The 144,179-nt window shown below is 40.5% G+C and overlaps 3 protein-coding genes and 2 long non-coding RNA genes across 18 annotated transcripts; 3 read left to right on the top strand and 2 right to left on the bottom strand.

Moving 5' to 3' along the window:
* Positions 1–11,460: 11,460 nt before the first annotated feature.
* Positions 11,461–21,390, bottom strand: SPRYD7 (SPRY domain containing 7). The gene is made up of 5 exons (XM_038153681.1): positions 21,235–21,390; positions 19,865–19,981; positions 16,769–16,935; positions 15,037–15,139; positions 11,461–12,566 (listed from the first exon to the last, which is right to left on the bottom strand). Exons 1-5 carry the CDS (start codon positions 21,338–21,340, stop codon positions 12,469–12,471), a joined length of 591 nt encoding a protein of 196 aa, XP_038009609.1. The 5' UTR covers positions 21,341–21,390; the 3' UTR covers positions 11,461–12,468.
* Positions 21,391–23,440: 2,050 nt separating this feature from the next.
* TRIM13 (tripartite motif containing 13) lies at positions 23,441–35,634 on the top strand. 3 transcript variants are annotated; one of them, XM_038153659.1, is made up of 2 exons: positions 23,441–23,679; positions 34,347–35,634. In XM_038153659.1, the coding sequence occupies exon 2, from the start codon at positions 34,350–34,352 to the stop codon at positions 35,577–35,579; it is 1,230 nt and encodes a 409-aa protein (XP_038009587.1). In that variant the 5' UTR covers positions 23,441–23,679; positions 34,347–34,349; the 3' UTR covers positions 35,580–35,634. The 3 variants fall into 3 exon arrangements, with proteins under 3 accessions (XP_038009587.1, XP_038009580.1, XP_038009573.1); XM_038153652.1 differs by lacking the exon at positions 23,441–23,679 and adding an exon at positions 29,116–29,355; XM_038153645.1 differs by lacking the exon at positions 23,441–23,679 and adding an exon at positions 29,368–29,540.
* A 1,059-nt stretch (positions 35,635–36,693) lies between these two features.
* KCNRG (potassium channel regulator) lies at positions 36,694–47,073 on the top strand. The gene is made up of 2 exons (XM_038153665.1): positions 36,694–37,765; positions 39,602–47,073. Exons 1-2 carry the CDS (start codon positions 37,188–37,190, stop codon positions 39,852–39,854), a joined length of 831 nt encoding a protein of 276 aa, XP_038009593.1. The 5' UTR covers positions 36,694–37,187; the 3' UTR covers positions 39,855–47,073.
* Positions 47,074–47,492: 419 nt separating this feature from the next.
* Positions 47,493–133,406, bottom strand: LOC119707976. 9 transcript variants are annotated; one of them, XR_005258923.1, is made up of 5 exons: positions 133,284–133,406; positions 105,974–106,021; positions 69,077–76,565; positions 54,305–63,010; positions 47,493–53,086 (listed from the first exon to the last, which is right to left on the bottom strand). It is a non-coding gene; the product is annotated as an uncharacterized LOC119707976 (long non-coding RNA). The 9 variants fall into 9 exon arrangements; XR_005258934.1 differs by lacking the exon at positions 47,493–53,086 and having other exon boundaries at positions 53,833–56,391; positions 59,584–63,010; XR_005258930.1 differs by lacking the exon at positions 47,493–53,086 and having other exon boundaries at positions 53,833–61,366; positions 61,739–63,010.
* On the top strand, positions 83,409–133,290 carry LOC119707994. 4 transcript variants are annotated; one of them, XR_005258937.1, is made up of 10 exons: positions 83,409–83,993; positions 85,428–85,556; positions 88,752–88,825; positions 91,419–91,489; positions 91,985–92,167; positions 94,164–94,390; positions 94,505–94,586; positions 104,574–104,809; positions 108,206–127,727; positions 131,381–133,290. It is a non-coding gene; the product is annotated as an uncharacterized LOC119707994 (long non-coding RNA). The 4 variants fall into 4 exon arrangements; XR_005258936.1 differs by lacking the exon at positions 131,381–133,290 and adding an exon at positions 94,753–94,796 and having other exon boundaries at positions 108,206–108,551; XR_005258938.1 differs by lacking the exon at positions 104,574–104,809 and having other exon boundaries at positions 127,638–133,290.
* Positions 133,407–144,179: the final 10,773 nt, after the last annotated feature.

The raw sequence follows: 144,179 nt of genomic DNA, 5'->3' as shown, positions 1-144,179 counted from the left end.
TTGGTTGGGATAAAAAAAGCGTCGAGTATGGCGAGATTATGAAACAATAGGTACTGATAGAGAGGCAGCACAGAGCCAGCCGCAGAGCAGAAGCTTTACTGAATGCCTGGGCTTGAATGAATCCTAATGATAATCACGGGCTACATGGCAATTTGTTTAAATAACGTGCCTCCTGCTTCCTCCCAGCCCGGCAGAATGAGTCCCTACATGTTAATTGCTTCATTTTGAAGAGAAAGCTCCTCTCTGTGTGGCAATATTATATATTTAATTTTCCCTGTTTATTTACTCTGCCCTTCTCCAAGCCTTTTGCAGTCTATGAAGGCATCTGCTGCTGTCATTTTGTATTTCAAACAAAGGTGTTTGCATCGAAGCTCTGAAGCAGTATCAGGGAATCTCTCAAGGAAAAATGGAAAGGATGCATGGGATGAGTGAGATTGTAGGAGGGATGAGGAGTTGTTGAGCCAACCTGCAGGTCACTGGTAAGCACCCCTGCACCACAAGTCTTTGAGCTTTGTGAGGGGTTGGGACAGGCTGCAACTTGACCCTCTCTCAAGCACCCTGCTCCTTTCCAAACAAAATGCTGTTGTGGCGGCTGAAGAACACCCAGGAATGTACCACTTAAGATTAACATCAAGTGCATTCACTGGGCTTGCCCACTGGAGAGCCTGGCATGCTTGTGGTTTATCAGAGAGCAATAATAACAATAATAATAACAACAATAATCTGGAATTTTAGCAAGATTCCTCACTGATTATGTTCCATTTCATTGCTGGAGCAGCAGCAGACTTTGCCACACCACCATAATACTGGTGGAGCAGAAGCAGAGGCAGTAGCACCTTTTTGGGCATCTATAGCCAGATTTCTTGATGCTGCTGCTGAACTTAAATCTGACTTTCCTCTTTTCCTTCTACCCCGTTCGGTTTCCGCCAAGAGCCTTTCTTGAAGGGTGATTAAACCGTTATTGCTACACATTTTTGTCATTAACATCCAAAGAGGAGCAGGGAATTCAATCCCAGCTGGTTTTGTGCACAGTAGTTTATAGGTGTGAATTAGCATCCTCTAAGTTGAATTTCCTCTCGTGTGTCCTTTGTTCCCATCTGACTGTGAGTCCATCGTCTCCTGCAGACTGCTACATTAGCTCATTTAATTTACACAGGTTTTAAAAACGGTTTTCACAAGGGTCATCTAAAAATGTGGTTGTGAAGGTCATGCTGTTCCAAAACATCCTATTTTCCAGGATTCCTCCCACCAAAGCTTGGTGAGTAAAATGCCACTACCACACTGTGGGACACTTACAAAGGGGTTACAATTATTAAAAAAAATCACTAGAATATTCTAGGGAAAAAAAGCAGGAATGCCTTTTGCAAATGCAAAGAGTGTTTCTAGTAGCTAATTTTGCAGGACTTACAACCTACCTGAAAGCAGCAGGATTGCTACTTGTTTCCTGCAATTAAAAAAAATACCAACAAAAAGAGGGTTCTTTTCTTCATTAATATCATTAAGGGCATTAGAAAATATTTAAACAGTGACCTATCCAAATGGCATAAAGTACCCATATGCAATAACATTTATGACTGTTAAATATTATTTAGAATAATGCCTTTATTATGGATAGGGCATGTTGCTGTGGCCCCACAGGGAGACGTCACAGAGGAAGATGTGCCTGGGAGGAGCACTGCCTGGAGAACAGATGAACCTTGGGCCTTATGCTATTTGGCTGCTTCAACCTCATGTAGTAGCAAAGTGTTGGAGAAGAAGCAAGTCCCTGCTTACAGCATGCCCTTGTGAAGCTGGCATGAAGAATCATACTTCCAGACATACTTCCATACTTTGCACTGCAGGCAAAAGGCTTGGTGTCATTGTACAGGTGACTGCTTGGTCCTGAAAATCATACCAACATCAGCTCCTTTCTTGCTACAGGACTGAAGATGGTCCAATCATCACATATCCTGCACAGCCCCAGTGTTCAGATTGTACTTAAAAAACTATATACTCAGTTTTGGTTCCAAGTTTTAACAAGCTTTTAGCTACAACTAATAATAGACTCATAGAATCACAGATTATGGAGTTGGAAGGCACCCACAAGGATCACCAGGCCCTGCACAGAACATTTGAAGAGTCACACTAGGTGCCTGAGAGCATTGTCCAAATGCTTCTTGAACTCTGTCAGGCTGTTGCTGTGAACACTTCCCTGGAGAGCCTGTTCCAGTGCCCAACCCTCTGAGTGAAGAACCTTTCTCTAATCTCCAGCCTAAACCTCCCGTGACACAGCTTCAGGCCATTGCCTTGGGTCCTGTCACTGGTCATGAGAGTGAAGAGATCAGTGCCTGCTCCTCTTCTTCCCCTCATGAGGAAGCTGCAGAGTGCAATGAGCTCTCCCCTCAGTCTCCAAGCTAAACAGACGAAGTGACCTCAGCCACTCCTCATATAGCTTCCTCTCAAGGACCTCCACTACATTCATAGCCCTCTTTTGGAGGGCTTTTAGCTTCATGTCTGTCTTATACTGTGGCACACAAAACTGCCCCCAGCATTCGAGGTGAGCCTGCCCCAGTACAGAACAGAGTGGGACAATCCCCTCCCTTTCCCGGTTGGCCATGCTGTGTCCAATGCAACCCAGGGCAGGGTTGGCCCTCCTGGCTGCCAGGGCGCTGCTGACTCATGTTCCAATTGCCATTGACCAGGACCCCAAGGTCCCTTTCCTCAGTGCTGCTCTCCAACCTCTCATCCCCCAGTCTGTCCATACATCCAGGGTTGCCCCATCCCAGGTGCAGAATCTGGCATGATTGGTGACTGCCCAGACGTCAGATTTGTCAAGGTCTCTCTGCTGGGCCTCTCAATCCTCAAGGGAGTCAACAGCTCCTCCCAATTTAGTGATGTCAGCAAACTTAGCTTCCCTTCCAGTCCTGTGTCAGAGTAATTAATGAAGATGATGAAGAGCACAGGGTCAAGGATGGAGTCCTGTGGAACCCCACTAGTGACTCTGATGTCACCCCATTCACTATAACCCAGTGCACCTGACCCATGAGCCAGCTGCTCACCCATTGCAGGGTACATTTATCTAGCAATGTATGCCAGGTATTTTATCCAGAAGGACATTGTGAGACAGTATCGAAAGCTTTGCTGAAGTCCAAGATTACATCTACTGGCTTTTCGAGATAACTGGGTGGTCACCCTGTTGTAGAAGGACGTTAGGTTTGATAAGCAGGACATCCCCCTCATGAAGCCATGCTGGCTATGACCAATGTCTGCATCATCCAGGGGTTTTCCAATACCTCCCAGAGTAATCTTTTCCATGATTTTACTGGGACTGGTCTGGACGTCTTTGGAGATGGCCAAGGCAACTTAGTGAGAGATCAGGATTTGTGCTTATTCCTCAGAGGATAAAGAAAACAGAGCCAGGTGAAAGCAAGCACTGGGCCTTGGAAGGGCATCCAGCTAACTAAGGGAATGTGTTAGACATGTTTCTGGAGCACATGGACACGAAGAAGTGCAGTCTGGCTGCAGGCCAGCACAACTCCATATGAGGACAAGATCATGCAGCCCAAGAGAGGAACTGGGCAGTGATCGCTGAAGCTTAACTTAGTCGAGTTGCAGAATGACTCCAGGCTCTAGGAGGAGTCCAAGCCACTGAGCAATTCACCAGTCAAGCTAACACCAGCAGCTGCAGATCCTTCCACATCAATGCAACACTGGTATAAATCATGTGTGTCGCCAGATTCAGACACAGGAAAATGAGAAAGGAAGAGAAACAAAGGGCAGAAACAGAGATAGCTCTAAAAGGAACTTTCTTATAGACCAATCCTGAAAGCAACAATCAGGCCCTAACAATAAGGCACAGCCACGCAGGTCATTGCTACACAAGGTCACAGTTTACCTTCCCCCACCACCGCCCGCAGTGGGAGGCTCATTGTGGAGCGGTGGATGCAGAGCTGAGTTGACAGCCAAACCTGGGGGATCTGGCTGTTTCCCCAGGATGGATCTGACAGCCCTGGCTCTTAGGATGAAGACAAAGGGTGAAATATTATGATTGCCATTCCACAGAGGAGAACGAATAGCAGCACTGTCAAGGCTATCTGCACGGCAGGGCAGCCTTATCAGCTGTGGAACAGCAGAGTGCTATCCTGAAAAGCACGTCTAGCGAGGACAGAGCTATTTCAGTAAAACTGGGATTTGGTTTTTTTTTAGCAGGGTAATACCCTCCTGAATGCAGTGAGCAGTGATGCAGCTACAAGCAATGTTTTTGACAGTTTAACACTCACTAGCTCAGAAGCTCCTTCCGACTTGCACGGGTGTGTTAGCTGGGAATATCAGCCCTTCCCTCTCCTCACTGACAGAGCTGGCCTGCTTCCTCTGATTGAGACTTTCTGCGTGACCTGGGACAAAATACTTCGGGTAGAGTTTTACCAGAGCTTTGCTGGCATGGGCAACGTGTGCTTTTGTACCAGCTACAGTCATCATCTCCTTCTTTCCCACTCCACTGTGACAGCAGCAGCAGCACCGGCAAACAGAAAATGCAGAGGATTTTGGTTTTGTCCTCACCATTTGGTCCAGCTCTGGCTCCTCTCCCCAGAGCCCAAACTTTCAATGTGCTTATGCTGTTGAGAAGCCTCAAGGCAGCTCTGTTTGCTTTCTTATCCCAACTAGCATGGCTCTGCAAGGCAAACCTCCAGCAATACATGGAGAATAGGAAAAAAGGCCATCTGTCACTACTGCTCACTCTGTCTGAGGAAATAATTCAAGTAGCATCAGCAGAGATCTTTTGCTGCGTGACATGCATCTCCTACAGGGACTTTAGCTGACAGGATTATGTTGACCATCGCTTTTTGAATAGATACAAAGTTTCCCAGAATTTGGGAACTGTCAGCCTGCAACAAATAAATGGCTGTTGTATCACTTCTTTTAACATTAGTGGGAAAATGGGCTTTTAGAGCAAACAGAAAAAAGATTATGAATTGAGAGAGAACTGAAGAAATGGACTACAAGCAACCCAATCCTTTCCTAAAGAAATCTCTGGGAAAGTACAGACTCTTAAGATAATCAGATAGCCTTCCTCCCTTTACTGTAACATCTGAAGGTGTGTTCACACTCCCTACTCAGGGAGCTTAATTTAGGAGTTATAACTACTACATTCAAATTAGTCATGAGTGACTCAGACTGCTCAGACTTGAATCTTCAGACAATGGAGAGATGGAGTTGTGACAGGCATTAGGGTACAAGCAGTCTGAACATGGCCTTGGCTGCCTCACCTTCCTTCAATGTGTTCTGACATCCCTCTGAAGAGGGAAGCACTATTTCCATCCTACACACAGGAAAAGATGACTTTGTCTGGAGCAAGCTACCAACTTGCATGAAAAATGTCTATTCCACCAGCTTATCTCGATTTTGCCAGCATTTACTTTGGCCAAGAGCAGCACTTTTTCCACACAAAATCCTCACCAAACTACTGCAAACATTATTCAGTATAACATTTGTTCACTTATGAAAAGGTCATAAGCCCTCCTGTACTGAGTACAGATATTTTAAGGGAAAAGGAAATTTAGATTTCTTAAGAATGGGGATTTTAACATGTGCTGCTTGCCAACATAATGAGCGCATCCTACAAAAATGACTCAAGTTTTCACGTTTGAAGCTAGGAAGTGTCTTGTCTACAAAACGTGCCAGGGTTTTCCATGGAGTGACTTGGCTTCAATTTTTGCTCTTCCCATATTATGTTCAATTAAATTGCAGGCACAATGCAACCTAAATACATACACACAAAGAAATAAACTCTTTTCTTGGCATGCTCTGGAATGAAGGAATAGTGACCTCAGTTTTATTTACTCACTTCACACTGAATTTCTGGCATTTTAGCAGTTGACTCCCCATGAGAATGTTCTTTCAATCTCATTTAATCCTCAGCCCACATCTCTTGATTGCAGCAAAGGAAATTCCAGTGTCTAAGAAATTATTCCTCTTCCCAGGAAGTGTCAGACATTTGGACTATGTGGAGGGACAAAGAGCTCTTCTGCTGACTCATCTTGGCAGCCAGATCAGGTCAGCTTTCTTAGCTCCAACACAGAGCTAGAAAAGGAGCTAGGAAAAGCTGAAATGTCTGGATGGGGAAACTAAAATAAAGAAAATATTAAAGGGCTCTGCACAAGCCAGGTGAGGTGGGAAATGGTACTTCCAACACTTTGTTCTTACAAATATTCAACAAACAAAAATTCAACATTCAAGCCACCAAGATTTGCCTCAACAGAGAGCTTATACATGAAGCACTCAAGAAAAGCAAAGGTACGAAGCACTGTACACCTGAGAGCTCTCCCTAATCCTTTGCACTTTTGTCTGGAAATCTGTATAATTGAAATGCTGGAGTGTATCCAAAGAAGGGCAACATAGCTGTTGAAGGGTCTGGAGCACAAGTCTTTTGAGCAGTGTCCGAGGGAGCTGGGGATGTTTAGCTGAGAAAAGGAGGCTCAGGGGGGACTTTGTCACTCTCTACAACCACCTGAGAGGAGGGCGGAGCTACGTAGGGGTCGGTCTCTTCTCCTATGTAACAAGTGACAGGAGAAGAGGAAATGTCCTCCAGCTGTACCACAGAAGGTTTAGATTGGCTACTAGGAAAAATTCTTCCCTGAAAAGATTGTCAGGCATTGGAACAGATTGCCTAGGGAAGTGGGGGAGTTCCCATTCCTGCAGGTAGAACATGTAGATGTGGCACACGGGGACAAGGTTTAGTGGTGGACTTGGCAGTCCTGGGTCAATTGTTGGGTTTGAGCATCTTAGAAGTGTCTTCCAACCTAAGTGCTTCTATATTTCTATGAAGTCCAAGATATTTATACTGAAAACTATTCTATTGCAGAACTGGGCAAGGGAAGGAACAGTGAAGAGGAGTGAAGAGGCACTTAAATTTGTTCCAAATCTTCCATAACAGGCTTCCTGAAAGCACCTTAGTGGCTTTGTTTTGGACATATTTATGCAAGCAGTTCTTCACTAAGCAAGAAGTGTTCCATTTCCAGAAGCAACAGTTGTTTTCAACACCTTAGGTTACTTGTGGGGCTGGATCCTTGGGCCCTAAAGCCTGGATTCAGAGAGAAAGGTATGAAACAATGTTTTACTGATTTACTTGTGGACCTTTGTGGAACCTTATTTCAGCCATGAGCTTGATTGGTTGTCAGTATGCAAGGCAACATCGACACAAGCTGATAAGAAAGACAAGTGAGTACACAAAAATAATCTAAGAACTCAGATGAAATAAAGAAATTCCCACTATAGAACATGGTTCCTTCTGTTGATAGCTGTATGAATGGCAGTGCACTCCCAAGAAAGCCTGAGGAAAGGAAAAACAGCTTGAATATTCATGGAAGTCTGTATTCTCATGAACATTTGCACCTGAATACCATGTCCTGCCATCTCTGAATGCTCTTTTTTAGCATGGGATTAGAACTGTGCTGAAGGGCATTTAAGAGACCCAATGCACAGCATGAAGTTTCTCTTTGCAGGGAATTCATGGTACTGGATCCTGATTTATTGTGGAAGAGCACCTTTTCAGGAAATCTTTGACAGGTGTTTCCAGCCTTCTAGTATCTAATTAGGATTTTAATCTTGTTGGAATAGTACTACCTGATTTCACCTACCCCTGAAGCACCACAGGCAGTCCCAGTATTATAAAAATAACTTCCCTGATCTATATGGATCTTGTATTATGTGTCCTGTCACTTCTATTGATTTGTGGATGTGAAAATGAAGTCTTTTTTAGACTTCCTATCTTGCTGCCACAGTATAATGGCAAAAGGACTCAGGAAACATTAGTTTACACAAAGTTTTGTACTCAAAGAGACAGGGTGTCAAAATTGTAACATTCAAAGATTAAGAAAACATTTTGGGTGTAAACAATTAGTGGAAATACCTCAACCATTTCACTGGGAAGTATGATTCATTCTTGTTAAAATAAATTTGCTACTAGTAAATATATTGCTAAATCTTGTCTGAAATTTACTTTTTACTGAAATGCAACTTTTAGAAATGGGTATTGCATCCCATTTCTTTGGGCAAAGCTGGGACTGGGAACAGTTCTGGGAAAACATCTGGATTCATTGCCAGGTGCTAAAATGACAGGCTGAGACACAGGTTAACTCACATTCTATTCCTGTGGCCAATGGAATTAAATCTAGCCTTGCTTCTTTTAAGAACTCTCATCACAAAACTTATTTTCAGGTGAAAATTGGTCATTTCATTTTGATGAATAGATTATAATAAAATTTTATTCACCTCTTTTTTTTTTTTTTTTTTTTGGTAGAATTGTCCTGTGTGACCAATTATAAAACAAGAAGTTTTCTGACTTTTACAGAAGAGATACCGTTACATTGTGCAGTATTACAAATGCATCTCATTCTGTTTAAGATGAGAAATGAGCAAATTTAAGCCACAAAAGCAGGCTCTTTCCATGTCTTTGGTGAATGTAGCAGCTATTTTGAGTATTTTATATTTACCAAAACGTTTTCCATTTCAAACACCAGCTTTGATGAAGACAACCTCCTCTCTATTTTAAAGCAAGTCTACATTAAGCTCAAGGTAGCAGCTTCTACTGTTAAATATTCTTAACCATAGCAGTCTTCAGAGAGAGTTGTCTGCTGGATGCAGTTAGATACAGTGATTAGAATTTCTTTACATACTTCCTCCTTTACCCATGAACATAAGAAATATAATTCAAGGTGAAGCATTTGAATGAACATAGAATGGATGAGCTGGGAAGGGATCTTCAGATGTCATCTGGTCCAACCCTCCTGCTCACGCAGGGCCACCTAGACCCAGCTACCCAGAACCACGTCCAGCTGACTTCTGAGTATCTCCAAGGATGATGACTCCACGACCAGTCTGGCCAAGCTATGCCAGTGCTCAGTCATCCTGACAGTAAAAAATGTTTCCTGATGTCCAGAGGGAGCCTCCTGCATATGTTTCTGCCCATTGCCTTTAGTCCTGTCATTGTGATCCAATGCAAAGAGCCGGGCTCTGCATTCCTTTCACCCTCCCTTCATGTGTCTGACATGTACGGATCAAATCCCCCTCAGCCCCCAAGTTCAGCCCCATCACCAGGCTGAACAGTCCAAGCTTTCCCAGCCTTGCCCCACAGGGAAGATGCTTCACCCTTAATCACCTTTGTGGCCCTTCTTCAGTCTCTCTTCAGCGTGTCTCTGTCTCTTTTGTACCAAGGAGTCCAGGACTGGACACAGCAGCCCAAGTGTGGCCCCACCGGGGCTGAGTCAAGGCAAAGGATCACCTCCATTAACCTGCTGGCAATACTTTGGCTAACGCAGCCATGGATACCATTTGTTGGCTCAGTTCACCTTGCTGTCCACCAGGACCTCCAGGTTCCCTTCTGCCAAGCTGTTTCCTAGATGGATAGTCCTCAGCCTGTTCAGATAGATGGGGTTGTTTCTTCCCAACTGCAGGACTTTGCACTTCTCCTTGATGAACTTCCTAAGTTTCCCATCAGCCCATTTCTCCAACTTGTTGTGGTCCCTCTGGATAGCAGCACAATGCTCTGGCGTATCAGCCAATCCTTTCAAGTTTGTGTCAGCTGCAAACTCACTAAAGGTACACTCTGCACCATCATCCAGAATGTTAATGAGGATGTTAGAGAGCACTGGAGCCAGTATTGACCCTGGAGTACAGTGCTGGTTACTGGCCTCCAACTAAACTTTGTGCCCCTGACCTCCCTCTGGGCCTGGCCATTCATCCAGTTTTCAGTCCACCTCGCTGTCTGCTCTTACCACAACCTATTAGGATCTTATGATGTTCCCAACACTAGATCTACAGTTAATTACTGACTTGTCCTATTAGTGTCTTCTCACTCCATTTCCTCTCATCAGCAAGGTATTGTCTACCACCTGGGCCCCCATGCTTATCTAGCTTCTCTTCAACTAAGAGGGCAGTGAACCTGTTTTGCAGCTGTAAACCCATAGGTGTGGCAAGAACATTCCTCTGGGTGCCAGAAGTCACAAGCTTCCACCCATCCTTTTCTCCAGAGGTTTTGCTTACCTTGATAGTGAAAGGCAGACGCTGCTGTCTTCCCTGTTACAGATGGGATCTGAGGCTCTTTAAGCTATTAAGGCTCAGAGAAGATCCTGTCTATCTCCCTTTCATTTTCTCTGGTGTGCCACCTGCTCACTGCCTCCTGAACTCATCCATCTGGCAGCACATCTTCTCCAAGACAGCACACCTCTGGAAGGACAGAGGGCCATTTTTCATGGCCTCAGACAGATGGCACAGGCAATCCCTGCAACCTGGGACTTGGAGAGCTGCATCAGACACCTGAAGCCCAGGCTGTGTGGAAGCTGTATTGGGTTTGCATGGCAAGGTTCTGGTAGCAGGGGGCTACAGGAGTGGCTTCCGTGGGAAGATGCCAGAAGCTTCCCCCATTTCTGACAGATCCAATGCCAGCTGGGTCCAAGATGGACTTACAGCTGGCCAAGATCAAGCCTAGCAGAGACAGTGGCAGAGCCCTGGAATAACAGATTAAAAATGGGGTGGGGGGGGGGGGGGGGGAAACTGCACCATATCAGCCAGAGAGAGGGGTGAGAACATGAGAGAAACAGCCCCACAGACACCAAGGTCAGGGAGGGGCAGGAGTTCCTCCTAGCACCGGAGCAGAGATTGCCCTGCAGTCCCTGGTGCAGCCCATGGTGAGGCAGCTGTGCCCCTGCAGCCCGTGGGGATCCATGGGGGAGCAGAGATCTCCCTGCAGGCTGTGAAGGACCCCACCCAGAGCATGTGGATACCCCAAGGAGGCTGTGACCCAGAACAGGTCCCATGGAGACCCATGCTGGAGCTGTCTGCTCCTGAAGGACTGCACCCAGTGTAAGGGATTCATGCTGGAGCAGTCCATGAAGAACTGCAGACTATGGAAAGGACTCACAGTGGAGAAGTTCTGGAGAACTGCCTTGCAAGGGAAGAAACCATGCTGGAGCAGGTAAAGACTGTGAGGAGTCCTTTCCCTGAGGAAAAAGGAGCGGCAGAGACAACATGTGCAGAACTGACCACAGCTCCCATTCCTTGTCCCTCTGTGCTGCTGGAGGAACAAGGTAGAGCAAATTGGGAAAAAATTTAAGCTCAAAAAGAAGGGAGGGGCGGGGGGAAGGTGTTTTAGGATTTAGGTTTCATTTCTCATTATCCTACTCTGATTTGAGGAGATTTCAAAAGGAAATTATAAAATTGCACCCTAATTTCCCAAGGTTTACACCATAACGCTGACAAGGTTGAAAAGTTCTACCCAATACTGTCACGTGACAGCAAGGCTAAAAGGAAGGAAAACATGGGCCACAGAGTTAAGACAGATGCAGCAAAATCCTAAGGTGAAAGACTTTGAGAAAGCTGTTTGTATTTGAAAATTTCAGAGTAAGGTAATTTCTAAAAATATTTAAATAAAATCATTTATGCAAACACATTAACCCAGGAAAAGCCAAAACCAAAACACAAACATTCAGTATGAAGATTTTTTTTTTTACAATAAAAATTCTTCTAGGAAGTATATTAAATATGACAAGAGGGGAAAAAAATAGCATCTCACAATGTATATTCAAGGGCATCACATTTTAGAACAATGTCTTAGCCGTTTATAAATGATTCATGAAGAAATTAAATATGCTATTCCATAAGAGAATAATCTAATTTACAGTTTAGATGTAAGGCTTCACCATAACATCTCCTACACTTCACCTGGATCTTTGCTTACCCAAGTTGAGTGACCTGTACTTACTCTCTTACCAGAGTAAGAGCATGGTGGTCCTCAAACACACATGTAGTGTTCAGGTTTACTTTTTAAGGTTCAACAAAAGAAGTATTACTAGAAAATATTCTAATTTTTTTCTTTTTGGTCACAATAAAAGCAAATTAAAAGCTAGAAGAAACAGATAAGCTGTAATTGCTGGTCTAAGATTGAGGGAATGGATTAACCTACACCTTGCCAAATAAAAAGTATCTAGCTGCTAGTTATGCCATTGTATTATTAGTCATTGTGCACAAGTGGGACACCACAACTCCAAATCACAGACTACAAACACAGTGCATCCTTTAAAGAAATTACATAATTTCTGTGAGAAAAAGCCTGGGGGAAAAAATCATGAGAACTATCCATCTCCATAGCTATCATATGTGTAAGAACTATTTGCCTTACAGAGCTCCAGTTTATTCAAAATACTGAATGTAATACTGAAAACAGCAACATCCCTAGTTTCCTTATGCATCAAGTACAAATCAGAGAAAAACCCTGCCTCAAAACACTCATTTTCAACCACAAGACAATGCCAGAAAACTCTTATTTGGACAGCAACACATTTACCTGGTCTTGCAGTTAATGTATTTATTCTGCAGACAACAGTCACAAGTACTTACTAAAAATACAGATATGTTTCCTAAAAGTAAAGTGAGGCTTCAAGATGACAAAGCTTTTGTAACAGTGCAGGGTGCAAATTCTCAGTATGAAGACATTCAGAAGATTTGCTGCTCAAAGAGGATCTTTTCAAACCCAGGTGGAGGTGTATGATAAAATTCACTGAACTGACAATCCAGAATGGCACTGTCATCAACTGTAGAGGAGAACCAAAAAGAAGGAATTAGAGAAGGAACACTTACAGTTTGATCCTCTTTTATACCATCTTAATAAACTGTAGATTGTGCTCAAACCACAAGGAATTTCTTCAATACATCCATTACACAGACACAATTAAAATAAATCCTTTCAATGAATTTGGTAAGGCCTTAAGCCAGGAGAGCAAACCATCTCTCTTTTCTGCTGTTTACTCAGTAATGGTTCCTTGGTGAAGTCAATGAGAGTGTCTAATTTCACTAGGAGTGTTAGCAGAGCTTCAGGCTATTGATTCCAAATTTTCTACTCCATTTCTCCAGAAATCTACAGATTAAGGATGCTACCAGATAAACCTTGCAGGGAGGTCACCTCTTCATGTGCCTATTTCTCTGTTCCTAATTCTGCTGGAGTTTCAGCTGTCTACAGAGGCTTTTTGGAGGTTTACAAGGTTTCACATGCCTGCAGCAGTGGTATCAAACCATCAGTTTTAGTATATGATCCAAAGAGAGCTTCTTTGACTGCTTCTTGAAATTGGAAGTTATTGTGGGTTTTTTTTACAGAACTTCTCCCTGGTTTTGACCCCTGCATAATCTACCCGCCTACAACAGTACTTTCAATGCAGAATAAAAAAAAGAAACTGATGAGTATTTTCAGAGCAACGCTTTTGTGTACTTCACTAGCAAACTGAAACACCCACCTAGTCAGAAAAGCAAGGTCTCTTTCAAAGACAACTTCTGAGATGAACCTGGCAGAATATCAACATTAGTTCAAACAAGAAAAGGTTCATCTCCATGTTTTGGAACTTAGCTATCTCAGAGACAAGGCTGGAATTCTTCCCTCTAGGCTTTGTGAAAACTCCTATCAGTGTGTTTGTACAGTTCTCTAGTACTTATGCAGTGTTTATGTCTTGCTTCCATTAAAGTGCCTGAGGTACAGCTGCTGTAGGGAATAACCTTTAAGTCCTTTTTTTTTGTTTTATCTTCTCAAGCTTGACACTGTGTTTGCCTGATCTATCACTTTCCTTTTAAAAAGATGTCTATAGTTCTAGTGTGAAGAGGGTAAATGTTTGAGAAACTCTCTTCTGTACAGCCAAGTCCTTCCACAGGACTAGAATTTCATTAAATTAAAGACACTTGAAGTTTATACCAAGCAAGTAGTGTACAAAAACAACCTGCAGGCTTCAAGTTATAGCTATATGTAGGAGACATGATAATTATGATGAAATTATGCCCACTTGTGGAAGAAGACCAAAAGAGCCTGGCAATGAAAGATCACTGCATTCTCCAGGCATGGAACTTCTTTAGTCAGAGAAAAAAGATTAACAGTAGGCTAACATGCCGCCGAGTAGTTTCTGAAAGCAACCTTCATTCTTCATGCTGTGTAAGACCTCTTCCAAAACACAGGGAAGATGCAGCCCCACAGTAACTCTGCTGCTGCTGAAGATGTTGCACGAGGAGGTGCCACCACAGCATTTTAGCGGCGCCATCACGCGGCTCAAGGACACATCACAACTTGACCATGTAAAACGATTCCGCCCTTAGGGCTTGGAAACAAGTGGTTCACCAGCTACGTTTATAGACTTCAAACACTCTACAACGCATCTGGCGTGTTTTCTTCCTGTTCATAAAATTCCGTATCAATCAAAATGTATCAAGATATAAATGGGAACGTGCCAACAGTTCATTAGGAACCCACCATGAATTAAAAAATACCCCATCATGCAGCTAAGGGTCTTCCTTACAACCAAAATTATTTTGGCTACTACTTAGATGAGGCACAGAAAAAATGAAGATGGAGCTCCTAGAGCAGGTCCAGAGCATGGTGACAAAGATGGTGAAGGGACTGGAGCACCTCTCCTATGAGAAAAGGCTGAGGGAGCTGGGTCTGTTCAGTCTCAATAAGAGATGTCTGAGAAGGGACCTCACCAATATCTATGAGTATCTGAAGGGAGGATGCCAAGAGGGTGGATCCAGGCACTGCTCGGTGGTGCAGAGCAATAGGACAAGCAGAAAAGGGCAGAAACTGCACAGGAAGTTCAAGAAAACACAAACAACAATTCTATTGCTATGGAACACTGGTGGCATTTATGAAGTATGGGAAATTAAAAGGCACAAATATCAAGCTTCACAGATAAATCAGATTAACCCTCAAGTCTGCCATCTGCTTAATTTCTTTTACCTGGCAACTTTTAGACTGAGTGCAGCAACTCCCCAGCTTGCTGGATGAGGACACTCTAAGCAATCAGTAAGCAGTGCTTTTTTTTCCCCTATTAAGCAGCATTAAAAGTGAGGCAAAAATATTCTTTTGTAATTTCCTAGGTTTACATTTTCATGTAATTAATTGTTGTAGTTGCCAAGAATAGATGACGGATGTGAGTAACATTTAAGTGAGAAGAATACACAGCTCACAAAACAGAACTGGAATAAAAATATTTTCCATAATGTGAAACAGTTTGAAAATCTCTGACTTACCATAGACCACTGGATAGACAGTCCCCCTGATTCCTGAAGCTGGGCAATGCATGTTCTTGCCATTTAAATATACATTTAATTCTACATGGTCATATGTAATGCCCTACAAAGTACAGAAAATTAAGAGAAAAAAGCATCAGCAAGTTTTTACACGTAAGACTGCTACTTAGCTTTCTTCGCCATAGGCAGATTTTAACACCATAATGCAAACCACAGCATCCTAGAAAATCTCACTTGACATATTCCTGCCAAGGACTAGAGTTAATAAATGGCCAGCAACATCTGTATTTTCAAATACTCAGGATGATTCCTTAATGCCTGTTCCAACTGGGAAGCAGCACAGTACTGCACAATACACTCCACATCTTACTGAGTTAACAAAACAAATTTCCAAACTTCACCACCTTAAAGAAACACAAGGTGTTCAACAATTTTGAGTATGAGGAGGTTTGCAATCTTCTTGTTTGTATCTTCTCACCAAAATAACTTTGCTAGGAACCAAGTTCATCCTTCCACACCTCCATATGGAAACCTCTCTCAGTTCATTTACTCTGCTGGCAGCAACAGACCACGGTTTCACACACAACGCTGTAAATATGCTGACCACAGGGCAGAAAGCAAACACTAACAAGATAGTAACTTACTTAGCTGTTAGCTAAAGGACTTTCCTCACTGCTTTGGTATGTTTGAGTGTGACAATTTGTGTGCTCATGCAGGACTTAAAAAATTTGTTTTCATGACAGAACAAAATAACTTGGTATTTATGGAGGTGGGGAAGTTAGCAGTAACATATCAGTCATGTTTTTTGTGATTAGCTGAAGCTGTTCACACCACACCAGCTCATCAAAGCCTGAAACAGTCTGCAACCCTTCAAAAAAACAATTTCAGAAGGGGATTAAAAGAACAGTATTGTATCTGAGGGTTAAGGGTGGAGATGTCACCCTTAGCTGTTTGCAGCTTCTAAAGATGGCATTTCTAACCATGGCTATAGAGAGGCAAGTTACCCAGCATGAAAAAATAGGGGTGACAAATGGTCTCAATTTCATTGCATTGCTCTCACGTATTTTTGAAAATACATAAGAAGACATGGAGAAAATGACAGTACTAAAAAACCAACACTTTGAACAAAGTCGCTTAAGGATGCTTTGAGAAACCTGAAATAGTAAGGTACAAAAAATTAAAATTTTCCCTCAATCATTTTTCCAGTGAACATTAACCCCCTCCCCACCCAATATCCCCCACACATCACTAAAGTTTGGCTAAAAATACAATTAATTTATCATCCAGGACCCATCTCTGCCCTGTTCTGTCCTTCTAATCATTAACCAGTTAGCTAAGGGTTCTTGAGCTCAGCTGGGCATGGTGCATAGACATGCAATGCATTCCAGCACATTATTTGTTCAGGCAGGTTCCATCTCAAACAGTTTAGGATCCTCGTGATGGGGATTATCAGTCAGGTAGATACTGCAATAGAGCACCAGAAACTATTTCTCAAACTCTGGTCAAGTCCATCCCTCATTAGGAACCTATCAATACCAAGAACGAAGTCCACCCATATCCAGGCTGCTGATCCATTCAAAGACAACAGGAATCTATATCCCAGCACTTTCCAAACTGGGAGATGCAAACTGAACAATGTGACTTAAACCAGTTAAATTTGACTTAAAACAAAGCTGTAAATAAGAGTCCTGTGGGAACAGGTGAGGAAGTGAGAAAGCCTTAAGAAACTCACCACCACATCGCCCTCCTGAGGAAGGTTGTTTGCTGGTAGCCTATTTTTCTCCTCATTGTTATAGTAGAGAGCTCCATCATTTCTTATCACCAGGCTGTGGACATCTCGACCAAGTGGAATTTGATTCAAGTTTGCTTTCTGGGTTGCAACTCCTATACCCCAAATCCCTAAAATGTGATATTAACACAGTGAGAAATAAACCATGTTATTTTGAAGACTGACTGAAGCAGGACAGCATTAAGAATTTGTTTTTTAACTAATGTCATGATGGAACTAGCAGTAAATATCTCCTGGAAATACCAGAACTATTGTCTGGCAGCTAAGCACCATCCAGCCACTCATTCTCTTCCCCCAGCCCAACCAGGCCCTCGTGGAACGGAGAAAGAGAAAAGGAAGAGTAAAACCAAGAAAACTTGTGGCTAAAGATAAAAGTTGTTTAGTTAGTAAAGCAGAAGTGAAAGAGACAACAAGACAAAGTGATGCAATGGCAATCACTCACCACCTCTCATGGGTAGACTGATGCCCAGCCAACTCCCAAGTAAAAGATGGCTAATTTCCCTAAATCCCCTCTTCTCCCATTTATTCCTGAACAAGACAGGTGGTATGTGGTATGGAATATCTCTTTGGCTATTTTGGGTCATCCACCTGGTTATGTCCCCTCACAAGCTCTTATATAACCCTAATCATAGTCACTGGAGGGGCTGAGTGAGAAACAGAGGAGGTTTTGATGCTGTGCAAGCCCTGCTCAGCAATTGCTAAAGTATTGGTGTGTTATCAGTATTGGTGTGTTATCAGTATTGGTTTGGTCACAAATCCAAAACACACAACCACAGCAGCTGCTATGAAGATAATTAACTCCATCCTGACCAGACCCAGCACAAGTAGCCACAGGAGAATGAAGACAAACAGCATCTATCTTGAAAAATAAGGATCTCTGAGAAAGAGAATTGTAACCACTCAGCTTAACTTTTATCCCCAGAAAAATATTGAAAACAAACTCTGAGACTGTAGGTGGATACAAAAAATAAATCCAACTAGCATAGATCTGTAAACAACAAATTTTCCTTTTTCAGCTGGTTAGACTAAGACTGGTTAGTCTTACGGAAAAAAAAGAAAGTATTAATATTACAGACCTAGATTTAGTAATGCTTTTGAAACTCATGCAACACTGAAATAGTCAAATGATGAAAACATGGTCTAGACAGTTACAGCAGTACGAAGGCACGAGTGGTTAGAAAACTATTCCAGGATTACTCATCAGTAGCACCCTGTCAAATCAAAAAAGATGACTCAAGTGGAGTTTGAGGTTTTGCATTGAATGCACCAGGTCAGATACTGTTCTGTATTACCAATTACTTGCATAACATGACAATGTGTTGATTAAACGTGCTGCCAATCCCAGCCTGACAGGACTGCAAGCTCTTGAGAGGTTTAAAGTGATCCCGACTAACTGGATAGAAATAAAGAAGTTGCATCTGTTTTTACTTAAATATGAAGAAGAGCAGGTAAGTAGGAACAGTAAGTGGCACAAATAAAGTGGTGGCTTGGTAACCAGTTCACAGACCTCTTGCTGAGTGTGAGTGTGCTCTACTGATGTGGAAAACTTCTGGATGTGTGGCACGTATAAAACAGATGAGGTAATCTACTGCTGCTGCAGCTGAAGTAGAACATCCATTTTAAGCACTGTACTTCAAGATAAATTAGGCTGACGAAAGACATTGTAGAAGAAACAACAACACCAATCAAAAGTGTAAAAAGTTTATCTATAAGGAGATAATGGAAAAAACCCCAACAGACTGGGACTTTTTAGCCTAGAGAAGACTAAAATGAGGCAAATATGTAAGAAACTTGTTTTCAAAAGATGAAACTGTAGAATAATTTATTCTAACAGCAAGAATGAAAAGGTAAGAGTGTAATTTGACTTCAGAAAATTTTACAATCATCAGGGTGACCCCATAGATAACCTCCAATTGACTGTGCAGGGATACTTCTGGAAATGTAAGATTTACTTTAAGTCTTCCACAGTTCTCCTGCCTTGGGGCACGGAATAGAGGAAAAAAGGCTCACGGGAACGAGGAGAGTTTATTTCCCATGTTTCTCAAGTGTTAAGAACATGGATAGACTATCTGTCTGAATAATGACCACGTATGATCAACAGCTGCAATGGATTCTTCCCAAAATAAAGGATAACAAAATTTCCAAGTTAAGATGGATATGGGCTTCCATGTAGCTTAAAACCAACCAGCTAGCTGGACTGCAAGGTGTTGTGGGCAGATCTGTGTTCACGCTGCCTACACTCTGACCCACCTGAAGGAAAACAACTCCTACCCAAAAAGTTTCAGCATCAAGCTCCAGCTGGTACATAAGGCCTGCCTCTGGACTAACACTTCCCTTCTTCTTTCCTCCCCACACACACTCAGGGAAAGCACAGCTTCATTTTCAGACTGTCTGCTAGCAGCTTTTAAAAATGCAGGCTGACTTTTCATGCCAGAATACAGGCATGCCTGGAGTGCTCTCTGTAGTAGTGAAGCTGACCGTATTTGTAGGAGCAAATAAAGGAACAAGGTGCTGAAAGGCTCCTCTGGATAAGGCAGTGTCAGAGTAAGTGCTACACACTTGATCTGAAGAGCAAAGGGTAGCACAAGGAGCATCACCCTTGCTTGGGCAAACAGTGCCTGCTAAGTGCAAATGAGGGTAGACAAATAGATACAAATATCACTGGATAAACTGCACTCCTTAAAAAATACTTCATAGCTACAGTGTTTTATGTAGTCATAAGCATTTAATGAGGAAAAATAATTTCTAAAATATGCCACCTGAAAAACATGCCTATAACAGAATACAGAACAATGTGGGGGCTTAGTATTTGCCGTCCTCTAGTAATACACTTACTATTATTTTTAATATTTTAGAATCAAAATTTTAAAAAAAGAAAAAAAAATTCCTTTCACACAGTAACTTATAAATCTCTCTAACGTTCACAACTTCAGGGATGCAATTAGAAAGATGCATGTGCTGAGCCTTTGAGATACTGCCACCAGCAGGCAATGTAACATATCTCCCAAGTTTAAAGTTGTGTATTTTTTGTTGACTAACCTGTAGACTGGATTTTAAACTCGAAATAGCTCTTGTTCTGATGCAAAGGTGCATTGGCTAAGCATCCTCCCGTGCCACATATTCTCCTGCCATTTTTAACAATGACGACATCTGTTCCTGCAAGAAGGAAAAAAAACCCCACAGAACTTCAAAACATTTTTAGAAACCTGAAAGCAGCCCTCAAAAGCCCTAAACATTGCGACCAGGTTTTGTTACTTCTGCCCCAAGTAAAAGCTTCATTAGTCTGTGAGAAATACGATGACGGGCTGTGCTTTGAAGCAAGAGAAGGAAGGTCGTTTACAGGCTAGTTCACCTTTCCACTAGAGTTTATTTATTTAAAATCTATAAGCTGATCTAATTTTCACCTCTCGGGCTTTATGGCACCATGCTGATTACAACCTTTGCTTTAGCCACATCAGAAGCATAACTTACAATTTAGTCAGAAAGGGTTCACTGTGAGACCAAAGCCCTGTACTCTGTTCTCTAACATCGGAGAAAAAGCATTCTGCAACAAGAAGGAAAAGCATATCGGGTAGAAATGATTGGTGGAACTGCAAGGCGTTTAGTTAGTCTCTGAAATAGCCCTTCTATCAGAAATGTGCCTGCCAATATATAGAGAAAAAAATCCTCTGCTAAGTTTTCCTTCTCCATTGGACGACTTCATCTTTAGGCACCGTTGTCATGGCCACGCACACGGGAGGCTGTGGCTAACAATTATGCTGGAGCACTGGACCGTACCTATTCCTCCCCAGCTCTCTCCCCCGCTCTGCTGCGGCTGGCCCAGATCCCCTCTGTCCTGGACAAAGCCCGGGCACGGTTCTGTGGATAGCCCATGCTAAGGGCAATCCTCGAAAGAGCAGCACGGACAGGACTCTGCACGGCGGGCTCCTTCTCCATCTCCACGGTCCTAAGTGGAGGTGGAGTCTCCGTCCCTAGAGAGGTTTAAGGAAAGACTGGACGTAGCACTAAGCGCCCTGGTCTGGCTGACGTGGTGACGCTGGGTCACAGGTTGGACTCGATGGCCTCAGAAATCTTTTCCAGCCTCACAGATTTTGCGGTTCCGTGAACTCAGCGCCTCGGCTCGGAACCACCCGCGCCCACCCTGACCACGACAGCCCCCGTCGAGCAGCCTGCCGCCCTCGGGCACCTCACACACCCATGGCGCCGATCAACTTCAGTTAAACACCAACTGCTCTAAACCACTTTCAAACCAAGCTTCCTTATTTTTTTCCCCCGAAAACTGCCGATTCCTGCTAAAGAAGTAGCCCCAAGGCGACTTTCCCAGCGGTTACCCCCGTGCCGCGCTCCGGGGCCGCGGCCCTGCCCGCCAGGGAGCCGCCCGCCGGCGGCAGCGACCCTGCCCCGCTCACCCATGCGCTGCGTGTCCAGGTGCACGGCGGGCATCTCCTTGAGCGGGATGTGCCCGGCGCCGCCATCCCGGCACCAGGAGAAGCAGCAGAACACGGAGGCGGCCATGGCCGGCCGCACCCCCCGCACCGCGCAGGCGCAACGGCCGCCGCCGCACGGCCCCGCCCCGCCCCGGCCCGGCCCGCCGCGACATGGCGGGCGGGAGCGCTGGGCGCGGGCTAAGGGGAAATTAAATTAAATAAAACAAACAAACAAACAAAAAAATCAACATTAGCGCCCCATCCTTCCTCTGGAAATTAAAATCTAATGGACAACGAGTGCAGCCCCTGCTGCTCTTTTTCCGCAGTTGTCGCCGTGGCGTGAGGCAACCGGCGCAGCCTCCTAAAGGGCGCATTGTACGTATGTACATGCATATAAAGGATAATTCATCTATATGTGCATATATACGTATATTAAAAAAGAGGACACTGATTATAATGGGCTGGTGGTAGGTATGGCATCAACGAGCCTCACAGGTGAAGGACTCCTTCATGAAAATTTACTGCTCAGTTATTCCTGGCGCCGAGTAACAAGAACCCCGCTTATTTTGTTTCCTTTTTCGTTTTTTTATTCCCCTCCACCTTTCTCTTTTTTTCTGTTTGGAAAGCTCAGACGTGGCTCACAGAAATGAAAGGTTCATACAGCCGGGCCTGCAGGTGCACCTGTGAGTGGCTCTTTCTCCTCCTTTTCCAGACCTCTGACCTTCCGTCTCTCAGTCTTAACCCCGAGTGTTTGAAGAAGTTCGCTTTTCTCCTAGAATACTTCTTTATGTGTTCAAAACCTCTCCTAATTTACTCACATTCAACTGCAACGACTGCTACACTGCGCTGTCATTGCATTTATTATTTTGTTTTCCAAAGCACAGTTCGAGGCCAGCTTTGTGTCCCTTTCACAGAGGTAGAATGCCACCTAATAAAAGAGCTGTAACATGACTTGTGGTCTCTGGGTTGCACAAGCATTTCTAGGTCTATTTCTGCATTCGCACAGCACACACAGCATCCAGAGCAGGACCCACATACTGGGCTCCAAGAAACAGAGTAAATATTGATTACATGACTGTAGAAGCCTACCTGTGACCACTTCACATTTTTATTTATCTACAGAAAAATATCAAATAAATGTGTCATGAGCTGCTGATGTAGAATGTTTTGCAGACAGAAGGTAATTTGATTACTTTCATCTGAAGGCTTCTTTATCTCCAAACCAGTTTGGGATGAAATTGTTGTTTCTCATTATTTCAGTGTATTATTATGTGGCATTTCACCTAGAAGGCTCCCCTAACATTTTATAACAGTATGAAGTATGATGTAAGTAATGTAACCCATGTGGTACTCTGTTATCTGTCTTGTGGGGGCCAGGGGGTTAATACAGATATTCAGAATTCCTTGTTAAAATAAACTTTCATAGCCACAAATCTCTTACTGGTCTGGATGGGCTGCATCAGTTACACTTACCCCTTTTTACTTGAAACATGAGGTGAAGTTCTGTCTTCCTCAAAATCGTGCCTAAAACCAATCTGATTTTAAGAGCAGCTTTAAAATGTTCTTCCTTTTTTTTTTTTATTGGACTTACTGTTACAGCCCATAAACATTTGGGGTCAAGAGCTCACTTCCTTAAAATATGCCAAATGGGATTAATCTTGAACTTTCCAAGAAGTAAATATTAGGTGGAAACTGATGTTTATTTATTTCATATGGAGGGCATCGGGATTCTTACTGGTAGCTTGTTGTTCACAAATTTAGTTTCATTTAGGTCTCTGTGGGTTTGTTACAGTAAATGCTAAAAGATAAATGTTAATATAGTTTCCAAAAGAAAAAAAAAAAAAAGAAAAGAAAAAAGAAAACTTAGCTAGATATTTAAGTTCTAAATGACTCCCTGTCCCATGTTTTTCTTTACCCCACTTTGTCCTTTCTTCTCCAAAATGAGCACTGGGAATACAAACACTTCTCACCACGTGAAGTCAGCATTGCCAAATCTGTAGGACTCAAGGGGATGAAGCTTTGGGGAGCAGTGCCTGGCTGTGCCTCCCTGCCAGTTTCCTGCTCCACTACTCTCTGAACTGGAGAGGCTGGTTTCAGAGGCCAGCAGCCCACAGCCCTCGTGCGGCACAGCACACGCCTTCGCTTGGAAAAGCTGCCTGTGCTGCTTTGGAGCATGTTGTTTCCAGCGCCCGTGTGCATGGCAGCCAGGAGGCCTCGGGCACCGACTCATCCTTGCACCCATCCTGTCTTGCTGCAGATGCAGAGCCCAGCTGCTGGGCACCCTGGCAGCGGCTGGTGGCACATTGGTGTGGCAAGGAGCAGGAACGGTGGCAGAGTCGTCTGTGTGCCCTGAGTGAAGGCTCTGGCGTGGAGCACAGTCGAGCAGGATATACACTGGTGTGGTGGAAGCAAGGCAAAAGTCAGCTGGTAAGAAATGTGGCTTACTCATATGCCTTTCTTGAAGGATGAGGTGAACAGTTGCAGCAGGATAGCACTGTATTTGTAAATGTGCTTGTCAGGGTGTTTATAGAGTGTGTGAGCACCAAGAGCTTTACAGCAAATGAAGGTCTTGCCTTCAATATTTAGAAGTATAATTGTGCTTGGTAATCAAGGGTTAATTCAGTTTCTGCCTTACTTGAATGTTCATTTCTTTCACTTGAGGTGGCCAAGTATTTTGGACCCTCCCACACTGGATGCAAAATTATGCTTAGCATGCCTAGACATGTTTGCTGCTTGCAGTGTTTTAACATCATTTCCTTGAACAGTAGCAGCAGAAACATTTTGTCTGGGAACCATGCTAGTAGAACACAACCACTCCCATCCATTTCACAAATGCAGACTTATTTGGAGGACCTGCTGAAGGAAAATGATGGTCATTGATTTGTTTCATTCTCTGGCTCAGAGCTTCATTCACAAAATACAACTGTCTCTCATTAGCCCTGCAAAGTACATCTACTGGCTTCAGACAAGTATGTTTCAGGGAGGTTCCCTGATATGCCAAATTTGCAGGAGAGGGCAGCTCCCTCCCATTGTGGCAGCACACATTACAACAGTGTAATACATGACTAATCCGTTCCTAGAGAAATAATTCCTCTTTGTCCTGCAAATAAAAACCGATCAGACTTGCTTCTCCGCTGCCACATGCTCTGTGGAGTCATTTACACCTGTGAAAACCAATGTAAAAAAGTAGTTATTATGTATGTTGGAATGGATTTAGTCATCTCTCCATGCAACTTGCACAGAAGTAAATGATGGTGCAGGACTGGAAAATCAAGGTTTGTTTATTGAAAGCAGTCCTTCTACTCCCAGGGTCAGGCCTGTGGTTTGGAAGATGATACAGACAATGTCTCAGATGAAAAACAGGTTGTACTTGTACTTTTGAAATCTTCACCATAATGTAGTTTTTGTGAGGATTAACATTCTGTAGGAACTCCTCTGTTTTACACAGTTAATCTGACGCTTGCCAAATCATAAAAGAAATTACACATGAAAATTAATTTTGTTCCTTGTTGTTCTCTTTGCTTTGGAGGTCATTTCTCCTTTCCTCTTTATGCAATACAAGCAAAACCCACTGGAGCAGAGCTTTGATCTATAGGCAATCCCACACCTCATTAAAACTGACAGGGATGCTGGCCATACTTTGTTCAGGAAGGAGCAATTGAGTTCTTTTATGGCATAAGATAGCTAAAAACGAGCAACTGCTGTCCATGGCACAGGGGTGCATGGCCAAGAGCTAAGATGAGCTAACTTGTATGAGCAAGCACTAATTTGGGAAAAGTCAGGGAGACTTTTCTAGGGACTGCTTGTGAGTGCAGCAGCAAGAGCGCAGATTGGTTGCAGCTGTGTTTGCCTGTGTGCATGTCTGGGACCGGAAACACCACGCAAGAGCCAGCAGACAGTGGGAGAAGCAGTGGTGTATGGCCCTGAGAAAAAGCCAAGGGACAGCTTCTTCTGGGCAAGCATCCTGGCTGGAGCAGCAAACTTGGACTGCTGCACAGTTCTCCCTCCCATTTGCTTCCTCTGCGTGCAAGGAAATGGGACGTGGCTGTACATTCTTTGTAAATAAATAGGATTTCGCTAAGGAGCTGACTGAATTCATCATCGATTCCCCCCCACGTCCCTCTGCAGAAAAATCTGGCAAAGTGCTGAATATTAGTTAACTCTGTAGGTCAAAGTTCTGTATGCAAAACTACAGAGCTTTTCAGTACTGCTAAAATAGTCACCAGAGACCCTGCAGATATCAAGGCAGTCTCTGAAATTCAGACCTCAAAACAGCAGTTGATCATTTCAGTTGCTGATGATCTTTCATGGATTTTTAATGCCTGGTATTTCTGCAATCCATATTAAAAGTAGCTTTTATGGAACAATAACAAGAAACTGCTTTCTCTGATCCCTTGTTTGGAATGTTTAATATAGTCCAGATGTATCTGTTGAAAAGAACTGTAGTCAGATACAATATAGTTGTGAAATATTTATACTCCAGTAAGGTGTTTGATACATGGAGCTGTTTTGAATAATTTCTTTATTTGTGTTATCTTACGGTATCTTCTTATCAAGCTGCTCTAAGCTCTTGCAGATTTATGTCCACATTTAGGTACCCACAGCGATTACATTATCCACCTCAGATTGACAGTATGCTCACCCCAGCACAGCTGAATAAAGCAGAGTCCTTCAAGAAGTCTCTGTCCTGAAGCTGAAGTGTATTCTGTGTGTGCTCTGACACCTCTGTAGCGGGACATGAAGCCTTAGCCTTAGTGGGAAGGCAGGTTTGCAGCCAAGGATAAGACTGTAAAATGCCCTCAACTCACCTCTTTTCCTGGAGCTTCACCCCAGGAGACAATTACAATCCAACAGGTCTTTGGTTCAGAGGTGCTTTACTGATGTGGAATACAAATTTGGGAGGAAAAAAATTGCTGCTTTTAACTCCAGCTATATTTATCAATCAGTTCTCCTCCAGCAAAGCACAGCGGGTGCCTGGAGCCTGGAATGAGCAGCTGGTGTGGCCAAGGGCAAGGCTGTGTTACTTTTGGCAGCAGTGCTGGCAATAGCTGGCTGGAAGCATTTGTAAAATTATGGCCTGTGGGGGCACTTCTGGTTTATGCTGACGTGTGTGCAGGCTGCCACCAAAACAGGCCCTCTCACTGGCTTATCCTGACACTGGTGTTTGTTCGGCTGCAGGATCAGCTGGCTGCCAAAATTGATCCTGCTGGAAACTTCTTTTTTTTCTTTTTTTTTTTTCTTTTTTTTTTTTCTTTTTTCTTTTTTTTTTGTAAACTGGATTAGCTTTCAGCTCTGTTGGCAAGCCGATCTGGCTTAACGTGTGGCTGCATGAGTGTCGTAGCCAGCAGAGAGAAGGCATCAGGAAAGCATGACTAAGGAAAGAGGAAAGGATGGAATGATGACTTTTGCTACTGTGCCAGTAGCACAGTCTTGTCTTGGCTTAACCCCCCGAGAATCTGCCTGTCAGGGTAGGGTTACCTGTTACAACTTGAGTCACGTTCGTGGCTTGCTTCCACTAGATGAGAAAAATCTTACTCTTCTTTTCCTCACTCTTCTGACGTTAGACCTGGTGATTGTCTAATCTTGCATTGGACTGATTTCACTTGTTGAATCAGCACAAAACTCACCTCAACAAAGAAAAGGGAATAGTGTTCTGCTTACTGAGTGGGTGGAATCAGCTCAGTAGAGCATCTGCAGAGGATGGCAGAGCTGGGACAGGCAAGGGGAGTAGTAGCTATCAGCTCTGAGGTTGCTGACTGAACCACAACTCAGAGCTTCAGTCTCAGAAATCTCCTGGCATACTGCCTATTAGAAGAGCCATGATCTGGGTTCTCTCTGTAGTTTAAAGATGACAGTAGATGAATGCCCTTTGTCTTACAAAAAAAAAATATGGTGCTTGTCTTGAAAATCTGGAAATTACCACTATCGTATAATTCCTTCCAAATTTCTACCCCTGTATTTTCAACCCTCCCATAACCAAGTGGCATTTATCCTAACACCTCCTTTCAACTGGGCCTCTCCTTTGAGCCTAGATTTCCCTTGGCTTTGTTTATCTATTACTCCACAGATCTACAAATGTTCTTTTCCATCAGCCAGAGCTTTTCTCCGAAGCTTCCACAACCAGCCTTTGATGCTGCCTTGGGAAGACGCTGCCTTGGGATGACCTTGCTCTTGGATGCAGGAATGCAAGCTCATGAAGAAACTGCTACTGCAAGTGCTGCTATTGAAGCAGAGTTAGAATGTATATAAAGATGAACTTGTATGTATGCAAAACAGTTGTGTGCAACTCAGTCAGATAAGAAGTAGAAGAGTGACCAAATTCTATTTGATTATGCTCAGGACAGCCGTGGGACACTTAAGTAGGGTGCTGGCTAGGCAGTGTTTCTATGCACCAAGCACAAAAATCCTGCTGTGTGTTTGCCCAGAAGTTTAAGCTTTCCTCTTTGACAGAAGAAATCAAAGGCAAGGAGGGACAAGAACATTTTCAGGTGGACCTAATGAAGAGGCATTATCGCAAGTGGGCAGGGAACCACTCTTCCACCCATTCAGCTCCTTCTTCATTCATAATGAGACAGAGTTGGACCAGCCCAAAGAATTAATAGAGAATAAATGTACTGTAAAAATACATTAAAATGTTATACGAGAAAGAGATGGAAATAACGAGCAAGAAATCTAAAATGCCTATCTAAATGTTGTTGTTAATCTTTAACCATAAAATTACAGAGAAGATTAATAGGACCCAGAAATTCTTGATATAAAAGTGGCTGTTGGGAAAGTGTAGACAAGGAGTGCTCAGCAAATGTAGATGCACAAGCATTGGGATATCAGTTGAAAGCAGCTTAGGTGGTTGAGGGAAACTACCTGGAATTACTTGTTTTTAATAAACAGCAAACAAGATGCTGGACAATTAAGAAGAAACAAGCAGGATGTTGAAATACATCTGAAGGTCTCGGTTGCTTTTGTGCAGCAACTCTACCTGCTGGAGCTGTTCTCCAGTGGATAGTGGAAGAAATGCCTCAGTGTGTAGGCACTCTGAAAGGGATTTTCAAAAATCCCTTGTCCCTGGTCAAACTGTTCCCATTGAGTTCGGCTGAGCAGGCAGGCCAGCTTGGGTGGGGCAGCAAGGAGAGAAGGTGAGGAGTAATTGGCTGCAGTGGATTGGGGAAGCATAACCTTGGCATGTTATTGAATGGCTTTTAAGAGCCAGATTCCTAAATAATGATAAGAAATATGTCAGATGTGCAAGAGAGCTTCATTTGATAGAAATACGGTCTGATTTGTGATGTTCCTTGTGTGGGTAGTCCTGGAGGTGAAGAGTCTCCCCTGTGCTGATGAGTGACAGGACTGCAATGGGTGCCGAGTAGGGGAGTGAAGGGATACAGGAGGCAGAGTATGTACATTTGAGAACAGCTTTTGATGGAGTATTTCACAAAGTCTAACTTGAAAACAAGTTCCGTTTGACTTTGATGTAAGACTGAGAACTAACAGAACTGCAAAAGAACTACCCAACACAAAGGTCCTCTGACATCTCAGCACTTCCAGACTCAGTTTCATAGTCCTGTAACTAGAATGTTCTTTCAAGTGGACATGGAATCTCTTCTGCTCCATCTCCCTGGGACTAGTCAGTTTTGTGGAAAACCTGCACTGGTTTTGCAGGGCACATTAAATCTCCAAGAGATTCACCGGCTGGAAACGGTATAACCAGTGTGTTCAAGTGAATAAGAATGAGTCGCTCTCCTTTTATGAAGCACATAAGGCTATCTGTCTCAAATTATGTTTTCTTTTAATAAGTGCTTTCGGAAGGTGGCAGATTCCCAGCAGGATTGTCACCCAGCAGCGCCCCTCCTTAGGCTGTGCAACGTGCGCCTGTGAGCTGCAGGCTCAAGTGTAATTTAACAGAGTTAACAAACAACAGAAACCCGTATCTATCTCGGCGGAGGCACAGGCTGCAGCCTCGGCCGCTGCCTTAGGCACGCAGCATCCACCGCCGGCCCTCTCTCCCGGCAGCTCCGGAGGCCTTCCTGGCCGCTCGCAGGCAAGCGGAGGAAGGGAAGAGCCGCAGCGGCTCCTGCCCCGGGGCTGGATCGGCGGCCGCGGGCCAAGGTGGGTGGGACGGCGGGGCAGCCGCTCCCGGCCGATCGCTCCGGCGGGCCGGGGCCGGGCGGCGGGGCGGGAGCGGCGGGCCCGGAAGGCGGGCGGCGGCCGGGGCGGGAGCGCGGCGAGCCGTGCGAGTGACCGAGGCGGCCGGGCCCCGCCTGCCCCGAGCCCCGCGGCGCCGGCCGGCCATGGTGAGTAGCGGGGCCCGCAGGACGGGCGGGCGCGGCCGGGCGAGCGCAGGCCGCGGCTTTGTGAGAGGCGGCGGCAGCGGCCGGAGCCGCCGGTAGCGCGGGCAGCCGCCATCCCCCCTGAGCCCCGCCGTGCTTGGCGGGGCGCGGGCGGACCCGCTGGGCCTCCGTGCCCTGGGCTGCACAGCCCCGCGGAGCGCGGAGCCCCCGGGAGGCCAGGGCCGGCGGCTGGCTGCAGTGCCGTCGTTTAGGGGCGATTCCCCGCTGGAATTGGAGGGGGGGTTTGTAACCAGGAGCAGCAAGGGAACCTCTGCCAGGTCAAGGGACAGTGGGGGTGAGCGCGGGGCCAGCGTTGGGGCAGCCCCTGCGCTCGACAGACCGCCCAGCCCTGGGGGTGAAACGGTGTTCACGGGGCTGTGAATGCACTGAGATCGCTTATTTCTTCCGGCCTTCCTGCCTTTGGAGGGTCTGGACGTGTCGGATCTGCCTGGTGTTCCTGGAAAAGCCTTTGGCCATGAAATACCAGGTTTGAAGCATGGGCAATTTACCCAGGTCTTTTTGGCTGTCTGGATAGCAGCCTTCCAGTAGCTGAAAGGAGTCTATAGGAAAGCCAGAGAGGGACTCTTCATCAGAACTATAGTGACAGAACAAGTGATGTGTACAAACTGAAAGAGGGGAAATTTTGTTTAGATATTGGGAAGAAATTCTTTACTGTGGGGGTAGTGATACTGGAACAGGTTGCCCAGGGAGGTTGTGGATGCCTCAGTCCTGGCAGTGTTCAAGGCCAGGTTAGGTAAGGCCTTTGGCAGCCTGGTCTAGTGGTGTCCCTGCCCGTGGCAGGGGGATTTGGGACTAGATAATCTTCAAAGTCCTTTTCATTCCCTTAACATTCTATAATACTATGTTGCCTGCTGCTCATGGAGGTCAGGTGTTCCCCAATAAAATGTATACAATGACCCTCTGTTAGATTGCGGTTTCTCTCAGTGCAGTGAACAACGTTAAGATCATAGCTGCTGGAAGGAGGCTTTTCCATCTCCCTTCCCCTCTGTGTGGGACTCTTTTCAGGGCTGATTCAACACACCAGTCTGACAGAAGGCTGATGAAATTGCTCACAGGGGGTCCTGACACAGACCAGGGTCCTTGCCAAGGAAGGGAGATGTGACCTCTCTTGACTAGCTCAACTACTTGTAGAAATGTAGCTTGACTTGGTCAAGTCTCATTTAGAACAGTTACCCGCCATTGCAGGAAACATGTAATGCAGGGGTTATCTTTTTGGTCTTTTTGAAGCCTGGTGAAATTCTGGTTTCACTTTCAGCATGCTGCTGGCTGATAAACCCAACTTCTGTGCTGAGAAGCATGCTAAATGAATTTTTGTCTGGAGTGTGGGAAAAAGCTACTGTGGTTGTTTTTGCTTTTATGGTTTGATGTTGTTTGTCATTCTCCTTCGTAATGATAAAACTGTGCAAGTTGCTATTTCTGATGGGTGACATCTGTTGGGTTTGTACCCAGAGATGCTTTTGGTCCGTGTGCTACAAGTGGGGAATTCCAGGGGCACCCAAACCTGGGTCAGAGGTTACACAGAGAAATTCCCAGTGGGAAAGTTGAAATCTAGCTGTAGTTCATCACACAAATACCAGTTCATCACACAAATACCAGGCTAAGGGATGTTTCAATCCACGGACAATTTACTGACTGAAATTAAAGAAGACAGAAGTTAATCTGTTCAACCAGTCATACAGGTCTTCAGTATTTTTGGTTTGGTATTTCTGGTGTTGTAACGGGGAGGGGGGGAAGTTTGTAGACCTGCCCATTTATTTTTTTTTAAATCCAGTTTGTAATGTTGTATAAAGGTTTGGAAATTCAGTTATATTCATAAAGCCTAATTATGTAATTTGGTAAGTGGGGTTGAAATGCAACAGGACAGTTTTAGTTGGATTATGAAGCCTTTTTGTGTATGTTTTTTGTATTTTTAGGAGTGTGAAAATCTTCAGTGTTTGTCCTGCAGTTTTGATCAAAAAGTGTTATAGTAAGCATTTTCTGCATTGGTTTGCAGTTCTTGCTGTCAGGCATGCAAAGCTACTTTTCCAGCTCCCTAACTGGGAAGTAAAATCCTCCCTGGGAAAGGAGATGGACCAGAGCAAATATTTTCTGCCCTGTGTATTTCCATTTACTAAGAGATGGAAAACTGTCATTTTAGTTTTGTAGTTATTATCCTCTTAACACATGAGCAGAACTGATCTTTGTGCTGCTACTGTGGCTAAAAGCTATGAGTACAAGTTGGAAAGAGAGAGCTGCTCACAAAAAGGAAGATTCAAGAGTGGAGGGATGAAATTATCATCTTCCTGTCATCCCATTATTTTTAGCACTAGGAAAAAGATGGGAGAGAAACATTACTTTGAGAGCATGAGAGGTGCTTCTAGGAGAACTACATTCTCCTCATAGAAAATGATGTTTCTGAATGGGATCTGTGGGCTTACAGGAAACCCATTAGTTAGAGTTATTAGACCTTTTCTCTGGCACTTTTCCCCCAGTTGTAGTGGTGGCTTCTTCTGCCTCCTTTCTTTAGTTGTGAATAAAAAAGCTGGCAACTTCTCCAAAGTGTCTTTTCTCCAGCAAGCACAGAAAGTATGTGGAGGGGCATAGGCACATAAGCATGGTTGTCTCAAGCACAACTGCACGTCATGCTGTGAAAGTTGGGATTGGGAGGGAGGGTCCTGCTGAGGCAGGGAAGCGATGTTGTGAGCCGGCTTCCCTTTCATTGCTGGGCTTGTTAGTCAGCCTGGAGGCTCACGCTTAGTATGCCTGCAGCAAGACAAGGGGCAGGTCCTGGGCACCTCACTAAAGGGGGCTCCCAGAGCACCACAGGCCCCCAGCCCACCCATTCATTTCCTGAAGGGCTCTATGGGTTCACTGTGTGTGTGCCAGCAGCAGCAAATGGCATGAAAAATTAAGGGATGTGCCCTAGGGAAACTGTAAAAGGGAGGGGATCGGTCCCGGGCTTTTGTTGATCCCAGGTGTGGACCGTACACAGTGGCAGGTCCAATGCGGGACCTAAGGACTGGTGGTCTTTGTCCTTCGCTTTCTCTGTTTTGCATCTTTACTCTCTCCTCTCTTGTTCTATCCCAGCAAGTGCGGCAATCGGATTTTGCCCTTTGCTCTGTGCTGAAGTTTGCTGGGAGAGTTGGGAGCTTGGTAAACTTCATTGCAAAAGACTTGTTTGCGAACACTTCTGACAACAACTAAAGAGCAAGATAGCTGTCGGAGTTAAGGTGGCTATATAATAAAGGATAAGAGTTCCCTGATACAGGACTGCTGTCTTTGTTCAGCCCACTGAGAAGTTCTGCTGAATTTTCGGGTTGTGACAATCCCTCCTCCTCACTTGGAAAGCATGGGAGGTTTGCTTCCACTTCCCAAGAATAGCTTTTACTGTGAAGTCTTACTGGGACTATGGGTCCTTTTGTGAAGAAAAGTCAGGAGTGACCTCACTTTTCTTCCTGATAGTGGACTTTGCTTTCCTTGGGTCAGTGGTATTGTTTTTTCTTGGCTCCCATGTTTTCCACTTCATATTTCTTTGAGGGGACAGAAACCTTAGAAATTACATCAAAACTAACGAAGGCATTCACATGCCTTGATGTCACAGCAGTACTTGGATGCACTTTTCTGTGATGTCTTTCAATTTATAAAAGGAATTTTATTACATATATATGAATATATGTTGTATAATACGGAAAGAATTTATGCAAGGAAAGCATCTTTCTAATTATAGCTCAAAACAAAGTGTATGAGAGCTTTGGATGATACAGACTGTCACCTACTTTGGTCTTTATTAGCTACTTGTTTTCTTAGAGAATGCTGTAAGTTACAAGGTGTCTGCATCTAAGAACTTGGTTTTAGTTAGAGGCAGGGCAGTGCACTGGGTCTCTTCACTGAGACTTTCCAGTAGGAAGGATTACATGATAAATATTCTTCCTGTAGGTTCTCTCCACAGAAAGAAATTACTGGGGTGTGAATGCTGTGAGAATGGAATTGGAAATAGAGATTGAAGATGAGTAAAAATGTTTAACAGTTTTGTTTCATGATGGATTATCGAGGATTATGGGCGTCTGTTATTTGAAGTATTTTAACTTTGTGCCGAATGGCTCAATAGTAACACATTCAGTTGGTTATTTAAAAATACTGCAGGAGGAAGAGAAAATCTAATTCTTAAAGTGAGTGGTGACTTTGCTTTGGCCTTGCAAGTAGAGCAAAAAGACACATTATGTATTCTGTAGCAGCAGAAACACTGCAACTGGGCTTTTTGAGTCACTTTTAGTATTGTCTACAGTACCATAGCGTGGGGTTGAAACTGGAAGCTTTGGATGAGTGAAGCAAGCAGAAAGTAATCAAATCTTAGCAGACTGTATTGGCTGCGTATCTTCTGTGCCAGTCCCATTTCTGTGTATTGCATCAGCAAGGAAAGATGTCAGTCTTGCACTGTTATTATGATTACATGAGTTATTTTCCTTAAGAATCCTTGCTGGGATTGGCAAGTGTTCTTTTCCAGCATTTCTAGTTGAGAGTCCAAAAAAATGGTTCTGCCTGAGCACCATTGCACCATTCTTGTGCCTGCTATTTGCTGGCCAGGTACCACAGCTAAGGGGGACTGGCTGCAAAAACCCAGCTGAGGCTCTGTCTTAAGGATTCTGGAGAAAAAAAATACATCCTTTCCTCACTGAGACATGTCTCAGATGGAGATTGGTTTTTGTATGGTCTCCTTGAGGGAGAAATAAGTTTTGTAAGTTCTGTTACCATCTTTTTTCTCTTTCCTAGGACATGATGGAGCTCCTAGAGGAAGATCTGACCTGTCCCATTTGCTGTAGCCTGTTTGACGATCCTCGTGTCCTGCCCTGTTCACACAATTTCTGCAGAAAGTGTCTGGAAGGAATTCTTGAGGGAAATGTGCGGAATGTGCTTTGGAGGCCATCCCCTTTCAAGTGCCCCACGTGCAGAAAGGAGACTCCTGTCACTGGAGTCAACAGCTTGCAGGTCAACTATTCCCTGAAAGGTATCGTGGAGAAGTACAACAAAATTAAAGTAACTCCAAAAATGCCCGTGTGCAAAGTGCACAGCGGGCAACCCCTTAACATTTTCTGCAGGACAGACATGCAGCTGATCTGTGGGGTATGTGCCACCCGTGGTGACCACACAAAGCATGTTTTCTGTTCCATTGAAGAAGCTTATTCCCAGGAGAAGCGGGCTTTTGAAACCTTGTTTCAGGGCTTTGAAACTTGGCGTTGTGGAGATGCCCTCTCACGGCTGGATACCTTAGAGACCAGCAAGAGGAAAGCTCTGCAGATGCTGACGAAAGATTCTGACAAAGTGAAGGAGTTCTTTGAGAAGCTGCAGCACACGCTGGAGCAGAAACGAAATGAGATTCTGTCTGACTTCGAGACCATGAAGCTTGCAGTGATGCAGGCCTACGATCCGGAAATCAATAAACTGAACACGATTCTGCAGGAGCAGCGCATGGCTTTTAACATTGCGGAGGCCTTCAAAGATGTGTCTGAACCCATTATATTTCTGCAACAGATGCAGGAGTTCAGGGAAAAAATCAAGGTGCTCAAAGAAACCCCTTTACCTTGTTCTACTGTGGACATCAGTCCCACAATGAAGAGCTTTGATACCAGCCAGTGGAATGGAATAAAGCTTGTTGATGTGGACAAGCTTTCCTTGCCTCAGGAAAGCAACACTTTCAAATTCAAGATTCCCTCAGTCTTTTCACGCAGATTTATAGTGAACTCTCTTATTTTCTTGCTCATTCTTGCTGTCACCAGAATGTCATTTGTGGAGTCAGTCATTGACAATCTCCAGTGCTGGAAATCTCAGTTCCTTACAATTTGCTTGTCCTATTTGGCAGATACCGTGGAGATAGCAGATCATGCAGTCTTTTACTGGGAACAGATGACAGATGGAGCTTCACTGTTAAGAGAAAAATGTAAAAACTATACGCTGGTTGTACTGGATAACGTCGCACAGTTTGTGTGCAAATATAAACTGTTGTGAAGTGTCTGCTGGAATATAAGAACTAAGAGAGATCTGGGGAATAAAACATGGAACTTCTTAAATTAATTGGTCTTTTCAGACTTTCAGTGAAAACATTCAAAGATTCAAAATGATTCCAAAACATGCATAATGTTCACATAGTTTGAGCACTGCTAAACCAGAAAATGAAATGGAGCTTTGAAAAACACTTTGTGGATTCTTCTTTCAGTGGTGATTATGGGACTATTACTCACTGTAAATCATTTTTCTTACCAAAATATAGGGCCAAACTGTATATTTAGTTTGATGTTAATGTAATTGTAGAATAAGGTAAAAGATTGTAGTTTAAGAAAAAATTCTAACTGGGAGATTGTTTGGAAAGAGGAAGAAGAGTTGTGTCTGAGGTGAGCACTGTGCTGACAGGTTTGCTGAGGACTGCCCTTCCACTGCAAAATGCAGCGTGCATCATTCACGTTCTGGAACCAGCTTCTATCTGATGATGTTCCTTCTCTCTGAAATAGCTATATGGTTTGGTTTGGTTTTGTGTGTTATCTTTTTGTATAACCAAATGTTGTAATTACCCTGTGCATTCGGATCACATGTTCTATACAGAAATGTATCTTCAGGGCAAGCATAAATTCTAGAGGTGATGATAAGAAGAAACTGCAGGATGGTATGTGCTTTGTGGATAGTTCATACTTTGCCGTTTACTTTTCCGACATCAAATTGTTGGGGTAGCTGGGCTGTTTTGTTAGATCCATGTTTCTCTGAAGCCACACTTTCTTAAAAGCTGGCCTTAACATAAAGAACTTAGTGCAGTGAAAGGCACGCAGGGGTCTGCCACAGGAAGGCAGCCTGGGCTCTAGCCCTGCAGTGGTGGCAGGTAAAACAGCTGCTCTCCTGTCCCTCTCTGCCTCTCCAGATTGCAATTCCAAAATCCAGGAAAAATGACTGGATGATTCCTGGAACAGGTTGTGTGATGCAGCAGGTATATGGATGTTGGTGGTGTTTGACCAACCTTGTATAGGTTCTTCTGCTGTTGCTGTATTTTTGTGTATCTCGTTTCAGGACCTATTTGAATTTTCTGGTTGTATTGACTTGGCCTTAGATAACAGTGATTCAAAGGAAACCTTAAGCTTGAGTTCTCTGAAGTGCCCTTCTTCCAGAGCATACAGTACTGAAATGTATTGCCTGAAGCACATTTAACCTCTTTTTGCAGTGGTCGTATGAACAGCAATGTATGAAATGAAAACGTTGAACTGACATTTCTAGAAAACAAACATAATGTGTGCCATCCTTTAGGAATATTCATTTGCCTCTCTCAAGGTTTCATAAATTGTGACAGTCGATTCACTGTATTCCAGTAGTCCTTGCAAGCTGTTCATTTAAAAAATAAAAGATTAAATTCCAAGAATTCAAAGTCTCCAAGCAACCAAACCCAGCAAACAAAACTATTGTACATGATATTTACATCTTTGTTGCCTGGGAATCCTGTTGCTGCTCCAGACCTCACTCCAAACACTTGCTAAAAGCATGCAATGATTTTTGCAGCTGCCTTGCAGTTTAGGAAAGATCAAGTCACAGATGTGTAGAGGAGAGAGCTGCGATTCCTGAGTTGGTGAGGCAGCCATGAGTAGTCGAGAGGTGGTCGTTCTGAGTGTGGGAGGTGTGAGATTTGTAACACGGGCTTCCACCTTGCAGCAGTTCCCTGAGTCCAGGCTGGCACAGATGGTGAATGACAATGACCAGGAATTTAAACTGGTGAATGGAGAGTTTTTTGTGGACAGAGATGGAACTTTGTTTAGTTACATCATGGACTTCTTGAGGACTCTCCAGGTGTCCTTACCAACTGATTTCTCAGACTATCACAGGCTGCAGAGAGAAGCAGAATTCTATGGACTCTACTCCCTGGCCAACCTCCTGAGCCAAGAACATTTGCTGAAGCCAAGGCTGGAGATCTTGGAAGTGCGTTTTTCTCTACAAGAAATGCAGGCCTTTTTCCGGATCTTTGGTTCCTGCAGTACCACCATTGAGGCACTAGCTGAGCAGATCACTGTGTTTACAGGGCAGCAGTCAGGACAGGGCTGGAACAGCCCTTTTTCTTCCCAGAAACCACTCATTCCGCTTCCTTTGGAAAGACCCTCTCATCACGATATGGTTTTTCTGTGTGGTACTGAGTATTCTGCTGGTGACCAGTTCGTGGCCAGGTACCGTCCCTAGAGTGACTTCTCATTACAGACATGTCTTTGTGATTTGCAGTTCATGAAGTGCGCGGTACATGCTAGCAAAGCTCATTCTAAAGAAACTGAAAGAAAAGAAATACGTTTCCTTCTTTCTGTTCAATGTTACCTTTTTCTAGTTCTGAAACACCCAGTTTAATTTGCTACACTGATTTGCCTGTTCTTCAGCTTCCTAAAGTACTGTTCTTGATGTTTGTTTATGAGCGCTCTTGGGTTTTTCTCTCTGCAATTTCCTCCTCACTCACTTTAGAATTTCACAGTATCGCCTTCCACAGAACAGGAAAAACACAGTAAAAGAAGCAAAGGAAACAACGTAAAGTAGATTACTGAGTGGAAGCCTAAAATCTCCACTAGCTTATGGTGCAAAAGGCTTTCATATGGAAAACAGGAAACAGAATGGCAAGAAGGGTTAAAAACTCCATTGGAACTGAGACAGCATTTCGGGGACTGGAAAGCTTTTGTAGAGCTTTTTATTAGGGGGAGGGAGAAAAGACAGATTATTAACTATATGCTTCACAGTGGGTTTTCTTTGAATTCAGAGCCAGGTTCTGTTTTTATTAAGATAACTGTGTATCAGTAATTTTTGTGATAGCAGTATCGTATTCTAATGACTGCTTAGGTTTTTTAAACTATCTTTTGCTGGATGTCTCTATTGTATGGAGACATGTTCTTACTGTATAAGAAAATGTTAACCTAATTTGTCCTCTGTGGCTGTTAGAACATCTGGGATTTTATGGAAATTTCATTGAAATATTTCCAGAAATATTCTATTGGAATATATGAACCAACACAGCAGTCTTTTGATTACTTTTTAAAGAAAATAAAGTTTATCTTTCTTCCAGCTTTCTTTGGCTAAGCAATTAGAATAAAAACCACATTGCATTTGTGAAGCAATATATATGTTTGTGTGCCAAACCTTAACTTTGTAACATATTACTAATTTTAATGGACTAGCAATTGGTTGAGTAGGTTATGGCAACTTAAGCAGTAGGGAAAATATTTCTGATTTTTTCATTTATTTCTTCGGAATTGATAAAAATTTCTCTTGCAGATCAATAGAAAATCTGATCTTGAGTAATGAAATAAGTAAAATTTTATTATGTTGCCTTGCTGAATTTCTATCTCCTTAGTCTTTGTGGTGACATGGACTTTTTTGCCTTTCTTGTGCTTTCCATGAATGTTTGGTGTACTTGCCTGTGAACTGTGGAACAGTTTCACCTGTCAGTTTATACATTTTGTAATAGTATTTTTACCTGACTTCTTCTCCTCAGAATGTCTGGATAGATTCTTACACTGTACTTTGTATCAAATAAAATCATTTGAGGCCATGTGAAAATGATTTTTGTATTTGTTACCACATGACCTGCTGTACAAGGTAACTTTGCAATAAATGTCACTGTTTGTAGAGAGAGATCCTGTGTGTTGGAGAGTGATGCTCTTGGGGTGAGCGTGACTCTGCTGTCCATTGTTTACTCTTACCTGAAAAACTTGCAGCATTGCAGAGCCTGCTGCTTATTTCTCCTCTGTTGAGACAAGATGGGGGTTGTGATATATATTTCTTAAGAAAGTAAGTTTTATGGTGGAGGAAGGTGTGAAAGGGAAGTGCCTCTTCCCCAGCACATAACTGGATGAACTGAGAAGAATTACTCAGTGAAGGAAAGAGTCCAGTCGTCTTTAAAGGAAGAAAAAAATATCTGGAGCCTTGGTTGCTGTAAACACAGTGCAGCTGTGCTGATCTGTGCTGTAAAGAAGTAGTTAAAGTGTGTTGTAACTGCCTTTTTTTTTTTTCCTCTCTGATTTTAGGTATGTTTCCATAAAGCCTGATAAGAGAAAGCTGATTAATGGTACTAACGTGCTAGGCCTGCTGCTTGACACTTTACTCAAAGATGGATTTCACCTCATAAGCACCAGGACAGTCGCCAGTGAAGAGAAGGTTGAATGCTACACTTTTGAGAGGATGAAGAGGGCAGCAGGCCTTGCCATCATGGTGAACCAAACCCCAGGGAGCTCTGGGATAGCACAGGCAAGGAGAAGCCAAGTACAGAAAGGGAAATAAGGGCTTTTCCTTCCATCTTTTGAATGTAGAAGAGGGATGTGTGAGCACTAGTGGCCTTTTTTTTTTGTTGTTTTGACTTGTTTGAAACTGCAGCTATTGAGGGAAGTAACAAACACATTTTCTTTCAAGTATTTAGCAGAAAAAATTACTTTCTTGCCTTTTACTGCTCTACGCTCTTTAAGTAAAAGAAGCCCAGATTCAATACTGGCTTCGTGGACCAGATTTCAGCAATTCCAAAAGTTGTTTTTGTTTTTTTCTCTGTGGCTAAAATTTACATGAGGACTCACAAAGCATCAGCCATCCCTCCCAGAAAATTGTTTTTATGTTCTGTGCTAATTTGCAAGTAGGTTTTTAAAACATGGTAATACACGAAGATGATGCAACTGTCATCCCAACAGTTACAAGTGGCTGGGGGAGGAATGCAAACCCAAATGATGGATTAGTGCTTCCACTCACTGATTCTCTTGCAGTTGGCTGAAAGGAATGTAAGGGGAACACCCCGAGCTGTGCTGCTGTGTGGCTTTGTGAAAGCCATCGCTGAGGTCTGTGAAATAAGGTGTGACTGTCTCTTGTCCTCTCCTCCCACTCTGGTGGCATTACGATGCTCTTTGGTTCCGAGAATTAAATGATAAAGATCATTTGTGAACAGAAGGTCAGTTAATTTTTAGTGCTTTCACCACAAAAAGGATGAAAATGTGATGAACAGCCCTTCAGATGAAAGAGTTTCAAACAAAGTAGTGCAAAGGATTTTTTTAGTACTTGTTAAGTACAACACTGTTGGAAGGCTTAGCAGAAGTGGCTTTAAGAGCCTTGTTAGTCCTGTACAGGGCTTTGTAAAGATGCCAAAATTAGCTCAGGTACTGAGAGAGGTAAGTTAATGAAGCTTTATAAATTAAGAATCTTTTGTCCTTCCATCAAGGCAGGGAAAGAAGATAGCAATAACTTCAGGGATTCATTAGTTGCATGTCAGTTTTGTTGCTGGGAAAACACAGAATTCACAGAATGACTAGGTTGGAAGAGACCTTAAAGATCATTGAGTCCAACCCATGCCCCAACACCTCAACTAAACCATGGCATCGAGCGCCACATCCAATCTGTTTTTGAACACATCCAGGGATGGTGACTCCACCACCTCCCCAGGCAGACCATTCCTGAACGTTATGAGTCTTCATGAAAAACTTTCCTAATATCCAACCTGTATTTCTTTTGATGCAGCTTGAGACTGCACCATCTTCCCAAGGCTTCGAACAGCCCAGGAGAACCCCTCGGGCTTTTTTGGCTGATGACTTATATCTGGCTTTTCATTAGTTTTAAAATGTGAATGCATTACGTTATTTGCAGCACTTGATAATGGGGGTGGGACTCAGCCATCTCTTTCTTGCCCTAAGGAGTTTCAGTGAAATGGATCTCTCCAGACGGGAAAGAGGTGCCATTGTCGGACACCTCTTTTCTTTGGCTACTGCTCTGGGGCATTTCAGCTTGACCCAAGTTCAGAAGGTCAGTGAGGTCCTCTTTGCTTCTTCTAGAGCTGTTTGAGTTGAGAATAATATGATTATGGGATTACATCTCCCAAGCTGCTTACAGGTTATATAATGAATATAAGAGTGAATGCTTCCACTTCAAGTGGGATTTTTTTGGTCAGTAATGTCAGTGTGTTCATATTTTTCTTGAAGCAAGGTATTTCTTACAGTGAGAACCATCATTCACTGAACAACCTCCCCACAGATGTGGTGGAGTCTCCCTTGTTAGAAGTTTTGAAGAGGATGCTAAATGATTTCATGGAGGCTCTGTATCACATGAAAGGCTGGACCAGATGATCTTTTGAGTTCCCTTTCAGCCTGGCCTGTTCCATGATTCTGTGGAGACCTTCTGTGAAGGTCTGTGCCAGAAAGCCTATCATGATGGGCTTTGAGGTCAGACTACTGTTGGTGATAGAGTAGACAAGCTATGTGGGATGATTGTCCCCACAAGTTGCTGTGCTGCAGACAATGCTCCTTGTTTGGAAACAATAATGTTGGTTATCGGGTGAGTTACTGGCTGTGGATATTGTAGGTGGAGTGACTAGCCAATATGAAGCACGAGACAAAAAACCTGCAAATTCTTACAGGGAAAGTTAAAAAAAGAGGCTTGAGGCTGTATTTAGACATTTGCCCTAAATGATCACCAATAGCAGCGATGTTAAGAGAGACAAGTTTCAGACCTGCTCATAGTAACAATTACACTGTTTCACCTATCACAAAAGTATGGGCTTTGTTTTCCTTGCTGCAGCAGCCACTTTGAAGAAGTTTGGATTCCAATTTTTTTTTTTTTTTAATAAAGTGAAAGTAAAGACAAAATACTTCAATTTTTAAAGAGCCTTAAAGTTTTTACCTATGCCATCATCCATGTTCGATGTCTTTAGCAAAATGAATGTTTGATACAACCATTTTAGTAACACTTTATAATGGGCTGAACACATTGGTTAATTTTTATTTAGCACAGCATCATTCTACGAATGCAATATTTGGCTCTGGAAAATATACCAGTGCAAGTTGCTGTCATGTAAAGAACCATATGTGCTTTACCTCACCCTTGGGTAACAGTGTGCTGTGGCTCTGTGCTTCTTTTGGAAGCAAAGCACATGACCATCAACAAGCTTGTGTTCCCAGAGTTCTTCCAGCATTTATTCTTACTTAGTTCTGAACTGAGAAGTGTCACCTTCTGTCATTTTGTGTTCCTGCAGAGAACATGATTAGGCTCTTACACAATGCTTTCACTTTGTTGGGTTTTTTTGTTTGTTTGTTTTTTTAACTAATAGTCCTTAAATAAGTTTGACAGCATGAGTGTGAACAACCTGATTGAAATCTGTTCAAAGCTTCTAACTGATACCAGTAGGATACCCATGACTTCAATGAAAGATTGATGGAATAAATTAATTGAAGCTGGTTCTTCAAGGAAAGCACCTTACTGGGTTTCTTTATACAAAAAAAAAAAAAAAGGAAGCAGCGATGATAGAGCTAATGGTGTTGTGTAGCTTCAAGCTACAACTAAATAGCAGTAATTATGGAGGAACAGGTGAAATTATGTTTATTTGCAGACAATATAAAAATAGCACTGATTTACTAGGAGGATCTTCAGCTGGCCTCCACCTTGCAAGGTTATTTATGCTACTATAAAGTGTTGCTGAGTCATGATGACAAATTTTCTGTGCCCCCTTTGAAGTGGTAACCTGCAGGCACCAAGGCAGGAATTTAGAAATAGTGGCCAATGTTTTTACTGCACCTTGTCTTCTGAAGCCCCAAACAAGCAGGGATGCAGCAGAGAGCAGACTGTATGGTGTGTGCTCAGCAGAGTTATTCACACAGAAGGGAACAGCTGTACAAGTGAATTTGGCTGGTAGGAACTATGAGTCTGAGTGATTTTAAAAGCTGCTTCGTCAAAACCAGATTATGTGCTAAACTGAGTACTTCCACCCAAACCTTGGCAGGCAATTCAACTCTGGTATCTCACAGCACAATCTTTGCTAGACTAACAGTGTGTTGTAGGTGACTTGGTTGTGCTTTTACATGTGACAGAACCAGAAGCTCTGATTGCTCACATCTAGCTCTCTTTTTGATTAAATGGGAATGGCATTTTGAGACATTTAGACTTTTATTTTCCAATAAAAGTAATTTGTTATCCTGACACAATCCGCTTCTTCAAGTCATTGCCAACTTTCTCAAGGGAATACCTTTATTTCCTGTGAAGATGCAAAATTTGCTGGTTTCAGTAAATTACACTGCTGTATTTGCCTTTTTATTCTTCCCTGGATTCAGCAGAAATGTGCAAACTGTTCCACTGCCTGCAATGCTAGAAAGGAACTGCCACAGTGCTGGGGCAGCCCTTTGCTCACTCACAATGAGCTCTCTGTCGCTTTGTAACAGGCAAACAGACAGAACCGTGGGGGAAAAAGAAACTGAATGGTGAGGCAGCACCATCATCCTGTCCCACTCACGGGGACTGCAGTTTACATGGCAGGAGATCATCCAAAATGAGGTGATAGCTAGCAGGATTTGCAAAAGGCAGATGATTCAGAAAAACAACGCCTCATTTGCTTTATGCTTTCTCATTTTAATCACTTTTCCCTCCTTTACAATTGGGTGTCATCCTGTGTTTCTATATTCAAGACTGTCAAGGGCTTTGCCAATACAATCTTGTGATGCTCATTGGATGTCTCAACAGGATAGAGGTACCACACTTTTTCCATCCACCTGTTCTTGCACCATGTAACCGTGTGGACTTCCTTTTCTAGTGATGGGTGACATTTTTTGTGCTTTTAAGTAACTATTTGCCTCCTTCTTCACACACTGGGAAGTCTCTCTTATCCCTTTCAGGGACATGTCATTTATTTACCACCTGAATTGTTCAGTATCCTACTGATACCAGGAAGGACAGAGTCTGTTGTGAAATACCTTCTCGTTCTTTGCGTATTGACTTCAATGACAGTTCATGAGGGTTTTTGTTTCTTTGGGAAGTGCAGTCACTGCATTCTTAAAGGTTCTGCAGTCAGCACTCATGTGATTGTATACATGATTAAGAATAGATGTTTGAATAAAGTTCTATATATTGATACAATAGATACTAAGTAGATAGTATCTTAAATACTAAGACTGATCTCTCTGTGCTGGCCATAGTACTGGGAAGTTTTCCCCTTTGCTAAATAATTCCAACTATTTTTCATTTACCTTCATAATTGAATTTCATGGAAGTAGTAGATCCTCCCTACAATGCTGTATATGAAGAATTAATAGCCATAGGGCAAAACAATGATGCTGGAGTAACTGCATCATGCCAAATGATAGTAACTTCTGTTAACTTTGGAGAAACTTTTCTGCCTAGTGAACTCTTCCCAGTTTCTACCTATTTTGGTTGGTTTCCAGCTTTCCAATGCTCAAAAATTCCCTTAATCTGACCCGAGCAAGGCTGATGTGCTTTTGTCAGTCTCTTGAGTGGGTAAGTCTCAGGTAGATCCAAGATAACCTGGGTGATATTTTGTTTGGATCCACAGGTGAATTCAGTACCAGAAAGCCACCAGAGTGGATCAAAAGTCCTGTTTGAGTTCACAACGAAGAGTTCATAACTTTGAATAATTTTTTTAAAAAAATTTGTTCCTAGATTGCTGGAAAGTGTTACTAAATATTCATTGAGAAACAAGCTGGGAATTATCCAAGAAGAGGAGGGAGGCTCATTGCCTCTTACTCCTTCTCTCTGATTTGTGCTGAACCATTGCCAGGCTTTAACTTTACAAGGTTTATTTTTATCGATTTTCAACAATAAACAGTGGGAGTATCTTAAATAAAAGATTTACAGTGCATCATGAAGAAATACAACTCCCTACCACATATTATATTGATCTATTCCCAAATGCTACTGAAACAGCCTATAAAACCTCAAATGAAGTCCAGTGATGGAGAACTTCCTCTCTCTAGTGACAGATGCATATGACTGTTATGTCTTCAGAAGACAATAAAAGGGAAGGGAGTGACTCTGCTTCTTTGACCATATCTTCAACAGCCCAGTTAAATCTGTCAACTCAATGTAATCCACATAAATAACGAATTTGGGAACCAAGGGAACTGCTAGTGTGTCTGAAGATTCCCATTCTTTGAAGCTGCTTCTCCTGCTGCAGTCAGACCGTAATTAGTCACAGAAGGCCTTGTTGTAACTAGAACATGGATGGACCAACAATGATTTGAATAGTCTGGTTCTAGCTGAAAATATGCCTGCAGCCCTGAATATTCTCAGATGGGTGGGTGAGATGTAAATCACTAGTCATCATATAAAATACAAATAAATCTGACTTCTATAAAGAAAAAAAGTCAGTTTTTTAGACCATCATGTAGTTTCTGCTGAATTAACCTCCTAAAGTGTGATCTGATGTGTAAATTTTTCCAAGAATCCTTCCACCATTTCTACTCTGTTTTCAATCTAATGGAACGGTTCAATAATTGGTGTCTTCTTTCTGGTCAGAAGGATGATGAATGTAGCCCTAAAGGTTGGAAACTGTAATGTGTACAAGTCTGCTGTAGCAAATTAATTTAGGGCTTTGCTTTCTAAGCAAATTACTGTTACAGCAGTCAGCTGAGTGCTTGCTGAAACTGTGAAGAATTAAACATTGCAACATTGTTCCATCCTGAGTCTCCATTGGAAAAAAAAAAAAAAAGGCAATAGATTGGAAACATCAAGTCGGGTTTTACTGGTACTTTGGAGTCAGGAACTGAGTTTTCTTTGAATTTCAAAGGCAGTTTGTAGCTTTCATTGAGGGCCTTCTGAAAAGGCTGGTTTATGGTTTTTGTTTTTGTTCCCCAGTGATATCTAAACTGAGCAATAAAATAATTGCTGACATACCAGTTTATTTACAATGCTGTATTCAACAATAAACAGAATGTATGCTGATCCTTCCATCCTTTAACCTTTGTGTTTTTACTATGTTTTCAGCGTGCTCCTCAGCTGGGTCCTGGTAGAATGGAGGAAGGGGCTACGTGGTGAGGGCAGGCAGAGATCCACAGAAACTCACTTCCTTCCCATTACAGAGAGGAAGTAAAGGAATACACTTAGGCTGGAAAGAGTCACGGCCTTTGTGGGACCAAAGAGACACAGCTTACTTTATTGAGGTGAGAACAGAGCTGCCAGAAATGTCAATGCCACAAGGAAAAGGAGATCTCATAGGGGTGAACAAATGGGTGGGTAATACCTGCTATAGAGCCCTGGAAATGGACAGGAGAATTAAATGTTCATGAAACTATAGGGATGTTTTATTCTTTTTCCAATGTGTTAGGTTAATGCAGCTATAGAATATCTTCCAGTAATAGTTCACATACCTGAAGAAGGTAATTTCTCTTTAGAAGGTAATTTCTGCATATGTGCTGTGAAGTGAAACATTGCAGGATCCAGACATCAGATGGATTAGTCCTGTTGATACTTCACACCTCGAAACAGAAGCTAAGATTTTGGAGGTCAAATAGATAAACTGTGAAGATCAGAATAACATCACTGTTTTGGTAGTGCTGGGGTGATAAGCCTACTGAATACTTCCTGGATATGTCCTGTTGGTGGCCTTTCTTTCAATGCCAGTTGCACTATGGTGAGTACTAATCCTGTCAGTAAGTTCCTAGTTTTCCATAAACTGGAAAGGTATTTCCTGGAACACATTGGTTTACCTTTTGTTTTCTCCATTTGCAATTCTATCCTTAAGCCATATGATATTTGAAGGAACCCGTGGGTTTCGGGCTGTAAATCCCCCCGGCTAGCTTGGGATTTATGCCCGCACGGATCCTACATGGGCGAAGTAAAGGACGAGAAGCGCTCTCTCTCCACGTGGTTCTGATGTCCTGTTTATTAGCTGGAAGGGGACATCTGCATCGTAGGGTTTCCAGGTGAAGAAGAGAGCGAACGCCCAACTCAAGGGACATTTATACCCGCGGAATGGGAGGCGGGGACAGAAGGCCACACCAGTGGGGAGGGGCGAAGGGAGGGGCTTCAAGGGACAAGACCACAGGTACAAGACCTCAGGTGTATCTGAGGGATACACCATTTGAGAAAAAGGGGGGAAACATTTGTATAACATAACACCCAGTGCAGCATCCAAATAACAATCTATTGCATCACAACAGATATTCATTTGCTACCTATAGTTATTCAAAGCATTATCTTCTGAAGATGGCTCAGTAAACCATGGATCTCGAGAACACATCAATAGCTTAAATATGGCCATGTCAAGAATGTAAGGAAAACATTGTATCTGCATGCTCCCTGATGTAACAGAAGCTTCTTCCATCATTGGTTAGGCTAAAACTGCTTCCTGCTCCTATTTGATAAGCTTTGACAATTGAAGTGTGATAGTGCAATCTAGACTTCATTGTCCATATACAGTCCCAAAATCTCTACGAATACATGTTGGAAAAATGATGGGAAAATGATGATCCTTTTGCAAGATTCTTTTTTTTTGGAGACTCCCTGCTGGAAAACGCCCAGGCAGGCACAGGAAAATTTGACCAACTCCTCTTTTGGCTATAGTGTGCCCTCATAAGCTGTGCTATAAGAGTGTCTTGTGCTAAGCTATTGAAAGTCTGACCCCTAGAACCACAGAATAGTTTGGGTTGGAAGGAACCTTAAAGACTATCTGGTTCCAACCCCTCTGCTATGGGCAGGGACACGTTCCACTACACCAGGTTGCTTCAAGCCCCATTCAATCTGCTCTTGAACAATTCCAGGGATGGGGCTTCCACAGCTTCTCTGGACAACCTGTGCCAGTGCCTCACCACCCTCTGACCCATGATCCATGCTCTCAATGAACTTCTGAGGTAGGCTCTGAGATTGAATTGAAAAGCTGAATGTTATGTGAAGTCACAGAAGGCAAATGGAACATCATTCTGCTATGGTTTGGATAATCTCTGTTCTGTGCAGGGATCTATGCTGACTTCTTGTCTACCTTCAGGACCAAGACAAAGCCATGAGTGAAGGATGTAATGACAGTTCTTAGATCACTTACGGAGTGTTCAGGACATACATGCATATGTGGGTTTTTGTTTTCTGAAACAGGCAGTGACAAGCACACAGGTCTTATACTGGAGGCAATGACGCCTGCTAGAAAGATGACACAGTTCCTTCAGGCAGGGTGGGTAACAGTGTGGAAATAACTGTTTCGAAAGCTCAGAGCTCTCAGGGCTTTCTAACTTGGTAGTGATAAACTGCTGTTGAAAACATTTCTCTGTATCCGATCTTTCAGCTGTCCGTATTTACATTTCTGGAGATCTGGGACAGCCTAAGTGAATACTGTACTGGAATTGGATCACTACCACCTTTCCCCATCCCATTTTAAGAGATAAAAAGGGAATCTCTTTTCCATAGGAAAAGAAGCAATGCTACCAATGATCTAACATGCTCTCATAAAACACCTTGTGACCTTGTGACAAAAGGAGTCAATGAGTGACTAAAATAGAACACACAAATCTCAGTGACGGTAGGTTTTAACTCATTATAAAACCATTTCAGTGCTTGAAAGGAAGAGGTACAACTTTAAAAACATTCCAAATGTTCTGGTGCAAACAGTCAGACACTGCCACATGGATGAAAGAAGCAGGTGAACTGCAACACACAAGGAAGTTGCCTTTTTTTTTTTTTTTTTTTTTTTTTTTTTTTTTTTTTTTTTTTAATCCCTTTAAGTCTTGTGCTGCTGGAGGGCATGTAGGCCTGCAGGCTTGGAAAGCCTATGTTCTTGTGATGCCTGTAGTTGGCAACTGGTGTTTACTTGTCTTGGGGATCTAGGAAGAGTGTGTACAACTCTGTCTATACAAAGAAAATGCAAAGAATTGAATAGGTAATTGTGTTTCAGAAAACCCACAAATACTTTTTATCAAGATGTCTGTCTCTGGAAATGTCACTACTGCACCATATCTAAATTCCTTTCTAGATGTCTGTGGCAATGCTTACCATTTCAAATTAGCATTTGCAATATTAACTAATAATACTCTAGAGACCTTCATTTTCAAAAGGTAATTCATTCTGCAGAAGAGATAAAACTTCAGCACCTTTTTGCTCTAAGTGTCAATATTTGCTGTCATTGGAAGCAGCTTTCACAGAATCAATCACATAGCTTGGGAAAGACCTCTGAGATCAAATCCAGCCTATGACCAACTGAACACTACCTTGTCAACTGAATCATGGCACCAAGTGCCACATCCAATCTTTTCTTAAACACCTCGAGGGATGGTGACTCCACCACTGCCCTGGGCAGCCCATTCAATATCTAACCACCCTTTCTGAGAAGAAATTCGTCCCAATGTCCAACCTAAACCTCCCCTGGTACAGTTTGAGGCCATTTCCTTGCATCCTGTTGCTTGTTACCTGGAACAACAAACAAGTTCTCTGCAATTACCTAAAAGGATGTTGTAGCAAGGTGTCAGTCAGTCACCCAGGGTGTCAGTCTTTTCTCCCAGGTAAGTGACAAGATGAGTGGAAATGGCCTCAAGTTGTGCTAGTGTAGGTTTAGATTGGATACTAGGAAAACTTTCTTCACTGAAAGGGTGGTTAGGCATTGGAACAGGTTGCCCAGGAAGGTGGTGAAATCACCATCCCTTGGAAAGCTCAAAAGGCATGTGGGAGTGGCACTTGGGTTTCTTGGTGAGCATGGTGGTGCTGGGTTAATGGTTGGACTAGAGATCCTGGAGGTCTTTTCCAACCTTAACGCTTTTGAATCTGTGAGATGCTGAAAGATACAGGAAGTTCCCATCTCTATAAGCTGCCCTAGTGTGAACCACACCTACTTCTGTTGGTGTAGGATGTCCAGCTAAACAGAAGTGTACAGAACCTTTCAGTCTTCTGGTTCTGACTAGGCACAGGAGTATTTTATATGGAACTAGTCCTACAGGATGCTGGAAGCTTGTAAAAAATGATCTCTGACTACAGCAGAATAGAGAATGTTTGAGTCAACACTAAAGGCCAGACACCCATTAAAGTTTATGAGGGGTGATTCTGAGCCTGATTTGACAGTAAGGAGCTTGATTTCTCTGATGAAGCTCAAGTATTCAAAAGTGATTCAACCTTGCTATAATTTTGGTGCTACATTGTTACTGATCATTTCTCTAGAATTATGGCTGCCAAGGAATCCAAGTACTATAGACCACTGTATCATGAAAATTCCAGCTCTGATTGGACTGGTGATACCTGGTGTTCCAAGGTCTGAACTGTGCTTCAGAAGAATTTATGTAGGATAAAATCAGGATCTGTTTTGCAAATGTTCTGTTCCTTGTCTCCATCTAATCAAGGTCTAGCCATGTTAGGAGACTTGCTGACAGTCTAGGACAAGAAGTTAGAAAAGCAAAAGAGCTCTGGTCTTTCTCAAGTGTTTCTGCTCAGGCAAACTAGAACCAGAGGCCAGGTGCCTGTATCACTTGTGACATCTTGAGGCAAGATGTTTCGCTTGCTCAGCCTTCTTAGAAGACACATGTGATGCTCATCAGCTCAAGTAAAGTGTATCTTATGTAGACAGTCTTTAATGACACCACAACATTACACAGCAAATGTCTGAGTGCTAGGGAGGTCATTCTCATTCATGGGGTATGTGCAGACATGGAATTCTTCCTAGGCTGAAGCAATTTCTCCTACCAAAGCAGAAAAAAACTCAAACCCAACAAAACAGAGATGCTATGGTTTCTTAACTAAACCACATCTTAACAGTTATTGAAGTGTTAATATAAACAAATAACAAAGTAAGAAAAAAAACTAATGAAGTGAAAAAAAAATTACCACTATCATTAGCTAATGAAAAGCTCTCTGTTGCCACTGGCAGCCTGAAGCATGAGGGGATGGTTTAACACTACTCTTGAACAAAGAAATGCAGTTATTGCTTTCACAGGTGCTGCCGAAAAATGTTCTGCTCTATTGGTACTCATGGGTACCAATGGCTGGTTGCAGCACCCCCAGACACACACCCCCCCCCACACACAGAGAAGAATTACAAGTATTCTTAAAGGTGTTAGAATTCAGGAGGATATTTTTTTAGTTTTGTCTATGTAATATCCAGAGGCAGATGAAAGAAGGTGTCACAGGTAAAGAAGTTCAATATAAATTATTTGGTTCTAACATGAAGGGTGACAGAGAAATTCCTATCTCAAGGATGTGCCTTATGGGGATTCACAGTAGTTTCCCTAGGCCTAGATGTCTCAAAAGAAGAGCCTATTGAAAGCCTGAGAAATAAAAAACACCATAAATCACCAGGACCGGGTGCTGTTTTTAAAAGAATCATGCAGTAAACATAAAAAAAAACGAGATAAAATTAGGATTCTGTCAATTACAATTGAAAATGTCCACTGCAATTTTAGAGGAAACTGAGATATATTCATAGCAAAAAGTAGTGGGTTTTTTAGGCTACTCACCTTATGCCTGAATAAGCATAAAATAATGGGATCACAATGTAACAACTCTGCAAGTTATCTGTATTGTTTAAGAATTACTTAAACAAACTAAAGATTGAAGATACTCCAAGAGCCATGAGAAAGTCCTGAAGTTCAATCCTAATTTGGGAATGGAGTAACCGCTCCTCAGAAGAGGAAGAATATTTTAATTTTTCTGAACAGGATAAGTTATTTGAATCTTCTTCAACCTAGAACAGGCTCTTATTTATGCTGCTAATTTATGAGGGGGATTGTAAACTCTCCAAACCAAAACACCTCTGAAACCCAGACTCAAAAAGCCGCTTCAAACACAGAAAGAAAGCAGTTTGAGGGTAGACTGCAGGAGGGAAGATGTGAGTCCCCTTGCTGGTTGCTGAACAGCCATGAAGTTCTTTAATGCTACTGCCTGCTTTTCATCTTTAGCAGATTTAGAGAATGCAGGAGAATAAAGCAGTTACAGTCACCTGTACTGGTCCTCTCTTCAGCAATGAAATCCAGAATCGACCATAATAAAGGACTGTGATGCAATTCACAAATACTTCATTATCTCAGTGTTAATCTACTGGAAACATAAGGTATTCCTTTAGTGTGCTTTAATGGATACTTATATTTATTGTATGCTGACTTTATCATTACTTCAGGAAACATCTTAGGAAAAGAATATGGAACATGCAAGGAACTGCACAGTTAGTCCAATAAAAGCAAATTCCACTACCCTTTGAAATCCTACCTGCAGCTTGCTTTCATCTGCTAACAGCAATAGTTACCACTGCCAACAACCTTTGAACAAAATAGTTTTGTGACTTTTTTGCACAGATCCTTTATTTAACAGGAAAGATGGGGAACATCTGTGGGCAACTTCCACTGGGTATTTTTTCAGAAGCAGGAGATGTGAACTTGAATCTCCTCAGGCTTCTGAAACTCAGGTTCTCTGTTTTGTGGAAGAGTCCCCTTGCCTTGAGATTGTTTCAGCTAGTTTCTTAAAACTTTTCTGAGGGATTTTAGCAAGTTGTGACAATTTTAAACCAGTTTTTTCTGTTCCCCTATTTCCCATTTCCCCTTTTCAATCACAGCATGTAGCCTTACCCTCTTGTTTCTGCCAGCTGCTCCAAGACATCTGATCACTGATTTTTTTAATGTGTTCTAAGAGTGAGAAAAAGTCCTCCAGCACTCTGGCTTTCTTAGCATCATACTCGTCTTCTGTGCTGTGGTAGAAAACTAATTGTCACATCAGTTTCCTTTGCACTGTTGCAGCTATGGGTTTTCAGTCACAACTCCAATTCCTTAAATGAAGATGAGCCATTATAACCTTGGCCATACCTGATGCAGAAAGAGAGAACTTCTGCGTTGTTTATCTTTGAGCACAAAATCCTGTACCTCTGTGACAGAGTTCTTTCTAGAATCTGTGTGTCACCCAATACTATATTTCATCTAGTACCTACAGCATTCTATCACTACATGGATATACAATGATCATTACAAGGGAGATTTTAGGTTCTCTTTACAAACTCTTTGGGGGAAAAAAAAGCCAAAGTGCCAAAAATGCCTAATAAGTGTCCTGCAATTGTCAGCATGATACATTAATTTGATTTTGAATATGAATTTCTTCAGTTTTTCAATATATGAGAAAACACAAACTAGAAGTATGCTGCTAGTTGCATTGGTAGCAACTTAAAACACATACAAAAAACATCTTAAAGCAGAACAAATGTGATTAAAAAACATCCAAGACTCTTGGTAAAACTGTACCTTGTTAAATAGAAGCTCTCATAGATGTGCCTACGAGAGAGAGTCTCAGGCATTAAATACGGCTGTACCTGGTTAATTCACTGCCAGCTTACAAACTTTTGTGTTTTAAACCCCTGCATTCTTGACTGAACTTGATCTAAATACTTTGCCTTAGTCAGGCTGTGAATGTGATATAAAAGCATGCTAGTTTAAAGTTTTATCACAAGGACAAAGTACTGTTCTACATTTTTACTACAGCAATTTAGAAATAAATTTCTGTAACGGCAATAAGAAACTGTGTGCAGGCACTGTTTATTCAAGCTTTAACATTTCTTATAACATTTCTTATAGATAAGAGATAAAACTTGATTCAAAGGCAGTTTTTACAAGCACACACATTTTCTTCTCCCTCCACTTTCTCTATTTGTGATATGGGATTGAAAAAAAATTGCTTGCTGAGTGCAATGAACAGCTGAATTGAAGCACAATTCCTTTCTAGAACCTCCACAGCAATACAACCAACAGGGGGCTGTCTGGCTACACGATGTTATCAAATCTGCAGTGAAACCCTTTTCCTGACTGTATAACCTATCATTCATGCTCATTTCCTAAAACTGGTTGAAGAACAAGTCATTTAACACATTTCATACCTCCAAAACATTCAAGTTCTTGTGCTTCTTTGTCTCATACTACTGGAAATTTCGTATTTTTAATCTGGAAGTTACATTATAGCTGGAAAATACAGCTTTAATGTATTTATTGATGTGTCTGCAACAAGATATTGCTTGTTGGAAAAGGGAAGACACTCACATTGTCTTGATAATAGGAAAGGCATATCACAGCTGCTTCCAGATGCTAAGAAGCCATATCTATATGAGCATTTTTGTGCTGGTTTCATATGTTGATACTAATCTTCTGTACAAGAAAAGAGATAAACCAAACTGGTGTTAGACTCTTTGATATTGATTTAAAGAGCAGATAGGCAAAGTCTGTCTGTAGTAGTGTCAAAAAAGGAAGAACTAGGCCCTGAATATTCCTTACAGTGATTTAAGCAACGTAAATGGACTTTAAAACTGGAGTGCCAGTCTCAGGAGTGAAGGGTATTTTCCTCTGTGCTGGCACTGTTGCTTAGAGCGAGCAGCTTCAGCTGGCTGAGCTTACCAAAAATGAACCTAAAGTCATTCAGTGAAACCACCAAAGACATATGAGAGCCAGGGTAATAATAAAGGAAACAAGAAAACTCATTCTCAAACTTGTCTGGCTCAAGAATCACGAGGCTGTAGAATCATAGTCTTATATTATTGTTGACTATTCTAGCTGGTCAAATAATATAACCCCTAAAGCTCTTCCTTTGCCTTTATTTCAATAAAACATAAAAATTCATACATTTGAGATTATCTATGCTATAATTTATGCCTTATATACTTCAAATGTTATAATATTTAAGGCTTTTTTGAGTATTTGTTGAGAGATTCCAAAATGTTTTACTTTTAAAACTGCTTAAAAATATAAAACCTGCTAACAGAAGGTTCTTTTATGGGCAATAAAGCCACACACTTGCCCTGCAGAAACGCAGGGAAATGAGAAGCTTTCTATTCATGTCTGACTCCTATGGCTATAAACAACAGAAGAAAACACCATGGATATATTATTCCTATCTCTCAAGAGAAACTAAGCCTTCACCTACTATGCACTGTAAACTTTAGACTGAAGATACAAACTAGATAAATGCTGCTACAATTAATATGTAATTTCAGAACTTTTGAACATAAAAGTTGAAATTTTATATTAAGAGGCAGAAGCAATAAGAAATTTATTTATTAACAGAGCTATTAATTATAAGTGAATAAAACATGGGAAAAAAAAAGAGTTGCACTTGATGACCATTAAATAGCTTCTAATAGAAATAAACTATTTAAAGTAAAAAATAAGCACTCAGATGATTATTATCCAGCTCACAGAAAGATGAACATATGTCACTCATGTTATTGCATTTTTCCATCACTTTTTCTTATTTCTATTTATAGTTAAATATTTTATTGTGATACACTTACAATTGCCACCTTAGAAAGAAGAGTCACATATATTTCAGACATAAGTTTTCCTTCAAATACATTTTAAATATTTTATTTGTTTTTTACTTGAACAATTGCTGCTGCTGCTAAACTGGTACAATAGCAGCTCACCACTTTGGGGATATTTCTATCATTTCTTGTGACAATAGGTTGCGATACAGATAAAGGGAGTCTCATCACTTCAGATTCAACCATGACTGCTAATGTGGCTACCTGATTAGAAGAGATTTTCCCCAATTCTCAAGACACCATGACTAAGGCAAAAGTTGAAACATTTTCAGATCACTGTATCCAAATTTCTAGTACACTCTCATTTACCAAAGCGTGCCATAGGCAGTACCAAGAAAACTGCCTTTGAAATTTGAAGAAAATGGTGGTTGAAGTCCTAAATACTTAGGTATAAGTAACTTCATGTTTTTAGAGATGCAGTGCTTACTGCTATACATTAAGAAATTGTTGCAATTTAAATAGCTCATTCTTTCTGTAAAATAGATCTTCACAGGTAAATTTATTGTCAAATATGCTGAAGTTCAAACATGTACATTACCTTTACTACATAGAACATTTTGCACAATGTTGATGATGTTATTTACAAAAATGACAAGCAAAAAATGGCACACAGGTGTTTAATAATGAGTTATATTTGCAAAATGAATCAGTGACACAACAGGACGCAAATCAGAGTATTTTGGAGTTCACAGGACTGCAGAAATAGACTGTGAATAAACAGAACAGAAACTCTGCTTCCCAGCCTGAGCTGGTAACAAGGAAAGTTGATTGCAGATCTGGTCTTTAAAAGATGCATAGTACTCACCTCTTCCTCTGAAATCAGAATTAATAAATGCCATACAAAATTCCATAAGGCAATGTATTACTGTAGTACAGCTACTAAACAAAATTAGCTAACAGCCCTTCAAGGTATGTGTCCATTACCCCTACTTTAAATGTGACATGGAGGTGTAAAAACTATCAGAGTATGCAACAGTTTGAAGTTCTCTTTAAGAAGACAGGAGACTGTCAGCAGACATAACTTCACAGAGTATTTTAATTCAAATGACAACTCCTAAGAAGCTCAGTTACCAATGTGAACCACCAGTCTTTCTTTCAGATGTGAGTTTTAAATCAGACACCTCTAAAGTGAAGCACAATATACACACTACAGAAACAATGGCCTGGTTGTCCAGCATCACATGAGAATAAAGGCACAAAAATAAACATCACATCCAATTCTTAGGAATTCTCACTTGACATAACCATGAAGACATGGTTTTCTCTACTTGCAGCCATTTGTTCCATTGCCTAGAGAATTTTTTACTAATTTCTGCAGCACCTATAGCAACATCAGGCTTCTTGCTTGCACAGCCCACAGGCATCCTCCCCCGCCCAGCACCACAGGCTGACCCTATCAATAGATGAAACATTCTGTGCGATCACAAAGATTGCTTCATAGTACACTGACACAAGGGGGCAAATGAAGATTGCAGAATCTTAAAGCAGGAGTTATCTAACTTCTTAATGTTTCATTTTGTGATCTTCTTGTTCTTTATACAGTTATTAGCTTGTGCTTTGTTTTTTTCCCCCCTCTCAAAAAAAAACATTTCCTCCTTTGAATTCTAATTCCCCTTATTAGACGAAGCATTTTATTTACTCCCACAAAGACGATGAGAGAACTGAAGAATCTTTCACATGAAGAAAGGCTGAGTGAGCTGAGACTCCAGTCTGGAGAAGAAAGGGCTTGTGTTTGTGTGATCTCAGCAATGTTTCTAAATGCCTGCTGGTAGGGGTACAGCAGAGTAAGGAAGACATAGCCAGGCTCTTCTCTGTCCAGAAATAGGACAAGAGGCCACAGGTAAGAAACAAAGTGCGTGAAATTCTAACTGAACAGGACAGGCTGCAGAGTCTCCATCCTTGAATATATTCAAAATTGACTGGATATAGCCTTAAAGAAAGTACCCTGTTTGAACTAGAGATCTCCCTTACAACCTCTACTCTTTGAGATTTCTTTTCAGGACCAAAATCCATGAAGTAGCTGAGGGTACTAATAGGCTTACCCTCTTCTCTGGGGAATACAATGAGAAGGGTAAAATTGACAGTGATTTCCCATATGACAGCAAAAGCTACTACTTACCAGTCAGTATTCCCTTTTGGATGTGAAGTGCAGAGCACTCCAGTGAATGTTAGGAATCATCTGAGGAGTGCAAGTCTCTTTCCCTAAGCCTGACTTGTTCTCTATGCCTCAAGCCAATTCCCCTCTGTCAGGCTGCTGCTTCTACAAATTTCAATAAACAAACAAATCCCCAAATCTTTGCCCAGCGTATTTCAATCCTTCTGATTTTCTAGTTCATCAGATCTGTCCTTTCTTTATCTGTTCTCAGCTCCAACCTTTTAACAACGCACTTTTAGACATGCTCCTAAAACTAGTTGTCTTCACTAATATACAGTTTATCTTCAAGCAGGCCTGTCTTTTCTTGCCTTTTTATGTGAATTAAGCATCTTTCTCCCATACAGTTCCTAAGCCTAGCGGAAAATAAGCACCTGAACTGAAAACAGTGAGCCTTTCGTTCTTACATCGGGTACAGTTCTTAGGAACCCAGAGCTGCAACATGAAGTGAGTTTGATCCAGCCACAGTCTCTGGCACCACCCATACAGGCAAACTTTTGGAAAATATAACTGCAAATATTGAGCCACCTGAGAACCATGTGGGAAATGTAACATCCCTTTCAAAGGTTTAGGAACTGAATCATTTGAGTAGGCCTTCATAAGCACTTGAAGTAGTTTTCTTATCCAGACAGGAACTTTGGTTCCTCAGTTGAACTCTGGTTCTGCAAATGCTCAAACTGTGTTTTCACCATGTCACTGAACTATTCTATGCTGCTAGGGCCACCGAACAAGGCGCTCCAACCTTTGCCCTTCTGCTTCTTCCTGCTCCCTGCTATTTCCTGCCCTTGTGCCAGTGATAGGAGATTGCATGGTGAACCAGAAGGGAGCACAGTCTGTTTCACTCTTCACACAAAGGCCAACACGAGCACAATGAAGTAGTCAGGAACAAACAGTTTGGCCACTGGACTTTGACAAAGCCATGCAAACAGACTTATTTGTTGTATGCTCCCAAGTCTCTGATGAGCTCTTTAGATTCACATCTACTCGTGGAAGTCTCTGTGAAAAATCCTGGGTACATTAAAATACTAGATCTACAAGAGCAACTGGATGGATGGGCCTCCTGCAAGCACCTGTCTGCAGCATGATGAAAAAAAGCAGAGACCTTTAAGGTCTTTCCAAGCATTTCTAAGTCTTCAAATGGCTGAAGTGTATGTACAGGTCTTTAATATTTAGCAGTTACACAGTGCTACCTAAAGAAACTCAATGAGAAAGCTATCCAACTTTGAGCCAGACAGGTTATTTTTTTTAAGTAGTCAACCTCATTTTGGTCATGTATCTTGAGAGAAATGTAGCAGGTAAATGTGCACACAAATGTTCTTTATGAAAAGCTGTAGGCTAATTCTGCATAGCTGTGCTATTGAGAACTGCTCAGGTCTGAACTAAATCAGAAATCTTATCTATTAGTAATTTTGCCAGTTCAAATTCATAGCAGTAGTAGAAAATGAGAGTGTGATTTTTACCAGTCTGAAATTCTGCAATATGGTCAAATAATGCAAACGAATGAATTATAACAACTCGGATTCATATTCATCTGCATCATGTTTGTACCTGTGCAACTGCACCAGTAGCAGTTCTGTGAAGGCTAAAATCAAAACAGATCTTGAATGCAGAGAAGCTTTTTTTCCTCCTTTTAAAACATCTATATGATATATTAACTTGACTCTGTGAACACCTATTTGAATGAGGTATGTGTATTTTAAATGGTAAAATACAACAGGGCTAATAAAATTAGATTAGCAAGTGATACTGAGTCATGATAGTGAAGAAAATAAAATCTTAAAAGGAAACACACTTTCAGATCTGTATCTAAAATTAGTGACATTTACATAACCATTAGTCTACATTTGACTCACCACACAATTCTTGCATGCAGCTTTTAAAATGAAAGGAGCCCAAGTAATCTCCATTCTCACTGCAGCAATTTCAATCATCTCAATGAAAGATTCTCCTGCAAGAGAAAAATCTTAGTGGAAGATGAGAAAAATAATTAGTAAATTCACAGTCAGATACACAGTTTAAACTTCTAACCATAAAACTGTTAGCTGTCTATAGCCCCGTCATTCAAGAAATGAAGTGGTTAATAAGTTTTGTTAAAAAAATTGGAAGACACTTTTTCTTTATGAGCTCTCTGTTGAAAGCATGACCAAATAATTCCCAGTTCCACTAATTTAGAAAAGATTGTAAAAATAACACAGTTTTATGAGTTTTAATAAATAAATGTGTTGACAAATAAAGCAACTTAATTTTATAGTTTTTAAATATATAAGCAAACACACTTACCAAAGCATTGTTAGACAGGTGTAGCTTGAGATGGCTCCTTTAAAAAGTTCAGTTTTCACATAAACCAAAGCAAAATTATATATATGTCTATTTTATTTACCATCAGATACTATGAAGCTCTAAATATAGTTTCTGAATAAATGAAAATACAAAAAGCTAAGAAAGTGTTCATATACAAACAATATATAAATTTATAGCAACAAAAAGGCACAGGGAATACATGCAATGTCCTGTTCCACGACTCGCGTGCAGAAGTGGCTAGCCTTACTTCAGCAGCACAGTTAATACTGGAGATATTTACAGTCTTAACACCAATATTTACGTGCTGCTAAAGTATGACAGACATCAGCATCACAAGATTGACCAATTCATAAGTGGTATGTCTCTTCAGGGTGATGAAATCCTTGTATTTTTGAGGCAGCACAATATGGCCTGCACCTTTTCAAAACCCACAAACCATTATGTGCTGCTACGTTATGCCAAGGTGTCTACCATGCTTCAAGGCAACAAAAACATACTCTGAGCTGAATGCAGAATTTTCTTATTGAACTTTAGCTTTCATGTAGTAACATGAGTTGTGTTGATGAGCTACCAAATGTTTAGAAAACATCTGTCCATTGCCATTCTACTGACCATTTACAGTGAAGCTCTAGACTTTATTGTCATGTGTGCATAATACCTTAATGAGACATGAACCACAAACTGGACAACTGTGTGTATAGTTAGAGGGACTAAAGATTATGCAGATGTTTATTTCAAAAGAAAGAAAAAAAATCTGGGTTATCTTCTAATCTGACTTTTTGTCATCAGGAGACTTGTATGTGAAAAGAAAACCCCAAAAACTTTCATATGTAAGAGAATAAGAGCTAATTTCAAAATAAGCTTTTGTGAACTATTCTGTCAGTCCTCAAGCCATCTGTTAGCTCTGCAGCTTACCCTTACTGCAACTTTTGGGCAGACTCAAAAGAGCCTTAATTAACTTCAGAGGGGGAAAAAAAATTATAACCCAAAACAATTGTTAGCAAGAATAGTAACTTATCTGTTATTATGGGCAGGAGTTCATCTGCCCCCAGCCTAGAATTGGCCATGCTGCTTTACTTGATGTAGGCAGGAGATGAGGAGTTCACGGCGCTGCTAGGTATCATTTTCTTAGACTAAAGAATGCCAGAGACTTAAGTGTGTGCAGTCCTTTTACTGGTTCCCTAGATAACAAGAATTATGCTTTCTTCAATGCTTTTATACTAAACTGTTAAGACAAAAGCTACTTACACAGCATGGACCCAAGCACGCCACTTCATTGCAATAAGCCTTCTAGTCAGGTCATGACAGACAACTCCTGGAAATTAACAGGGCTATCTGCAAGCACAAAAAGAAATTTGGCAGGCCACGTGGGGGAAAGAGTTGGGAATTTTATTTTCTCCCTTCCTATTTTTGTTCCTACAGTAATACAGCAGGGCAGGATCTGCTGGAAGAGTCCATTGCCACAAATGTGCCAATTAAAGTGAGATTGCCAGTGTAAATTTACATGTAACAGCAGCAACATTTTTTATATAGGTTATCCAGATAGGAATGCTAACTTTAGGAACTGCATCAAAGAGCCATTTCCAGTAATTTTATACATGCACAGCTCTATTTACACTTATCTCCACCCCACCTCTTAGTACCTATGTTTGTTTTTAAAATCAGACACCTAAAATAGGCAAACTAAATTAAATAGGTACAACTTACCCAACTTACCATGGTGAATTAAAGCAGGAGTGCAAAGTCAAAATAAACCTATACTGTAAATGTATGCTCTGACAGTTGGTCTCTCCCCTGAAGAAACTGTGCTAGGCATAAACCAAGAGAAGAAAAAGTAAAGACAAAATCTCCACCATATATATATGTGTATATATATATATATATAAATACACACACACACACATATGTGTGTGTGTAATGTGGAAGGCATAGATAAAGATAGATGTGAGCAAAAATGCTAGCCAGAAGTAAAAGATTTATTTCAACTTTTCTGGAAAAAGAGTATGAAAAATATTCTCTAGCAAGAAAAATATTGTTTTGTACTTGTAGATTTACCGTAAAAGACTTAAAGTCATTTTTACATTCAGGCCAAATTCTTAATTTGAGACTCCATGTGTTTAACAGATACTATTCTTTCAATTGCCTGGTTGATTTCAGGTTCTAGCTCAAGTATGGAGAGGCTTTTTCCTGTTGCATAACTAAATCCCTTTAAAATTAAACTATACACTCCATGAAAAAAAGACTTGGCAGAACCATTATGCTATTTTCTACAGAAAGTACATTAGTAAGAAAATCTGCAGGTAATTCCACCCACCCATACAAAACATGAACACAAAACCTTGCATGCATTACAGGATTCCAGACTATTTGAGTTTTTCCTTTTTTTAATGATTTTGGAAGGTGTTTTGTTGTTGTTGTTTGGTTTTTTTTTTTAACTTTACTACAAAATGTCCCAAAAGAAACCAACCAACCCAAAATTCAACACAATGTGACTGTATGTTTTCTACACTGCTATTAAAATAGATATAATCTGCAAGGAGAATAAGCACATTATCACATAAAATTGAAGGTAGTCTATGTGAGAGAAGGGGTTGTGGAACAGGAAAAGAATGGAAGGAGGAAGTCTAAGATAAGAAGTGTACTGATAGCTGAGCCAGGAATCTACTGAAATCCAGGAATGTCTGCACAAAGCTGTATACCATTATGTTTTGGTCATAAAGTCAATATAGTTGTTACCATGAGTGCTTCTCCTACCTCCATCCTTGTGTTTTAAGTCTGTGGATGAGAGACAGATTGACAAAGAAGACCTCAATAAAAGCTGGGAATCAAGTATGCAAGAAGCTCCATCACATTTCCCGAGTCCCTAAAAGCAAGAGCTCTGCTGAGGAAGAAGGATTCTGAAGATGCAAAACTGAAATTCCACAGAAGCAGCTCACATACACAAGTCAGAAATGCTCTTTGAAAAAAAATGTACTGGAACTGTTAAAAAAAAAGAAAGGAAAAAAGAGACAAGTGTATGTGTGTATGTATTTGCCCTTGTTTTCACAACTTGAGTGTTCCCAAGCAAGGAAGGAGCCTTTCCTTGATTTCATTATTTCTTAGTTAATTTATCAAAGACCAAGCCCAATATAAAATATCATTTTCGGTTTTTATTATTTATAGTTCAGAGTTTATGACAACATCAAGCCAAACTCAATCTTTTCTGACCCTATGAAAACCAGCTACAAGTCAATTCTGGCTACTATACATACTAATAAGCTCCTTAAATGCTACTATAACTACCAATAAACTCCTTAAACCTCTATGTAACATATTATATCCAGAAGGTACCATTAGACCTGCAATCTGACTGACAGGCCAGGGACTTGGAGTAAGAGACACCAAGGACTTTGCCTTAAACACTCTATGTTGTCTCTAATATCCAAGAACATGATACAAAATAAAACATTTACCTCCTGCCTTTTGGTCATACAAAAAAAGCACTCCCTTGTTACTTCTTGGTCAGAAGCTTTTCCTCATCAATAGCGTTACACACCATTGCTCACAACCATATCCATTGCTTTAGTTTCTTACTCATTAATACAAAACACAGATCCAATATGAAAGCAAGGCTATTGCTTCACTGTTCATTGTGACCCTTTCCCAACCTTATTTCACATTAAAATTAGAAAACTGAGCATGAACCTGAAAGACTTAAGTGTTCCACAGTGTAAAAGCATTACATTTGTCCACCAGTGCATCCTCTGTCCATCCTCTACAGCCCTGACATCAGCAATTACACATGTCCCTTTCTCAGTTTTCCCAGGTTAGCTTAGTTTAACCAAAAATGAGACAGGGTTTGCACTCAGATGGCACAGCATGAAGTGGGGCATCTTTGACAAATGTGTCCTGCTCTGGGCATTCTATTAATGGAGTAAGTTAATTCTATGTTAGACAGGACATTTTACAGTGTAGCTTTTTGGACAACTGCTGGTAAATTTGCCAAGCTATCCTCTCACAGTTCAGGGCCACCAACACACCACTAACTATGAATATACACAATGGCAGTTCAACACCAGAAAATACTTACAGGGTTTTATTGAATTAATCTGGGAAAAAGACAGTCTCACTGTTCACTACCAAGAAATCTGAACATTTCCATTCTGTAAGATTCTCAGATCTAAAAGTGTATGTAGCTGTATCTTTCTCATACACTGTTTACACCCCTCTCTCCAAGTTAAAACAATAGTTTCATTTTATTTTTGTCATATGCTTACTCAACATCACAGCATTTATACTGCAAACATACTAGAATTTATTACTCTTGTTCTTCTCAAATCTAAGATTTAGAAATATATTATTTTACTCCTGCCTTCTTGCTTCTTTGTTAAGGATCTGTCTTTCCATCTAATTTGTGGTGTCAGCAGCCTTTAAAGTGATATGCATGTATTTTTTAAAAGAAAAGATTCCACTGAAATATTTCAGAGCATTAACTTTAAAAGTATCAGTGTACTTTCAGCTACTATTCCATTATTATTTGGTTCAGGCATAACCTACAACACTCAGTTAATTCACTCAACTTAATTGAGGTTACTTTCTAATCAGAGGAAGAAGAATTAAGATAATAAACTATATACCTTGATTGCTCTTCTCCTAAAGTAACAGTGAGATTTTTAATTGCTGCTTAAGACTGCAGTTCTAAAAAATAAAATATAAAATTAATTTTTTTAAAATTGATCTCTAAACTAGCAATTTTGTTGCATGTGTTTATTTGTTTTTTTAAATTAAATAACTCTAACACAGCAATAAATCTGCCTGACTTCACCTCAAAGAGGTACAGTAATCCAGGACCAAGCCTATACACACTCTCCATGTATAATAGGTCCTCCCATACCTTCTAGCAAGCAGCTGAATATTTCTAAGATTATAATAAAGTGGTGTAAAAAAATCATAAATAATGCTTGAAATAATTCTCTGAACAAAAAGATGAATATTTGAACAGAGATAACTAGCTCTAATTTAGAGTTTTGGTAGCAAAAACTTTGACATAAAAAAGAAGTGTGTTCACTATTTCCTGATTATGTCAACAACACTCCCCATATAACCATGGCAAAAGACTGGGAGAACTACATTTTTTTGCAACGTGAAGTATTAATAACTAAAGTAAAGCAGATGACTGCTGATTACTGAAATTTACTGCTACTAAATTTGGAGAATCTATATCATGTGTCCAGCCATCTCTCCAAGGATCATGAACAAACAGATTTAGACTAGCTGGAGAACTACTGCATAAGATAAACATGAAATAACAAAGCCAGCTAAAAATAAAAACCAGGAAGTAAAACCATTGAGAAATTCAGAAGTATAAAAATACCTAGAAACTTAGAAGTGCAGTTAAGGACTCTCAGCATCAAATTCTGTTTTACACCCTTTTTGCTTATCTAAGACTCCAACTACTGCTTATACTAGCTTGATTCATGTATTAATTTGTATAAGGTCCACCTTCCCTCTGATTGCACTCAGGAAGACAAACTAAAGTGAATACTGTTACTTGGTTCTGCAATATTGATGCTTCTATTGGAGTGATGAATAGCAAACAGAATGCAATGGATTTCTGTGAACGGCAAGAAAGGAAAGGTAGTCAGTTCTGACTTGAATAAGTACAGTATGTCCATTTTTATAGCTTGCTAGCTAAAAAAAGCATAACTACGGGACGCTGATATAGCACTCAAAAAATTTATCAATGTACTGTCTGGTATATTATCATTGTATTTTAGAATCAACTGCAGCTTTAAAATAAAACTGAATAAGATTAACCCCTCCCACCTCTTTTCCCAGCTTCTAAAAAGTTTTTTGTCAGAAGTTGATGCATTAACTAGATTGCTGTATGAAACATTTTACAGGGAACTTGTAAAATTACAAGCCCCAAGTTCTAGCAGAGTTTGTAAAAGTTGCATTTCAGAAAAGCTTTCCAGACCCATCTTGACTGCACTGGTATACCTTGCACACAACTTTTAAAAATCTGTCTTCTCTGCACCTTTGGCAAGCACACAGGAAGAAAAACTGTGTGAACACTTTCAATCTGTACCAGCATTCTTTCTGCTTGAAGGGACACATACAAAATTAAGAAAAATGAAGAACCTATTTTCTAAGTTCTACAATCAAGTTCTATATTTCATTATAGTAGTAACTAAAATGTTCTTTCCCCCCAATTTTATCACAAAAAATATTGAAACTAAATATAGTGGATCCATCAAAAAGAAAGCCAGATCTGTCTTAGAAAATAATCTTCAGTTTCTGTATGACTATTAAAATTTTTTTCTAAACCTTTTCAGATTAAAAAAAAAATTAAAAAGAGACAAATATTTTCAAGTTCTCCAATAAATGTAAACTTAGATTATTACACTATTACATTCAGAAAAGATTATCCTATTATTACAGCTAAAGTTTCCAAAACCTGAAATATATAGAATCATTAGTAATAAAAGAAAATGTGACAATCCCTCTCCAAACAACAATAACTGTTCAATACAAACCAGCTACATAATGTAAAGTTATTAAGACAGGGAAACAGGTTCTCCTTTTAAACACATTAAATTAAAAAAAAAAACAAAAACAAAAACACAATTTTAAATCTATCAACTATTGGTTCTCTCTATTCATTAATTTGCTGGTTTAAAAAAAAAAAAAATTAGTTTTATGAAGTTCTCAGAAGACTTGCTCTTGTTACAGGCCTTGTGTAAAATTTTGTGCTCCCCTAAGCTGGCACAGCCTTTTATGAAAGAAGGCCATGCAAGTACTGTTGTTTAAATCATCTAACTCTAGAATGTATAGCAAAGCATTTCTTGTCCTCAATAGAATATTCAAGTCGTTTGTGCAGAAACCCTGGTGGTCTGTGCACAGGATCAATTTCCAAAGTACTTCTAGGAAAGTGAAAAATATATTGGTCAGTATTAGCCAGACCGCCTTCCTAGTTGCTGTCTTATCTCAAATTGGTGAATAATTACAAACCATAGGCCAGTAACAGAGCAACATTTTTTTTTAATTGCCTTTATATATAAATAATAACTATTTACAGTATGCCAAACCACAATCTTAAATTGAGATTTTGTTACATCTCAATATTGTATGGGACTATAATGCCTAAAGATAAAAACCAGGCCCATAGCTCAGAATGAAACCCCACTTGTAAAGGGCTAAATTTGCTGCTTGTCTGCTTTCAAAGATTTAAGGTCAGAGTGACAATGCTATAAAATAAGGGTCAAAGCACAAAAAGACCAAGGCCACAGAACAAAGAGCTTTTCGTGTCCTGAAAGAAGTTGCTTTTTGTAAGCCTGCCTTCTGGCTCAGGCAGTAAATTTGTCTTTTTCTTAACATCATCACTACATGACTTCTATAAAATGCCAGATAATGGCATGACTTATGAAAGGTGAGACTGACCTGTTTGAAGAAATCAACTCAACTATTAAGGGAATCCACTAGTTAATAGCAGAGGAACACCTCCTAGTAACTGCTACTTTTACTTTTCCAGTCCTTAGCTGTATTTCTACAACTCCATTATTTAATTAGCCACTTCAGCAGAAGTTTCAGGTGTCCATAACAACTTTGGGGCGTAGATTCCTGGTCATATTATCCTATTGTTTATTCAGTGGTAGCTGGTGCAGCAATCTTTCCCCCACCTCTCCATGAAATATTATTAGAAGCCTACTAATCTTAATGGATACCAGCATCTAACACACAGATTTGTGTACTCCCTTTCAAAAACATTTCTTTGGTTCCCCACTTTTCATCAATGAGACCCACTACTCACAGAACTGAGCTAATACAAAATAAAATGGGGCTTTCTGAGGCTGACACAGACCAATAAGCAGTAAAGTTCATTTTTCCGGCTAGAAAACAAACTTCACTTAGAACATGCTTTTCAAAAATAATAAGGGTTTTGACAAATGAAAGGAACTTTATTAAAAAAAAGATAGACAAATGATAAGGTTGATGGGTGCTTCTTATGGCTTTATACTAAGCTAGATTTTCAATATTTCACTAACAAGCTTAAAGTAAAACCATGCTGAATTAACTAGATGTTAATATATTAAGAAAAAGGATTTATAACCCAATACTTAAAGTATACAAGTAGTTTAAAAAAAAGAAAAAAAAATCAGAATTGTACTCAGATTAATAAATACCCACAAACCTAAAAGATGTTAAGTCTCCAAAAACTAGCCTCTGATTTTTTTTAAATAAAAAGTTACTTGACAGTATGCTTCTTGAGCAATATTAGTACTGCAAGAAGTACTTCTCCATAGTAATCCAAACCTATATGAAAGAACCAGAATTATCTGCATTATCTTTTACAGCAGGTCTAAGGCAAGACATTTTTAAAACACAGATCTTCCATACTTCAAGTAATTATTTTTCCCTTCAAAATAGATGGCTTCTGTCTTCAAAGTTACTATTTTTATTTTTTTTTCAGTTCTACTAACTCACTTAAAAGCTGGAACTGGAGATTCAGATATGTGGAATTAGGTTAAAAAATAAACAAAAAAAAAATCCCTTACCTTTTGACTCTGGAGAACTGTAACAGCCGAATTTCAGTGCCAACAAAACAGAAGTTTCATGAAACAAATCACTTTGCTTTTCATCTACCTTAAGCTATAATATCTGATTCCTATATTAATTATTAAATGTAGCATTTAATAAAATCATTTTTTTCTTTCTAAAATTTTAACATAATGGAAAAATACCTTAATATAGGAAAAGCCTAGTGTAACATATGAAAGGCCTACTCCAATCATCCTACACTTTCTGAAGGAAATGATTACTCCACATCTCTTAAGAAGCACTGCTGCAAGTATACTGATTTTTCTTGTGGTGAATAGCAGCCCACAAGTTAAGGAACTGATGCAAACTGGCAGATTTCCCCTTCTAATTCTGAGTCATATGCGTCATCTTTTTGTCAAAAGCTGGGAAGAAAAAGAGTCTCTCTTCCAGCCTGCCACATGAAACCACCTGCTTAAAGGCAGAACAGACCAATATTGCAATACTGGTCTGCACATTGCTGGTACTTACACATTTGTTCTTGCTTTGTTCAAATAAACAAAATACTGAAGACAGCTTTAATGATAATGACAGAAATTATCTCTTTGATTTAGGGCCAAAAATCTAGCTGGTAAAAGGAAAAGAAAAAAAAAAAGAAAAAAAAAAGAGGAAATTCATATTGGCATGAAAGTACTTATTCTTAAAATGGTAGTGTCTTACCTGCAAAAGACTAAGGGTTCAGTTCCTTAAATGCTTACATGCATGCTTGGTTTACTCACCTAGAATCAGACAGGATTCATAGAAATACATTCCAAAACCAAGAGTTTATGTGTGTGATTAAGACCTCTGTATCACTGTACAGGGCTGCCAACTAATTCCTCAAACCCACTCCCCCAGTTAAACCAAAAATCTCCCCTAAACCCCAGAGAACCTACCAATTTCATAGGCTAAATTTCACATGCTCCTTTTTTCCCCTGTTGTGCATTTTGCAAATAAGGAACCAAGAAAACTATTTTCTTCTTGGACAGACTAATCAAGGCCAGTCATTGTTGGACTATATATACTGTGTTATGATACAATAGCTCTCTTTCAAAGGCACCAGCAACAGTTAAGGTTGGGCACATCACTGCCAGCAGATTACATATTTTCAAATTGCACTAGAGTTGCTGATCAGACCTGCTGAAAACAGGTGTAAATGTTTACTGCAACAATGCACTGCAGTATTTATATTGATCTGTGGCACTGCCAGAGTGATTGCAAGTAAATATTCTTTATAGAAACACAACGTGAAAAGTTGTTGCGGCTAAAGCAAATTTTAGATATTAACAGTAAGTTGTGCAAAATAATGCCAAGAAAATACAACTTGACTAACTGATCCATAGTGTAGAAACAAACACACCAATTTAATAATAGATCAGCTTTTTTATATACAAGTACACAAAATATATAAGCTATTATATATATATGCACATGAAGTTAGATAGAAAGACAGGTATAAACCCTCACACACACACTCTTATATAAAATGCCCTTTGTTTTCAAATTTGTACTGTGCCACAAGCATTTACACGGCTGGGTGCATACATTTCAATATAATGAGAAAATTTGCATTGCTAAAATAAGAATACTAGAGTGCTTTTCAAGAACCACGACACCATCATTTGCATTACAGGTTATTATTTACAAGTATTTAAGATGTTCTGTAAATCTGTAATGAACATTGCAACAGTGAAAACTGTAATTTATTATGTAATGCACTGTTACATAAATTGTTTAAATTGTGTACAATATACACAGATGATCTCTTCTATTTGGTTAAATATTAAATACAGCACTTTATTGCTTTTCCTAAACTATTTTTTCCCATTCTATATAATATATTTTACTTGATAAAATTAGAGACACAAAGTACATCTCTGATACCTTATCCTGTTTATTGTGCGGTTTGGGTTTTGTGTATTTTTTTAATATGAAATTAATTATTCATACTGTCATCTTACTTTGACTAACTTTACAGTATTTTGTAAGAAAATATTTTACTCACCATATATTCCATTTTCCTTGGTACTTAACAAAAGACATTTCAGCTTTTCTGCAATGTTACCTTACACCCCAAAACCCAGTATCTTTCAAGAGCTTGATGTAGCACATGACAAATAAAAACCAAACAAAAACCAAACAAAACCCACCACCGAGAAAGTTGTGCCTTTTTTACAATGGCAAGAGTGAATGAGGTAAGACACTGTGGAAGATGTTTCTTAACTTGTAATTCAGCAAAGCATAACAACTGTCTTAACTTCTTTCTCATTCAGTGGAGCACTCCAAGATATGAAAAGTGAGTTAAACAAACCACTTAGGAGGGTAATCACAAAGAACAGCTTTTGTCTGGGGGAGACCCTGGGAAAGTCTCCATTGCCTCCCTCTTTTTCATCTCAGGGCCATAGGCACCCATAACTGTTCTGGGGTAGGCTGCTGCTTTGAATTGCCCTCTAGTGTTAGCCTTCATTAATTCCTATCTCAATGACAAATCCTGTTCAGGTTTTTAATAACAGAAGGTGGGTCAGCAACATAACTTATCTCAAGCTAAAAAAATTAAACAAAAAAATCTGAATAGTGTTTCAAACTTGTTTTCAGGTCAGAAGACTGTGAGGTCAAGGAGTAAGTATTACACACCAAAAATACAAGAAATCTATATCCCTAAATGGCCAAAAAAAAATCAAGGACAACAGATTTATGAAAGAACTTATGAACATTGTATTTTACATTTCAGTGAGTTTCTTATACAGTTTCACAAAAATATCAATTTCTGAAGCAAATACTCAACATTCACAGCAAAATTCACTGTCATTATGGTAGGATCAAAAGATCAAAAAAACAGAGGAGTTGCTGGTGTCAACAGAACACAGTTTAGCAGCACCAATACCCTGAAAGGAATTATTCTCTCACTGCTAATTCAAGAGTTTCCTTGTTACACCCTAAACCCAGATGCAAAACAGGCACCATGGAGATCCAGATTTTAAATCTGGTAATGCTAGGAAGAGAAGGCAAGCATTTTTCCCTGATTTTATTTCAAACCATGTTTTATCTGCTCTCAAATTGTTTAGAGAGGTCACGAATCTGGGACTTAAAGAGGTATGGAGAATATATTAGTAACACTTGCATGTCATACAAGCTATGGATTTCCACACACATAGAATTAAAGATGAGCTTATGACCCTTTGTTTAAAAAATACTCTGGGGTCCTACAGAACTACAATCCCTCACTCTGACAGAGCTGAAAAAATATTTTTAGAATTAAGTGTTAACACAATGAAGAAAAGTACAGATTTGAGTGCTGCTTTTATAACTCCTGTGCTTGGCATTAAAAGCAGCATTTTCCCTTTTCCTGAGAACTTGGAAAAAATCTTTTGGTTTTAGGGAGCAGAGGGACAGGGTAACCAGTACATAATCACTCTTTTTGATCAGGGGTTCTTTTTGCCTGTGGAAAATGCTGACAATAAGTGTTACAATATCAAAAGGGAACTAACTCTGTTCCACAGAGTTCAACAATAAACTTTTCAATATATTTTCACTCAGAGAAGTACTATCTTATAAGAGCCATTGCAATGTTTCATAACAGATGGAGCATCTTCTTTGGCTAATTTTTGAGCTTGACTAAAATATGGACTAACTTTCAACAAGAGAAAGCGAGGTATTTTCAGAATAAAGTGATAGCATTCATAAGACCACAGTACCTACCCATTCTACCAAGAGAAAATTTTGCTCCAAATGAATACAGAAATTACAAAGCAAATGTTTTCATCTATCAGATCCACTGGAAGTCCTGCTAAATCTAGAAGTGACTTATATGTCTAGAAGTGACTTATATGTCTATTTTGAAGTAGGAAATGATCAGATAAAATTGGGAAGATCATAATCATGTTCATAATTACAATACTTTCTAAGTGTTTAAGTTAATTTCTATATGAATACTAATATCTATTTCGTTCTGTGGGGAGAAAGGGCAGTTAAAAAAATTTTAAAAAAAATTTAAATTGTTCTTCACATCAACTAAGAAGTGGAAGTACAAAATCACAAAAATCTTTGACTAAATGCTTCAAAAAAAACCAATACAGTAACAACCCAAACCATCCACAAAACAAACAAAAAAACCAACCAAACAAAAAAAAACCCATAGGACACTCACAGGAAGTAAAAACCAAGCTCTTAAAATTTAGTGGGTTAAAGAAAAGATATAAATACTTCAGAGGTATTTGCACATTACTAAGATTTTTAAGTACCTCACAAATTAAAAACAGATATTGCTGATATCTTGCTTTGACTAGATTATCTTGATAATGTATTTCAATAAAAAGAACTAATTCTCTTATAATACTGGTCTAAAAATTTAGAATAACAAAAAAAGTCCTGCCCCAAACAAACAGAAAAAAAAATTACCATGAATATCCATGTGTTTGAAAGAAATACAAAATTAGCAAAGCTAGAAACAATTGTTTATTCAAACACTCTACTCAATTAGCAATTGCATTTTCGTACATGCCCTGTTTTTAGTGTGCAAACAGCAGTCTAAACCAAGGTGTATTGAGAAGCCATCAATACACCATATGAACACTTAACAATTTTGATTACATTCTCATTCCCCCACTGAAACTTTCAATGTATAGGTCTACATAAATTCCTCCTTAGACTTCTGTTGAAATTAGACAAAAATAAAAATAAAAAGGGGGCAATGCCTTACTTATATATATTTACATTTGAGTGAGAAGAATAAGCATTTAAATGTCCCAGTTAGCATATCTTAACTATTTTTCCTAGAGAATTTTCATGCCATTTGCTTTTCTTTTCCTATTGCCTAGCAAGATCATTTTATCAACAGACAAGGAAAAATGATGTGTAAGTATGGCAGTCTTAAATTCTTCCTATATACATGTTTCATTGAGTGTCTGAAGTAATAATAAAAATTATTGTCTATTTAAATTTAATAGTCTACAAAACTCCATTTTAAAATTATGTAGGGCTGGATTTAGTTTAAACTAACAAAATCCAGAAAATTCAGTTGCTTCAGATTTAACACTTAAAATAGTCATGCCTAAGATATTAAACAATGGTTGATTTTACATGTCTTGCAGTAACTAGGAATGGGTTGCATTTATAGCTACAGATCTCTTTCAGGAAAATTATTTCAGTTGCCTTTGCTAAGCAAGAGAAGTCCTTAAAGAAATCATAAACGATTTGTAAAAGTAATCTGCAACAGTTCATTTTGGACGAGCAACAAGCATGCATTGTCAGCTTTCAAATTATGATTTAGTTAACAAGACTTGTAGAGCCTCAAGTGTTCTACCTACAGTAGGAACAGTAGAAGCAGCCATGAAAAGTTCCACATCTGAAGCAAAGAAGTCTGTAAAGTCTTCAGTAAAGAAGTCTGCACATTTTTATCTTTTCAATCTCATTACAATTAGATATTGCAAAACAGTTTACAAAGTCAAGCACACAGCTTGCAATAGCCACACCAGCAATTTTTAAGGGGCAAGCACTGCAGGCCCTTAATTCATGCTGAACTTCCAACAAAATCAGCAGTTGTTTTGCTAAATAAGAACAACAACAGGAGAGGCTAGGAGTAGGAAAATAAAACCAACACACCCCACCACCTTTCTTGCAAGTTTCACCTACTATTCAGGTCAAGAAACATTCATATTGACTACAGAGTACAAAATAGCTCTAGAAAAAAAAAATTAATATGGGCCAAAATTCAGCACAAAAATATTCTAGAGCAAATCAACATCTTAAGAAGACTCTAATCATAACTGACAACTGCAGCACTCTTAAAAGATACTAGACCCTGTAAATGGGAAAGACTCAATTACAACATTACTGCAAAACTCTTTGCACTTTCTAAAAAAACATTTAGACTTGTCTTAAAGTTTTAAATACTTTAATATATATTAAATTTGTAAAAGGAAAGAAAGTGTGCATCTAATGAGAATACCATTCTGCAAATCCTTACTCATGGTCGTGAGTCATTAGAACTGCTTGTGTATATTAAAGTTTGTAGGATTAGGCCCTAAATGTAAAATCCCTTTGATTTACAGTTGTGAACCAGAAACCACCTTTTTTGCTGAATAAGAATCTATGAGAAATACTCTGAACCTGTGTCAGACCAAGGAACACTCCATCAAACTTTCACCTTTTAAATATCTCACAAGGGAGCCTTAGATACCTTTGCCTTGCAATATAATCCCGATTTTCATTAACAAGAATGTAACTGCTTTTGTAAAGGAAAAAAAAAAAAGAACAAACTCAAACTGTTCAATGAAATCCTAAAATCCTTATTTTCCTAAGAAAGCTAGTAGAAAAAGAGGAAAAAAAAAAGGGAAAAAAAAAGAAAATAAGAAACAAACAACAGCAATGCAGTACCTCCAAAGCAGTTTCTGGACAGATCGAAATATTTATTTATTTGGGAGCATATTAGGCATGTTAACCAAACACAGTTACAGCATTAATAGAAGTACTTTCACTGTGTGTTTAATCACATAAAGAAAGGATTAAAACTGAAAGAACTACCTACTCACTAATCACAAACTTCAAAGCTTCTATAAAGTTAAGGTTTACTTCCTATACTTTCGGTATTCAAAATTTTCTTACTCAACTAAGAATTTTCTGTAGGAGGCCTTAACTACTCTAAAACCATAGTACTGTATGAAAAATATATTCAGAACCCATCTGCCTCAAATACTTCTGTAACAGGAGGTGTACTGCTGGTAAATTCCAGCAATTCTTCAGTTCTACCAGCCATTACTTACAACAATGAGGAAATATGAAATTTACACCTCACTGGATTTGCTTGGTAGAAATTAGGAGTTACTGGGATAAACTGAAATTTTGGGTTTTTAAAACTCCTCTGCTTTTAAGGTACAATTACTTCCTACAAAGAAAAAGTGTTCTTGAAGACAGACAGATTTGATTAAGAATAAAAACTGAATTCCAGCTGAAAGTTGGAATTGCTAAAGTCACAACATGTTCATAAAATTTGTTGTACTGCAATATGTTCTGCTGAAGATAAAGTCTTACAGATTTTACTGTTGCATTTTGTATTTAAACAAATTTACTCAATCCAAGACCAGTTACTATTTTAATTTCAATTGTCTGTGTAAATAGTTAGTTAAGACTATTCGTATATGAGTAGATGGGTTATGATTACTCTGAATGGATTTCTCAGTTTCAGCCAAATGAGCACTTTTAGTGCAAAGCAGGACTTGCAATATGAGTGTAGCACAGTCCATATTAATTCCTCTAAATTTTTCAGTGTTTTGCTATATAGTATCTGTTTGGCAACAAATAAGATAAATAAAATTTCTGAATATTCTGGTACAGATGGAAGTCTCTGAAAGCCTGTTCTTTTTTTCTGTTTTCTGCTTCTCTGCTTGTCAGGTAGCTAGTTCATTAATGCCTTTAAAACCAAATTTTACACACCACATGGAAATACACTCAGCTAGCTCTCTATTCTATTCCATAACACACCCTCCCAACAAAAAAAATAAAGTTATTGAAATTTTTTTTTTATCATCCATACTTTGTTTTTGGATTAGCAACATTTCAGTTGGAGTAATTCCCAAGAAGGAATATGAGAACAATACTATATGGAGAATTTATATAGCTCAAATGGATCATGGCTGTTGCAAACTCAGCTTTTTATACATATTTTTGGCCACTTCATTTCCTTCTGAGCACAGCCTGTGTTAATACTTTTACTTAGTGCTTTATAATTTTACAGGAGGAGTGTAAAGAAGAATTATTTTAACAAATAATAAATTCTTGAACAATCCCATTAGAACTGGCCTATTTTGAATACTCTGAATAAGTTATACTACTGTGTACATTTTTAAAATAAAGAACATATGTAATAAGAGAAATGTTAATATAATATATACCATGCTCATGCTCCATCAACCTTCCAGAGAGGTTTTTCAATCACAGGAGTAAGCCGTTCTCCAAAATCAGCTCTCTATTGAAAGGTCAAAACCTGCAATAAAAATGTCATGTATTATAACATATTTCCAACACCCACAGTTTCATGGTTGATCCCCAAACATAGATGTAGGTCATCAGCTTGACCCTCGCATTGTCTATGTTACAGGAAATCCTAATTTTAAAAATACTTTTTTTTTTAAACCAAACTGACTTGATTAGGAACACCTGTGATATGCCTCTTTATTATCAGAAGCCTCCTGAAACAAATCAGATTAGCATGTTTCTGCTTTCATTCTACCCACAGCATTTTAAGATGAAAGTAAGAGGAAGGAGGAAGAAAAAAAAAAGAAAAAAAAAGAAAAAAGAAAAAAGAAAAAAAAAAGGAGTAAGGGGTGTTGTTCTCCCTACCCACTACCAATCCCTCTCTCCAACCTCAAACAAGCAAACAGGTAAGTTTTTTTAGTAAGTGAACTACTTAATGGATGTGTGATTACTGCTGTCATATTTCCTAAGATATGCTATTGACTGTTAAGTATTTAAATAGTGTTAAATAGTGTTTCACTTTAAGGAATTTGATTTTTTTGTTGTTGTTCAAGGCAGTACCATTATTGCCTTTATTAAAATTCTGCCTACAAATATTAGCTACTTTAAAACATATAATGGAAAAACTACAGTCATATAATACATTCTGAGAGATGAAATAAAATTTTAAGAGTTAAAAAAAAAAAAGACAGAAAAAAAAATTTTCAAAAAAAGCAGCAGTCCTGATCAGGTAAGAACAAAGTGTAACTTGACAGATGCAGCAAATATAGCCAAATAGCTACTGGAGGAAATACTGCATTCACAGAGACTAAATTTTAAATCTGTTTTGACTTTATTTGGACTTTTCATTGTAGACACCATAACAAGACACATCCTATGCCTAATAAATGAATAACTGATGCCTAGATCAGGTCACCTGCTCATAAATACTTCCATAAATTTGTTCTTTATTCTTTGAGAGTATTACAGAAAATACTACATCCCCCCTCACAGCTCTGGACTTATAATAATCACCCTGCTTTAACAAGAAAAAGGAGTTTGTATTTTCGTGTATTCCACACATCATGTATTTCACCTTTTAAAAAAAAAAGTTTTTGTTCTTAAACCAAACACTCCAAAGTTGTGGTCCCCCTCTGTGCTTATATTGAGATTTAACATACTTGAAGATTATATTGAAACTGGACTTACATAAAGCTATTTAAAATGAAAATACATGCCTAAGCCCTATACGATGTGTAATTATCTTTTTCTCAGACCAAGTTTTCAAGAGAATTTCAGTTCATGCTAAATAAAATAATTAGTTGTAACAATATTCAATGCTGAAAAGTTTATTAATAATCTATTTACTGCAGATTCACTCACTACAGTGTCTGAAAACAAACTAAATAGTCACGGGGTGGGGGGGTCCTATTTCTAACAGTGGTTTCCTTTAGACATTAATAACGATCACTGAAAGTCACTCCTATCTTTCAGTTTTAAGCAATATAACAATATCGCCTTCAGTTTTAGAAGACATCTTGGGAAACCTTTAACAAAATAAAAACTAAATGTACATAATTTACATTTGCTGCTGTTGTGTGCATATGGTAATAAATGTGTGTGTGTGATGTCATCCTTACACACTAGCAACTGTTCATTATCGAGCTCTGGAAAACTGTTAAGAATTAGATTAAGTTTAAAAATTTAGTATTCTCTGTAAAAAGATTTTTTTTTTGTTTTTAATGATAAACTGAAAGTATTATTACATGCAAATATCAGAATAAAAAATTGACCAACCTTAAGTGTCAGCTGGACTAGAACACAAGTTGTGCTCCCTCCTCTAACACTCATCCAAATCTTCTAAATTTCTCACACAGCATTCAAAGCTAAGATCAGAACTATTCCTCAATTGTGGTACTATCAAAAGTACCCCAAAGTTTTGTTATTAGAATAAGTGTTTTTAAAACTTCCAGGAAAGGGTTAAAAAAATAATCAGTACAGACATTGCCTTACACCCTTATGGGCAGAAATTTTTATACTTTGCTTACTTTGAGTATTTCTGAAATTGTCCAATATCCACAATGAAGACATTTTTCAATCTAGAGATTCCTTTTGAAATCCAACTTATGTATTAATATACCAGTAACCTAAAAATTCAACATAACTCCTGCCAATAATGCACAAAAAAACCCCTGCAAAGCAACATTTTCACTGACTAAAAGAGGTTATTGGAAATCTGTGGCTACACCTCTCTACTCTGCCTGATGTCCCCTTTCTCTTTGAGGGGCTTATCAACTTTTTTTTCTATCTTTAAAATACATTACTAGTTCTATTAAAAAAAATAGATGGCTGTGAAAAGAGTCACGGGGGACTAAGTTCATAAACAATTTGGGCAGCCTGTTCAAACAAAATTTTTCAAGTATTACTGATAATAGAAAACACAAATTTTTGAGATCAGGTTCCAGTGTTAGATATTAAGTGTTTAGAACTTATAATAATAAATAGGTGGAAAAAAAAATCCGTGGAGAATATTTACTGGTGTACATGAAGTTATTTTTAGTTTTAAAAACTTTCTGACAAAAATATTTTTGTTTCTACACAAAAGCCTACAATTTCATTCTCTGCTTCTTTCCCAGACAGTCAAAACTAGTCCAAGATGCGCTCTACCCTTGACAGTTTGTAATGAATGTGAATTACTCAAATAACTTGCAATGGGCCTTTGGGTGTGGGCGGATGACTGCATCTACAAAGCAGAATACCTGTAGCATATTTGTAGAATACAGTGACAAGCTTCTTGGTTCCCCCTTTCATATTCAGTAGTTAACTGCTCCCCAGAGCAAATAACAAAATCCAGTAAGGTCCTATAAGAGGACCACTAACTGATCTGTGGCTTCTTTTCCTGTAAAGAAAGCTCATCTGCTTTTACACGTGTAAAAGTGTATCAGAAAAGCAGTGATACACCTGTTAGGATGGCTTCTGACACTCAAGATGGGTGAGATGTGCATCTTCACACAGTGTTCACAGGCAGGGTATACATAGCAAGGTAGTTTGTATGCAGTACCAGTTGTAATTCACTGTAGAATTTGACTTATTAGTCATAAAAATAATTAAGTAATTAAAGACTCCAATTTATTTTTTCTTGCATGACACTACATTTTGGATGGAACAGTAATAGGTTCAGAATTCCAGAAGCTAAGGATAAAAAAAAAAAAACACAAAAAAACAAACAATGAACTAAACAGAAAAAGAGCCCCATGATACCTTGGTATCGTATATGTAGTCTGCCTTTAAAATGTTACTACAATAAGCTTTTCTGTGAAGTATTAGCCTAACACCTTAAAAGGTCACACAGATACTCAGTCATACTTCCAAATTACTGTTATTTCTGAAAATTAAAAATTCTCAAGAGTTACTTTCAGCTTCAGTAGATTTATATCTATAAAATGACAGGGTACTTCTTTGAAACTTTTAGTAAAACTTTAGAGAAAAAGAAAAAAAAACAACCCGAACCAAATGAAGCCTATTTGGATGTTTTTCCTGAGACTCAAGATAAAGGATTAGACTCAAAAGAAACAAAGGAAAAAAAATTTAAAAATTTTTAAAAAAACCCCACAAATTATGCTACATGTTATACTTAAGCAAGGTTTAATTAACCATAGAACTTTAGCTTTCACTTATTGATAAAATAGAAATATATACATTTATATATTTAAGTTCAATTGATATTTCCTCCAAATGCAACTTTTCCAGGGCCAAGTAATCCCAGTTAATGTTTGACATTTTAACTGAGGTAAAAAATGCAAGCAGCTCTACAAGGGTCTATTTAAGCTACATGATTTCCCCCCCCTAAATATCTCAAAATAAGGAGTACATCAAATATAAGAAAGGAAAAGTTATTTAAAATACACTATATATTCATATTAGATTGCTTACTGCTTTCATTTTAGCCACACCCACCTTTATGTAATTGTAAAATATGAGAACAGTGCAGCTGAGAAATAAGAAAGCTTAAAAGAACAGTTGTTTCATGTAGTCAAATATGTGCTAAGCACAGATTTTAATTAAAATGAAAACCAGGTATAAATTACATGCTATTGAGCATGACTAGTGGGGAAAAATGCACACGCACCTGTACAATACTGAATTATAGCTAATTTACAAAAAAACCCTATGAGTCAGGACAGTTATTTCATTGAAAGTGAAAGTCAGTATTTGTGAGTGCACTTCCACAGCGGAGTAGTGTAAATCTCTTCAAATTCTGATATTTCCAAGTATACACAGCTACAGTGAAACAGCTTTGCGCACATTCCCATACTGACTGTCAAAAACATTTCTGAAAACACTCTGAAAGTAATGATGCAGAGCTGAAGAAATGAGTGCTAAATCTCAATAGGATATTACTAGTATCTCAATTTCAAGGATTAAGCGGAATTTTCTATCAGGGCACAAAGGTATGAATTGCAGAGAAAAACTAAGCAGCTATTCCCAGGAAAAAAATAACTGAAAAAGTGTAATTTATGTATTGGATTAAAAGAATCCAGGGAAACTAGGGATTTGAGACAGAAAAATCTCCTTGAACTGTTAGATTTCTGCATTACACAGAAAATACCTTGAATCACAATCCAGTTGCCATGCTGGAAACGCTAAGTTTTGCATTTCACTTTAAGACTACACGCTCTCAGCCATGTACACAGAAATCTTTTGTACAGCACTTCTGCACCCCAACTCTTCTCTACGTCCCTCCTACGTCCCTCGGTTAACTCGTTATTTTCGGTGGCCGGGGTGCTTAAGCGCTTCTGGCTTTGAAAGCCACGGAGGGATGCGCCAGGGGGTAGCGGGGGTGGGGGGGGCAGCGTGGGGGGAGGAAGAGGAGCGGGGAAAGGCTGTGACCCGGTCCAACCTCCCAGCCCCGCGTCCCCGCAGGCAACCAGGAGGGGCAGCAGCCGGTCCAGCCTCCGCTGAACGGGCGCCTTAACGGGGGGCCCGATGCTGCATTCGCTGCGCATCCTGCGCGCCCGCCAGCTCGACGGCAGCCCCGGGCGCCCGCCGCTCACACGATATCGGGGAAAATATCCATACGCCCTCCTGCCTCCAGAAAAAAAAAATTAAAATAATGAGGGAAAAAAAAAAAAAAAAAAAGGTCGGGCGGCCGAAAGTGAAGAGGGAAGTAGGAAGAGGAATAAAAAGTAACGCTTAGAAATTGTGGCTGGGAAGGAGCCCGCTGGCCTGGCAGCGCCCGAGCTCCCTCCCGGCCCCGCCGCACGGCGCTGTCCCCGCCGGCGCTCCCGCCACAAAAAGATGCCTTGTGAGCCTGTGTGCGCAACTCCGAAACGCGAGCGCCCACGCCAGAGCCGGCCCCGAGGGGGTTAAACGGCGTCGTGGAGAAAAAGGCACCGTGTCACATATTATGTGTGTATGTGCGTGTGGGCGCGGAGGGGGAATCGCCCAGCGCACAGGCTGCGAGAGATCTCGGCGCCTATCACAATAAGCACGATCGCGTTCATACAGCTACCAGAGACCGAGAGCTGCCGGCCACCGAGAAATGACATAGAAACAACCACCAAAAAATAGCTAAGCCAATGACAAATAGCGACCCGGGTGACAGAGACAGAGAATTTTGTAGGCGGAGAAGAGGAGGTGAATGGCCAGCTCTGATCACAGTATTAGGCTGGGCTATCTGTGGGGAGGGTATTTACTCGGTTTTGGGGTGTGTGGGAGGAGAGGAAAAACACCTACAAATAGCTGGCACGAATCAAACGGTCTCGGATTATGTTTCCCCCCCTCCAGTCCAGGAAGGAAACTCGCGTTTTAACGCTACGAGGGGGGAAAAAATAGCTCTGTGCAATAGGGGATGAAGAGCACTTTGGTCATTCGTTAATACCCAAAGGGGCAGAGATGATAAATGTGACAGCATGTGGCAGCACGACCGTCACCCGGGCTCCTGCAAAAGGCGGCTCCGTATCGCGACACGGGAAATTAAGCGATTGAGTGGGAGGTGGAGAAAGCGCTTAAACGGAGAAGTTAATCTGCTAACATGGAGAGGAAACAAACGGAGGAAAAAAACCCGAAGGTTGTCCTCTATATATTTTTTGGGGTGGGGGGGGTGCGGGGCGAGAAGGGAAAGGGAAGAGAAAGAGCGAAGGGGCATTAATCCAGCTTACGAAAACACGGGGAGAGAGGAAGGAGGAGGCGGGGGGTGGGGGGGGGGGTTGGGGGCGGCGGGCGAGAAAGGGAGATGTGCATGTAAGTGTGGAAGTCATCCTGGCGGCTGCTGCTGCAGAGCCGGGAAGCAGGAGCCTCCGTGTCCCGGGCTCTGCCCCGAAATTTCCACGGCGGAGAGCGGAGGGTGGGGGGGGGTTGAGGGGAGAACGCGGGAAGGAGGGATCCGCTGGCGGGGGGGGGGGGGGGTTGGTAGGGACCGGAGGGGAGATGAAGGGAAGCCTGTCCTATCATGTCCCGGGAGCGCGGGGCACCGGGACCCTCTGGAGCTCCGGCTGTCCCGCGGCTCCCGCCCGCCCCCCCGCCAGCCTCCGCGCTGCTCTCCCCAGGCCGGGTGTAAGCGGCGCTCCCAGGATCCCCGCCTGGGCGCGGTGCCGCCCCGGGGAGCAAGCGGGGTTACCTGCCGGAGGAGACGGCCGCTCCCGACTGCTGAGGCTGAGGGAAGCGAGTGACAGATCCGCCCAGGACCTGCCGCCGCCTCCCGGAGCCTCCCGGCCCGCTGCCCGCCGGGCTCCCCGAAGTGACTTTTCCCGGCGGCGGGGTGCAGGTTGCCCCCGTTTTCCAAAGACGCTCTTCCCCCGCCCGCCCAGCTCCCTCTGCCCCAGCCGCGCCCGGTCTCTCCGGCTCTTACCGCCTGTGCCGGCGGCGGCGGCGGCGGCAGCGGCGGCACCCGCTCCGAAGCGCGACGGCGAGGGTGGAAGCGGGGTAGCGGAGGGGAAGGGAGGTGAGTTTGGCGGGGCGGGAGGGCGGGCGGCCCCCGCGCCTCCCCCGCGGCGGCGGTAGCAGCGATGCGATCGGGCATCACTCGAAAATGGCGCCGAAAGAGCGGAGGGCTCTTCATTCAAATTCGTTAGCGCCAGCCCCGCCGCCCCGGGGCATGCCGGGAACGGGGGGGGGCGCGCGCGGGGGCTGAGGCGGCAGCGCCGCACGGACACGGCGCTCGCTGTCAATGCCGCCCCTCCCCCCGCCGCCCGCGCGCGCGCTCCACGCCCTCCCCGCTCCCCGCGCGCTCCCGACCCAACCGCCGCTAATGGGGAAAGGGGGGGTGGGGGGGGGAAGAGAGGGAAAGAGGGAGGGAGAGAGAGAGAGAGGGAAATGTCACCCGGAGCCCGGGCCCGCGGGGGAGAGGTGGCGCGTTAGAGATGTGTGTGGGAGAGAGGGAGAGAGGGAGCGAGAGAGAGAGAGAGAGAGAGAGAGAGAGGGGGAGCGAGACCTCCGCTGGCCCCGCGAACTTGTCAAGGTAAAGGCGCCGGTGGAAGGGAGGGGGGTGGATAGGGGGGCACGACAGCGGATTTTGGGAAGGTAGGGAAAGGAAGCCCGGCTGGGGGAGGGGGATGTGCGCCAAGAGGACCTGAGGAAAATATGAACAGCGCCTCCCCCCCGCGCCCCCCCCCCCCCGAGCCTCCAAGGACCCCCGCGGCTCCCGCTGCGCTCAGGTTGCAGCCTGACCCCCCTTGTCCCCCCCCATGGCCGCGCACCCCGCCGCAGCCAGAGGAGGGTTCGGAGCGCTCGGCGCTTGCCCGCAGCGCGCGGGCCCGATCCCGATCCCGATCCCGACTGGCAGCCGCCGCTCCCCATCCCCCTCCTGCCGCCGCACCGGCTCCGGGCGGCAGCGCCCCGGGGCGCCCCACGGCCGCCCCCCGGCCGGGCTTGCGAGCAGCCCCTGAGCGGCGGAGCGGGGCTGTGTGGGCTCATCCCGGGGCAGAGCGGGCCCGGAGCGGACTACACTGGTCATTGAAAAAAAAAAAAAACCAAAAAAAAACCCAGAAAGAAAACTCAAACAAACCAAAACCCAAACCAACTAAAATACCCCCCCACCACAAAAAAAAAAAAAAAAAAAAAAAAAAAAAAAAAAAAAAAAAAAAGAGAGAGAGAGAGAAAAGAAAAGGAAAAAAAAAAAAAAAAGGCAGAAAGCCCTCTCGGAGGAACTTCACGAAGCGAGGTTCAACTCGGGCAGCGCTCCCGCCTCGACTGCGCGCTGAGCGCTCGGAGAGAAGGCGAACTTTCATTTTCACGCCGCATCCTCCCCTCCGCCCCAAGCTGTGACTGATCGTAAGATACCTGATGGCCGGGTTCGTGCTCCCACCCTCGTTTCAGGGATGGGGAAGCCGAGATGGAGGTTAGCGAGCTGCCGAAAGCCGCGGGGGGAAGGCAGGCTACAGTGCCGCCCGAGCCACTCGCAGCCTGCACTTGACTTGTGCCTCATGAAGGCTCCTTCCCTGGGAGCTCCGCGGACCCTGCCTCGGCTGGGAGACCCAGCGCATCCCTGCCAGCCGCTCCTCGAGCTTTCTGCCTTCAGTGTTTCGGGGTTTTTTTACCAATCTGATGCACTTTTTAGAAAGGGAAAGGAAAGCAGGGGCCTCAGACCTGCAAACTGTTCTCATGAGTTTCAAAGGGGAAGATTTTCAAAAGTACATAATGGGATTCTGGGAGCTCTGTTCCCACTGACTTTCAAAATCTTCCCTTCACGTCTGTGAGCAAGTCCTCTTGAACTCGGTTGGACTGCTGGCAGACGAGCGCTAGCAGGCTCAGGGCCTAATGCTTTTCGTGATTCCAGTGCTCCCTGCTAGAGCTGCCCTGACAAAATATAAGCAGAACAAGTTTTGAAAGGGAGAGGTAATTTTCTCTCGTTTTTTTTTTTTTTTTTTTTTTTTTTTTTTTACCACTGCTACAGTACAAAACACCAAGCTTTTGGGCTCAAAAAGCCTAGACCATCATGGCTACGAAAACTATTGCTGCTCAGCTGCTCAGAGAATATGTAATTCTGGAGCTCCTTAAGGAAAAAAGTAGTGCGATGCAACATGTAAGTAATCACATAGCAAATATTATGCATTTATGTTATTATATTTTCCTCTGAATTGGAGTTTGGTGCTGCTAAAGAAACTGATTCCTAATTTTTTAAAACCAGGTTCTCAATGAAAATGAGCCAGATGACAAAACTTCAGATCGTAAAGCCATTCTATTAAGGAGGAGGAAATATAAATTAGTTGCAGTATCTTTACTTTTTTGCTCTTTTATTAAAATTACTCTGAGCAAAATTTTTGAAAAGTATGCCTTTCAACTCAAAAGAACGGTAGTACATATTTTCTAATTTTTTTCCCTGAAGGTTATGTGCCTGTGAAAAGAAAACTTTGCTGTAGAAATAGCAGTGAAAACAGTAAAGAAAAACATAAAATTATGCTGTTGCTGATACCACTTCTCTGTACTTAGATTATGTATAGTTTTACCCTAAAATAATTCTAGTTACTATTTTTCACCCATTTTTCCAATGCTAATATAAAAATAAGATGTAGAAAATAGTATGTCAGTATTCTGTGATACACTGTTTCTGTGATACATGGTATTCTTTACTACGGATAGGACACTACTTTCAGATATAATTCCTAAGATTTCATTAAGATTTTTAATGAAAGTGAAATTTTTACATCCCCTAATATCTAGTACTTGCTCTCAGGTTCCATTCTTAATGCATATAGACCCCAGTTCTGCACAGACTGAAATGTATATTATTATGTGTAAGCACACTGAGCAGTTCTCTTTATTATTATGCTCTTGTGTTTCGGACTTACAAAGCTACTAGTGACATTACACAATCATTATTCTCAGAATTACTTAGGACTGCATAAAGCTTAAACCTGGTGTGATAGTCTTAGTTTACACCTTCTATCCCTATCTCTTAAATAATGCAAAATTACAATAATTTGTGGATCAGAATGGCTAAATATTTAACTCAGAATTAGAACAAGTGAGAAAGGCAATTGCTGTAGTGTAAAAATCCATGTAAGAGGAGGTGGCTCTTGCATTCTTTAGCTGTAGCATCTGGGAGAGTGTCATCAGTGTGTTTCCTCAGTGACTAGCCAAGCCAAAAAGTCACAGCAGGAACACAGCTGAGGACAGAAGAAAAAGAAAGGGATTTTGAGCCTCACCAAAAAATAATGTCAATCTTTTAGATAAAGTTTCCATCCCGAACAAATTGGACTCATCAGAGTGGTGGATGTCTCATCTGCTGTGGAAGCAGATATGAGGTTAAGCTGCAGTTTCTATAATCAACTCCTTTCTTCATGCAGTTCTCATAACAGCACTATCTGAACCCCTCCTCATAGTGCCTGTCCTGCATTACAGGTCCTCCTCAGAGAGTGCCATTGAATTGTCAGAGAATCTCCTCATACAGTAAGAAGTGACATGACCAGCATTTGTCATATTATCTGCTCTTTTGTTGCCAAGGGAAGGAGCATGTGCAATTGAATGTTTTCAGTTTATTGTATCTGTCTTTTCTTCCATACACATTATGTCTTTATGTTAGTGAGGTAAGGCTGAAGTAATATGTTTTGTTCTTCAAGCAAGGTGCAGTTAGATTTCTGATGGCCCTTAGTTCTCAGGCAGTTTCATTCATTAGACTTTCACTGGCCCTGAGAAAGTTCTGTCTGTAGAGCTTTCAGCATTTTTTCCCACTTCTTGCATAGGTCCTCTTTTGTCAGAAGAGGGAAGCTGTTGCCAACTGGATCCAGTCTAGAGACCTAGAAGGCAGTTCTTTAGGAATCCTGGGTTTATGCCCTGGAGAATCCTGAGCCCCCGAATTTGTAAATTAAAAGTCTAGAGAAAATCAGTGTAAAGAAGGGCTTACAATAACCTCCATTGCTAAGATGACATCCCCCCCAGCTTCCTGTACTTGCAGTTTCCTATATGCAACAGGCTTTCTTCTTGGATACACTGGATTGCTTAGATCCAGTTGAGAGGTGACAAAAACAAAGCAAGGCACTTGTCTGCTGAAGTGACACAGAAGCTCATAGCTAGGGGTGGCTAGGAAGCTGGAGGCTGTCTTCTGGCTCAGGCATGCATCACTTTACAAATTACCTTGCTTTGTGTTTTTAAGATTTATTTTACAACTATGAGGATTAGAGGAATTTGTTGTAATGAAAACTGGTGTTGTGTCATTACTGTGTAACTTTTTAGTTAGATCATTTGGCTTGCCTGGGCTCTTGCACGTTATTCTATTTCATCTGGAAAGTTCCTAGGTAAGTTGGACCAATTGGGGGGCACTAAGGTACACCCACATGATTATAATAATTTCACACCTACATATTGTTTTGGTATTCAGTGTTTGTATTTTATATGGACATATAGCCAGTGGAAATATGAATTTTTTCCCTACTTATTTTTCTAATTTGAGCCCTGCCTTGTCCCTTATGCTCATCCAGCCTTCTAGATCCTTGTTTTAGGTTCATCTAAGCCTCCCTTCAGGACTCCTCTGTACATTTTGTATCACTTGAATTTTAAAGTTTCAGTTTAATAACCTAATAACTGTAGTTGGGCATCCTCTTTCATGTGTGTTTTGCTTTCTGCTGTAGCCAGTCTCTATTTTACCCTGACAAACACAGGATTTGGAATTCATTGCTTTTGCAATTTTAGTCTACTTGCAATGATAGAGGTTGTAATCTAGAAAGCACTGAAGTGGACAGCATTTACTACAGTACAATGAAAACAGAGTTTTGAATTTGCCAACATAAATCTGGTCTAAGGATACTTCTATAGACTGTAAGGGCTGCGAGAAGTATGTGCTGGCTTAGGACATGCATATACTTTATTAGATTTCCTATGAACTTCCACATGAAAAATAAAACTCACTTTTTTTCTTTTACCTCCTGATTTTTCAATAGCAAGCCTTCCATTTAGATTTTTTTAAACCACTAAAATACTTAATATAGCATAAAGATTAGTGGTGTAGTCATCAAAAGGTTGGATTTCTATGTTTTGTTAGCATCTTATAGTATTGACTCCTACACATATATAGGCCTGACTCATAATAACAAACTTATCCCTGAGGATTTAATAAAGGAGTTGGTATTAAACTTAGGTTCTGTGGTAAAGTTTTGCTTAAATGGTCTCACTGTAACTTCTAAACGTTTTAATATTTTTGTGGATATAATGGTTATGAAAAATTCTGCCTTGGTATCTGTGAAAACTGAAGCCTATTCTTTTATTCATGGATTAATTACAGCAGAACAGTGGCCAAGTGATCTTCTCCACAGAGCCATGAACTTCAAACTTGAACCAAAGAAGACTCATCAAATGGTGAGAAAAGAGGGTGGTTGTCATGACTTTTAAGTTAGGGTTGCTCTATTATTTTTTCCTGTTTAGCACTGATTCTTTTATTTTATAGGTATTGAAGTTAGATTTTTGTGGGGTAATTTCTGGGACCACAACCTAATTTTTCCTCCACACCCCATATTTCAGCTTTTAATTTTTCAAGCTTTGCTTTATTCCTTGCTGTCCTTAACTTCAAAAATAATTGTTAGTGATACACTGAATTCATTAGTTAATTTCTTTATTACTTTCTTTAGCCTTAGTACTGTGCCTAACTCTGTTCACATGAATACTTTTATCAGTAGCACTACTTAGCAGAGTGAAGTTCAGGACATATGAAGCTGTATGAAAGACTGATGTTTAAATTTTACAGATGTGAATGCCTCCAACTAAATGAAATGCTACTGAAATTAATGCAAGAGTGGGGATCTGCAAGTGCTTTTAGCTAGTATTAGTTTGTTTGCTCTTTTGTGTACAATTTGTTTCTTTTAAGACTGAAAGATGTAAGATGTTAACTTGCTTCTCTAATTTCCCAGTTTCTGGGAAATTTTGAACTCTGAACTTCACAACATTTATAAAATTTTAGTAGTGTTCATAATTCTCCTGGGAAGAACAAAACATTGTTTTGTTTAGCCATTTTGTGAAAAAGTAACTGAATATAGAGGAACTATTTCTCTTTTTATTTCACTGCCTTAGTCAGGTCTTTAATGCTGGTCATAAGAATCAGTAGGTAATGATTTTTATATGTATGGGTTTATGAAGCATTGATCTTACAAGGGGTTTCCTTTCTTTTAGAGATATAAATAAAGGATGGAAGATGGAATATTGATAGCAGGGGCTTGTTTGTGTAAGAATATAGTTGTTAAGTGTTGTTGCTGACTTCCTGATAATTTAGATAGGTAACAGTTTAAAATCATGGTGCACAGAATGATCCATAGCTCAGGAGATGGATCACAGTGACCAGAAGTTCAAAGGATGCTGAGAGATGCCCCAGACCTTTTTGGTATCTCAACAAATCAATTTTTGTTTTCCTTTAGTAACTGTATTGTAGGGTAAGGAGTAAAAGAGACAGAACCCTATTAGTGGCCTATGATTTCCACAGTTTATCCTCTTGGAATATGGGATATTTACCCTGTCTCCACTGTTTACCAGACTGGGTTTGAAAGCACAAATATGTTTAAATAGTCGAGAGAGATGCTGAGCCTGTTATGCCAACATCTGAGCTGCACCCTGTGTTAAGAATTACTTTAGTACTGTTATCAACCACTAAACTTAATTAACCTTTGCCAAGGTTCTTTACCATTTCATGTTTTAAAAACAATGTTTAATACTTAAACCAGAAAGAAGCAGCAGTTTTCAGGCACAGTGCATGGAGATGTAACCCAGAGGTCATTTATTTTTAATACAGATTCAATAATCCATTTCTTTGTTCTTTCTCAGCCATTTTTTCTTTAGTTTTCTTTTAGTGACCTGATCCTTGAATTAATTTTGAGCATTTAACTATCTGCATTCTCTTCATCAGTTAATCTTGCACTTAAGTAAAAATACTTGCATGAGTGTGGGAGAGAAGAGTCTGAAGCCACATTAGTCCCTTGCATCTTGTATTGGCTTTGCCTATCTGGTAACCAATGGGCTGGATCCCAACCAGCACCAAAGTGTGAGTCTGAGTGTTATTGGGGTAAGGAGCTGAGGCTCAGTTTTGAATGTGTTTTTGATACTACAGACCTAGTAAAAGATAACAATAGGATGTAAATTGATTTCCAAATTTAAGCCTTCTTTAGTTGCTTAGCTGAGCAGAGTTTAGCTACTCCAAATGCTTAAAGTTATATGGTTTTAAGGTTTTCTTGAAGCATTTTTTGAATTGATGTAATTCTTTCACTTCGACAGAAGAAGAGGTTGGCCAATGTCAAACTGTTTTTGAAAGGCTTGCTTTCATTACCCTGCTTAGAATATAAATTTGTTTCTTTTGTTCCATCCCCATTTGGCTCAATCACTTTCACTTCCCTGACTCTTCTTATACCTGTTGTGTCCTGCTAACCTTTCCTCTAATGTCCAGTTTTCTATTAACTTTTCCACACTGATTATTCTTTGTCTCTCTTCTTTTTTTTACTGGAGTTTTAGAGAGGTCATTATACTTTTTCAATTTCTTTCCTTCATCCTGGAATCCAGCAACATGTAAACCCCTCTGATTTCAAGTTTGCCTTTTTAGTAAGAAATACACAATTTAAAAATGTAGTGCTATATCAATAGGAAGGGTAAACAGAGCATTGGGGATGCTATTTATAGAAATGGAACTGGGTTTTACATGTTGTTAAAAACTATTCCCTAATTGTGGATATCAGGATCCAGGCAGTAAGATAAGGATTTTAAGGTCATGCTTTAAAAATCACTATGCTTATTAAAAAAAAAACAAACAAAAACCAAAAAACCAACCAACCAACCAAACAAACAAAAAAACCCAAAAAAACCCCAAAAAACCAACCCAATCAAAAAACCCACGAAAGTACAAGTATTCTGAATAGACTGATTAGACTTGATGTGGCTGTGTTATTGAGCTGTCTATCCTTGAACTTTTTTTAAGCCTTAGGAAAGACAGTATGGAGTTGGAAGAGAAGCACAGATCTCCATGAAGGGTAATCACTTATAGCCATGGTAAGTTAAAAAAATACTGTACTTCTGTAAAATTTTCACCTTTATGAAGGAACCTGTATTCAGGGCCCTCTTCACCTTGCAAAATGAATCCAGTTTTATTGAAAGTCTCTACATTCTCTGGAATAATTTCTGCTATCACTGCGTAACAATTGTGCTCTGTTGTATCTGACTTTGTGGTGTAACTCCTGAATGAAAACAATAAGTGACATAAAAATCATTATTATCACAATGATTATGCTGCAGTGTTTTCATGCCTAGGGTCTGAGCAAAACAGGATATATAGGATTGTGTTATATCCTAATAACTTTCAAATCCACTGCTTAATTTCAGCTGCATTTGATATAGATGTAGAGGTCACAAAGTCAAGTTTCTGCAATTTGAATGAAATTTAGCAGCTGTGAGTAGAGAAGGGACTCAAATTAGTGCCCTTGGGGTAGAAAAAGCTGCAGCATGGACTCAGAAATTTTCTATTCTCTTCAACCTCTTGCCTTACAGGTCGGCATGCTCGGTTGGTCTGCCAGTCGACACGTGTAGCTCAGACCTGGCCACAATGTGAGCTGCCTTCTGTTCTCCTAAACATCAGAGGCTGAAATTTAGAGATATCTGTTTAGAAGGGAATGGGAAAACAGCCAGGCTAGCTTTGGCACAAGTGTGTTGGTGGCACCTGTAAGCATGCAGGTAGGTAACTATACTTCATTATTTCTGCTAGTCATGAAAAAGCCTTGGTTTTGCCAGGGCCTTCTAGTCTTCCAAAACACTTGTGAATATTTCCATGATATGGTGTTTTCTATACCTGGATTAGAAAAATGTTTTTCCTGTCCATGTCAGAGAAGGGAACTGTTGAGACAGCTTCAGTATTTTATTTCTTTGGCTGTTTGTATGTTAGCTCTGAGCTATTTCTTAGGCTGTCAAAATTGTAAAACTGTGTTTTCAACTCTCTCCAGAAACTGACTGTAATTTAGACTGCAGCTATGTGTCCCTGACCCATCCTACAAACTGTTCTTTTGGAACAGTGCAGAAAATATGCATTGTATTCCAATATAATTCATTTGTGAAAAAATATGTGGAGCTAGATACAGGGAGAGAAAACAGTATTAGGATCAGGCTTCATCAACTTACCACACTGCATTGCAACTTGAGAAATGCTAAATATGTAGCTGTGTGATTTTGTCACCACAATCATTCTAAAAAGTCTTGTCTGCCCATTCATCTCAGTCAGTGAAAAATGGGCAGATTACAATTGCCAGAGGTGCTTTGTCACTCACTGTACGGGTTCAGGTAGGCACACTAACTTGGCATATGTCTGATATTTTTAAATTTTCTGTGTTATGTTAGAGAGGGGTCAAGACACAACACTCTTTTAACAGAATTTAGTGCTGTAGCATATTTAAAAGCAGTTGAATTTCTCAGAATAACAAGCCTAATAGTCATGCATATGAAATATAAAATTTGAAAGAAGTAACATGAGAAGAAACACTTCCAGTTCAGTATCATAAGGTAACTGTCTTGAAATGTCCAATTTTGTTTGCCCACTTGAAAACCATCAGCCTGGCAACAAGGAACCAAAAGCTTGTGATACTCTTTTCCATTTTCTGCTAATTTTCATGGGGTTTTTTTTTCAGAAAATCAAAGCCAAGAAGAGAACAATTAGTCATTACAAAAAAAACCCTTGAACAAACTCCATTCCGTTTTACGAAACTTTTGGGTTGTCAGATTCTCAAATCCTTTCATTTGGTCCCAGCTTTTTTGTTCATTTGTTTTTAAGTATTGTTGTTTCTGCAGAACTATCTGTATTAAAGGGATGAAGAAATAGGGTTTTTTTGCATGTTTCTAGAATCTATTTGTTCTTAAAACCTTTATCACCAGTAGTCTTGCCTAGTGTCACCAGTTAAATATTACTTAATGGAACCTATGGCTAGCTGGCATTTAAATGGTTATAATATATAAATATATTGTAATTTATAACATTTTCCTTTTAAAGATCAACATAGACATGTTTTTAATAAGAAGAGTAAGGTCAAATAATGGATGTTAAGTTTTGCGTGGACAGCAAAGTGGTGGTGTGTTGTTTAACACTATGTTGTGTGCTTCCTGTGTTTTAAATGGTGTTCACAAAGTCCTTAAACTTAGTAAAGTTTTTCATAAGGATCTTTCGTTTTAAAAAGCTTCCACTTTTTGGTGGAATTCTAAACTATTTTTCATTATATATTTTTGAAGATTTCAGTCTTGGATGCTGCTGTTTGTGGTCAGATACTTTCACAGTCATGGAGACCTCAATAAATTCACAGGCCTATGCTGCATCCCTAAAATGGATGTTGTGGCAGAGATTTTAAGAGGGTTGAAGCACTAAAAAGTGACTTGCACAATAGACCAAAGAAACTAGGATAATTAATTTTTAGAAAGTGATAATTAAAAAATTATATTTCAACTAATATCAGTAAAAGTTTCCATAATGTGCTGTCACTACATGTAAAATTCATAAGCAATTTTAAGCCAACATTCTTTAAAGAAGGAGCTAAAAGAAGGAGCTAAAAATTCCTATTAAAAAGTATGCAACTTAAAGATGTATGGAACTCCTTTATTATGTGCTAAATGCTGTAATAAAACAGGCTATCAGTAGGTTTTGCTGCATGTTACTAATTTTATTTTTTTTTTAATCTTGGTATTTTTGCAGGTGTGTGGAGGAACAGGTCCTGTTCTCGCTGTTGTTACTCCCACGTAGGCAGACTCTGTAATTGATTATGTGTGGGTAGGGCCCTATTGAAATTCAGGAGATTCTGCAGTAGTGCGGGGTTCTTTTTGTGAAAGTTCAGTTGCAAGATCAGGACCCTACTGTGACTCCTTACTGTGCATTCTGTCACTGTCTCATTGATTGTACTGGAACCTGCCTGTTGGGATAATGTAAGTCCTGCTTTTCCCCCACTTGTACTTTAGATGTGAATTAACCATAAAACATTTCTAATTAGAAAATTAGTATAATTTACATGCATTCTTTTAATTATGTTTTTTTGGCAGTACCAAATACTATATTCCTCAAAACTTCTTAATGGCACTGAGGCTTTGTGGATAGTTGGTCACATGATGAGAAAATTCAGCTGTAAGTACATTAAAATGATTGACTTTTTCAATAGTTAGTCTTTACTGATGTTGGCAAACTAATAGTGATAAAAATGTGAATAAAGAGGTTTGACTTATGTCAAATTACTTCAGTTCTTTTGAGAAAATACATACAGTATACCCATTAAGGATCTTATTATTCTTAGATAATTCACTATGGGACCCTGAAGTTCTTCCCCACTGCAATTAGGTAGGGAGTTCAGAGCTGTTTGTTTTCTTTATTTTCAGAATGGTGTGTCTCTGACTTGCTCTGTGTTTTGACGGATGAACTTTTTGAAATCTATAGATCTATAAAAACTCTTTATACCACTAATACTTGTATAGATATTGCAAACTGATTTACTAACATAATTGTCTTGCTGAGTTGAATACTGAAATGTTAATAAATATACACTTATATTTGTGTCAGTGTACCTTGGCTAAATTAAACTGAGCTGACATTGTGAGTGAATTTGATCATACATGCTGATTAGCTATAGTCTTAGGCAGGAACTACACATTACCCATATCATATGTCCGTGGATTCACCCAAAAATAGCTATAAATATCTATGCTTGGGTTAAGGAGGAAGTTCTTTTCCTGTAGTTATGGGTACAGTCATTGCTTTGACTCCTGTTTTTATATACAAATGAGCAAAAACTACATGTAGGTGTTTTCCCTGTATAACAAAAGGGGCATTGTAAACTCTGTGCCCTTTTTTATGATGTTGTATTTCCTCTCTGGTATTTAAATTCAAGGATGTTTTCAGCTGTGTCTTAATACAAAAAGAAAAAAAGGAAGAACTGGAAACGCTACTGAATTTGTGGATAATTACCAAGGGGCTGTAAAGGTCTGGAAGAAGTGTGTTATGACAGTTAGAGATTCTTTCTCATGAAGCAAGGACACAGATAGTAATTGATGAGTAAAGGTTAAGGAGCACAGGATTATTTTTATTGCTTGGCACAAAAGCAGCATGAAATGAAAGTAATTTGAAGAAAAAGCAAGACCAAAAGAGAAATCAGACTCAGATCAGAGAAATCAGACTAGAGAGTCCAGTTAAAAAAAAAAACGAAACAACAAACAAAAACCCCCAAGACAAAACCAAAACTCTTAATATGGGTTTGAAAAATATACCTGAGAGGAGAACTAAATGGATAGCTACTGGTATTTTTCATTGCACTGAATAGATGATAGATTTAAGTTTAAAATTTTCAGTAAGTGCCTTTCTTGAAGTGTTTGGTTTTCTTCTGCTGGAGAGGAGTAGAAGAACTTGGAAGCGTTAAAGAAGACTCAGTGACTACTTGTGAATTACAGTATGAATTGGGGATTCAAGATGACAGTTACAACTGAGAAGACAATGGTTTGCTATATAAAATTAGTGCCAAGCAGAAGCCATAATTTCTTGTTCAAACACAAAACTGAATGATTTTTGAAATGTATCACCTTCAGCAGTGCTCAAACCACAGTTTTATTGTGTTAATTACGGAATGGGTATTTTCAGAGTTCTGTTTAAAAACCCGAACACTTCTTCTTTTGAGATTTTGCAATATAAAATGAAATTGAGATTTTTCAATATGAAACGAAATCATGATTTCATTTCAGAAACTGAAATGTTTCAGGACACTGAATGTTTCATTTTGCATAAAAAACCCTGATCAGCATATTTTCTTTTTAAAATGTTTAGACCTAATTGTTTGCTGTTTTCACCTTTTAATCCTATTGGCCATATATATATTTTACTTGCAGTAATTTGGGTGAAGGAAAGGAAAGCAGAACTAGATTAGGTGATTGCAAAAAAAACCCCTAAACACAGCCTTCTAGCTGAGCCTCCAGATCAAAAGTGCCTCAGAACAGATCTAACTTCAGAGGAGGAAAGGAAGGAAAGTGACATGCCAGTGAGTCGGGTATGGGGAATCCTCTGCATGTTTCATCTCTGTCTGATTTTTTCCTCTCATCACCACTGAGAGGCAGATCACCTGGGTGTGACTGCTTCCCCTTCCTGTGATTGCAACTTCCCAGTACTTTGAGGGAGATAATGTTGGGGCATAGCTCTGTTCTGCCTGCAGCAGCGCTGCTACCAGTGTTTAGAAGAGAAGGAGCTCTGAATTGTCTCCTGCTATAACCAGCACTCCAATACTCACTGCTGCTTAGCTCTGTTGTTGAGTACCTGATGTGATGGTCTCTTTCATTTAACTCATGCCATGATGCTATAAATGACTGAAACCAGGACCAAAGCAAGAAAACAGATATCAAGAGAAGGAGATGATGTTTTGGAATGTAGGGAGCGGGCATTTGCTGCACAGCTACACTTTGTCAGCTCTTGAGAATACCTCAAGAGCTGAAATGCCAAACTACAGCAACAGAGTAAGTTTCCTTCTGTGCACTGGGAAGGAAGGGCAAAGGAATGTGCCTGAACATTCAGCATGTTAATTGTAAGCCTTTGAGATCTCTTCCCCTACTGCTGTTTGCACTCTGCTTGTATCCTGGCTGTCCTGAATGTAGCATGTCTTTATTTGTATCGAAAGAGGCACTCCTCACATTGCAACGTCAGGAACATTGTTTTTCTTCAACCCTTGAAAGTCAAAACATGGTAGCATAGAGAGCTGTAATAAGTTAGTAATAAATGTGACATGAAAGAATTTTCTCATTTCACAGTTTTGATAGAAAAAACAATGTTTTATGTGTTTCAAATACCTCTTCTTTTCCAATCTTAAGCAGATTTAATGCATACAAATTTTCTTCAGCAATGCCCTCAGTTCCTTATTTGCGGCTACAACTATTACTTTTTTGTTAGTTAGTTTTTTTTGTATTTAGGTTCATGCCCTCACAAAACTTCTCTGAACCCCTTATGAATGACACCATCATGCTGTCATTTGTTTTGTCATTAAAATCTAGTGTAAATCTGCATTTTAGGAACCTTTTCCCAATCCTTAAAGGATGATCATTCTTCTCTGTCAGCCAATTTTTCAGAGATCAAGTCTTTATTAGAAAATCTTTTACTTTGTCTTGACAAAGTGCAACCTTGCCTTGCTCATTAGCTATCAAAGTGCTGCTCTACTGTAAATACCATTTTCCAAACCTACTCCTTTGCTATTTTCAATTTACTGCTACATTTTAAAGCAATAAAGATAAGCTGTCCGTCTTTATTTTCAAGGCTCATCAGGACTACTTCTACCTGATACCTCTCCTTCAGTATCAAGAGGTTGACTCTGGTTTTGATCAACATATGATGCCAACTTCCATCATTTGGTCATTAAATTTTCAGACCACACTGAATATTTTCTCCTCAGCTGCCTCTTATGTATTGGTTGACTTCTTCATAAACAGAAGTGTTCATTATCTTCCCTCTAATTTTTTCTTGAAAGTTTTATGTACTGTGAAGCTTTAAGCAATCCAACTAGACAACAGTTATACTGTAGGTATGTTAATGCCAATGCCTATCACAGTAGTACTGTGTTATTGCATTTGGGCTGCCATAATCCCTCTGCTGTCTCATTATGTAGAATTTAAGCATATCTATATTTTGTTGTGTGTTTATTCATGGCCTAGTGTAATACAAAGTGGCCCATGGTGAGGCCTTCCAAGATTTATTGTAGTACAGATAAATAATAATGAATATACACTGGATGCTGCAGCATAGCTGTTGGATTCTGTTGTGCCTAATGCCACATCATAATTTAATGCAGAAGGAAGGTGCTCCAACCAGAGGCCTCACAAAGGGAAAATAAGTGAGTTGCAGCCAATAGAAAAAATGCTAGCCCCAGAGGCCTTCTCAGCTGTCAAACTGAAGTCTGTAGCTACTGCCATTGTGTCCTGAAAGCATTCCTCTCCTCTCCTCTCTCCTCTCCTCTCCTCTCCTCTCCTCTCCTCTCCTCAACGGATTCTCCCTTCTCAAATAAGGAAGTAAATGCAAATATCATGATGGTCTGCAGTACATGCAGAAGATCTTCTTATACTTTTGTAGCAAACTTCATTTTTCCTGACACAGCATCTCTTGGTACAGAAATCTTGAATAACCACAATTGTGCCATTCATAAGCCCTTTTTTCAAATGCCATTTGCTCTCTGTTGGAAAGGAACCTGCACTGGTTTCTATTTGGTATCTTGGCACATCCCTATCTCATAATGCTCTGCTTCCATTGCGCTTCAAAAGTAATCAGTCTTCAGAAAAGTGGTAAGGATTAATTCAATTGGGAATTCCCCAGGCATGTCAACTTCTTTCTGTAAGTGAGTCTGCATGTAAACCTTTCTTTTAAAGACACCCTGAAATGTCAGTGTTTAGATTGTACAGAGATGATGGAATGTTGAATGCCTGGCTGATTATAGAGACAGTAGATTGGACTGTGCAGACAAATGGTGCAGTATTTACCAAAGAAAATATAGTTCAATAGTCTAATCAGAATAAACCACAAAACGTAGTTCTACATGGTTCTATAGCTGAGTAGGAAAACTATAGTAAGAGCTCTGGGCTAGTTGATGAGATGGAGGCAATTGCTGTGAAATACTGTGGGAACCTGGGGAGTCTGTACAACCCAAAAGCTTGATCATAGCAACAGTTCTTGGTTATATATGCATAGACTGGAGAAACTTAATGTTAGGCCTCATTAGGCCATCATGCACAGGCTGTCTATTTAGATATCATTGAGCACTAATTTTTGAGCAGACAAGATAGGGAATCCAGAAGGAGAAAGACAGCCCTTGATTTAGTCTAGATCAACATGCAACAAATCACTGTGGAAGAACCATTCAGTAGTGAGATCTCATACTCAAGTTTGTGGTACTTGTAGGAGAAAAAAAGCTTAAAATAAAAATTTTATGAAGTCCAGTCTTGTTTAAAAAAATAATTGTATACTAATGAAGACATTGTTTAAATAAATACTAAAAATACACAGGGGCTTTGTTTTCTGATTCTAACCCAATTAAATAAGACTTTCCCAACACAATTCAGCAGTAAAAGAAACTACTAGAAATAAATAGAGGTTTTTAAAAAAAAACAAAATCCAAGCAAGCAAAGCAGAAAAGAGCGCAATTCTGGGAATTGTAGACCTACTATGAGGCAGAACAAAAAGATTTTGTAATGCAATGGGCTAAAATTGTAAAAGCCAAACCCCATCTTCTTCCAGTGTAAATTTTGCTAGATGACAGGTGAGGTTAATACATAGTTGTGGTTAAGGAGAAAGACAAAGCCATTACAGAAAGAAATTGAACTCATTGCTCTGGCAAGGTTTATGACAGGATGATTAGGAACATCCCCAAATAGGAGTTGTTTTTATAGGAAGTAGTTCAGATTTGCTATCTCAATACCTGGTTTTTAAACAAATTGATTGAATACACATTAATAAATTGCCCAATAACATGCTGTTCATTCAGTAGTCCTAGAAAAATTCAGAAATTAAATTGGTGAGCAAACCATGAATTCTGTTGTGTAATCTGGTACTTAAATTAGCCTTGATAACACAGGAATGGAAAGTAACAAATGTGACCCTAGTTTTGAAAAGGGTTTTAAGGATGGTCATGGACTAATGGACAAAAAATCAGGCTACCGTGACAGACAAAATTCCAGTGATTGTGATAAAGTGTACTGTTTATAGGAACATGGATAGGTGTAATTGAAACCATCATGCCTTTTGTACAAGTAGTTTTGTCTTAAGAGTTTTGCTAGTTATTTGAAAGAGTAATTTCCAGATCCATAGGAAAAAGTGAGCCAAAAGTTTTTAAAAAGTTCTGTAACTGAAGACTGTTAACAAAATGAAGTAAGGAGTCACTTAAAATTCTTTGTGGATTTAGTAACAGGTTAGAAGATAAGGAACAGTATAGATACTAATGGGCAGTTTTAGCACGGCCCTCTCACGGAGGTTTGTACTGGCACCTTTGCTGATCCACCTGTTCCTAAACAGTCTGAAAAAGTGTAATTGTAAATATTGCAGATGATAAAAGGAAAATATTCACAGTTGGAGGCAGACCTAATGTTGACCCTGACGAGCTGCAGAAGGATCTCACAGCAGGACCTGTGGTGATCCAGGAGCCGTGTCTGTCACAGTGGCCAGATATCGCTGACCCCACTGTTCAGCTGAATCCATCATCAGAGAGAGGCAGTGGCTGTTGGATTACAGCAGCCATCAGCCCATAAACGCTGAGCTCAGCAGGCTGTGACCAGTCCTGCCACTCAGGAAGGCAGGGTCTTGTCGCTGTTCTTTTTAACAGCAGGGACTGCAAAATGAAGAGAAGATTCTTTCTCCCTGTTTTCTCAAAGATTCATAACTCCAACGAGCTTAAAGTACATGTTCTGAACTTGCAGTTCCTGTCTTCTACCGGATTGAAATATCACTATTAAAGTGATAGGTAGTGTCTTGCTGCTGCTCTGAGAAGCCAGGGCTCTCAAGCCACCTTACTGGTGTTTGCATGGATTTTTAGCAGCTTCTATTAATGTCTTAAAATCATTCTGGATCTGTAAATAACTTTGTTGTCCTCATCGATTGGTGATAAATTTTTACACATGAACTAAGTGTATACTGTTCCCATTTTCTTAAATCTGTAGATGTTTTTTATTTTTTATTGTTCCTTTTTCTAGCAGTAGCAATATTATGGATGTGCAGATCAGTTTTACTTCTGCTGTTCACTAACCTGTGGGCAATGGCAAATGCCAGTTTGCTGCTACTTCAGAAGCTAAAAGCAGTTGCAGGCCCTGAAATGAATCCCAGGGAAATCAGATAAAGAAGCAGGAATATTTTATGCAGCAACCTGAAGGTCTGGAGGGAGGGATGGAATAGAAGATATCATTGTACCTTTGCAACAGCTGGAATGGTTTCCAAGCTGTTGTCTGCAAATCCCTAGTGGACTCCAAGGCTATGGTGAATTGAACATCTGTTTGGCTAAACCATAACTGTGCTTTAAATAGTGTTTCCAATTAAAAGTTTGTTTAGATGGGTGTGTGATGGCTTTTGAAAATTGCTGAGGGCTGATAATGATCTTTTGCTCAAAACAAAGTGAGAACTGATGTTCTGGAGTGTATGAAAAAGTAGAGAGCACTCCCTACCTTCTCAGTTTTAGGTACGTTGCGTTCTCTTCACATTAAGGTACTAGTCCTAATTTTCATATATATTCCCAACTAGTAGATTTTGGTTTCTGGTAAGTATGATTTTTCAAGTCTTAGGTGCTCATCTGACAAAAATAAACTTGTCAACTCCTCTAGATATATACAATATATATCCTTTGAATTAAAGCCTGATTTCTCATTGCCAGAAAAACAGATTTTAGAATTTTTCATTCTGTCATTATTAATGGGCATAAACTTTCCTTAGAATTATTAGCATGTCTTATTACCCATTTGTTACTTTTTCAAAATCCCAATTGTATTTGACCAACTTATTTTATTTCCATGAATTATAATTTTATATTGTAAAAAGCTAATTTATCCTTATATCACGTCTCTTATTACTTTTTTCTTACTATTAAAAATTTTCCAGCATGATAAAAATATTTATATTATCAGTGCTTTTAGTTGCCCTTGACAGAGTTTACTTCCCATTGTCCTGAGTACCATACAAGCACATCGATAAGTAATTTGCAGAGATGTTAGCTTTTCCAACCTTCTGTGCATATTTTTATTAGGAATTTTGGTGGTGTCAAGTTTGAAGTACACTAAACTATAAGCTGTATTCAAGTGGTATAAATATGTTTATCTTAAAAAAATATCTTAAAGAAAGGATTTGTCTGATCTAAAATCACTGTAATGTATTGTATGAAATTTGAACAAAATACTAAAAACAAATACTGACAATAACTTTTTTAAAAAGATAAAGCAAGTTGACAGGTGCTCTGTTTAACCTTTTTATGTTCTATTTTTCTTACTCATGTCTTTTGGTACAAATGTGGAAATAAGGGAGCCTGTGCTTGTTTTTATACTATCTTGCTAAATACCTGTTGCTAGCTTACATGATTCTGATGTTGTCTTTGGTCAGGCTTGAGCCACAAGCTGAATATGAGATTGAGGGGAATCTTTGCCTTGTATCAGAAAGCAACTTGTAAGGAAGGAGAGACTGATTCTGCTATACTATGGGGAAAGGTGGTTTCCTGAGTTTACCTGTGAGTGACAGGAGAGAAGGATTTATGACTCCAGGCAAGGCACATGGGTATAGAAGCAGTCATGGGGTGTATTGTTAGATCTGAGGATGAGTGCATAAGAATGAAGAATTTGGAATAGGTATCAGAGAAGGGGTTTCAATAAGAGTTGGAAAGATCACAGTTGGATAAATACACTGGGGTCAGTTGAAAGTCACGTTAAGAACATGGATGCAGCTCTCTGTCTGACTCTAGCTCATGCCACACTTGTCCTAGCTACACCCTTACCTGTCTTCTGGAACCTCAGCTTCTTCTCCAGTTTCTGCACATGACCCTTTTAAGTGGAAAACCTACTTTCCTGCTTACTCCAGGAATAATTACGTACAAAGGTACAAATGGTCTTATAAATCTTCTACATCTAAAGCTTGTCTTCTGTCCCACTATACTTTCTTCAGCCTCCTGTCTGTGGAATTCTGCACTGCAGGTGCAGATGGACAAAGGAATCGCAGAGTAGAATTATTTAGATTGGAAAAGGCCCTTAAGATCATCAAGTTAACTATAAACCTAACAGTAAAAGTCCACTACTAAACTGTGTCCTTAAGTTCTGTATCCACATGTCTTTTAAATGCCCTGAACAGCCTGCTCTAGTGCTTAACAACCCTCTCAGAGAATAAATGTTTTCTAATATCTAATTGAAACCTTCTCTGGAACAACTTGAGGCCATTTCCTCTTATCCTGTCACTGGTTACTACCTGGGAGAAGAGACTGACCCCCAGCTGGTTCCACTCTCCTTTCAGGCAGTTGTAGAGAGTGATAAGGTCTCCCCTGAGCCTCATTTTCTCCAGACTGAACCACCTCAGCTCCCTCAGCTGCTCCTCACAGGACTTGAGATCCAGACCCTTCCCCAGCTCCTTGCCCTTCTCTGGTGCCCCAGCACATCCATGTCCTTCCTTCTTGTAGTGAGGAGCCCCAGACTGAGCACAGTACTGGCAGCATGGCCTCACCAGTGAATGCAAAAGGATTCAAATGAGATGCTGTGGAAAGCTGGCTGCACAGTGGTAATGCTTCTCCTTTACCATGTACAGTTGGCATCTTCTCCAAGTGGGGCATGTCCCATCATTTGAAATCTGCTGATTCATTTGTTCCCTTTTCCCTTTCCTATGTAACTCATAAGAATGTGATGGAGTTTTTCCACATGATGAGTTATGACTTTTAGATAATGTTTGTCTTACTAAACAGCAGGAAAAAAGTCTTGGATTTCTAAAGCCTGGTCTCTTTGATTTGCATTTTTCTGTGATCTATGATCTTCCTAACAATAAATTAATCCAGTGGATTATTACACCTACTGGTGTTAAATTGAAGCTTATGGAGAGTGGGATTGCTTTTCATAATTATTTTGCAAATCTGTAAAAAGTTGTTTATGAAGACTAAAGAGTCTGCAGAAATACTGAAAGCAATGTCATAGGACATCCCCTTAAAAGAAAATATTTATTAAATGCAGTGGGTTTTTTTGGCATTGATCTTTTCATAAGTCTTCAGCTTTTATTAACAGTTTTCCTTCTCAATATTGATTATGATTTCATACTTATGTCTATGACTAAACTTAGCTAATAAGATACATGATTTCTGCTCAAGTTTGGAACTCAGTAATTAGTAATCCTGTCAGCACATCACTATACAAATAGATTATGTACCAAGATCACCATAACAATAGTAAAAAAAGAGCATATTTTTGGAGTTGGGGGTGTTGGCTGGTTTAGTGTTTTTTCTAAGAGGGTATGTTATTTTAAAAGGAAACTATTTTTGTGTTTCTCTCTTGATTGGATTTCTATACTGGATATAGAGATCATTCTTTTAGTTAGTCAACATTGGTCCCTAAAAATTGGCTTTACTTTTACTGTTTGTCATTTGTCATTTTATCTTTAAAGACTGCTGGAGTTCATGATTCCTGAGAAGTAACACCTTGAAGTTCTGGCACTATCTTCTACAAAGTAACTTACACTGAGCTGTCTTCCTGTTACTGTGTCAATGAAACATCAAATGTTGATACTATGTGTGAAACAACATTTGATATTGTGGCTATTAAGCTACTTGAAAAAATACTACACAGACGGATTTTGTGTTTACAAGACCTGGCATTTAAAAATCTATGTCATGGATGCAGGTAATAAATGTTGTTTATTAATTGTTACAGGATAGAAAATACTTATATTTGTGCACAAGATGGTAGTCTTAGCTCTTGCTATTTTTATCTCCTAAATATCTAATAATAAGGTGGTTATAAATATTTAAAGATATGAATCATTTAATTTGTTGAATCTTTGTGTGTATCATTTAGAATGGCACTAAAGGAGAGAAGTGGACATGCCCTTCTCATAACAGCTAAACATGGAAAGAAGGTAGCAGAGATTATATCGTTCAAATTTATAGAAATCATTATGTTTTACTGTATGAGCATAGCTCTTTACAGAGTGATGATCTCATCCTAAGGTTACAGTTATCTAAATAGATTCATTGCTGAACTTTATTCCAGTGTTTTTATATCTTTGCTGGAAGTAAGAGAACACAAACACTTGAAATTTAAGTTATTGATCTTCATCCATGCTACAACTTTCAGAACTTGGTATTTAATCCCAGGATTGGATCCATAGCTCTTTTAAATTCTGGAATTCCAGAAACTGTGCAGGTGAGTAGGAAAAAGCAAAGGAAGAAACTGAAACAGGGAGAAGGAAATTATTCTCCTTTACAGAAGGAAAGATGAAAAAAACCTTAATGAGCATAGGAGAAATAATAGGATGAAAGAGAGGAGTTAGGTGAGTATTTCCAGTAATATTTTTTATATAGTGCTCAGATATGTTATGCTTTGTGCTTACATGGAAAACAGAGTGAGAGTTCAGCTTTCTAACTGCTGTTCTGAGCTGTACTTTACTCCCTGTGCAATTTTTTTTTAGCACAGTCACTTCTAAGGAAGGCTTTAAATTTACTTTCAGGGCCAACCTGAATCAAAAAATTCATTTTTCTGCTAAAATGATGACTACCCCAATGTTTGTTTTCCCAAGTTATTCTTAAAAAACTCACTAGTAGACATGAAAAAAATCAAAACCATTTTAAAAATATATGTTTCTGTTAATTCTAGTCACTAGCATTTGGGAAAAGGCACAAGCAGGCATGCAGTAACAGTAAAGAGTGTCAGAATTTCTGTGTAAAACCTAATTGTAATAATACTGAAATTGAAAATAAAACCTGCTAATTAGCTGTTACTCAGCAGGATTAGGCAAAGTCAATCAATTCATAACCAAATGTAGCTGTAGAACAATGGATTACTTACATTGGCACTCATTACAGGTTAGACATCAGTGTTGATTTCATCCATAAGCTGTAATAAAATAAAATAAATTAGGAAATTGCAAAAAAAAAAAGTTTAATTCAGTAATTTGTTCATGGATGTTCTTAGTTTCTGCAAGATTCCCATAAGTATATATAGTATTATAGCAAGAGTATTTGTTTAAGGAAATCTCATACTTTTTAAACTAAGCAATTAACATATTCATATGGTGACAGGTCTTCATTAATTACCATGCAAAAACCCCATTTATCTACAAAGATAAGGATGTCCCATTTTTGTATATTTCCTCAGTGGTACACATAAAACATTTTAACTGTTCACCTGAGCAACACTTCAGTGTAACTGAGCCCTGTGCTGGTGTATGACAGAATAACATCCCCTCTAAAAGGGGACAGAGAGTGAAAATGGGTGGGGCAGGGAGAGGCCTTATGGTGCCAGTTCACAATTAATTTTGGAATGGTAACATCTACTTTTTGGAATGTAGTGTATTAATTTCTGCTGATAGAGATAGGTCAGCATAAGAACTATGCTATAAATTGCTGTGTGATAGGGTTCCCATTCCTATGCCATGTCTGTGTCACTGGGCAGCAGTTTTTAAGGGCACCCAGTAAAGATATGAATACAGAAAAACTAACATTACTGTACTCTTAATTCTAAAAAGAAAATTAAATTAAATGCAGATAAAATTTTTAGATGTTTTAAAGAGGAGACTTTTGGGTCTGTTTTATGGTTAAGCCCTTGCTGTTATGTTTTGTATTGATGTTACATTATTTAATGTTGCATGATTCTAGAATGATTTAGGTCATGTAAATTGTTCAGTGCAAAATCCCATTTCAAGTATATTTAGATTTTAAAGATGTCTTTTTAATTGCATTGTAACTGGCAAGTCTGTGTTGTCCTCAAGTAATAGGCAGTATCAAGATGACTGCATTCTGAAATAGTTATTAGTGGAAGACCACTCCAGTCCCAGGACTACGTCTCTCAGACTTTCCATATTAACAAGGAAGTGCCAACAGTGAGCTGTCCCTTTGGTGTCTTCCAGCCCCCAGATCACTGCCCAGGAGGAAAGCTCACTTTCCCATCCCCTTCTCTGATTATTTATGCTTTGGTCCTGCTGTTCTGTAAGCACACAGTCTTGGCTTTGCATCTGGGCTGGCAAGCTGGTGAAGGTGGTATAAAGAGGTTGTTTCCACAGACCAGTTCCACACTGAAGTTTCCTGTACAGACTGGGCTGTACACCAACTTTAAAACCAGCCCTTCACCCATGACTCTTATTTAATTATAGTTAGTTTAAAATAACCATTATAATATGTCTCCATGACCATGACATTGGATTTTAGCATTTTTTTCACAGCAGTATTTACTGTATTTAGTAACAAATTACTGAAATATCAGCCGTGCTATTTTAAGTATCAGTTAAATGTGATATTTAATTAATTGTGTCTTAAATTTTGGAATAGAGAATCCCAGTGATATTAAGCTTAAATTTTTATTTACAGCAGATAAACTTAAAGCCTATAATTAGCATATAATTAGTTCTAACAGAAAAGCAAACTTCCTTTTATTTGGGTCAGACTTCATTTTTGTGCTCAGTGTAGTTCACACAAGTACTGTTCAGTAGTAAAAAATATTTTGCAGCACAAAGCTATTACACTTTCTGTGCAGATGAAAGTCATTAGTAAATTTTCTTTGTTCAGATTAAAGGCAGTTGAAAATATGCTGAATCACTTATTATTTTAATCCAGATGTTGTTATCTATAAATATTTATCTTGAAGATAAAATGCTAGCTTCATAAATACCTAGTGAACTTCACAAAATTAATTACATTTCAAATATGTGATTCAGAGTTTAAGATTCAGATCTTAGGATGGGATGAATCGCCCTCTGGAGGTGCCCATTTTAGTTTGCTGACTTCACAGGAATCCTGCTCTGAACTGACTAGTCCAAACTAAAAGTTAAGTGACTGGCCTATCATCTTCATTGAGAAATAAGTGAGCATGTCATACCACAGTAGATCTTGTTGTTAGACCACTCTAAGACTGGCTGCCTTATTCCTCACCTTTTCTGTCAGTGTTCTTGTACTGTTTCTAATGTGAATAAACACAATTGTTGCTGTTGCCATTTCCTGTGTATTGTTTTTTCCTGTCCTTTTCAATCTTGTTATCTTATCTTTCCCTGTTTTTTTTTTCTTTTTTTTTTCTGACTCTTTACAGCTGCCATCCTTTCTGAAGCTTTTCACTTGCTACCTCTCTGACAATCCTACTTTCCATGTTGAAAGTATTGTCCTAACTTGTGATGTGGAAGATTGCTGGCCCTTCCTTTGATGCTGATACCAGTATTTTCTTGACTGATAGTATTGTAATGAAGACATAGAAAAAGAAGACTATGGCACTCATGAATTTTTTTATGGTTTGAGTAGTCAAAAAATATTGTTCTTCTGCCTTCATATAAAATGTGTTGGTTTCCCAATGTACTTGTAACTTAAAGATGTTTGTAGAAATGTAAAATTAAATGTGAAGAGTATAAAATCCATATTAAAGACATAAAAATTTAATAAAATACAGCATTAGTCTTTATTTTAACAACTGAGTCCCACATGGCTCACTTGCAAAATGTGGGGTAGACTTACAAAGTTGTGTACTGGTACAGTCCAGCTTATTAAAAGGTGAAATTTCTTTTTCTGTTCAGTAATTATTAAAAGGTCAACTTATTTTCTTTCTCCCTCTAGTAATATTTTCTTGTTATACCTGTTAAAGATCTCTCCTCTTGAGTTCTGTCTTCTCCCCTTTTTTTTTTTTTTGTTCCTTTTATTAACCTAAGTTTGTGGTTCCTTTCTACCTTGGTCTCTCCTAACTCTTTTGGTCCAATACTGATCCCTTTTTTCTCATATGTTTGCATCCATTTGCCTGGAATATTGCCTTGAGCATGAACATATGTACCCAAGAATATATTTACTTTTAAATGCTGGATGGATCTGCTATTTTAGGACTTCCAGTTAAGCAGAGAAGAAACTTAACAATTCATGACAGTGTTTTAGCTTTTTTTATGATACATATGCCTTCAGAGGATCAAAGTACCTTGCTTCCAACATCAATGGAATAGTAACTATAGACAGAGATAAATATTCCTGTAAAAATAAAGACTTATGGTACTTCTTCAATACAGGAATGTTAACTTAAAAAGAGCATGAATGAAACCATGCTGTGTTCATAAATGGTATGGCAAACATTTTCAGTTTTGTTTGCATATAAAGAAAAATGCTATTGGAGCGAGTGCTTTGTACTGATAGCAATATAAGGAGATAGAATTTTTTGAAAAAGACAACTAAAAGGTATACATACATAAAATCAGGAGAATTTTTGAAAATCATGTTCTGCTGTAGCATAAATACTGAATAATAGTTAATGGTTTTTATGGGATAGATACGTACATATTTTATTAGGTATACTAAATGTTCTTTAGATAATCTAAATTATTTGGATTGCAGTAAAACGAATGTCATGATGAAACATAAGCAGTATGTTCAGAACTTTTACTTTTTATGTGTAAAATATAGGCAAAAATAATGGCACTAATAATAGCAATATACTAAAAAATTATTGGAGGTGTGAGTGAGAGTCATTTATGGTGGCCAGAAGTTTTTAACTAGTGTAGGTACCTGCAGGACTTTGCATAATTTGGAGGCCCTTAACAAAACACCTTTGCCAGATGTGTGTACTGAGCATGAGGATGATATTACAATGATTACAAAGCAGAGGAAATTCAGAATCTCTAAAGTAATTACACCAATGAGCAGTAAATTTTTGCTAAAATTAAGTTGCATTGACTGCAACAAAGTTTATAAAAAAAAACTATATTAAAATTATCCATAGAAAGCAAAAGAATATTAAAACCCATGTAAAACTTGATGGGGCTTTCTGCAGTATACCCTCAAATGATGCAAATTGACAGCATACATATAAGTCACTACTGCTTTGCTGAAGATTTGTCCTTTCTATTAACAATATAAGGCAATACAGATCCCGAAATAATCTGTGACTTAATACTCATATTTATTTCACAGCAGAGTTTCTATGGACAAAGGCCTTGCTCATCATGAAAAATAACACAGATCTAACAATGGCATATTATTGTTAGAAGGAAGTACACCTGACTTAGCACAGTTTTAGAAAACTAGTTTTGAGAGTACTGTATTGGTGTAGCTTAAGTCACAAAACTACTGCTTTTTTGATAATACTACTAATGTAAAATTCAGACTTGCAGTTTGATTATAAGATTATTTTTACACTCAATTTTGTGTATTTTTGATTTGCAATTTTTAAATTATAAAATCGGTTAAATGTCTTTATTTTTAAATCTGTTAGGAACAGTAAGGAAAGCATAGCTGAAAATACTAACAAAACAGGAAAGATATTTCAGCAAATGAGTAAGTGTAACAACTGGGAAATGTTTGCCAGCGGAGAATAAAGTTGAGTGAATTGCTACATTAAGACGTGAAAACATAATCTATAAAGTCCTGTGGGAAATAATAATGAAAAAATAGATCTTTCTGTTCATAAATATAGCTTAGGTACAGGTGGTCTTGAGAGATGCAAAGCCACTACAAATTCCAAGAATCTTTCTTTGACTACATTAGAAACAGGCCTGGCTGAGACATAAATACAATATAACTACATGTAGCTACATAAAGAATATAAGGTGAGGGAAACATAATCTATAAAACAATCACCCTGCTTGCAGATTCTGCAGATCACATGGCTGGCAGACACAGAAATCATTTCACAAATGAAAAAGGAAGAAGCAAAATCCATGAAGATTGTATTGAAGGTTTGATTCATTTGACTTTCTCTAGGCTCACGAGGGTCTCCATGATTATCATATATGTATATATATACAGATGTATTCTATTCATGTTATACATACATATATTGCTATCCATATGGAAATGTATGAAAAGCTGTAAAAGAGAAATTTGAGTTCCGTGCAAGAGGTACTTCGAAATAGGTCACAGGACTTTTGTATGGTACTTAAAACAACTGGAAGAAGTAACGAGAGTTACTCCAGTACTGGATCTGATAGTGATCAGGAAAAAAGGAGATATCAGACCTAACATTAAGACTTTATGACTGTACAATACTTCTAGTTTAATAAAAAGACCAGAAAAAGCATAAATGTACTGTGATAATCACTGGCAGAAAGACTGAGAGAATGATTTTGAAGAATAACAGCAAAAAGCTGGTTCAGAGTATCATTGCAATAGAATAAGAGAGATTCCACTGTAAAAAATGTTTAGTGAAGTATAAAGTTGGAGAAAAGGAAATGGAACTGGAAAAGAGAACTTTAAACTTGCCATCACGCAAAGAAAGAACAGAAAGAGCTCAGATCATGTGATACTATCTAAGAAAGCCTAATTATCCACTTAATTAGTATAATTTTGGTAATATATTCTGAAAGTATGTGAAAATCTTAAAAGAATACAAGAAAGCAGTTTTTTTCAAGTTTCTTGAGCAGTTTTTTTTTTTCCTCACAGAGTAATACTGAATAAAAGGAAGTCTTAAGACCACTGCCTATGAATTGGATAATTTATTTGAAAAGATAGTTGAAGAAACAGTGAACAATGATCAATGATGTTAATTGAAAATATAGAAAAGTGTCTGAAAATATGAAGGGTTCCAGATTCTGTACCCTTGTTCTGCTCACTGGAGGTAGCACAAGGTAGCCAAAATCCATTCCTATCAGAGACTGAGAATTTGCCTGCTCTGGGGAAGTCACAGTCAGCCTAACGCTGGCCTGTCCTTCACCCATACCCACAGCTCAGTCCTCTGTGCAGGTTTGAGACTAGCATCATATGAAGGTATCTCTCTACCTGTTTTTGGCTGCATTTAATTTCTTACGTCACATAGAACAGAAAATGCACCACAGCCCAGTCAAGAGCCAGTAGCAAACTACAGCTCACGTTTGCCTGGCTAACCCACCAGCTCTCCTGAGCCAGGGTAGCCTCATTTGTACTGCCTATTAGGAGATTCCCTAACCCATGCTATTCCTCAAATCCAAAAATCCTCAGTATTTTACCTGAGTGCTTGCTGGCCTCAGCCAAAAGCATACCAAAGAGCAGGCTAACAGGTAAAGGGTGTGGATTATCACATGATAGAACTCAAGTATGTGCCTGAGCCCTCTTCAGCTCAGTAACACAGATGTAACCTTAGGAACTACGTCCAGTTGACAATAATTACAACTGTACTGGCTTGTTCTAAATGAAAAATACAATGGCATGAAAACCAGTAGTCTTACAGACTACTACTTCTTGACAAGAAATCCGAAAAATCTGAAAAATTGGCAATTTAAGAAAGTCAGTGGACAACAGAAGGGAAAACAGTACTTATCTGATGAGGAAGTATTTTAACATGGAAACTTGAAAGCCAGTTAAATGACTGAATGTTCTTTTCAAGATAAGAAAGGTTACAATAAAGAACTCAGCATAGGGCCATTTGGGTAAATAGATTTCCTTCACTATTAAAATACAGTTTGGGCCCCATCTACCTTGTAGGATAAAAGCCTGAAATGTGCTTGTGGTGTTTTATTTTGAGACTTTTGAGAAGGAGCTGATGCTGAAGTGGGCATGTTTCAATATAAAAGAGTCACCTCATCACGGACAAGATGGGATAAGAGGTCTACTGAATATTTATACATTTTTCAAAAAAATTATATGCAGTAATGTCTTGGAATGAGTGCAATCTCTGTATTGGACAGGTGTTCAGTATGTGATATAATTACCATTAGGTTCCAGGTGACCTTTTGACCTGTGAGGTCACTAGTTATTTCCACAGTAATTTCTAATTTTACAGGTTGTAGAAAACTATGTGCAGGAAAAACTGCATAAAAAGGGAAAATGCAATTACTTTTATAGACTACTTTGTGACCTGGGATTAAGTGCTTAAGTCTGAAGACAGAAAATAAAAAAGGAAAGGAAAATGTGGCACATCAGACAATGCTGGACCATGATCAATTAGCATTCAGTTGAGTATTGTCTTTTAAGTCACTTAGAGGTAAAGAGAGGAAATAAACTGCTCAAATAAAAACAAATACATATTCTGAAAGCAGTCAGCTACTCTGGTGTGTGCTGAGGTCACAAAATACATAAATGAAAGAAATGGGGCAAAATTTTAGGATGTTATAGATCAAAGGAAAATAGCCGAGAGTTTGAGATGTAAGATGAGGAGTAGGGAGGATTTCCAAACAGTTTTTAATATGAAATTATTCTTAATGGAACACTGGTAAGAAAATAGACCATCATAACAACAATTCAGCATAAATTTTCCTGTAGATTTAGCCTTTGGAGAAGCTGTTCTGAAGAAATGCAGGCAGCTTTTCTGGAGGAGCAAACCGGCTGATCTGGCTTTACCATATTGCCATCGACCGGATGTGCAACACAGTAGGGAACTGAATTATGAAAAATCCCTTTTGTAGTATGAATGTACGAATCTGTACATTTGGCTTGCTTTACATCAGTAGGATTATGTTTTTGCCAATACTAGAAACTACATTAAAAGAAGGAAGAGAATATCAATGAATAATATAAGAAACTGGAATTAGTTGCATATAGATAGAGAATAACAGAAAGCAAATCTGTCACACATATTACATACCTAGTTGCATATAATGAAATTTCTTGCTTATAATGACCTTGTATTTTGAAAACACAGGTGAATTATATAAAATTACAATACTGTGATGCCCTTAAGTATAGTTTTAGAAAATTACATGAAACAGCCAAACAAAATATTTGAAGTTATCCACTTCTCTCTGGAGTACATTATATATGCTAAACCTAATGTCTTAACTGCCAGAACTGGTAGTTCCTGTTTTGAGGTAAAGAGTTGCTTGAAGGCTTCTGCAAAAAGAGATTCTGAAAAATCTTACAGCAGATAGAACAAGTCTGCTAAATAAGTCTTCACAGACTTCTCTGTTCATTGTGATTGTATTCGGTGCCCATCACTCCTCCTTAAATAATCACTTGTTGAAGGATTGCCTGTCTATGTTTCCTGAGGAAGTGGGGGGACATAGTTTTCAGGAGCTGCTGGAAGTATGGGAAGGAGGAGATAACTGCATTCAGAAGTTTGGCTGAAGGGTGGAGGCTTTTCTAGAGATTGAGACTGGGTGGCTCTGAGCAGGAGTGTAGTGCTGTGAGGAGTCCTTCAGCCTCTTTACTCATTTAGCCTGTTAAGAGCACACTTAGGGAGATTTTGCCCATTGATAGATTAACTAGATTACAAAGAACAACTACTGCATTTCTGAAATTCATTATGAAAGTACTCTATGAATAAACTATATGAATAATAAAAAGCCAACCCAAACTGTAGAAACCACTTCTGAGAAGAACTTTCACATGTGATTATGGTATAGTTGCACAGTCTGCGCAAGTGAAGTAGAGCAAAGAAATGGAAAATCTGGGCTAAATGTCATAAACTACTCTTTAGTTTATCGCTTCTTCTCCCCCTCCCCTTGCCTCCCCCCTACCCCTGCCACCTTCTTTCTGAGGAAATAATTTGAAGATTCCTGGAATAAATCATCTGTGGTTAGAAAAAATATAAAGAGACTGGGATCTCTAATAGCAGGCATTTGGGAGTAAATGTGAATACAGATCGTTGCTGTAGAATTGATGTTATTATCTTAAATCCTCTATTTTACTTTTCTTGGTCCACAATATTTCTTCTTCATTCACCCAAAACTCATTGAAAATAATGCAAAATATGATATATTTTTACCACAAACTAGTTGAGTAATCATCAAAAAGAGATTCCTAGTATGCTTCAACTACCAACATCCTTCTAACTGTGTTTCAGCAGACATTACCTATTTTGAGACAATAGAGATATGGGCTGAGAGTCAAATCTCCCTTCTATTATGCTTGATTCTCAAAGACAAACTTGATTTATGCCTGTCTGTCCGTCCATCCATCTGTCCGCTTATTTATTAAGAATATTAAAATTTTTGTTTCAGCTGTTGAATGTAAAACTAAGAAGATAGACAAAATCCTTGGTGTGTCCAGTTTAGACAAAATCCTTGGTGTGTCCAGTTTTTTGAAGTAAAGGAGGAAAAAAAAAAGGAAAAGTTACTTACTTTGTATGCAAAGAAAACTGTCTCTACTGATTTCCAAAAAGAGTTATTCAAGAGATGTAGAAGTGCATTTTGTTTCAAGGGTCTGTGGGGCCTACTGCTCTACAGTTCCATAAAATTTCGAGTAGTATGGATACTACCTAGTTTTACAGATGAAGCAAAATCAAAGAATATGCATGCAAAATTGCCAGAATAAAAATCAGTGAATAAAATTATTTGATCTCTGTGTTAAAATAAAGTCTACAAAAGAAAAATTAATTTAATTTTCAGGTGAAGGGGAATCCATAGGAGAACACATGAGTGAAAATGTTTTTGGAAAGCAAGATTTATAAGGCATATTTCAAAAAAGTTGTATTTGTTTAGTCTAGAGAAGAGAAGACTGGGGAAAATAGTAGGATATCTGAAGATTATTGTGAAGAAGATGGTCACCAATGGTCTTTTGTACCCATTTGCAGAAGGACAAGAAAGAAATATCTTAATTTACAGCCAAAAAGAACAGGCTACATATTTGGAGAACAGGCTACATATTTGGAAAGGCCTTTTTAAGTACAAGGACAGTTAAAGACTGGAACGAAGTTATCTGGTGATACTGCAGCATCTTCCTCATTGACAATTTAGAACAGATTAGACAAAATGTTTCTGTCATAATAATGCTCTTACATCTATTTTCTTCCATTATTGTTGGCTCCACACAATAGATAACCCAGAATACTGAGTTGCAACTTGAAAAATAAATTTGGAATGTGGAGATAAAATTGTATCGTCTGAACACATGATCAATCATCATAAATGCAGACTTCTTTTTCTTCTCATAGATGTATTCTTGAATTTTGCATGCCCTTGTGTATTGTAATTTTCACTTATTTAAATTTAAAGTTTATTTATGTATAAATTCTATTTACAGATCATCAGTAAGGATAAAGCATGCTACCTGTTCATGCAAGCAGTGCTATCATTCTGCTTGCACTGCTTGGTTTTCTGGTCAGGAAGCTAATTTCAACATTGCCAATGCCCTTTTTTCTTGAATTCTAACTCTCTCTAGCACACGCTCTTCAGGTATGTATAGCTTTGTAGGTACTACAGGGAAATATTCTGAATTCAAAACAGATGTAGTTTCTTTTAAGACACATATAGATAACTAGGGTTTGCTACTTGACAGAATATCTGAAAAAGTCTGATTCCTAAACAAAACCAGAACTTTGATGGTGAATTTTACTTTCTGTGGTTAACAGGCTATTTTTACAGTGACAAATAAAGTCTGTTAGTAATAAAAATGAAACCTAGTATCTATGCTGTGATAATGGAACCCTAAAGTGAAATTAGTTAGTGATATTAAAAAGAATCACTTGTATTTCTGCTCCAAACCTCAAGTTATTTTATTTTCCTGTACTCAAAAACAGTATTAAAGAAAATGTATGGTTCATGTTACCAACATTCATAGCCTTGATTAAAATAGGAATAATCCATGTATATGCTTTTGTTAGAGCATAAAATATGTAACATAAGAACAAGAATATTGAAGGAGTAAAGATAATTTGACTATTCAGAATACTGTCAGAATTCAGTCTATTCAGAATACTGACTGTTCATGTCTGTTCTCTCTTAGAAATTCAACTTGAAGGATGATGAGAAAAGTATTAATAATTATTACTCTGTTGTACTCTGTTAGATACTTGAGGACTTATGTGTTTGTATCAAACAGTAATTAAAGTCTTCAAATTAAAGTGTTCATCTTCCAGTGGTTTTTCTTATATTGGTTCTGCAACAGGAAAGGCTGTGAACATTTGCAAATGGACATTTTATTCTACCTTCTTCCCTCAAATTGTGTTAGAAAAGTTTCAATTATTAGATGCAGCTGTATTAAAAATATGAGTATTGTACTCATCAAATAGCTTTCACTCAGCTAGCTAAGACCTCAGAGAGGAAAAAAGAAAAATAGCACCCCTTCACTTTTGTGGCTCATTTTATCTTGTTCTCTTGATAAGGAACCAAGGGGTTCCAGTACAACTTTTTTGTTTAATACTGCACCTGAGCCATTTAGATTTACCTGGCTTTAGTTTATGGTTTGTTAGTCGGTTTTTTGGTTCTTTCTTTCAGAAGTAGGAGGCATCTATGCTATTTGAGAATTAACTTAGAAAGAGATCACCAAAGTCTTAAAACCTTTATGAGACAAGCCCATTTTGAAGAAAGATTGTTGTCAGCTTGCATAGAATTATTCAAAAATATGACTCACATAACACTGCATCTTTATATTAATGCAGTTTATGTAGAAGGAAAACAGAGTAGGCCAGAGAAGTTTTTAGAGGAACATGTCTAGCAAATAACTTTAGAATGCTTAAGTTACATTTTTTACAAGGATAGGAAAATATAATTCCTGGATAGAAGTGAATACTGCTTTTGAGAGGCCTCTGAAAGTTGTGTGACTTGACTTCTCATGTAAGTCAGAAATGTAATTTCTGATCCAAGGTGTTTCCTGAAGAGAGAATAATGGTTTTAAATTGCAAGATGCCTTAATCAGTTAAACAAATTGAGAAAAAATGCTAAAGCTTCTTTTACTTTCAATTGAAACCTACAGTTGTCTGGTTTTACTTGTAAGAACTTGCTTCTCAACATGTATATTAATTTAAGAATTTTTGTAATGGAACATTCGCTTTTACAGTTTGAAGTTGCAAATGCAAACTTTATTTTTTAAGCTTTCCCATGTAGTATTTTATTGAACACTTAAAAGAAATGCTGACTAAAGAAAGTATTTATGTAACCAGAGGGGATTTAATAGGAGGAGAAATTTAGTTTTCCTGCACGAGGTCCAGCGCAACTACTACAGAAATCAATTCCCAGCAAGATGAATGTATCTATCTTGAGTAACATGATACTCAGAAACATACAGTTAATAATATATAGATGGATATAACCCCCATTTTGAAAGGTGCTAATGAAATTATCATTTAATAATTTTGAAAATATTACTTACAGATTAAATATGGACATCCAAAGCCAGAATAATTAAAGGGTGGTTAGGAAATAAAAATATACATTGTTTGATTAAGTGAGGTAAAAAGCCACATGCAAGGAAACTGGTATGATATAATATTGATTTAAGTTTGCAGAAGAATATATGATTGGAGTAGAATTGTAGAACATGGTGTGCAGTTATTATGAGTTATTCTATTTTAGCAGATTTAATTATGTAATGTAATCCACTTTTTTAGCATAACTGCAGTTGGACTGAATGAAGTAGTAGAAACTGCACATGAGAAAGATATAGGTTGGAAACTGCTAATATTTAGGAGTGTTAAGGGTTTTTCTGGCCAGTTTTGAGAAATGAATAAGAAAATATCAGAATTAAGAAAAATATTTATTTGAAGAACTAGAAATTGCATTTCTATGCAGTTTTGGGCTCTTCAGACTAGTCGTGTGAGGTACAGCAACAGCATAAAGATATAATTACTTCATTAATTCAGTTTCTCTGTGTGTTAATTTATATAACCCAGTTTTCCATCTAAGTTGACTAAGTACAGACAGGTACTTTAATTGCCCAGCTTTTATAAAGAATATGAATACATTTTCTGGGATGCTCTTGGATGCTTCTTTGAGTGGTTGTGTAGAAGTGTTTCATTGCTGGTGTCCTTGTGCCCCATGAGTGCAAGGACAAGTTATTTGAACAAAAAGGTCCATTAAATGATATCAGCAAATACTTGAAGCATCTTCATGTCCACTGACCTCAAGGCATTAAATAGCCATGTGAATACAAACATGGATGATTTAATTATTTCTATGATACCACAGAGATGGAAATCATGCAGTACGTGTACTGAGTGATTTACTTAACTTTAGTTGTAATAGTATAATTAATTTCATACAATAAATTAAGTCCCCTAATGACCATTAGCAAAATACAGTTTGAGTTAACATACTAGATATACCTCTTTGTATATGGATAATGGAGTCATAGGTTACTGGTGTTTAACATTTCCCCTAACGTGATTCTTCTGGGAGCAACATATCCCATTGTAACATTTCCTCTTTCTGAGATGAAACAGAGAGCAGGGAAGGGAGGGAGGGAGGGGAGAAGATTTCCCTTAAACAGAGATTAATTTATTTCTAAATTCTACAGGTAAAGGTATAGTTATGATTAAAGACATTGCCTCTTGTTCAGTGTCCTAAAAGCTGGGATTCTGTTCTTCTGGGATATATCCATTAGCAGGATCCACTTGTATTGGCAGGGAAGTCTGACGGAGGCAAGAGGAACAGGAATCTCAGTACAAGCTGCTGCCCATGCATGTAGAAGGGATAAAATACTCCTCAGTAATATGACATGTCTTTGGTTCATGTATTTTAAAGTTCAGGTCCTGAAAAGACTCATTTTATTACTTGCATACTCTCTGCAGGGACCTTGATAGTGGCTGGCTTTGTGTTAAGTGCCTCATGTATTTATAGCCCCAATAGTAGTGATTGTCTTTGTATTTCAGCACGGTGTCATACATAGCGCTGAGTGACTTGTTGGCCTCGTGGCTTTCCTCTCTCATTCTCTAACGAGCTGTCCAGCTTATTAGAAACAACAAACACTAGAAACAGGGTGCCTTCTATGACTGATTGCAGAAGCAAATGTACCATTCCAAATCAGTGACAGAACCTTCTGTCTCTACAGGAAGGGTGAGGGGGCTAGCAGTTCAGTGTCAACTATCAATGCCTCAGCAATTTCACTTGCTATTTCAAATTCAGATTGGAGTAGTATCCATAATCTCCTAACCAATCACTAATCCTCAGGGATTTTGAACTGCCAGCCTGCAAGATGTCTATTTTTACACAGGGATCCATGCAGCAGAGAAAAGCAGGAAAGAGATTCCTCATAGGAATTCTGGATTACATTACAGAATGCTACCCTTGAGTCTTTGTTGTGAACCAAAAAGGAATTTTCTGATGACTTGGTGATCACCCTGCCTCCTCCCAGAAAAAAGTAGCTATCACCATAGCCTGCTTCAGAAGATAAAGCATTGAGGTGTAGTACCACAACAGATCATTGATTCAGTTCACACAAGTCTAAAACTATATCATGAACAATTCTCAGACTTACAGAAACATCAATTTAAATCATTTTGTTATGGTTTTACTGTTAGACATCATATTATCAAGAACTTTTTACTTCCCAGAGGAGAGATTGTAGACAGCAACAGGTCAATTAAATCAGCCTCTAGGTCATCTTTCAAGATCAGTAAAAACCTCTCAGCATTTATAGTCTCTCCCAAAACATTTTGTACTTGAGCTACATTCTGAAAGCACAGCCTTGCAATGACCTGGTACTTGCTGCATCAGGTGTCTGGAGTACACAAAGGAGTCCTCTCCTCATTAAACTTTGAATGAATTATACTCATTACAGTGTGGCTTTCTTATCTTGAAGTACCAAGGGTCTGGGGGACAGATAGATCTATTCAGAGACAGGGATTTGCTCACATTCAAAATCTTTGTGATGTTCAGGAGATGCCTGCTCTCCATATAAATATTTCAGTCAGTACTCTCTGCCTTAAACAATAAATAAATTTGGGGTGGTTTTTCAGGGACTTCCCAAACAAGTGCCAAGAGTCAACATGATAATTAATCATATGTTTTTGTCAACAAGCCAGTGAGGGGCAAGACCATCCTCAGGAGCTTTTATGTGACATACAGCTCTAAGTTAAACCAGTCAGAACGAGGAAACATTTGGGATTAGTGCTGAAAACGTTCAGAGCCTTGCGCCTTTCTAACCTTCAGCATATCTAGCCATCATAGCAGGGAGTCAATGGCACTGACCTGTCTTCCAGAGTCACATTTTTCAAATGGGGACTTTGAAATGTGTGCTTGCTCATAACAGACAAAAATAGGTGTCCTGTTCTAACTAGAGGGATGCTGAGATCTCCTGACAAAATGTTTTGTTTAGCTGTTTATAACATGGGCTTTGTGTGCCTTTTTTTAAAATCTTTCTTTGTGTCTTGTGAAACTTTCAGTACATTTTCTTTACCTGTTTAGCCAGACATCCCCTTCCGAAATAACAATCAGATCCTGCAGCCAAACCCGGTGTGATTATAGCTGATAGACAGGGCGTTGCCTAAGTGAAATCTGCTGACAGAAACTATTTTGCAACAGTGCAGATCATTTTGTGTCAAAGAGAGTCACTTTAACTAGAGTTACTCACAAACCTGAATGAAAAGACTTTCTGTTTGAGTATCCTGGCATGGTCAGTCTCCCTTAGCCTCTTCTACTTCAAGAGTACAGTACTGTTAAATAATTTTAACACTAAGTGGAGTTTATATAATTTCTCTAAAAGTGCATTTTTCGGTAATAGCTGCTTAACTTCTTCTGTACAGTGATACAATATACCTTAACTTGTAGTAAGATTTAGGAAAGGCTTTTGTTTATATTTTTACCTCCCTATGGAGACCTGTCTTACCTGTCTGTATAATTTTTTACTAATAGAAACCGTGCTTTTCCCTCTGCCTGAGAAATATTTTTGTGTCTTGTAAAACACATGGCAGGGAAAATGGGAGAATACTGCTGAGTTAAGAATCTCCTACTGAAATAATAGGAAACTCTCACAAGCTTCTGTGGTTTTCATTATGATGTTAACTGTGCCCACTTAAGGTCTACTCTAGAAACAATGTCCTCCTTTAGAGGAGGCTTGAGCTACTTTAGCTTCAGTTTTCTTCTTCCAATTTTAGATAAAATTTACATTGATTCCTTGAGCTTTAATTATTAGCAAGTAATTTTCTTGGAATAGGGCTGATTTCTGTGCAGTGGCAAATTTTCTTCCCTTTATTTCCACTCCCCACTATTCTTTTAGATTCTGCTTGCAGAAAGACCAGCAGGGTTTTAAGAGCACAATATGCATGACTGCATCTTTTCCTCTAATGCATCTTCCCCAACAGTGGAAAAGAATGGCTCTCTCAGAATGTGCTCATCTAGGCTTCCAGTTCCCCAGGATCTTGGAAGGACTTCTTTGCAATAGCAGCTTCAGCATCTGCCACAGATAGCAGGCAGGCTGGTGGTTGATTGGCAGAGCTAAGAAGAGATAGAGATCCAGCCCTGGGGCAATGCAGTCTTCTTCAGACACTGTAACTACAGCACCCCTCTAACAAACAGCAAAATTTGCGTTTTGAAAACAGCTATAAATGTTTTAAAGTCACAAACAAAAAGGATGGACAGGGATCAACTTTTCACCTTCTCTATCAATAAAAAATACGAGTGCATCAGAGGACAGCAGTAGGTCGTTCAAAATAAATAATACAATAAATTATATTACTTTAAATGCTCATGGGTATTATACTTGCAATATTTTTTTACTAAAGACAGTACAAATTAATGAAGTTCACAACAATCTAAGGAAAGACTGCATAAGGACCTGGAAGAGAGATCTAGTGAAGGTCACTAACTGGACAAACCACATCAGGTTCAGGAAACCTTCCAAGCTAAAACAAATTTGGATGCTGGAATATATGGGCATTATCATATATGCTTGTCCTGGTCCTGCTGTTCACTGAGGGAATATTTGGATAAGAATTGGCTTTTGTCAGCTGTCGGACATGGGTAAATGGGCCAAGTGTATGCCCAGCCTGAACCAGTTTGACCTCTCTAGTATTCTTAAAACAAAGTTTGTTTATGAATCGTGACCTACTCCCAATCTTTGCAAAAATGAAACAAAATACTTTCAGGACTATCCCTTCTTTGAATTCAATCAAGTAGAGTCAACCTTAGTCATTCTTATTCCATTTTCTGCACCCTCAACTTCCCAATTTGTAGTATTTCAAAGATTTTTAACATGTTAATGAAATGCTTCTCCTGCTCCTTTTTTTCTTACCTAATCTTGCCTTTCCTTAAATCAAACTTTATCCAACATTCTCTCTCTAGAGACTTGTTGCTACTGTTGTAATTCTGGGTAGTGACTTTTCTTGATCCTTTTAGTGGCTTTCAGAGTCTTTTTATTACAGAGAGGAGATCTTTGAACCTGGCAATGAAAAGAGCAAGAAAAATAAAAGAAAATCCATGGGATAGTGTTTATTCCATCACAGTAATTTGGGAGGAGGAGGAATTTCATTCTCATCCATCTTACGTGAGTAGATAGAATCCACAGATCTGTGATACCAAGTCTGTAAGTCATATTCCAAAATCCAGCAAGCCAGGATCACAACTATAGGAAATTCTCAGGAATAACTTTCCTTTCCCTTTAAACTTGGGAAATTGTCCTAACAGTAGATTTATCCTTCTAAGTCACTTTGCAAGGACAAGGAAGGTTAATGATAAGTCTCTATTTTTAGCAGAGATTAAGATGGTGAATTCTTATGTTCAGTTCCCTGGTTAGCCCGAAGTCTGTTCAGTTTTCAGTAGATAGGCATAGATGCAGCCATAGCTTGAGGAGGAGAAGAATGGGTGGAGGAACAGGGAAGGATCTAGAGCTCTTCATAGCATCCTTTCACCCTTTCCCTCCTGCTGCTGGTACATCTGCACCTGAACAGCCATGCATTAAAGAAAAAGCCTATCCTGTTTGGCCTCTTACTTCTAATGCCTCAGGTATTGAGGAGATGGAGGCAAACCTCTGTGCCAGGGCTCTGTCTCTTTAACTTTGTATGTGCACGAGCAGGCACAGTAGGGACCCATGCTGGTTTGAACATTTTATAGTCTAAATGGCTATAAGAGAAAGGAGGGAAATCACGTTTTCTGTTACTTGTGTGGTCTCCTGGAATGATTAATATGTGTTTAATGAGTTATCTGTGTATGCTTTCTTTAAATTAAAAGTTTATTTTTCAAATAAGACCATTTAAAACTAATTATGAAATTAGGGCAGCCAGTATTAAGGGTAAATTTACTATAGTATTTTAAAATAACAAAGTAAAAATACCATGCCACACCTTTTTTTATGCCAGAATTTTAGATAAAGTCAAACCACCGAAGGGGTGGACGTCACTGACAGAGCATTTGGAATTATAACCTGCAGAATGTGGAACCAGCTTCTGATAGCTTTTCCTTTTCTCTTGTAATGTACTCATCTACTTTATATTAATGACTAATATGTTCAAAATTGAAAAATCTACTGGGAGACGAAAAAGCAGGTAATTCATTTTTTTTCATTAGGTCCATGAATGAAATCTGAAAGAGGATGAGATGTACTACTTGTACAGTCTTGAAGGTCGTGCTAGCCAGAAACAACAGCCTAAGTTGCCCAACTAGCAGTGATTCATCCTTGTTGAATAAATCAGTTTTCAATACAGTGCATTCTGATAAGTTTTTTGTTCTTACATGTTGTGTACAGTTATGACTATTTAATTTAACTGAGAAAAAGTTAAGGGCTCTTTTGCTACATTTAAATTTAATTCCATTTTCCCTACACACTTTTATAAATTATAATTGGAAGACAAAGTCATGGTAAAGAGAAACCATTACATTTTCTATCATAAGTTGTAAAAATTAAGAATAAGAAGTCCCTTATATAAATGATTTAAAAAAAATTGTGCAGGCATCAAATCACATTCTAGATAGCAAGAAGAATAATACTATATAAAGAGGATATATTTAATTGAATAAGGGTCTTTAAAATGAAAGGGGAAAAAAGGGAAATATAAAACTGGACCAAAATAGACTGCGCAAGACAAGGCTATTCTCTTTTCTGTTTTAAAAGGTAGCTAGAACTGGTAATTGAACTCAGAGACACCAACCAATTCACCCAGTCTGACGATAACATGCACTTGTAGTTCTGGGTCCTAAACAAACACAATATGGGCCTTGCCAGTGCTTTAGAAAGGCCTGGTTAATAATCAGTTGTCAGGAGTCGCCTCTGACCCGTGCGGGCCCTCCTTCCCTGGGAACAAAACCCCAGCATCTGTTGCCTGTTTGAGCCATGGCGGTGCGGGAGCTGAGCCCTTGTCACCGCGGCTCCCTCGGCTCCCTGGCTGCGTGCTGCGGGGAAACCTGCTTCTGCAGCTTGGCTTCAGAGCAAATTAAAGAAAGCTGGGCAGCTGAGTTACTGAGAGCTGTCCCACTGTAAGGTAGAAGGAGATGACCTGGGGTTAGATGACCCTGACTATCAAGTGTGTTGTCTTGACAAACAGTAATTGCTTGACAATTGCTCTAGGCTTGGGAAACATACGTTATCATGTTCGTGCTGTATCTACTGATAGAGATTGTTTTCATTACACGTACTGGATATTTCTAACTCCACTGAAGCTACTGATGTGTGAGAACATAGATAAGTTCAAACTAGAGGTCTGAAACTTGAAAGTCTTAAACTTGAAGTTACTCCTTTTAGCTAGAGGACGTCTGTCTTTAATTCTTGAGTCTATGTCCAGTATGTCCAGCATCCACAGTGGTCTTTCGAATGCTGGGTTGGTTTTTCTTTGTTTTCTTTTGTTTTTTCATTTTCTTTTGTTTTGTGGTTTGTTTGTTTTTTGGTTTGGGTTTTTTTTTGTTTTGTTTTGGTTTTGGTTTTGGTTTTTTTTTTTTTGAATGCTGTCTTTGTTAGAGCTGGAGGAGTTTCAATGAAAGAATATCTCAGTTTTGTGTTTGGTGAATGCTATTGTCATAATTAATTCCCTGTATAGGTTTCAGCATTAAGGCTGTGGGACACATTAGAGAGCAATCTACACTCACGGCTCAGTATATAAGGCATATGCAGAACTTCAGCATTAATTACATATTTTATACTTGGTAAGAAGAAGGTGTTTTTTTGGTCTGTACTGTAACAGAACTTCCTTTTGAACTACTGTCTACAGTTACTGTTTCCTCCCCTTTCGGCAGAAGTTTCACTGGTAATATAAATGTGAGCCTCTTCCAGTTGAAAACAATCTTACTTTATTTGAAATACAGTATTCCTTTTTCTGAAAACTTGCTGAGTCTCTCCCTGAAATAATCTTATCTTCTTATGTTTTTCCTTACACCTTAACATGTCTGCTTAAGTATTGAGGAACTTCACAAGTACAAGAAAGGTTGTAGAGAAACACGCAAGATCATAGGAAATTTTTGTGGGGCATAGATGCTAAAATAAAAGAAAGGAAGGGTAGGAAGCATGCAATGTATAGAACTCATAGGATCTCAAGTGGTTAGGGAGGTGTATTAAAGAAAGGCAGCAGGAGTCTGCCAGGGGTCAGTACATGGTCACTCATGACCTCAGGGGCATAGAGACGTAGAATGCTTGTGACATGATTTGCAAGAGAATGTGTGGGCTTTGATTCACTCATTTACACAGCATCAGAAAGTAAATAGGAGACTGATTTCTTATTTGATGAAGACTTCAGTCATCCAGATCAGCTTCTTCCATTAAACTTCTTATCTTTCCTTCCATTTTCATGTGCTTCTTTCATATCTCCAGTGGGCTCTCCCTCTATAGTGATGACTCTTATGCATAAGGAAAGGACAGTTTTGCTATTACTTGTAAATTTGTTGTCATATGACACAACCTGTCATTATTTTCCTTCTTGATTTCAAATGAAATATCTCCCAGTGCTGTTGAAATTGTGTATTGCTTGCAACTACAATTGTAGTACCTAGATGTAATATACAGCTTTTTATCTGTAGAGCTCAAGCTTCTTTTAAGCCTGGAATGAGATTTTGTTCCTTTAAAGCTCTCAGAGCTCAGGTAACAGTGGCTGAGGCAAGACTAATTTAGGATTTATTCCTTCTCACTGTTAGGCCATTTGACAGATTGATCCAGCTCTTCTAGCCCCTGAGTGCCACTGGCTCAGCCCAGCATTTATACAGTGCTTTGTGCAGACTCCTTCTCCCAGTGCAAAACTTGCCCTATTCCAGCAGGAGGTGGCTTATGGCTTCCTTCCACACTTCCTGCAGAAGGATTCCTGGGTGACACATGAGGCTTTTAGAGCCCTTTTCTCGTCAGGTCTTCACTTCTAATGTGAAGAGAGTAGAAGACTGGTGAGAATTTCAATCACTGTAATTTTGGGTTTCTTTTTTTATGTGGAGGTATGATATGGCATGGGAACTCCCCTTAAGAGAGACCTTCAGAGTTGGGTTAGTCTCTAGACATCTGTTCGGCATTGCTAACTAGGTACCTTGCCTTTGAAACTGGGCGTTTTATATTTTGAAAAAGACAAATGTACAGATAAAAAAATGTTGCTGAACACTTATTTCAGATCTTTGATTTTTTTTTTTTACTTTATTAACCCTGGTATGCATAGCACTGGTGCATCCTGTAAGCATTATTTTATCTCTTAGATTCAGTGAGATGTAGGACAGTTTTAACTGTCCCTGTCTTAGAATGGAAAAGCTATTGGTGAAAGTCTGACTCAAGGACAGGATTATGGTCCTTGTTTAGACTCCCATTCCAAACGTTGGCCAAAGCACCATCCATCTTCCGCATAGATATAGATTTAACATCAGCAGTGTGATCTAACTTGAAGTGTCTGTAGGAACAGCAACCAGAAACCTGTGCTCAGACAGTAGGATAAAAGACAGAGCAATTCTATTTTTTAATGTGTTAATCAATCCTGTTTATTTAACCATATTCAGAAAATTATAGTAAGTTGCTTAACTTCTCTTTTAATTTATTCACAGGTCTACTTTGCCTGTAGTGCTGAGCTATTGTGATAGTTTGATTTTTGTGATTTGCATCAAGCATGAAGCTTTCAAAGCCATGTGTCGAAGGTAAGTTATTTCAATAATACTGATATTTGTATATGTCCCTAAAATATGGTATGTCTATGAGAGAAGTTTTCATCACTTTATTGAAGACTCAGCTCTGTGGAGAAGTCACAATCCTGAGTCAAGGACGTTATGAAGCAGTAGGAACTCCTGCAGGGAGCTCTGACAGATATTTTCTCCCAGTGCTTGCTAATGTAGTAAGGAAGTGTGCGTACTGCACTAGCTTTTAAAATAGTGCAACCTGATCCTTTCTTTACAGCTCAAAGGATGGGGGTGGGGAGTGAAGGTGAAGGAATAGGAGTCCATATCCTCCTCCTCATTTTGGGTCTGGTTTTCTTTATTGAGTGAAGAGAGCATTAATTGTGCACGACTATTATGAGAAAGGACCCTTTGCTCTCACCTTTCACATTTCTTGTGACATAGGCCAGGTTTAGTCTAGTCCGTCTTAGGAGAAACTAAGAACACTTTGCAGTGTCATAATGAGATTCCCCCTCATTTTCATTTTCCTTCAATGGTATGTAAATCATTGCTTGTAAAGGATAAAAATCTGTAGGAGTTATGAAACCAAAGTGATTGCACCAATGTGGAACTCCTACTTAGCCTGCAGTGTTTATCGCTCTCCTTAGTGTAATAAAACTGAGATGAAATACACTTCAAAACAAAAGTGGCCATCTAATTTTTCTCTATCTAACTAATAAAAGTAAAATTGACTAAGTAATTTAAATTACTAACCAAATCTTTAAAAACAGGGACGTACAATGTGTAAGTCAGGAAATTGTTTTGTTGAGTGTTTCACTTGTGTATAAGGTTTTAAAAGTTATCCAGATACAGAAGTTTATAGATTTAACTTAGAAAGATTACCAAAATTAATTTTTAGTCAGTAGTTGTGACAGCCAATCAGTACAGGGTCGTACAGTGGAATCTTTGTGAATTTCAATGTTTTATGAAAAATTATGTTCATGCAAATAACACATTCAGACAGAAACTAGGATCCTAAGAGTCCTTAAAAAGTACAGTGGTCCTGATAACCTGTTTTTCTAGCTAGTGTTGACTAGTTTTCAACATATTTATTTTTTACTTCTTTCTGGAGTCTAAAGGCAAATTTCTCATCTGGTGAGCTACTACTGAATTCCTAGTTTCCACTCATCAAAGTACTCATTTATACCTGTAGTCCATGCTAAGAACTTTTTGGAGTCTGTGCTAGGTGTTATCTTGTGTACACATTATGTACACGTTTTGAAGTGATGCCCTGCCTAGCTAGTATCATCTGTACATATGTTGTATTCACAATGCTAACTGTACAGGTAAAAAAACACTAATGAAAACTACAACAGCACTTTAAAATATTCACAAGAATGTGTTATTTTTTATGAAGCATTAATGCCAAATTTGAAAACTGTTCTATTAGACATCCATCAATATACTTAGAGGGTAAGACCCAGAATCTAAAAGCAGGTTCAAGAGAAGAAGCTGAGCAATACTAAATACTAGATATGAAACCTGCATAAGGGTTTACCCAAGAATGCTGTCAGCCTTCAGTTAGAAGCATCATGCCATCATTGGCCAACTGCTGGAAGGAAGCAAGAGTCTTCCTTTCTTAACCACTTTCCACAAAACCCCAGTTACTATAAAAGGATAGCTGGATCTATTCTTCTTTCTTCCTGCACCTCAGGCTCCATTTTTTAAAACTTCTTTTTCTCCCCCTGTATCTTATCCATTGTAAATAACCACTACACTTTCCTACTGTTAGTAGTACTGTCATATGGCTGCAACAACATAAAATGGACATTTTGGATAACATAAGAGCTGGGTAAAGGCTTCTAAAAAGCAGTAACTGGACTTGCAGTCTTGTTAGTTATGCATGGCTGCTGCTTGTTAAAGTGCTACTGTGCAAAAGCTGAAACACTGGAACTGCCTGCTTGCAGAACCAGGAAGACTGTGCTGTTGGAATCAGTCAAATTTCCAAATGTTAGTTAGTAACACCCTTTACAAATGAAAAGATGGAAATGTGTCTAGAGTTTTAAATGAAAGCTGTAGAAATCCATCGCATAGGCCTTCATGGTTATCAGAGAAAACTGCTTGTTATCATTAGGAATTATAGAGCATTAAAAACCAAACAAACAGACAATAAAACCCTGGGATCCTAGGTACAGAATAAGACTACCAAAAGAAGAAATTTAAAAGTATCAGACATCAAATGGTACAGACAGACTGGTCACACATAACAGTAATAGAGCAATAGTTGACTGATAATCTTTTTCAAGTGTGAAAAAAGGAAAGGAAGTGTCATTCAGCTAATAATGTGCTAAATTACTCATTTATGTACTTCAAGTATCAAAAGAAAAGCAGAGTTAGATAAGTTAATAACAAACAAGCCTTATTTTTATAAACACAAAAAATTATCTTGATCTTGCAGACTTAAAAATCCTTCATACTATAACATAAAACTGAATAAAAACTACATACTGTACATGTACAGGTTTCAACCCCAGTGACTTAATACAAATTCACTCTTCTTTGAACTCTAGTAACCCAACTCTAATCTCCACTGGGTTTTGAAAGTTAAACCAGAAAGTTAAACCAGTGTGAGGAGGTGTGTATGTGTGTGTGCATAAACACATGCACACATATACCTTGTTCCCTAATCGATAAACTTAAGATATACATATCTTAAAAGAGAAAGTAGGTTGATATCTAGTACCTTTATGTGTGGGATATTGAATTGACATTTGTTTATTCTCTCTGGGAGTGTGACAGATCTGTGGAACAACTAATACCAATTCAAGGCCAGAATTGAAGGGGAAAGTGGGTTTAGCTCATGATGATGTGAGTTGGCTCCAGTTCCTGTGCCTCAGTCATGAAGTCATGTCCCTACCCAATCCACCTAATGCATCTAGGCACCTACTGTTTTCAGAGAACAGGCAGTGTTGGGGCTTGTTTTGTACTATTGCCACTTTAATTCTCTCTGTGACTAGCTGCAGAGCCACAGAAGCAGCCTGGCAGCAGCACTCGAACTCCAAGTGCAGCAGAAGTAGGGAGTCCTGGAGGAGCCAGTCACAGCTCTCAGTCACTGGCCAGCCCATTGCTTGTAGAAGTTAGCATGCTTAAGTTGACATTGATCCCTCAAGGGACTAGCTACCAGCTAAACAAAACTGGAGCACAGGGCTAGCCAAGCATAGATTCTCTGACCCTGTGTCAGGACCTGTCATCCTGTTGTAAAAGCCAGCTATGTTACCTCCTTGCCCTCTGAGACTCCCAGGGAATCCCCAAGTAAATGAAGAGGGGAGTTATTTACATCTCCTTCATGTCTCCAGCCCGATCTTTTTTTTTTCCTTAGAAACAAAACAAACCAAAACCAACAAACAACTCAAGAGATAACGGAGTACTTTAAAAAGGCATATTTTTCCCTTATGAAGGCTTACTACAACAAAGCAAGAATAATTTGCTCTATTAATTATAGATAATGGAAAATGTGGAAGTGTCTCTGTGGTTAAAGAAGTGAGCATACTGTCAGTGACAGTAGCACAACTGTTGCATTCAGCTGGGAAAGGCAAACACATTGGAATATTACTGGCAGTTTAGAATATTTAGAAGGCAGGAGTTCTACTAAGTCTATTAAATATACTGAGGGTAGAAATGCTCATTTGCTTTTGCAGAGGAAATAGAGCAAAGATACACCACAGCAGAGAAAGCTAGCAGGACAAAGGAGATACTATTGACTCATTCCAGACTGCCGACTTAGCAGCTCAACTTTGTTTCCTTTTAACTTTTGTAACAGTAGGAGCTCAAAGCTTCTCAGTCTATTTTCTGCGCAAATAGAAACACCCAGACTTCAAAAAGTAATATGCTTTGAAGAACCCCAAACCATTAACACATTAAAAACTGTGCGTACTATTAAACAAGACTTCGTGGTTACTTGAATTTTGCACGAAGTAGATGCTGGTGTTTTGGTAGTAATTTTTACACTGCTGCATTCTGGCAGACAATTATTGACAAATATCAATTTGTAAAGCACTTTTTGTTGGTTTTAGTGCGATACGGTTTTATTGACTTTGCAGTGGGTAAGTACTGCTTCAACATTTTCACAGGCTGAGTAAACCCCACAGACTCTTTTCCCCAGCTCAATAGCATATTGCAACAAGTTTCTAACCCTGTAACATTACACTTGTAACACTAGGGAAAGCATAAGAGGTGTGATATTTAGATTTTGTCCTCGGTACTGAAGCCTATATTCCTTTAAAAAAAATTATTGTCCATTTTGGACAATGGAGTGTCCAAATCCATCGATATGACAGCTGACGGCGTCCCGGTCCCAAAGTCCCATCAGGACCGTGTTCCCCGGTAAGAGGCGGGCCCCGCGTTCCCGCTCGCTGCCGGAGGGAGCGGTGTCACTTCGCAGACACCCCGCGCTAGCAAATACACCTCGCCTGTCTCCCGAGCCATCCCTGCTACAGCGAGCGCTTAGAACGTCACAGAACGTCACGAAATCAAACCGATCGGCATCGCGTAAGCCGAGAGTGTGAGTCGGGTTTAAGTTCAGATGCGTGCAGCCCCGGGCTCGGCGGGGCCCTGCAGCCCCCGGTGCCGCGGGGGGCCGGGGCGGGCGGGGCGCCCGTGCTCTGCCGCGGCCTCGGGTGCCGCGCCCCCCCCCCGTTGGCGCGGCAGTCTGTCACTCAGGCGACGTCACAATACGCCTGTGTGAGCGCTGTAAACACTCGGGCGGGCGTGTGCGTGTGTGTGAGTGACGCGGGGGCGCGCCTCCCCGCCCCCCGGCTCCCCCCCGCCGCCCCCAGGGTGGCACCGAGCCGGCCGGGGGGGCGTGAGGCGCGCCCCCGGTTGTTTCCCTGCGCGCATGGTAGCGGCACGAAAGGTAGCATCACTGGAGCAGGGGATGATGTAATTCTCCCTCCGGCCAGTGACTGCCTGCGCTTGCACCGATCCGACTTGCAAACCGGAGGGGGGTGGTTGTTTTACGCGTGATCGTATCAGCATCTCCTGACGGCGCGCCCCCCCCACCCCCCAACGCCGCTTTAAACCCCTCTCCGCTCATCCCTCCCCTCCCCGGGGCACGGAAGAGGGATGGGGCTGGGGGAGGAGGGGAGCCCCGCGCCGTGTGTGCAGGGTAAACACGCCAGCGAGCGCCGCGCCGAGCGGTAAACAAGTCGGAGGTGCCCTCCGCCGCACGGCAACTTGCTGCGGGCGGGGTGTCCCCCCCGCACACACACACGCACGCACGCACACTCACTTCCCCCTAACAAAAGCCCGTTTAATATCAGCGTCAGCTTTTGTTCGGCGGGCGGCAGCAGCCGTCCCCTCTCTCGATCACCTTATTTCACCGGTCGGCCCCCCGGCCAAATCCACGGATCCCCCTCGCCCCGTCCCCCCTGCGAGCATCCCCGCTCGCTCCGCGGCGCTGTCCCCTCACCGCCTCGAAGGCTCACCCCGCTTCCCCGGAGCTCCCGGTCCCTGCTGCCCGCTCTCTGGGGCAGCAGGCAGGTAGGCGAGCAGGCGCCCCCCCCCCCCCAGTCCCCGAAAAAGCAGTAGGCAAATGGCACTTACTGTTAGAAGAGAGGGCGAGGGAGGAAGCTCTTCTCTCGGTGCAAAAGCAAAATAGACACTCGCAGGACGTTGCCAGCACAGGAGGCAGCAAGAGAAAATAAAAAAGGTCTTCCAGTAGAGGGGGGGGCGGAGGGGGGGAAGGAGAGAGAGGGAGGAAGGGAGGAGGAGGATTCGCCTTTTAACCAGAGAAAAATAAAATCAAAAAATAACCGCGTGTGTGTCCCCCCCCGGTTGCCTTTTTTTGTGCAGTTTCAGCAAAGCTGCGAGGAAGTTGGTCCTTTTGTTCCACTATTTATAGATTGCGTCAACATTGCGAAAAGGAGAAGGCGGAGCGGTGGCACTTACTCCTCGCCGAGGGGTGGTGGGGGAAGATATCGGGGTGGAGGGGCGGGGCGGGGGGGGGGGGGGGGGGGGGGGGACGACGTGCAAGCCCGCCGAGTACAAGCGACTTCAGCGCTCTCCCCCACCCGCCGCCGCCGCCGCCGCGACCACGGGAAGAACCGGGCGGTGCAGCCGCGGCGGCGGCGGCGGGGAGAACCGCGCCGCTTCCCCGCCCGGCTGCCGCCGCACAGCACCGCCCCGCGGGCGGCGAGGCGAGGCGCGCCGAGCCGAGTGGCGGGGCCACGGGGAGGGGGGGACCCGCCGCTCGGTCGGGCGCTGATCGGCTCGCCGGTACCCTCCGTCTCCCGGTAGAACCTGTTGCGACCCCCTCGGCTGGGAGCTCCGAGGGCAGGTGCACGCACCGCCCGGCTCCGTGCTCTTTACGAGGTAGCGCCGAAGGGTGAATCTGGGGAGCCGAGGGGAAAACAGTTTAAAACCTGGGAGTCTGAAACTTAAGTATTTTCTCCGCCACCGAAGAAGAAGCGGGGGGAGGGGGCACAGAAGTGGGGGGGCAGAGAGAAGGGGAACCGCCGCTTTTCTGGCCGAAGGCCAATGTTTCTAAACTGAATGTAAACAAAGAAAACTGCAAACACCAGAGGAGGGCCTTCCACCGCCGCCAAGGCTGGGGGGACGTGTTCCCAAAGGAGTGCCGAGCTTTGCCCACGCCTCGTTTCCCTCTGGGTCCTGAACGCCCACGGTCACCCCGGCCACCGCCCTCGAGTGCCGCGGGACGGGGGGAACTTTCTGCCGGCGGGGACGGCGTGGGGTAGCAAGCCTGGAAAAAAACCAAAACAAGTGTGCTCCTTTTTGTTGTTGTTTTGTTTCCTTTCAACTTGTTTTTTAGGGTGGGTTTGTTGTTGTTGTTGTTGTTGTTGTTGTTGTTGTTGTTGCTGTTGTTGTTGCTGTTTTGTTTGTTTGTCGGTTTGGTGGAGGTTTTTTGTGGTTTTTTATTGAGAGCGAGGGCTCGTCCCTCTCGCCCCGGGAGGCAGAGCCGCTGTGCCCCGAGCGGGCGGAGGCCGGGACCGGGCTTGTCCGAGCCTGCCGAGCGCTCCCGGCTCCAGCCTCGGGGCTCCGTGGAGCTGCTGGTGCTGTTACTTTTAACATGCTCGGGGAAACATCCACGGGGCTCCTGCTCGGTTGAGCAAAACTTTCTATACTTAGACGGGAAAATCCTTCCTTGCTATCACACAGGCCGGTGGGCTGTCACTGCGGAGTTAGAGAGGAGCTGGAGGGAAGGAGGAAGGCTGAAGACGTGCGTGACCTTGACATCGGCTGTGTGATCGTCATAAAAATACCCCTGATGGACCCGCGGGCGATTCTTGCCCAGTGGAAACACAACCGCCGAACCGGGCGACGTTTAGGGTTTTGTCCCCGCTCCTTGTTTTCGTGAGTTCTAAGGGTGGATGAATTCTCTTTTTAGGCTTCGGACAACAGATGCCTTCGCGATGATAATTTTCTGGGGGAGAGTGCTATTCCCTCGGAACTCTCCCCCTCCTGCTCCGCCCAACCCTCACACGGTCCCTGCATGTGGTGGAGCTCCCTGCGGAGCGGGGAGCGCAGGTAATGCCTGAGGAAAGCTCCGAGCGAATAAAATAAATTCCGTTAGTGTGGTGCCTTTCTTGAAGCGTCCTCTGAATGCCGGGCTTTCCTCTCCTCAACTACTTCGCCGCCAGATCTCCGTCCCACATCGCTGCTCTTGCGACAGAACACGGTGCTTGCTCATCTTCCGTGGGCTCTCCGTGGGGACTGCGGCCACTCTTTGCTCCTTCTGCTGTGGTTGCAGAAAAACAAAACAAAACAAAAACCAAAAAAAAAAAAAAAAAAAAAAAAAAAAAAAAAAAAAAAAAAGGGGGAAAGGGGAAAGAAAAAAAAATAACGAAAATTACGTCGTTTGAAGACGGATGATGTTGAGTGTCGGGTTGGTTTTTTGCGTACAAAACCCCTGGCACAAGTGAGCTCTTTTAACAGCCTTTTAACTGATGGTGTAAAAATTGACTGGTGCTGGAAAGTAGTAAATAGTGGAAATAAAGGATAGATCCAAACTGCGAACAGTGAATAAACCTTATGTAAACCTTATTGGAAAGAGATGAAGCGAGCAGAGAGAAGGTAGGCAATTCTCTCGCTTCTCTTCTGAAAAAAAGAGTGCGTCGCGTTGGCACTTTTTTTTTTTTTTTTTTTGACATTCTGAGAGAAAAGAATAAAGAAAGAAAAATAGCGTTGTGGTGGAAATGGGATGATAAAAGCGAGACGTAAAAGGCATAAGTACCGACGTGGGTATGCCTTTAGCCCGCCCCGGGCGCTGCCCCGCCGCAGCCCGGTGGCTCGGAGCCGGCGGCTGGGCTTCAGCAGAAGCCACGGCGTTCAGAAATGTTGCAACAGCACTTTGGAAGTCTCTAAAGAAAAGCTGAATTGTTGGAACTTAGGTAACTTAAGGAAACTCGTTATGACCTACATTGCTGTTCTGAGTCAGCAGCTGCAGCCCCAGCCCCGGCGGGTCCCGCCGCCGCTGCGCACCCCGCACCCCTTGGGCGGAGCCGCCCCCCCGCCACCGCCCGGGCTCGCTGCTTCCCGGGTTTACAAACAAACTCGCCTGGATCGAGACGGTTTCACTTCTGCTCTAAGGAATGCCTCCGCTGCTTTTTTTTTTTTTTTCCCTCCCTCCCAGGTTTGCGGACAGAGCAGCTTGCCTGCCTCAGCGCTGGTTTCCTGGCTGGTTTTTGAGTGGGAAAGAGCTTAAGCGGAGGACAAGGTCTTTTCCCCCAGTTTTGAGGAGCTGTACTTTATATCGCGAAGGGACAGTCATTGTTTTCTCCACCGGGAAATAGATGCCTTATAGGGAAAAGTTACTACATCTTGCACACTGCTTTGCTGTTACGATAGAGAAGGAAACTCTGAAGTTCCAATCAAAAACTTACCAAACAACTTTCCATATTTCTTCTGTAATGCAAAGTAAAAGTAGCAACGATTAAACTCCAAATGTCCACACTCTCAAGATTCATAGCTGAATCCAGTTTGCAGCGAGCTCGGACAGTCGCGCCGAGCGTTTGTTAAACGCACGGTCAGCGTCAGGGGAAGAACCCTGAATGTTTTAACATCTTGATTAAAGTAATCTGTGCTCGAAGGTACCGCATCACCCCGGCCAGGCGAGGGACGGGGAAAATCATCCAGTCAGCTTTCTTTGATATTCAAAATGACGAAAGACTCGAGATGAAACGACCTTAGAAAACTCCGCCTTTGGAAAGCCGCGCTTGCCGCCTCTCCCTTGCCCCGCGCCGTTCCCCCTCAATTCTCACTTTTTGTTTATCGACACGTCGTTGCCACCAGCAGGAGAACTGAAAAGAAAAAACTTAGCTCCAAACGCCTTGGTTTTCCGGTCAGGCTTTTACCGGGTTTGCCCACCGCTTCGAGCGCTGCTTTTGGTATTAATGCCACTATTACGGATATATTTTTATAAGCTTTTAGGGGCTAATTGGTCGAGTGCGGCAACTTGCCGCATTTAATAATAGGAGAGAAAAGTCTAATTTCCTTTTCCTTATTTATTTTTAAAAAGAAAATCTCACAGCAGTGATAGAGACTTGATTCGATGCTCTTTAGTAACAACTTGTAGCAGCTGTGAGTTTCTTGCGACAGTGACAGTTCAGCGTCTCTTCTTAAAGAAACCAGCGAAATTCGGAGACAGAGGCTGAAAGCAGCTCCCCGCGCCCCTAAGCAGGGAGCGGGGCAGGAAAATGTTTCCTGCTGTTTTGGGTGTAGGGAAAGAGTTTTTTCTCGGTTTGGTGGTGGCACCTCCCCAAGCCCCATTTCCCAGCAGATTCCCAGTTTGCAGCTGGACACGGGGGTACGTCCCTGCTGCCTCACCGTGGGGATGAGCCGCTGTCGCTCAGCCACCCCCGGCTCTGCGCTCGGCGGGTGCTGCCAACCACCACCAAATAAAGTCAACGCCTTCGCCTGCCTGATTTTTATTTTTTTCAAAGAACCCCTAAAATTCCCCCGTGGTGTCATGGAAAGAGAGAGCCCTTCTTGCTCATAAGCCCCAAATGTCAAAGGCAAAGGAGAGAAGATATTTGCACTTAAGGGAGGAAAAAAAATGAAAGAAAAACCCAAACCGAAAAATCAAAAATCCAAGCCCAACAATAAAAGCCCCAGATATAACTGAGGAGGAGAGAGAAGTGAGGGAAGAGGGAGTGAGAAGGGGGGGCTTCAGCTGTACCGGCGCTGACACGGTGCGCCTGCACTTCCAGCGAAGCAGGAGGGACTCCGGCATCCCGCTTTCCTTCTCGGCGGTTTTCTTGGAAAATCTGCGGGGGACACCGAGGTTTCTCCCGGGCTGCACACCCCGGGCTCTGCGAGGCAGCCCCAGGACCCCGTGACCTCTCCCTGCCCCCTCTCAAACGCCTCCGGGGGGCTTGCGCAGCCCCGCAGCGGGACGAGGGCGGGCGGCGGAGCCCTCTCCTCTCCCCCAAATCACTCTCCGTACGGTTAAGCCTCCAGAATGGGCAGGAAAGGCGAGATTTTGGGAAACCTGTGGATAGAACGGACGTGATCGGCGTGTCGAAGCGAAGCTGAAGGATTAGTAAGCCGCAGTTAACACCGTTCACTTCTACCGAGATTTTTGGGTCACTTTAAAATTTTTTTTGTCTGATTTTTTTTTCTTGGTGTGTGTCTAGACCCGAGTAATTTCGTAATAATTTTTCAGACACCGTTGTCGATGTCCAGCGTGTGCGACCAGGTTGTTAAAGACTAGGCGATTTTTGTTCATACAAACTGGATCTCTTCGAGGTTTAATTTAACCCCGTGCGGCTCATCACGTTTCTTTTTCCGAAAAAAAAAGTACCTTTGTGGAGAGCCCGCCGTCAGCTCGGTACTGCTCTCTATTGCGGGACCGAAAAGGTACGATGCAATGTATGCAAAGTGACTGTAACCTTTCAGGATGTTACTGAGGTTCAATCAAAGTCCCGGGAGGGTAAGAGCAAAAACCTAGTAGCCGTCCAAGAACAAAATCGTTGTTTTCAATTGAGTCGAGGTTTGGTGTGGGTTGGTTTTTTTGGTTTTTTCCCCCCTCCTTTCTTCTTTTTCTTTCTTAGTGTAGCTGGAAAGTGTCTGTGTTCTTTGTAAATTAGTGGGGTCTTTAAAACGTTCTCGTCACGACTGGGACGATATATAGCGCAAAAAATGACAGCGCTAAGCAAAAGAAATGCAGTAACCTGGGTTTGGATGACCAGTGTCCCAGCGAGCGCTTGCCTTTTCCATTTTCTTTTTTCTTTTATTTTCCTTTATATTTATTTATTTATTTATTTTAAACCTCGGTGATTTCAGAACTGTGGCCAGGAGCAGGGGGTGTAATTTCATAAATGTCCCCCACGGCAGCCTAGCCGCCTCTGGCAGGAGAGGGGCTGCCGGGCACCGGGACCATGGGCATGGGGACATCACTTCTTCCTTCCGCAAGCGTTAAGTTTCTCGCTCCTTTTCGTTCCCCAGTCCAAAGATTCCTCTGATGATAACAAGATATCTGTGTAAAGACTCGCTTTCGTGCCAGGCTCAACATCCTGCTCATCCCCTGGATGCCAGCTTTCTCAGCGTCCCGTTTTCGAACACCCTTTTCCGCAGAGCTGTCCCCAAGCTCATATTTTTGTGTGTGCCCCGTCCCTCTCCCGCCCCAGTGGCATTGAGGCGGGGTTTCGTCTCTTGTCAAACTTTGCACAGACTTGGGTGTAAATTCAGGATTATGTGATTTAAAATCTCGTCTTAAAAATACCAAATGCAAATAATCGGCACCTTGGGTGTCTGGTGGTACTTTTATTTCTCCTGGCACATCAGGAGTGATTTAACATGTAGAAAAAAAAGCAAGAGATCACGTCTTTTTAGTAGAAAGTCATACGGTACAATTAAGCAAAGAAGTTCAGAGTCGGGAAAAGCTGGAATGCCGCTATTAAAATAAAAAAAAATAAAACAAAATTAAAAAAACCAGCAACAAATGTTTAGGGTTTCCCTCCCCCCCCCCCCCCCCCCCCCCCCCCGCCTTTAAAATGTGACCTTTTGGAGTCGAGTTAGCTGCTGCTTCTGAGTTATTTACTCGTTCGGGGAAGATGCCTAGCTGCCGAGGGACGCGATTCTGGTGCCGGGGCGGCTGCCAGTGAGGCGGTGGTGGAGCCAGGGGCCGGGGGGTCCTGGCAGTGCAGCTGTCCTTACCGTCACCTCTTGATCAGGCGAAGATCAGCTGCCAGCCTGCTGCAGGTCTGCTTCCCTGGCTGGTTTTGGCTTCCGGGGAAAAGAGTGGCTACTGCAAAATGTTCAAATTGCTCGGATGGAAACTTTCCGGTGTGTTGGAAATAGGTAAAGACAGAAACGACAATGACACCGCTTCGAAACGTAACTTCTGACTCTCCGAAAAGCCTTCAGGACCTGCTAGTGAACGACAGTCATTTCCATACCGCTCCGCTGAAACTGAAACGTGTGTGCTTGGGGAGTTTTAGACTTTCCTTTTCCACCACCTCTGGAGAGTGGGGGTGTCCCTTATCACCGCCTGTCCTGCCATCCATGCTACGGGGCCCCTTGTCCATTTCCCGCAGGTTTCCCAGCGAGGCGGGGTCTCCATGGGGCCGGGGTTCATTTTCCCCGCTCCCCCCTTGGCCCCTTTGGCTGGCCTGTGCAGGACAGAGGGATCGCAGCCCCTCCACCGCCACCCGCTGCCACCTGCCCTGTGCGCCCCGGCCGGGGACAGTGGTTCTGCATCTACTTCCAAATGATTAATGTTTTGTTGTTTTCCCTCCCCACTCCTAAATATTGATTTTTTTGTTTTTTTATGTTATTGTTTCTCAGCGCCAGCCTCTTATCTTTTCTCGCAGACACCCGAGCCAGTGAAGGCAGTGGGCGTGCAGGCAGCTGAGGCAGCCCGGAGATCTCCCCTCTCTCCCGCTCTCCTCTGAACGCTGCTGTTAACACGCTGGCTGATCCGGCTCCAGCTGCTGTTGCTACTGCTGGGCAGTATTTACCACCAGACAGTCGTTTATCTCCTGCGTTCAGCTTACTGCATTTATTTCTGGGAAGAAAAAAAAAAAAAAAAAAAGAAAAAGAAAAAGGAAAAAAAAAAAAAGAACAATGAAAAAAAGAGCGTCTTCGGCCATTTTCTGCAAACTTGACGCCCCGAGTTGAGGGTTTGTCCGTGCTCGAACTTTCCTGGGGAGCTGAAGCTGATCTTTCCCTGAGCACAGTAACTGCAAACACCACAGCAAAGCAGCGTGTGGGTCCCACCGGCAGAGCCCCCGGCTCCTTTTCCAGCGCTTGTCTCTCTAACAGCGGCCATGTGCTATCCCGGGGCACGATTAACACTTCCCGTGGCCCTGGAGCTGTCACCAGGGGCTGCACTCGCTAAGTCACTCCGTTTCGTGCCGCCTGGCCGGTACACGGGGGACGAGCTTCGCCCTAGGGCATCCCGGGGGACAGGTGGGATGGGTACCCGAGGAGAAGCTGCGGCAGTGCCGGCACAGTTGTGGCACTATGTTGGGACAGCTCACGACAGTTCATATGGAAAGTCTGGGACAGCGCTGGGACAGTCTGTGACTATGGTCGGGCAGTGCTGGGACAGTTGGGGCGATGCTAGGTCAGTCGGGCACAGTATTGGAACAGTTGCGGTAGTGCTGGGACATCCTGGAACGGCGCTGGGACAAAGCTGGGTCAGACTGGAACTGCCCTGGCACCGTTCGAGACAGTGCTGGAACATCTGTGACAGTGCTGGTGCAGTCTGGAACTGCCTCGGGACTCTCCTGGCACAGACTGGGACAGGGCTGGAATAGTGCTGGAGCAGTTCGGACAGTGCTGGTACCTCTTGGGACGGCGCCGGGACAGCCGGAGCCGTCCGCGCTGCCAGAGGGCAGCGCCGGGTCGGGCGGAGGCCGAGCCGGGCAGGACGTGAGGAGAGGCGGGAGCTGCCTGTGGCGCCGCCGCCACCCCGGGGCCGGGCCCGGGCTCAGCAGGGGCTGCGCCTCGGCGGAGCGGCTGCCGCTCGCAGCCGAGACCGCCCCGGACACTCGCGGCTCGGCCCCGGCCCGGCCCGGCCTCTCTGCGGCCGCGGCGAAGGGTCCGTGCGGCGAAGGGCTGGCCTGCAGAGCCGGGGCTCTCCGCTCAGCTCGCCCAGGGAGCGCTGCAGCTGGCCGCCGCCTCCCCCCGGGCTCTCCGGTAACACGGGTCTGCCGAGATGCGGCGTTCAAAAAGTGTCCGCAGCCCGCATCTCCTCCCTGTAAAAACACATGGTTAGCCCAAAGCTGGAAAAGGCCGTTGATAACATCAATCCCTTCTGGCTTCTGTACAGCTGCACCAATACACCTGGTGGTTTCCCCGCTGGCTCGATTTTTCTTTTGCCTCCCCCCCCGGACACCCCGGGCCGCCGCCCCGCCCCCGCCGCCGGGCCGCCCGTGCGGGTGACCCGGGGCGGCACCGCCGGCCATTCCGCCTCCAGGGCGGTGCAGCTGGCCCGCCGGCGCTCCTCCATTGAAACTGCAAATCATTCGCCCTGTCAAAAGCTAGTGGCTGCGAAAAGACGTCTTCTTCATTACTTTTGCTTAGGGATGCAAAATACAGTTTTTTTCTTGGCCATAATAATTTAGCGGACCAAATTCATGAAAGAGGTTTGCGTTCTACAATCCCGTGGGACAATTTTAATCGACGATGAAATGTTGTTTGACTTGGCAGCGTAACAGTGGGGATTTGACTCATCAAGATGTAAATTAAGAATGAACAGAGAAAAAATGTTTCTCTGCATACATCTGAATCTATATTTCCTCCTTTTAATAGATTAATTAATATTACTTCTCAGTCATAAATTAATAAGTGTTCTAGAGTGAACTGAAGGAAGAGTAACCAAAATGATTAGTGTATTAAATGGCTAATGTATGGAGAAACCTTCGGTATCTCTAATGTACATCTGCTTAGATAGAAATGAAAGTATTTGGGTGATGAAATGCGTGTGCTTGTGGCTTTGGAGATTTGCAAAGTGCAAATGTAATAGTACTGCTTCTGCTGAAGGGCTCACCCATACTAGCAATGCTCAGTGCTTCAGGACGATGCTAGGTGCTGGTCTAGAGTTCAAACTAGTTTTGAATTGTTGCTTCAAGGTACACAAACTCCAGAAAGAAATGAGATTTCAGCAGCTTCACATGTCTGGCCTGTTGTATTACCTGACTCTTTGTGGTTTAATGTGCAACTGTGTATTTATCATTCTTCTGAGAGTCCAGATTTTCTCGTGTATTGCACAGCAAATTGAAACACTTGATTTGGAAGTGTGTATTCTACCTTAGATGCCAGATCCCTGATCTGTCAGTATCCGGCTAAAGGAAAAAAATTTAAGTTACTATATGAAAAGGAAGTCTTATCAGTCTAAAATGATATTCAAAAAGAATTTGCTAATCAAGAGCTAGTTACATAATTTTGGTAAATATGGCTTGGCTTTTTTTTTCTTCTTTTTTTTCTTTTTTTTACAGGTCAAGTGAGTGCCTCAGCAATGTGTGACACTACAAAAATTGTAAGTTAACACAATCAACACATGGTTTACACACAACCATTTCTGGTACACATCAACTATCTGTAATACAGATCTCAGAAAACGACCAGCAACACCTAGCTCACTTCCTAGAAGTATATTTACATCAGAAACTTTAGTTAGGTTTTCCTCATGAGACTCTTCTTCACCTGAGAGCATCTTGAATTGGCATTTGAATAGCTTTAGAATCTGAGCCTCTTTTTTTCTTAGGTATTACATCCGAGATCTCTCATTGCACCTGTAAATGTACACTTGCTAGAAAATAACCTTGGACAAGAATATCCTACTTCCAATGAACAGATTGCAGTTCTTCTGCTCTAGTGGCCTGTACTGCACTGCACTGAGCTCCATTTTGTAATTGGCAGGAAGTGAGAATATTTCATCAGTAAATCTCTTTGCTCTTGAGAAGAGGAGAGAAGAATATGTCTATTGAAAAGGAGCCTCTAAAGTTAATTCCATACATTTTAATTTGGAAGGAAAAAAAATCTCAGAAACAGTGGAAGAAAGTATGGGGGGAAGGTGAAAAAAAAATCAGTGCAAGAGCACAGCAAGAATGAGAAAAGGGAGGCATGTGTTTGAGATAGCCAGAGGAATATGTAAATCAATATATAGCTAGACAACTTACATAATGTTCTCAAAGCTTGTATTATAAATATGAGAATAGAGAGAATCATATTTGGGGGACATTCTCCTGAATATGGATAGGTGGAAGTTTCGTGCTTAATAGAAGCTAGTTCCAGCTGCAGCAGAAACATTCACCCATGCAGTGCCACTCAGAAGGACTTATCTGAGAGCAGTTAGTATGTCTTTATAGCAATAATTTAGAGGAACAAATGAATTACCATGTTTTAAATTAAAATAGTTGGTTTTATTATGTTTTTAATTTGTTTCTAAATTTGGATGGCTACTGCAGGAACGGGTATGGTCCATAACATATGTCTGACTGGTTGGCCTATCTCCACATCCCAGCTGCTTGCCTA

Source organism: Motacilla alba, chromosome 1, assembly GCF_015832195.1.
Source record: "Motacilla alba alba isolate MOTALB_02 chromosome 1, Motacilla_alba_V1.0_pri, whole genome shotgun sequence".
NCBI classification, from domain to species: Eukaryota; Metazoa; Chordata; class Aves; order Passeriformes; family Motacillidae; genus Motacilla; species Motacilla alba.
This window is presented reverse-complemented; position numbering and strand designations above follow the sequence as displayed.

What these genes read in the sequence shown, in the direction of transcription:
- SPRYD7 (XM_038153681.1), bottom strand. Translation starts at nt 21,340, where the DNA reads ATGGCCGCCTCCGTGTTCTGCTGCTTCTCCTGGTGCCGGGATGGCGGC. An exon ending in CTCAGGAGGGCGATGTGGTG is followed by an intron (nt 15,140 to 16,768) that starts GTGAGTTTCTTA and finishes TGTACTTTGTAG; the next exon opens with GGCATTACATATGACCATGT. An exon ending in TGTCTATCCAGTGGTCTATG is followed by an intron (nt 12,567 to 15,036) that starts GTAAGTCAGAGA and finishes TCTCCTCTACAG; the next exon opens with TTGATGACAGTGCCATTCTG.
- KCNRG (XM_038153665.1), top strand. Translation starts at nt 37,188, where the DNA reads ATGAGTAGTCGAGAGGTGGTCGTTCTGAGTGTGGGAGGTGTGAGATTT. An exon ending in GGTGACCAGTTCGTGGCCAG is followed by an intron (nt 37,766 to 39,601) that starts GTACCGTCCCTA and finishes CTCTGATTTTAG; the next exon opens with GTATGTTTCCATAAAGCCTG.